Genomic DNA, 144,179 nt, shown 5'->3' on the forward strand with positions numbered 1-144,179 from the left:
CATGTCTCAAACCTTCCGTTGTTAATAACAAACTTCAAATAAAGAATTGTAGCTAGAATTATACCTACAGGACTTGAAAACGTAAATGGTTTGGTTGGTACCTAAATGTGTGTATTTCTTTGAATTTATTTCCACCTTATTTTTCCTACACCAATTATGAAGTAATACTAAATCTCTATTTGAACATTGAGTTCACCTTCACATTATTGCAGCGACTGGTATCAGACGGTGTCTCAGACTTGGCTCCTGGAATCTGGAGTCATGTTCGTCTGAAGATATCCAAAGAAAGACAGCACTGAATGAGCACAAAACGAACATCTCACATACCAGACGCTGCAATAAAAAGAAGGTAAATTGGAGCTAAACTTAACATTCAAATTGAATCAACCCTTCCTACCATAGCTACGTTTGTCTACATCCCTAGTTACACTGTTTATTCACACAAAACCGGATCGTTTTTATGAGAGTGTAAAAGGGCAATATTGTCAGCAAAAGTCCTGATTTCAATACAAAACTTCTCATTATAAATATTAAGAATAGTATGGCAGATTCCCTATAGGACTCTTAAAATACCTGGAAAAACTAAAGTGATATGTTGTTTTTCTCGAGTTTGCTGACATTTATATGTTAGAAAACTCTCAAACCATTTTAGCGCTGCCTCTTTTATTCTTACATTTCATAGTTTTTCAACAAAATGTTTGTTGGACGAGATAAAAATCCTTTTTGAAATCATTCAAACGTTCTGAAGGTTTATTTCCGCAATTTGTTCCACTGCAAAATTTTGTTCGTCATATTAACTAGTGAGCTTACGGTATATTTTCTTTTAGAAAGCCACATTGCTTGTTATATAAATTATTTTTTTTTAGTTATATATGAACTAAATTTAATAATTTCGTCAAATATATCTGAAAAGACAACCTACAAACTGATTTTAGATTACTCAAGGTCATTGAAGAACAGATAAACAACCACGCTTAAAAACCTTTCTGGAGAGGTTCTTAAGAATAAACTTATGATAATATTAGAAATGTAGCCTCAAAAAGCGTTTAATATAAGTAAACAATAATAAACCTTTTACCAATTTTATAGATTTTATTGTACAATACATTTAGAATTCAAAGAATCCATCAGGTCCTTGTATGTTAAAGTAAATGAAGTAAATAAATAATTAAAACCAAATTGTCGTATGTTTTTAACTACCATGACGGCTAGTTTAAAAGTCTATCAAATAATAAACTTCTCGATATAAAACCTTTGTCCATAATAATGCATTAGGATTAATTTGGGCACTTTTTGTAAATTTCAAAATTCTAAAGTTCTAAAATTGAGGTGACTTTTATTGCACGTGTGTAACATTTCATGGTCGTATTCGATGTTTGTGTTTGTATGAATGGTGTTATTTAAATGGTACGCATATTTCGAATTTGATGATGTCTTCAATGCTTTTATATGTTCACTAATAATAATATGCGAAAGAACTGGTGATATATTAGAAATAATTTCCATTATGAACCGCAGTAAAATAAGAAACCCTTTTTAACCTTTATTATAAATGTGTTCAATATCTGACACTTCGTTTACAAAATTAGGAAACAAGGAAAAAGTGAGATGTTATCGTGCGCGCGTACGCGCACTGACGCACTGCGACTGCCATCAGATCTAGATCTCGACCTTGACCCAGTTGTTTGAAGAGGATAACTATTTATCGTGTCGACGACAACAACAGGATCTTCCATTACGCTACCGTCTCGTCTTATAACATCACTTTATAAACTGTTTTCTTGTTATCCTTCCATATTACCCAGTTTATTATTTCCCACTTCCATGAATTGTTATCATTACAGTTCAAGGTAGGTACCGTTTAATAATATCCTTTCTTTCTAAAATGTACGTCTGTTTTTATTTCTATGCAACCATTTTCGAAGTAATGTTTATGGTGAATATTGCAAAATAAAGACGGAAATGGTTTAGAGATAAAACGTTTGTTAGATAGAAAAAGGAGAAAGTACTGTGTTCTGTAGAAAATTCATTAATTAGAATAACGTGTCAAGTTCAGCTTATAATACGTGTTAGAGTTGTATCATTAATTAGAGACCTCAAAACGAATGTTCTATTCTCCCTGATGTACACCCAGTCAGCTGACCAGCTGATCAGAGTACGACCAGCATAATAATCATTCATTTTTTATGCTCTTTACTTTTGACTTTAAAAATCATACTGTTGGAAACTTTATAGGGAAAATGTTAAGTTATTTTCCTTTATTTGTTTTACTTCATATTGTTGTGTATTTTGTGGTTAAATTACTCCCTGATCGTTGAACGTAGATGTTAAAAGAAATATAGTTAATGCAACCTTCAATTACGTAATGTATTTTAAATTATATAAGTTCAAAATTACATTTTTCAAAACTTTAAAAGAAACTATTAATTAACTACAGTTTAAAATAAAATTACAATAAAAACCTGTTATCCTGAAATTTATTTACAAAAAAATGTGTACAAAATAGTGGTTTTTGTTTAGTTGTAATTCATCCTGGTATACACATTTTTTCAAAAACCTATTTTTTTGGTTACAGTAGAAAACAAAATATTTCCTTTAAAAGTTAAAAATCAAATATTTGGACTATTTCGATATTATATGAGGAAAACATAAAATTGATTGAATTGTCTAAATCTAAAATTCACCTAAACACTCATTATTTACGAGGGAACGGTTCTAAAGCCCAATGGGAGGAGCTTTTCAACCCCCTTTTCTCAAATGAGTTGCTCGCTTTATTAATATCCCGTCAAGTAGTTGCCTGAGGTCGATCTACAAGTTGCCCCCGCCACATGTTGCCCGCGTAATAGACACAAGAGCAGGTTTCTGTGTGTTTGCCACTAATTAAGACCTTAATAGCCTATTACAAGGCTGATCTCCACAAGCAGCCGTTTAGCTACCTTGAACTTAGGTTAATCTACCGTTATAACATTAGTTGAGATATTATGTCTTGGAGACGTTTATTTATAGTCTAGGTAGATACAGATATACATTGTGTTGAAACGAATGTGACAAACTGCTGGTCTATGGTTGGTTAGATTAGAGGTAAAAATAAGTTTTTGTCGAACTTTGCAATTTTAAAGCTATTATACCAACACTTTTTGAAGGAAAATTCGGCCGTTTCACGTCATGGAACGTAACGCATTTTTTTCGCTCTTAAGCTGCTAGAAGCAGGACTATCGCAGCCATTTTGATGTCAGGCCATTTTACTGTCGCTCCTTGTTTTTGAAGTAAAAATAAGTCGTACTTTAACAATTTGCAAGCTATTATACCAACACTTCTCTAGGGTACAATGCCTCATCTAGGGTCATGGCAACCCGAGGCTTGTGAAGCTCTATTTTATTTATCCAACTCAGCTGGTTGGTCGTGAATCCCTCGAGACGACCTTCGATTACAGCTCACATTCAAATTCGATTGGCTCGCAAATGGTGAATCATAGTAAGAACATGTACAGAATTGCCTTTTTTACCTACAATCTAATTGCAAAACTAAATTTTATAATTTAACATAAATTTAGTCGGTGCTATAACATATTTTATAAAAAAAAAAACACATTTAAACTCCTCAACCAATTATTAAAACAAAAATAAATTCATACAACAAACATAATTGAAATTCTTAATTTCTTTATTAATTTAATTTATAATTATTCAGCACTTATATGTTACAAAAGGTATAACACAACGTTTCGAGGATTGGAATCTATCCTCTTTGTCAGGTAGATGATGTATTAATACATACAAAAATGGACAACAGAAAGACGAAAGAAGGGAAGGAAAAGGGTTCTCCGTACCCAACCTTCCCCACCTGTAATATATAACGACAGCAAATGTCTGAAATCCTGCTATCCTTTTAAACCTTCCATCGTCAATGACGATCTGTAAACAAAGAAGCGGCATTTCATTGAAAGCCTTGCTAAGGAACCTCACTCCTGGAGCTTATCTAATCACTAGAGGAAAATGTGACTAGATTAGATAAGCACGGTAAAGTTGCGTTATAAGAATACTTTTTATTGTGGTTAGTGTTTTTATGTTTTGACTGTTTTGTTTATTTTTATTTAATAATTGTTGTTGGTACAATAAATAACTATTAATATAAATTGCTAAAAACTCATATTGTGATTAATTTTGATATTATTTTTATTTGTTCCATGTTTTTGTTTTAATTTAGTGTAATGGCACACATCCGCAGGATTCATTAAAAATAAGTATAAGGTAAACTGATTTAGTTCATAAGTATATAAAGTATACGTATTGCCTAGCCATTCTATCGTAAGATGATGGCTAGTGATATTCCATGTATTTGAGCTTTAATACTTTTGCAATCATGTATGGAATAAATCATTGTTTCAATAAAGCGGAGTATCTCATTTTAAAGATGCGATTCAATAGCATTACATTTTTTCGGTATTTTATTGCTTATAGTCTCAAACCTCAAACCTTTTCGTATTTCATGGTTTAGATACAACAGTTTACACTTACAAGAAAAACTAAAAAATATATGGATGCGTATTTATTACACCTTTAAAATGAGGCTCATACATTATTCTACGACCAAAAATAGTGGAATAACAGTTTTTGAAGTTCAGTATTGTCTTTACGGACAATAACTCTTATCTGTCAACAAAAATTTAGGGTATTTTTCGTTTAAGGGCCAGCACCTTACAAACATACCATATCTGACTGATGACAGAGCATTTAATCGTTTTTTTTTGTGTGTTATTAGTTCGTAGGGCAGTAGTCCAGGTACTACTTCTAGTATAAGCTCGTCTTATCTTATCAGTGATAAACGAGCGCCACTTATCTTTTGCCTGTAATGAAACCTACTTAGTTTTTCTTGTTCAATAAAGCGTGGTGAGTTGATTTGGGCTTGGACTTTGCAAGCTCGAGTTAATTTTTTTTTCTAAAAGAGCAAGCATCGCGTGATCTGAGTTTTGAATAGGCAAGCTAGGGTCTTTTGTGCTGGCCCTTAAACGAAAAAGACCCAAAATTTGCTATATTTTGCAAACAATACATTTCAGGTACTTTGGATAAAGCCTGTACTTTGTATAATTAAAATCTCCCAGAAGCTTGTTTATACGGTTAAATGTAGGATGAGCAGTTGCACAGTTCCGCAGTGCTGCCAATGCCAGTTACACGTCACGCGAGAACCGCTCCTGACCCAGTGCAAGGCTGTTACGGTTGGTAACCCTTCCTTGTTTACGAGAACGTCTCTGTAATGGTTGTGGGAGCCAATGTTGTGTGCACTCGACAGATTATTACGTAATCATAACAGTCGCTATAATATTAGAAGTATTGGACGTACATCCTACTGAGATACCGGCAAATTTCAAACTTCAAAAAAGCGTCTACACATTGATTTGAATTTCTTAAGAGAAGTAAAATTCATTCATGCATGAATAATATAATATATACTATAGCATGAATATTATAATTGCAACTATTATTCATTATACGAGGCGTTCATAAAAAATATCTAAGAAATAGATATTTTTAATGAGTAATTATCAATTTGTATGTCTGTCAGTTAGACAATTCTTAAAACCACACACAGTTCAGGATTGAGACTTTGCACATAAGTTGTATATTATCCATAGTATAAAAAGGTTAAAACACACTTTATCTCATTTCAAAAAGATAATGTAATAAATACATTTGTTAATTGAATAACACTAGTATCAAATTTAATATACTAATAAAATTAAGTATTTGTCACATTTTGTTTGGTTATTACCAAATTATGCGGGATAGGAGAATTTCACGATAAATATTAGACTAACGCCATCAGCAATGATGCTGTTTTGATTATAACCACTAACCAGATTTATAACGGCGGAACATTAGTTATCTATGTTCCGCTGTGTTATTGGAACATGTTTATTTACTAACCATATTAACCGTAATACAATAAAGACAAGCGAAGTTATAGATAGATTTCATGGAAATCTGCCTATTGTAACCGCCCTCACGGTGGAATTTCCGGGAGTTTTGAGATTATCACAGATCATGACTCAGGATCCAAAACCACCATACTCCGAAGATTTAAACAACTGTATGATGACCCTGTATAATCTTTTATATATATATATATATATATATATATATATATATATATATATATATATATAAGTCACTACGGAATACTACGGTATTTTACAATATCGTTATTATTGTCAAGTACATATTTAATAACTTATTGTTAATGTTATTATTGTTACTGTTGTCAATACAATATATTATAGAAGTGTTACATTTGTTCGTCGTATACGTTCGAGTTGTGAGGTTTACAATTGTGCTTACAGTCATCAGTGTTTTTAAGGAACCGGTTCCTCAATATTTAAATAAATTAGTCGGTTATGTTATTAAAATACATTTAAGATTTAATTTTCCCACCTGCCATCTTCCTGCCCTACACCTACATATTAACAAAATCTCTTGCAGTAGTCTAGTTGCATCCAGTGAGATAGATCCAGAGTTCCTTATAAACCATAAAGATATAACTCTGTTCTTAAAAATTCAGGAAGGACGTTGAGTTATTATTATTATTATTTTGTTGGGTTAGAACGATAATTTTTCTAATTTGACAATTAAGGCCATTTTAATGGAATCCCAATTGTCTTCCACTCAGCAGTCTTCCATATTCTTATCTAGAGACAGTTTCATTCTTATTGTAGGATTATGAGACCTATTTTCTAGATGTAACTCACCATTATTGCCTGGATTATTTATTTTGGACTTAATTTTCAGCAAGCACTCATCTTCGGAGTACATAAACATGGGTAGTTTTCAATTTTCAACTAACTACACATCTACTTTACCGTACCTTTTTGCATAGAATAGTATAGCAGGTAATTGTACTATTTCTATAGCACCATAAATAGTTATTAGTATTTTTATTATTATTTTAGTGTGATTATAAATATGAATTTCTTATAGCAGGTTCAATTTTGCCTTCTCACTATAAAAAAGAAAAAGAAATTCTTGGTTTTGTACATTCAGTATTTAACAAAATATTATTTCATATATAAGTTTTAAATTTATATAGATTAAATATAAAAATTATAAATATGAAAAAATGCAGAAATAAAATATTTGTAAGAGTTTGGTTTCATCAGGAACAAACTTAATAGAAACAATGGCAGGAGCCCCTATTGGTAGCATATCAGCTGAATTATCCAATTGCACTACATCCTAGAGAACTTGATTTAGATGCGATGGCAGTTGTTTTCAACCTTTCTCAACAGGCAGACATTTATCAATTCCAGGAAGAAATTATTTATCAAACCCACAAATAATATTAGAGATAAAACTCACCCTGAACCCCGGCCTTTAGTAGTCTTAGCTTAAATAACGTAAGCTGGTGATTTATTTAAAAAGTCAAAATTATTCTTCGAGAACATATTAAAGACAAGTATCACTTGTGTATCATGCACCCACTGTTATTTGCATATATCGAACATTAATACGAAACAAACGCTAAAAAATAGCTAAACAAACGATTCCACTAGTTTTTGGCGTATTTTGGTTAATGGGTGCCGTCAGCTTCACACAGCTCACTTATTACAGTTTAAAACAAAGCACGATTACAGTGGATATTGAAGGTTGCCATCTTGGACTAAATCTCCACGGACTGATATAAATACATAATCACAACTTACAGTTATAAACCAGCTCACACGTAATAATAATTTAACAGCAGATGAAATAATTGTAGTATTACCTGATACATTTTGTATGACTTAATTGATATCGATGCCTTTGTGCGACTCGTCCCGTAATTGACATCACTGTAAATTTAACTTTCATTAATTACCAGATCTGCAATTGATCCTAATCAAAAGATCCATTCACTCGTAAAGAGTACTTTCATTAATCAAAAAGTTACTTTATCATCAAAACGAGAATATTCTTTGTGCAATGTGTATAAGCTCAATGCATGGACTGGCTTCTATACCACGTTTAGATATTCGGTAACGGATTAATACTTAATATTATATTAACACTGTGAATTGATATTTATATTTGATATATTATTTTACAGATGATTAAATACGATTCATTCATTAGCAGTAAACGCGATCGCGTTCACAAATGGCTGGTATTTTTGAATAGCTGAACATGTTTTAGAGAAATACCTGTTAATTTATTAGGTTCTAATGGAAATAGCATTTCATTCATTTACTGAACTTTTATCTATCTATTAATATTCTTGAATTAAAATAGGATATTTCCAAATAGGAGAATTCAAAATGCAACTAGTTTTGATAGATAAGGTTCCCATGACTCCTGATATTGTCTATTGCGAGCACTGGAATACGTGGTGTAGCAAATAAATTAATTACATCATATTTATGCGAAGTCCGACAAGTAGAGAGATGTCTTTCGTTCATGGTTTCACTTAAAGACGTTGTTATTCTCGTGCAAACAGTGAAAATGGGAGCCCCTCAAGGTTCCATCCTCGGACCTCTTTTATTCATTTTATATATCAGTGACGTGAAGGGTTGTATTGCAAATGCAAATTTGTGTTTGTTTGTAGACGACACATGAATAATTTTAGACATTTAACTGACGCTTTGGAAATCTGAGCATCAGAGAAACCTAATTCTAAATGTATTTTTATCTTAGAAAAGAATGCATTATATTACAGATACAAAAAAGAAAATACATATCCTATTTCACACGAGATGTTTTAAACACACTTATTATAATGCCATAGTAAAATCGAAAAAACTGTATTTATATAATAAATGTATTATCCAGTCTCTTAAAAACAAAAAATTACCAAAATTTCGAGATGCAGAATTATAATATCTACAAAGGTTGCAAGCAAAAGTTGACAATTTAAACATTATGCACCACATCAATTATTAATTAAAATAGAATAACAAATACAGATCTATCTTGTTCTGCTGGATTAGGCTTTCACCTTCGAAAATAGTTAAAGAGATAGATATTTTACAACACAGTCAAGGAGGGCTTGACGAAGAATGATGTTATTGTTGTTATTGGTGAAACTAATCACGTGGGAGTGGGAGAAAGGTATGTTGATTATCTGGTATTTAAGACGGGTCATTTTTTCAAACTACGATGTGACGTCATGACGGCCAGACACGTAGCAGGTTCGCTACTGATGCGCGGATCATGAGCGAACCGGCTCACTGATCCGGGTTACGAATGATCTGAGATCCGTCAGATCACGTGATGAAATGAGCCGGGTCATTTGGTGAACCGACTCCTGACTGAACGAACCATCGCGTCACGATCCGTGAGCTGAGTCGTCAGCCAGTTTAACATTCTTTATGATCTGAGTGATCTGCTCAGAACTATGATTTGATCGTAAGAACTACGAGAACCGAAGACTCTTAAACTGGCTGGCGACTCTCAGTTCACGGGTCGCGACGCACGCGATGTTCGTTCAATCAGGAGTCGACTCACCAAATGACTCGGGTCATTTCATCTCGTGATCTGACGGATCTCAGATCACTTCGTGACCCGGATAAGTGAGCGGTTCACTCATGATCAGCGCATCACCAGCCCGCAGTATTGGTCGAGGCACTTCCGATCGATACTTTTCCTAACCCTTTCGGAAAACTTTGACGATCTGGGACGTGATCTGAGGTCGAGAAAGTACAGATAGGAAATGCCCCTCGTCATCAGTGCAAGCTTCTATAACCCGCACTTCTGGCGAAAAAAGGAAAACATCCCTGGGGATAAGTACTTAAATTCAAATGCAAATCACGTTAGCACTCGTAAAGGTTAACTTGACCTTTTTCTATTTATATTACGAACGTATTTATTTAGTTTCTTGCAGCGCGTAATAAAAAATACTAGATAAGGATAGAATGGCTTCCGTATAGTACTAGAATACCCCTAAAGTTTGTAGTGATATTTTTGAAACATTTTGGCAAATCATTGGCAATTTTTTGTTGTGACAGAAACCATGGCAATGTTTATTTTCCTTAGCTATGCAGTGAAGTTTTTAATGAAAATTGAAGATATTCTTTGTTTGAAGTTAGATGGTTGGTTAGTTATTCTTGTCGTGGGTGGTTAGTCGGTGAATGTAGACCTATTATGACCTGTATTCTATTGTTCAGTTTTAATAATTAGTGTTGTGTTTAGTTTTTATTAAGTGCAAGTTTTATAGTTAGTGAAGTTGACACACAAAACGGTGGTTGTAATTATGTGTTGGGTTAGTTATTTACCTGAAGAAGAGATCAGATTGCAGATCTCGAAACGTAGTGCTACTGATGTTTTGTATCACCGTACGATGGCATATGTCCGGAAAAATCCTACTTCCTTCAAGATATTGTAGTACTAATTACCATTTCTGATCCACAGCCTTCTTTTCAATCCCATAGAATTCCTCCTTTTGTCGTGCATTACTGACTGAAGTTACTACGTTGCAATCTTCCACTCAGTGGGGTGTAAACAAAAAGTGAGAACGTCTCCAATGTAAATGTCTCTTTCTATCATTCTCCCGTTCTCCATTCATAAAAGGAAAACAGACAGTGAGGTGAATACCTCACCTGTCGGAATTCCAGTAGACGTAACTGCCGAAATCACGATAAGTCCATTGTCCTCAACATGAGGGAAAGGAATCCAAGCGGCGTTTGTGGAGATCTTGCAAAACCCGGCCGGCGCAGCGGTGGCGGCTGACAGAACAAAGACGTGGCCGGAAGTGGGCTTCCGCGCGAGAAGGTCATAGTCCGAGATGAGATCTCAAGGTCGAAGTCCTTGCTGCAGAACAACGCATAACCTGGACTGATCATCAGTCTGATGGCAGGCGTGGCGAGAGAGTCAGAGCCAGTGGTATGGGCAGCAGGACGTTAACGTGTTAGCTTTGTATTGTATTTTTAGGCTTCCACTCAATGTCAAGATACCACCGATACTCCTATTTGCCAATAAGACTCTAACTCTAAAAGAATTAAAGTGAACAAAACAGAGTACTACACTCAATAAAAATAAGGTTTGGCTGAAAGAAATGAAAACAATGAAAAATTCCTTCATTAAATAGGCAAAGTTAGGTTATCAAGCCCTCTCTACCACTCAACCTCACATTGTATATTGTCAATTTACAATAGTTTAACACAATTGTGGTAGATTATTAACTTATTCTTTAAATAGAAAAAAACAAAAATGCTTAACTTAAATCTATATATTTAAACGAATTCAATACTTAAAATACAAAAGAAATACACAAGCAGCAAAACCCGTCATCCCCACAGGCCCCCCAGCTGCAAGCCCCTAACCCCCGCTCCGGAGCGAGCACGGTCCTCAATATATCTGATGTCATCGGAGAGAGCGTTCCAAAGGCGACAAGCCTGAACAGTAAGCGACCTATTAAAATTGTTGAAAGATGAATTGGAATTGATAGTACTGTGGCTCTCCTTCTTGTAGGTCATTCCCTAATATCAGAGATACAGTTGAAATGATCGGACAGATAAGCAAGATATTTGGTTTTGATAATTAAATGTAGAATAGAAAGTATGTGGAATTTACGTAGACGATGACGTTTTATGAGTGACAATTGCTGAAAATATCGCGTAACATGCTCTTGACGTCTGAGATTAAAAATCAATCTAATACAGTAGTTCTGAGCACGCTGGAATCTGTCCGATTGCTCAACACTCATCACGTCACAGAAGTCAAAGTGTGGTAGTATAAGAGTCTTACTGAGCATCACCTTAACAATGGCAGGTACAAGGAAAATCACTTCAAACCGTGGATGCCAGCAAAGATTCTTCTGCACGTTATCGTAACTTGGTCAGTCCATTTGAGATTTGCGTTCGTAGTGAGTCTGAGATTTTTCAGTTTGAAAGCTCGGTGTAAGAAAATCATGGATACCTTATTCCTAGTGTTTAAATTCTGGTACATACATAATGATCAAAACAGAGAAACATATTGCGCCTCATGCGAAAAGTGCTTTGGAACAGTTAGACATATGATCTGCCCTCGTGCAACTTGACCGTACATAACCTCTTGGTAAAACAAGTCTTTGGCAGCTGATGAGGGTAAAGTCTTCTCCAACAAGTACATTATGTAGATAACTTAGTTTTAACTTGAATTATTTTCTTGACATCCATTGGACATTAGACTACCAACTATTGGGCTGCTAGAAAACAATTAAACGTCATTGATTTAAACATCAAACTCCCTTAATTTCTATATATCGAACCTCAACATGAAATACACAACTTCGATCCATCAAGAATTTCGATATTATGAGGTTGGATATATCCAGGCTGTTTGGGTTTCAAGTGTTAAAAATACGGTACTGTATTTCAGTTCGTTGCGCTGATAAACTAAAACTTTGATATATACAAGGTGTAAGAAACTTTTGGGTTGGCTATGCATTTTCAGATTGTATGACGTGATTCTAAACTAAAAATTAAGAATTTAGAAGAAAATTAAGAATTCTTACATTTTCCATTTCCTTTAGCCTCTAGCCGCCATTTTGTATTTTTATCTACAGATTATTATATCTAAAACTAGTAAAGTTAAAGAAACTAAATTTGGCACATATGTTTGAATAGGTAAGAGGAAAATAAAAAATTGCGTTATTTTCTTTAATATTAACAAAATGGCGTCTGTTGAAAATGTTTAAAGTCGAATAACAAAAAGACCAGTATATTTATAAAAATGTACTAGACACCAACTATTTGAAGAATTTATTGCAATTCCAACTGTACTGGTTTAAATGAAATCCGTTAATGCATAAGCGAGCGTGACCACTCATAGAAGCCAGGAGCAACAAACTACCGATAACTCAAATATTTCAAGACTAGCGCTCCTGGCTTGAGCGAGAGTATCTAAAAAGGTTGTGCTCGCTTATGTGTTGACGGATGTCGATGAAAAAATTACCATTGGAATTGTTATAAATTGCAAAATAGTTGACGTTTTAAAATATTTTTATAACCTGGTAATTGATACGCAGACTTGGAGCGTTAGTTATCTGTCTTCCAAAAGGAAAGTTAGTGTACATGATGATTGACATTTACAGTGAGTACGTAGAGCAATGAATTATATTTGGCGTGTTGATATAAAGTGTACTGTTAGCATCTTAGGTTTGTTTGCAGTGTGGGAGATACGCAGTATGTTTGGTATACACTGTATAGGTACAAACATACTCCTATTTATCTATTTACCACACATTGTATAATATAAGTTTAGTTCAGTATGGCAGAAAAGGAAGAGACAAGACAATTATTAACATGTGAAGGCAGTGAAAAGAAATAAGCGATAAAGGAAGATCACAGACACGCGACAATAGTGAACAGTCAACAGCAATGATAGAGGCAAAACAGCGACCACAAACAGCAAGATCAACAATATAAGAAAAAAAACAATTATAAAAAATTGAAGTATAAACAGCAATTAACAGTAAAATAACAAGGAAAAAATAACAAAAACATTAAGTGTAAATAACATGAAAAAACACAGTAAAATAAAGAATAACAGTAAATACAAATAGTAATAATTTAGCTGTATTCCAGAAAAGGTTTAACAAGGGATTCTATTAGGAATACCTAAGATAGTATGATTTTATTTATGATAGTATCCAAAGATTAAACTCACCAGAATGGAAAAAATTGTATGGGGTAAATGTTCGAGAATGCCTGTGAACGAATCTCAGTCACCATTTTTGTTTTTTGCTAACTAATGTTTATTACGAGTACTGTTGTAATGAATTACAATGAAATTTTAAATCATGATTTATTATATAAATGGGCATTTCTAAACAAAGTAATTTATTGAAATTTAGTTTTTTCTCAAAGTAGCAACCTGTTCTATAAAAAACCACACCCTGTTTAAACATGAGTATTTAAGCTAACAGTTTCCTCATTTATTCAAATCGCACAGTAAACGAGAAGGTGACATTTTCCTTGTTACACCTTGTTAAAGAGAGTATAGCTAACCTATATCACAGTAGACTTGGAGGAAAGCTTGCGATTGAGCCAATAATAACTTCCAAAATACATTTTAGTTATTCATACAGATACTAGAATATAGAGCACATTTTAATCATTTTAGAAAACTTTAAATGTACCAATACTTGGCAGGATGTACTTAAAATAGGTTTTCTTCAATCTAACACAAACTTTAATTCCTGAATTTCCTTTACGAGTTTACTAAACTGGCCAAATTCGACTAAGAAAAAAGGTCAGATGTATGGGAAGATACTTAGAATAGTTTAAACTACGTAACCTTTGCGTATCACTAGCGCAATCTGTCAACTGGTTTTTGTTATTAACTTCAATAAGCCATCTGGTTATGGACTGCCTCTGACCATCCAATACCACAATACCGTTACTTAATAGTACGATTTTATGTATATAGCCTGATATATGACAATTTAAATTCAATATACTATGCTCAATACTGTATGTGTCTCCATAGTGTTGGAAAAAAACGTTTGTAATTTTAATAAACTTTTTAGATTTACATGGACATGCACAAATAAGTACATATTAGATATATGAATAATTGTTAAAAAGAACTTCCACAGTAGAAAATATGAGAGGCGGTAACAGAGTAAGTATTGTAACTAATAGTTGGATGTGGATTGACCAATAGTTCATTAGTTACACAGCACCTCATCAAGCGTCAGGTTGTAAATACTGTATTGTCCTTCTCGTCACAAGGTTATTCACACTGACTACTGGCATTGATAAGATAATGGAGATGTTAATCAAAGCTTGTAATGGACTCTTTAAAATAACGATGATGAGCTTGACACTACTACTTGGCTAATAGCGTTTGACGGGTTAGAAACTATACAGTTTAACAGTCTAAAATAGTCCTCCAACGATGGAAAATCCAGTCTCCAACTAATAGAAACAACATGAAAGGCTACACAAGTTAAAAGACGGCTACGAGATTGGATTGTACCTGCACACAATCTGGTAGGCCTTTCTTAAAAGACTGACACAATAATAAATTATATGGCGATAAACATTAAATTATTATTTCGTATAAATATTTAATTCTATCACTAATTGGGCTGCTTAGTAGTGGAGATCACTTATTTATTATGCCAGAGTTAAAAAGACGACGCATTAACAACAATTCGTGTTTTATACATTGAGTTTGAAAAAAAGAAACAAGTCTATTGCTTGTGTTGGACGTCTCTAAAATAAGCTCATAAACGAAACATGATGTACGGAATGACGCAAATTACACGAAAACAATCGTGTGCGTGACGATAACTAAGTTTGTGACTGCAAAGATAATTCTTAATTGTTTCTGTGTGTTATTGTTGTGTTACCGGTCGTCTGATAACAAAAGAAGTTCGTCATTGTGCCGATAGGTAGATCGGTTTCTTATATCGGCAAAGTCAATTTTTGTCAGAATCAAAAGACCTCACAACTGACGATATTCATAATTTTTTATTGTTTGTACGTTACGGATCACTTTTTTAGAATTTTAAAATTAGGTAAATGAGCTTGTAAGAGGACACACGATTTATGAAATCCGTAGATGTGTAAGTTTAAAAAAAATCCTGACATATCGGTTGGGACTTCTTTCCTGGCTGCGTTATTGAGCGGAGATAAGTCGGACCAGTATCTGATGTCTTTGTTTGATTTCAATCAAACGGCTGAACTTCCAAGCGACTGATATTCCCATCGGTCGAACTTCCAAGCGACCGAACTTCCAAGCGACCGATATTCCCATCGGTCGGACTTCCAAGCGACCGAACTTCCAAGCGACCGATATTCCCATCGGTTGAACTTCCAACCGACCGAACTTCCAAGCGACCGATATTGCCATCGGTTGAACTTCAAAGCGACCGAACTTCCAAGCGACCGATATTCCCATCGGTTGAACTTCCAACCGAGCGAACTTCCAAGCGACTGAACTTCCAAGCGACCGAACTTCCAAGCGACCGAACTTCCAAGCGACCGATATTCCCATCGGTTGAACTTCAAAGCGACCGAACTTCCAAGCGACCGATATTCCCATCGGTCGGACCTCCAAGCGACCGAACTTCCAAGCGACCGATATTCCCATCGGTTGAACTTCCAACCGACCGAACTTCCAAGCGACCGATATACCAACATTCCCTTTCGTTTGTATGTTAAATCCCTCCGATTTTACGTTTGGTTTAATGTTACATAGGCACTTTTAGTCAACATCACCAAAATTGATTACGATATAATTGCGTATGGGCTAAAAATTACAAATTCTCGTTACCATGGAAACCCATTTCCAGAGTTATCAAAACCTTCCTCCACCAGGCCCTCAACTGCTTTTATTACGAAAAGGGAGGTTCGGCAGCTTGAAACATTAACCCTGTTTGTTACAAAAAAATGCGGAGCTTTCATTAAACTATGATTTGCTCTGAACAGCCAAATCTGACACAGTGTATAAATAAAAGTCAGAGCTTTTATCGATCATTTTAATATTATTTATATTAATTTTTAAAAATTAATTTTTGACTTAATTTATTTTATCCTTAAAAACATTATTGAGTTAGTTCTAGAATTTATATTTTATCGGATCGCAAGTATTTGGCTTCGTAAAAATCTAATATATTTCTTGATTCACTGCATCTGTACATATTTTTGACCCAACACGTTTTAATTTCATCAACATAACAAACTCAATTTTAAAATTTTATTTTTATTTTTGTACCTAAAGAAAGTAACAGATTTTTTATTAAAATTCTTATGAGTACTATGCTTTAGTTGACATTAAAAGTAGACTTTGTTATATAGAAATTTGTACGTTGTTTAATTACAAATATAATTGATTAATTTTACCATCTTCACTAGATGCAAATACCGTGCTGATTTTAAGGTAACGATTACCAAAATTGTAAATAAAACCAGGCTAATATTTATTATTAATATGAAAAGCATCAGCTTTTGGATCTGAATTTACTTTTTGTGTTGCTTTACCGTACTTGAGATGGTAGTATGATTAAGAACAACAAAGGAATTTAAAATTTCTAAACGAACTTGTAATTTATAAAACAAACTTTTTTCTTAAATTTGGACGAGAAACAACTTACATTGTCTGTGTAAATAGTTCAATAATGGAACATTTGATAAATGTAAAGAGCATTTATTGACAATGAGATGTAAATTTGTAAAACCCTGTGTCAAAGGTAAAAGCTTTGATGGTGGAGGCCTTGATGTTGAAGGAGACAAGCCATTATCGTGTCTCTAGGGGGCTTGTTAGTGCTGTTGTGATTTCCCGTAGAGCGTGTTGGTGGTGTGGGGGGGGGGGGGGGGGTGGAAGGGGTGGGCCAGCCATCCTCAAGGAGCAGCTATAAATAATTCACTCTAGTAGCCTCCAGCTATAAACTACACCTCGATTCACGGCTGGATTTATACCACTAGGATTTCACAAGTTATGTACTTTGTATGCGAGGTGTCGTGAATTTTATATCTGTTTGTCTCTTGAATGGATAAGATTTAACAGTTTGTGAGTGTCATAATGTTTAAGGTTAAATGTTTTTTGAAAGCAGTCATATTTATTTTATTTTATTTATTAATTTCGGATAGTGTCATTGCATGCAATTTCAAATAAAAGTACCGTACAATTTAGTTATCACATTAGCATCATACACAATTAAAATTTATTTATCTTCAAGATATTCAACAATAATCCTCAGGAGTGATCACGTCTGGACGGCAAAAACAGATATGTTATACAGGGTGTCCCGTAACTCTCTGGACAAAGGTATACCACGTTATTACTCGGGCCAAGACAAACATATTTCACCATACGAAAATTAGTGTTCGATGCTTAGTTTCCCATCCGTCTGTCTGTATGTGTTTTTATATAAAAAACTTAATATATTAAAAATGTTAAGTGTCATTAGATTTATTAAAAACCCCTCTAAAAACTGTTATTCGTGGAATTCCTGAGAAAAATGCCAGTTTTTAAGATATTCAAAGTTTAAAATTTCTTATGGCCGCCATTTTTAAAACACTAAAAATAATAATTATAATTGCTTCGAAAATTGGCCTTGTAATCGTAAACATTTGAACCAAATTTGGTACAATTGAATTTATTAGTTTTTAAGATATTAATTATTTTCTAAAATGTTTTTTACAGACATATACATACATATTACAGAAATATTGGCTACTAAGCATCGGAGACCCATGTTCATATGGTGAAATATGTTTGTTTTGACATCGCTAACAACAAAGAGATATTGGGGTGGAAGGAAGGATCGATAAGTCTACTGTGCTGGGGAGTATGATGTAGCTAGCCTAGACATGAAGTGCCATTTATTGCTCTACTTCCAAGGTGAAATGGTTAAAAATGTCCGGGAAGTTTTAATAATGTTGTAACCATTTTTGTGAAGCGATGAAACTTGGTATATCAATACTACCGACAAAATCTAATTTTGTATTCGATTTTCAGGTTTTTATCTTGTCAGGGCGACGACCCGCAAGGAGTCAGAAGAGTCTAAATCTTTAATCAGAGCATAGGTCGAGTAGTACATCAAATGAAAAGTATTTGAACAGAATACTGCAAACCGGACCTTAAAAAGTTTACCTTATCCAAAATAGTGGCGTTTTAAAGTTTCTTAAAATATTCGGAGGTATTTGCCAAGTTTCTTCATTGAATAATATAATAATAATAATAATAATACTTTATTTCCCAGCATTTACAAACAAATACAAAACAATATACATTCTTTGGAAATACACTGACCAAAAACCAGTAGCTGGTCAGCGTAACAAAAACAAAACAATTTACAAAAATAAAATAAAAAGAGTCCTTTCCTAATAAAAACAATATTCCAGCCAACAAGCTGCTCTCCATGACGTCTGCATCTGATTAAAACGTCCAGAGGCATATAATGAGAAACAGTACACATTTATACACACATACACATAGTATACATAAATATACAATACAATAGACAAAGTTGCCTTTCACTAACCTATATTCACAATACATCTAATATATTAATTAAAAGTTTGGCTAATACCAATTACAAGGAAAAATAACAAAAAGTTGTAATAATGGTAAAATAAAATAAAGTCAGAATTTAGTGTACTAGTTGAAAAATTAAAAATTGAATATTCAGCACAAAACATTTGTTAAATCACCAATATCAAGATGTGTCAAAAGCCAAGCTTTCAGCATTTTAGAAAAACAGTTCAAGATATTACATGATTTTATTTCGCTTGGAATCTGATTAAAAAGCTTCGGACCTATATACTGAATGGATTTCCTAAAATATTCTTTGTTTACTTTCGGTATTCTGAAGTAATAACGCATTACTGCCGAAATCCCATTGCCGTAATCATTGTAGTCAACACACAAGAACTAATAACGCATTAGTTCTTGTGTGTTGACTACAATGATTACGGCAATGGGATTTCCGAGATAGTATATCATTTTACGTTTGTTATGTACGTCGTAGCTGGTTTGTCAGCAAATGTACATCTATGTATGACCTGTATTATGTAGTTTAGTTTTATTAATTAGTGTTCTGTTTAGTGTTTTATTAAGTGCATTTTTTAGAATTAGTGAAGTTGACACACACATGTTAGTTGTGATTCTTGACTTATGCGTGTCACAACGGTCTGGTATGATTTTTTTTATTTTAACCTAGTTTGTAGTTAGGTTAGTTTATTTTACCTGAATAACAGATCAGATTGCAGATCTTGAAATGTAGTGTTACTAATTTTTTGTATCACTGAAAGATGGCAAATGTCCAGAAAAAAAAATCATGTTTTCATAACAATCCTTCCGTTGTCTATTAACAATAACTTCATACAAAGAGAATATTATTCTTTCAAAGTCATTAGCCTTTAAATCCCTATTAGTAAAGGAAAGTTGTTGATAACATTCCATCTGTCATACCAACATCAAAGTGGCTCACTGTTAATTTATCCAATATGATTGTAGAATATGCTCAGACAGGTAACTTTCTTTTTCTTTAGATGTTGCACAGTTGCTAGCAGTACTAGCAGTTACCCGTGGTTTCGCACGCAGTTTCATTTCGAAAAACAGGGACACTATTAGCACATTCTTTATAAATGGGGTGAAGTGAAAGTGTTATTTGTAAGCACCTCTAAAATTTCTTGGATTGCTCTCCAATATTTCAGGATATTTAATTGAATAGCTCCAATGATATCAGTAACAATTGGACTATTTTAGACCGGTGTGGAGAAATGCCAATTCTAAAAGAAGACTAAAATCGAAGTCTAGCTTTTGAATAAATACACTTACGATGTAATACACGGTGAAATGTTACTGTAGTCGATAAAAATCCCAATAAAAATAAACCCAGAAAAAGAAAAGCTTTTGCCCGTAATATGAAAATTGTAAAGTTTAACTGACATTGACAGACGAATATTAACAAAGATTTACTTTGGCAAGTGATTAAACACATGTACTATTTGCTGATCAAGCCAAGTCCTTAAATATAATGGATAATGGAGTGTTAAGGGAATATTCAAGACCAGTGGGGCGTAGCTCGGAGGGATTTTCGAAATAGTATTGGCCTATATGTCAACTGGGGCCCTTAAGAATATCCATATAACATGCCAGTAAACACAGTCCTGTAGATTTTACGTGATCACGGACAACACACACAAGAAGTCACAGAGATACACCATTAAATCTTTATACAGTAGTACAGATAATCACTGCCTTGTAACTAATTAAGGAGTTGTTAATCAATGTGGACGAAGTAAAATAAGTTTTAGTTTCAATAGCAGATGTACTTAACACCGGATGAAGAGTCTGATTTATTTGAGACTTTGTTAACGTTTCAACATTACGTACATCGTGTTTCTATTGAATAGACCTTTAAAATGACATGTCACATAATAGGGTTGCAATTTGAAAATTTAAAGTTACCCCCCATACCTCCCTGTGAAAGGGGAGCGGGGAATTTTTTTATCATTAGAAAAATAAAAAAGGCATTCAAATAAGTATGGTGAAGGTTGTAAATCGATATCTCAATCCGTTGGGAATACATCCTGGCGTATCAGGACTTAATTTACACCCTGACATGTAAGGGGTTATTTGTCCATAACTTTTGCTAGGAACGTCGTAGAGATGTTTTATTGATGTCATTGTGTTTCCATTATATGGACCTTTAAAATGGCATATCACAAGATAGAGGTTGTAATTTGAAAATTTAAAGTTACCCCCCCCCTACCCCCTTTGAAAAGGGCGTGAGAAAATTTTGTTATTAATCAAAAATTCCAAAAAATTATTTTGATAAGTATGGTAAAGGTTTGTACAGAGGTATCTCAATCCGTTCGGAATGTATCAGGACACCAGGCGTTAATTTATACTCTGTATATATTTTATGAGAAATAAATAATGAATAGCTGCATATTCCACAAAACCCATAAAACGCTGCAAAAATAGACTTAAACACAGGTTTCAGAGTTAAGATTAGAAATAAAGGACGCCGCACGTAAAATTAAAAAAAAACTGTTTTCTCTCCGGAAAAACACACAGGAGCACTTTTCATTGTTGGAATGGCCTGTTTCTGGAATTGGACCACTAATCTTTCTCGGCGAAATGGGAAGGTGAGAATTTACCGTTTTTCTTAAAACACGAGAGAGGGTTGGTTGAACGATATTCCCGTAAACATGGCTTTCAGGAGGACGGCGCAATATTGTGAGGTTTACCGCCGAAGTTGTGGAGTAAATGGACCGGGGTCAGGCCGGACTATAAGCGTGTTATTTTATAGCTTTGGGCCGCGAGTTACTCTACATGCACTTTATAACAATGCTTACGCTGTTATCGCGTACATTTATAGCAAATATTGTCCACTTACGTTTAGCAAGACCTTTCAGGATCCTTAGAATTCATTTTAGAAAATCAATGCACAAGCTTAATAATTTATTTTCAAAACTGTACATATTTCATATGTTTTGTTATGCATTAACTGAAATAATGAAATAATGATTTATTTTCAATAAATAAATACACTGAAATTATAAACTACTTATTTGAAAATACTAATCCATCTATATCCAGTTGCGATGGTTTAGCAATACATAAAAAGTACAGATCTTAGAGTCTACCTTAATAATATAGTCAATAGTGCGTGCGAGCACTAACCCCCCCCCCCTTCTATGCCCTTAATTTCTATGTAGGGTGTAAATTAAGTCCTGATACGCCTGGATATATACTAAAAGAATTGTGAAATCGATGTACAATCTTCACCATACCTATTAAAATCGTTTTTTTTTACTTTTTGAAGGATCAAAATATTATCCCTCCCCTTTTTCAAAGGGGGTTAAAGAGAGTCACTTCAAATTTTCAAATTGTAACCTCTATCTTGTGACATGTCATTTGAAAGGTAAATTGAAAAGAAGCACAACGACATGAACAAAACATCTCTACAAAGATCCTAGCAAAAGTTATGAACAAAGAACCCCTTACATTTAAGGGTGTAAATTAAGTCCTGATATGCCTGGATATATTCCAAACGGATTGAAATATCAATTTACAACCTTCACTATACTTATTAACTTACTTTTATGAATTTTTTAAGGGTAAACAATATTTCACCCCCTTTTCAAAAGGGGGTAGAAGGCGGTAACTTTAAATGTTCAAATAGCAACCCAACCCCTATCCTGTGACATGTAATTTTAAAGGTCTATTCAATAGAAACACAATGATGGTGTATGCCACTTCATGGAATTTGGGTAAGCGTTAGCGAATATATTTACTTTAGTCTTATGTGACAAATTAATTACAGTTAGATGTAATATAAAACTAAGAGTAAAAAGAAAAACTAATAGAGTGAAAAGTCAGTGTTCGAAGTCGGTTACTGATTTGATCTTAGCGCATTCTTACGTTGTAATATCCTACCTGGTACCCCTGAACCTTTTTATTTAAACACTATTATAAGCCCAAACTTAATTAACAAAAATGTGAACGTATTTCGGCAAGTTATGTTGAGAAAATTTCGTCAGAGAAATTTTGAATGAAACTTCATTTATTCATAGACAAGAATGAATTCTATAATGGTGCTTTTCAAACTATGGAATTTGGCTGAGCGTAATTGAAGATCACTCAATTGCCTGACACAACTTCTCTTTTGTCCGCCAGGGGATGACTATTTCTGTATCACTGTCCGCATATATCGATAATGAAATGAGCTGTAGATTTGAAAATTGTTACGCGACACGTGGGGTGACGTGTTCCTGCCTTATTTATTTGCTTTGCTTCATTGTTACACAACTGATACTCGTTGTGAAGGAACTTGAGATTGGACATGCTTATTCGAACGAAACTTGTAATAAGTCAATGATTTTTTATCAGATTTCAAAAGTCACTTGTTAAATTGTCAACAGTTATTTCTTGTATGCGTGCGAGGCGAATGGTCTATTTGACTAAGGTTGGCCTATATTCTCTTACAGTTTTAAACGTTGCACATCAGGTAACACATTATTTTCATTTTTAGATAATTCGCATTTTCATACAATACACATTCAGTACCTAAGAAACCAAAATAGTATCATAGCACGCTAAAATACTGCTTGATTGAATGGTTTTCACTAAAAATGTCGTAAAATTAAAGAGTCAATTTACCGCAATATATTTAAAACATCTACAAATATTTCATGGTCTCACAAATTTGAAGTTCAATATTAGTCTGCAACTTTGAAAAATCGTTCCGGTTACGTTATCGATTAAAACCTGCAATACGATTTCCATTATATACCCAACGCTGATCTCCTGTTCTTGTTCAAGCTTTTAAATGGCCTCGTTGACTGCCCGGAACTGCTCAGCTCCATTGACATTTGTGTTACAAGAGGTCTGCGCTCAATGACAATCTTCCGCAGACGCCTCAATACCACCAACTATTCTCGCTTTAGCGGCATGTCTCGTCTCATGCGCGCAGGTGGGGTGGCTTCAACTCATCTGGATTTCTTCCATGATTCTGCACCATCGTTCAGAAGGAAGGTGATTGCTCTTTGTGACGTTACCTAATGCTGGGGCCGTCGGCTCCCCTCAATATAGTGCCAATGCCTCTTCTTCAGTTTCTGTTTTAATTTATTTCCGTTGTTGTTCATTGCATATTTATTTGGTATTTATTTGTTCATTATTATGGTATTTATAGTCTTTCTGTTAGTTATATCAATTGAAATAGTAGCTCTATTCACTGTTTACCTAATTTCTATTCTTGTTATTGTTACCTGATATTTCTATTGTTGTTAGTATATATATATATATATATATATATATATATATATATATATATATATATATATATATATATATATATATATATAGTTTATTTCATAGTTATTATAAAAACTGCAGCCCTATACACTGTTAACTCAATCCCACTCTAGTTTATCCTACTGTTATCTTAGATTCTTTACTGATGTTATCCTTTTTATATAGTTTATTTACTGTTTTTCCTTTATGGTATTTAATTAATTGTTGTTATTTCTTATTTAAATAGCTCTCATTAGGCTCTACTGTATGTTCTATGTCCTATTGCTATACAGTGTTTGCTAGCCTTACAATTTCCAGTCTTGTACAGATGTTACCTGTGTTGTTTGCTGGTTTTGCTGGTCATGCCTCCTTGTTGTATGTTACTATTTACTCTCTGTCTTATTAGCTCCTAAGAAAACTTTAGTACATCTTGTCTATAATTATTTTTTGTTACTTTTGTATAAAATTGGCGATTGCCGTTGAAATAAATAAATAAATCATGTTTACCCCACGCATATAGTTTTAAGTGTAATATCGGAAAACACCTGTACAGTGGACACTAAACAAACACAGTACCGAGAACTGGGACCAACGTATCGTAAACGCCGCAATATGGATTTTGCCAGTTCGCTGAAACAGGGAGAAATTTAACTGAACGAGCCCGGTTTGTTCGGTTCATATGTTTATACGAATTGAACAATCGATTATATCTCACAGCGGTTGTTAACACCGGGTCGGCCGTCTGCCGTAATGTACTGTGGGTGGGAGGAGGGTCTGGTTTTGACCGGAGTAGAGTCTCTATAACCCACCGTGTGAATCCACGTACCGCATGTACACTCTGGGTCATATCACTAGAACAAACAATTCTATTTCTGCCATCTTCAATAACACGTACACCACCTTCATTCTTAGCAATACAGCACGTAAATATAACAATATTTACATTACTCAACTTTATTAATGCAAGTGAAGCATTTTATACAAGTGGTAATGCGCAATTAAAATATTTTTCTTTGCTTGAAGTTTGTTTTTGACAATGGAAGGATTGTGAAGGAAACAGAATTCTTCCGGACATTTGCCATAGTTTGTTAAAAATCAGTAACACAACGTTTCGAGATCTGCAATCTGATCTCTTCGTCAGGTAAATAAATGACGTAACACATAATTACAAACTAGGTTAAAATAAACTAATCAAAACAGAGCGTTGTGACACGCGTAAGTCAGGAATCACAACCACCGTGTTGTGTGTCAACTTCACTAACTCTAAAACATGCACTTAATAAAAAACTAAACAGAACACTAATTAATAAAACTAAACTACATAATACAGGTCATAATAGGTGTACATTTGCTGACAAACCAGCTACGACGTATATAACAAACGTACAATAATATACTATCTCGGAAATCCCATTTCCGTAATCGTTGTAGTCAACACACAAGAACTAATGCTTTTTTATCAATGAAGAAACTTTGGCAAATACCTCCGAATATTTTAAGAAACTTTAAAACGTCACTATTTTGGATAAGGTAAACTTTTTAAGGTCCGGTTTGCAGTATTCTGTTCAAATACTTTTCATTTGATGTACTACTCGACCTATGCTATAATTAAAGATTTAGACTCTTTTGACCCCTTGCGGGTCGTCGCCCTGACAAGATAAAAACCTGACAGTGGAATACAAAATTAGATATTTGTTAGTATTGATATACCAAGTTTCTCTGAAAAATCCACTTAATAAAAAACTAAACACAACACTAATAATTAAAACTGGACTACAGCATACAGTTATACAATAGATTTGTATTTATAAACCAACCACCTACGAGTGACCAGAGGCAAATGACAAATTGCGATCGTCACGTCAGAAACAAGATGGCGGCAAAAAAAGGAAGGGAACAGGATTGGGCCTTTTTTATTATTGGTTCATGCTAGATGTACTCCTTAAAACCATACTGTGACTCCGCATTGGTTTATTACAAATATCTAATCTGTTTCATACTTTTAGTTATCTTTTTACTTCATTTTCAGAATTGGCAACCAAAGCTGCCTAATCTCGACTGATTGTTTGGTCGGCCAATTTAACATATATTGCCTCTATTAATTTCCTTTTAGAGATATTTTAGTAAATAATTTCTCATTATCCACTTAATATGCTTTAAATAGTTAATTTCAACATGGTGGGAAATATTGTTATTTTTTCATGATGGCGTAAAACAGAAAGGTAGTCCATTTAATATTTACTTTATCTGTGCTTGCGTTCGGAGTTTTACAAGGACATCATCCGGAAACAAATGCTACTTTCAACTGTCAAAATTCCTCTCGAGTAATTTCATGTGTACTACTCGAAGTGAAGAAATCTCATTGCTCAACAACCAGTCTTTTCTGAATACTATGGTACCATATACATACATTAATAAATACTAGAATCAATTGTGCAATTGTAACAGAAAGTCAATGTGTGTACGTTATATGTGTACGATTAATCAATTATTAACAGTCAATGCATTGTTATTACTAACAAGTTAAACATGTGTGTGTATAGATTATAAAATGAATATGGATGAAGGAATTGTATAAAAGGATTGTTAGAGCGGATATTAGCCTTGTTAGCTAATACTAATTTCTTCAGTAGTTATTATAAATATTTAGTTATTATAATTATTATAATATTTAATATTGAAACAAGTATTGGTAATGAAATGATTTTACAGAAAGTGGAGTTCAATCCACGGGGATTCTGGTTATATTTGGCTGTGTGCCAGCGAAACCTGTCACTCTTCAGGATATCTGGAGATTGAATTGAACTATGGACTTGAAATTTTGCTTAAACCTTAATTTTAATAAATGCCAGAGTGAGTTTGCTAATGGTACATTTCCGACCATGGGATGAGCCCTTTTTTGTTTTCTTAGGACAAGAAGCTTAGAAATTGTACCTAGCCCTATAAGGCCTTTGCGCTGCTTCTGAAGTGACAGGATGTTTTGGAGTGGTAAGGTTGGTAGGAGTTCAGGGGGGGGGGGTGGTAGTCGAGATCCATGAGGAAGAATTAGGGCACTAATATCAGGTCATGTCTCATCGGAAGAGGGGGAAGCCAGCTCTGACCCAGCCCCTGCGGTCAAAGCAAGCAGGGGGTGGCACACCCTTATGTCTAGGCTGGCAAGAACCTTTGCCTCTTAGGAAACAAAGCCACCAACTCCAACAGTCACCGCAGTAGACTAAACCTATCGAATTACTCTTGTACGTTAGAATCTCGACATTTTCGGTTAGTGATGTGCCACTTCTGGACATCCATAACGTTGGTAAGTGACACAGGTTTTTCCTGTGCCCAGTTTAGGTTCAACTGGAAGGCATAAACCAGCCAGAAGAGAAATCTCCTGGGATGAGTGTTAATTTTTGGGTATTGATAGCTAACTATAATAGCTATTATAAATATTGAAATACCTATAGGTAACCACGTGAGTTTGACAGATTTAATTTGAGTTCGATCCATGGGTATTATGGCTGCAGTCCTCGGAACAAATTGAGGTAAAGACTTGAAAATTTCAAAAACCTTTATCCGTACATTAGGAGAAACAGATTTTCATGGTGTGCGGCACGATTCTTTCGTAGATTCTGTTGAACGTTAGTAAAGGACTGAATCTGGATTGAGGGGGAGTGGGGGAACGGTTTCTCCTAATTTGAAATATTTTGAAACTGTACGTAAGATATCCTTTTATACTCGTTAAGTTATGCGAAAAGAGAAAAATAGTGGAAACACTCAAACGTATTTCACATATTGAAAAAACCAGCAAAATTAGACTTAGTGCTGGTTAACATTCTACAGTCGGGGATGTGACCCGGAGACGGGCCTCACTAGTTTACTGTTCCCTTTAATGGATTACTCGGGAGTTTACAGCCTATGGAGTTTATCACCCAGCATTACTCCAGATTGTGACGTCAGTGTGAGCATGGCGCCGATTGCCGCAAGAAATAAACCTTGCTTGTGGAAAACATTGCAGTCAAATTAAACTCGGATTTGCACTAACACAAAGGATTTAGTTATCACGCAAAATTTCAAATTAGGTTTCTTGCTGATTGTTTTGACGTTAATGTAATTTTTGTTATTAAAATTAGCTTATCCATAGCATTTTAAAACATATTCATTATTTTGGCACCACCCTGTACTATTGCTTAGTTACTTAAAGATACATTAAGATTCAAATAAAAAAATATGTAGTTTTGGTTTAACAATTAATCACAAAAAGGCCTCTCTCCAGCACTTATTGAAGAGAATAAAATGCCCTCTCAGATAAAAAACAGTTTTGTACTTGTCGGACTTAATTTTTAATTTTTTAAAGATTAGCTTAAGGTTAGTAAATGTTTGGTACTGTAAGAAAACGGAAATGTTTAGTAAACACAGTTTTGCTGACTAAGTTTTGTTTGTCTGGTCTCATACCAGTGATCTAAGTGAAAGACCAGATCGGAGAATAATAATAAATGGTGTGAATCCCAATGATTCACATTACCACATCGGCTTGTAGGGTTTCTGTACTGTAACAGTCTTGAGTTTTGTTGCACAAAAATATTGTTAAACCACTTTAACCCTTGTTATACATGAATTTTTCAACGTGTATCGTTTAAAATATATGGTCTCGCGGTTTTGTCCAGTGTTGGGGTTTCCCATTACAGCCAGTTGTTCTTACAACGTAGATTCTTCTAAAAGAGATACATGTGTGATTACAAAAAAAGTTATCAGGAATTTTTGCGCTAAATAATAAATTTACAATGAGATATTTTTCATAACCTATGATAACAAATTAAGTAGAATTATTTAAGACCAACATTTTTGGTAACGGAAAATAAAGATGGCCGGTAATAGAAATTTTAACGAATCAGCTTCAATCTGTGGATACAGAAGCTGTTTTATATAACATTAAATTTTAATTTTTACCTAAAGAGCACTTTTTCATTACATCGCTTCAAAATTAAATTTCCCAAAAAGGTCAGGTTGGTTCAAAATAATAAAGGCGGACAATACAAACTGCTCAGTAATTATGCTTGTCTGAAACATAAACTTTAAGTATACTTCATAAAATACGAGTTAGAGATATTTCAATTTAATTTAAATTGGACTTTTTTTATTCAGCGGAGAGTGCTCTTAATAAAGAGACAAGCTCGCCTCTTCATAATTTACATAAAATAACACTTAAAAATACGCAACAGCTCTCCTTATGACGCTAATGATTTCATTAAGCTAAGTGACAGTTTATTTTTCCACAGACTGCGAGGTTTGAAACGAACACTGTAATAACTCTTTGTTTTAGAACTCGGGTTTTAACTTGGCTACCCGCCGTAAAACTTGATCAAATCAGTGATCTGGAAGGCAACTAGTTCTCGATACTCTTGCATTGGTAAGTTAGTATCAGCGTTTGTTAGTACTTATGCAGTAACTCTAGTCTGGTGGACTCCAGCTGGAACTTTCCATTATTAAACTGCACAAAGTAAAAAGTGGCTTTATTCATTGCTGATAAACGAACCTCCTTTATTATCTTAATTCCATTGAAAATATTTTATACATACTTGATCTTATTATGAAAAATGAATTGACAATCCTCTGTAATACGCTTTCTATACACTTTCCTACTAATACTGTACAATATGAATAGAAAATAGAATACAACAAAGAAATTATAGTGCTACAGCTGAAATAAGTACGACTATATAGAGATTGGCAACATTCTGCAAATTCAATTAATTTAATTCAAATATTGTACTATTAGACTCATTTGAAATCCTTTCTTTTTCATGGCTTTACATAAATAAATTAGTAGTTCTAAGACTTCATATGTTCTTCTAGACATGCCGTAAATTACCGATGGCGCAGCGTGGTGGATACAGCGTATCGCAAGCTAACCAGATCGAGCAACGTCGAGCGTGGCTGCTGCTTGGATGGGTGACCGCCTGCCCGGCCATTGGCGGTGGTTCGGAAATCACCTTTAAAAAAAATCAAACACAACGTTTCGAGGATTATTTTTATTATTTGATTGAATGCCAAATTAAAATTAGAAGTTAGTGTATTGTTATTTAATCAATATTTTTTCAAGTAACTCAAGAAAGTATTCTTCTATATATTTTCACCAATAACCGTGATTAAAATATTTTACTTATACAAATATTATTATAAATAATAGTTACTAATAATTACTAATCAAAGTAAAATGTAAGGAGATTTTGTGGGTTTTGCAGTTTATCTACTATTTGTTGCACTTAGTTACTAGTGTGGGAAACTATATCTCGGCCAACTGTGTAATACAGAACAGTAAACCGCAACTAATCCATTACAACTAGCATTGAACGTGTTATATTTCCTGCAGTAGAAGTTTCCTCACAACAGCTGGTATATGTGCAGTGATAGGTTGGCCGAACTTACAAGAGTGGTACTGTATGTCTCGGCCAACTGTGTAATACAGGACAGTAAACCGCAACTAATCCATTACAACTAGCATTGAACGTGTTATATTTCCTGCAGTAGAAGTTTCCTCACAACAGCTGGTATATGTGCAGTGATAGGTTGGCCGAACTTACAAGAGTGGTACTGTATATCTCGGCCAACCGCGTAATACAGGACAGTGAACCGCAACTAATCCATTACAACTAGCATTGAACGTGTTATATTCCCTGCAGTAGAAGTTTCCTCACAACAGCTGGTATATGTGCAGTGATAGGTTGGCCGAACTTACAAGAGTGGTACTGTATATCTCGGCCAACTGTGTAATACAGAACAGTAAACCGCAACTAATTCATTACAACTAGCATTGAACGTGTTATATTCCCTGCAGTAGAAGTTTCCTCACAACAGCTGGTATATGTGCAGTGATAGGTTGGCCGAACTTACAAGAGTGGTACTGTATATCTCGGCCAACTGTGTAATACAGGACAGTAAACCGCAACTAATCCATTACAACTAGCATTGAACGTGTTATATTCCCTGCAGTAGAAGTTTCCTCACAACAGCTGGTATATGTGCAGTGATAGGTTGGCCGAACTTACAAGAGTGGTACTGTATATCTCGGCCAACTGTGTAATACAGGACAGTAAACCGCAACTAATCCATTACAACTAGCATTGAACGTGTTATATTCCCTGCAGTAGAAGTTTCCTCACAACAGCTGGTATATGTGCAGTGATAGGTTGGCCGAACTTACAAGAGTGGTACTGTATATCTCGGCCAACTGTGTAATACAGAACAGTAAACCGCAACTAATTCATTACAACTAGCATTGAACGTGTTATATTCCCTGCAGTAGAAGTTTCCTCACAACAGCTGGTATATGTGCAGTGATAGGTTGGCCGAACTTACAAGAGTGGTACTGTATATCTCGGCCAACTGTGTAATACAGGACAGTAAACCGCAACTAATCCATTACAACTAGCATTGAACGTGTTATATTCCCTGCAGTAGAAGTTTCCTCACAACAGCTGGTATATGTGCAGTGATAGGTTGGCCGAACTTACAAGAGTGGTACTGTATATCTCGGCCAACTGTGTAATACAGAACAGTAAACCGCAACTAATCCATTACAACTAGCATTGAACGTGTTATATTTCCCTGCAGTAGAAGTTTCCTCACAACAGCTGGTATATGTGCAGTGATAGGTTGGCCGAACTTACAAGAGTGGTACTGTATATCTCGGCCAACTGTGTAATACAGGACAGTAAACCGCAACTAATCCATTACAACTAGCATTGAACGTGTTATATTCCCTGCAGTAGAAGTTTCCTCACAACAGCTGGTATATGTGCAGTGATAGGTTGGCCGAACTTACAAGAGTGGTACTGTATATCTCGGCCAACCGCGTAATACAGGACAGTGAACCGCAACTAATCCATTACAACTAGCATTGAACGTGTTATATTCCCTGCAGTAGAAGTTTCCTCACAACAGCTGGTATATGTGCAGTGATAGGTTGGCCGAACTTACAAGAGTGGTACTGTATATCTCGGCCAACCGCGTAATACAGGACAGTGAACCGCAACTAATCCATTACAACTAGCATTGAACGTGTTATATTCCCTGCAGTAGAAGTTTCCTCACAACAGCTGGTATATGTGCAGTGATAGGTTGGCCGAACTTACAAGAGTGGTACTGTATATCTCGGCCAACTGTGTAATACAGAACAGTAAACCGCAACTAATTCATTACAACTAGCATTGAACGTGTTATATTCCCTGCAGTAGAAGTTTCCTCACAACAGCTGGTATATGTGCAGTGATAGGTTGGCCGAACTTACAAGAGTGGTACTGTATATCTCGGCCAACTGTGTAATACAGGACAGTAAACCGCAACTAATCCATTACAACTAGCATTGAACGTGTTATATTCCCTGCAGTAGAAGTTTCCTCACAACAGCTGGTATATGTGCAGTGATAGGTTGGCCGAACTTACAAGAGTGGTACTGTATATCTCGGCCAACTGTGTAATACAGAACAGTAAACCGCAACTAATTCATTACAACTAGCATTGAACGTGTTATATTCCCTGCAGTAGAAGTTTCCTCACAACAGCTGGTATATGTGCAGTGATAGGTTGGCCGAACTTACAAGAGTGGTACTGTATATCTCGGCCAACTGTGTAATACAGGACAGTAAACCGCAACTAATCCATTACAACTAGCATTGAACGTGTTATATTCCCTGCAGTAGAAGTTTCCTCACAACAGCTGGTATATGTGCAGTGATAGGTTGGCCGAACTTACAAGAGTGGTACTGTATATCTCGGCCAACTGTGTAATACAGAACAGTAAACCGCAACTAATCCATTACAACTAGCATTGAACGTGTTATATTCCCTGCAGTAGAAGTTTCCTCACAACAGCTGGTATATGTGCAGTGATAGGTTGGCCGAACTTACAAGAGTGGTACTGTATATCTCGGCCAACTGTGTAATACAGAACAGTAAACCGCAACTAATTCATTACAACTAGCATTGAACGTGTTATATTCCCTGCAGTAGAAGTTTCCTCACAACAGCTGGTATATGTGCAGTGATAGGTTGGCCGAACTTACAAGAGTGGTACTGTATATCTCGGCCAACTGTGTAATACAGAACAGTAAACCGCAACTAATCCATTACAACTAGCATTGAACGTGTTATATTCCCTGCAGTAGAAGTTTCCTCACAACAGCTGGTATATGTGCAGTGATAGGTTGGCCGAACTTACAAGAGTGGTACTGTATATCTCGGCCAACTGTGTAATACAGGACAGTAAACCGCAACTAATCCATTACAACTAGCATTGAACGTGTTATATTCCCTGCAGTAGAAGTTTCCTCACAACAGCTGGTATATGTGCAGTGATAGGTTGGCCGAACTTACAAGAGTGGTACTGTATATCTCGGCCAACTGTGTAATACAGGACAGTAAACCGCAACTAATCCATTACAACTAGCATTGAACGTGTTATATTCCCTGCAGTAGAAGTTTCCTCACAACAGCTGGTATATGTGCAGTGATAGGTTGGCCGAACTTACAAGAGTGGTACTGTATATCTCGGCCAACTGTGTAATACAGGACAGTAAACCGCAACTAATCCATTACAACTAGCATTGAACGTGTTATATTCCCTGCAGTAGAAGTTTCCTCACAACAGCTGGTATATGTGCAGTGATAGGTTGGCCGAACTTACAAGAGTGGTACTGTATATCTCGGCCAACCGCGTAATACAGGACAGTGAACCGCAACTAATCCATTACAACTAGCATTGAACGTGTTATATTCCCTGCAGTAGAAGTTTCCTCACAACAGCTGGTATATGTGCAGTGATAGGTTGGCCGGACCTACAAGGTGGTACTGTATATCTCGGCCAACTGTGTAATACAGAACTGTAAACCGCAACTAATTCATTACAACTAGCATTGGACGTGTTATATTTCCTGCAGTAGAAGTTTTCTCACAACAGCTTGTATATGTGCAGTGATAGGTTGGCCGAACTTACAAGAGTGGTACTGTATATCTCGGCCAACTGTGTAATACAGAACAGTAAACCGCAACTAAATTCATTACAACTAGCATTGAACGTGTTATATTTCCTGCAGTAGAAGTTTCCTCACAACAGCTGGTATATGTGCAGTGATAGGTTGGCCGAACTTACAAGAGTGGTACTGTATATCTCGGCCAACTGTGTAATACAGAACAGTAAACCCCAACTAATCCATTACAACTAGCAATGAACGTGTTATATTCCCTGCAGTAGAAGTTTCCTCACAACAGCTGGTATATGTGCAGTGATAGGTTGGCCGAACTTACAAGAGTGGTACTGTATATCTCGGCCAACTGTATAATACAGAACAGTAAACCCTAACTAATCCATTACAACTAGCATTGAACGTGTTATATTCCCTGCAGTAGAAGTTTCCTCACAACAGCTGGTATATGTGCAGTGATAGGTTGGCCGAACTTACAAGAGTGGTACTGTATATCTCGGCCAACTGTGTAATACAGAAGAGTAAACCGCAACTAATCCATTACAACTAGCATTGAACGTGTTATATTCCCTGCAGTAGAAGTTTCCTCACAACAGCTGGTATATGTGCAGTGATAGGTTGGCCGAACTTACAAGAGTGGTACTGTATATCTCGGCCAACTGTGTAATACAGAACAGTAAACCGCAACTAATCCATTACAACTAGCATTGAACGTGTTATATTCCCTGCAGTAGAAGTTTCCTCACAACAGCTGGTATATGTGCAGTGATAGGTTGGCCGAACTTACAAGAGTGGTACTGTATATCTCGGCCAACTGTGTAATACAGAACAGTGAAACCGCAAGTAATCCATTACAACTAGCATTGAACGTGTTATATTCCCTGCAGTAGAAGTTTCCTCACAACAGCTGGTATATGTGCAGTGATAGGTTGGCCGAACTTACAAGAGTGGTACTGTATATCTCGGCCAACTGTGTAATACAGAAAAGTAAACCGCAACTAATCCATTACAACTAGCATTGAACGTGTTATATTTCCTGCAGTAGAAGTTTCCTCACAACAGCTGGTATATGTGAAGTGATAGGTTGGCCGAACTTACAAGAGTGGTACTGTATATCTCGGCCAACTGTGTAATACAGAACAGTAAACCGCAACTAATCCATTACAACTAGCATTGAACGTGTTATATTCCCTGCAGTAGAAGTTTCCTCACAACAGCTGGTATATGTGCAGTGATAGGTTGGCCGAACTTACAAGAGTGGTACTGTATATCTCGGCCAACCGCGTAATACAGGACAGTGAACCGCAAGTAATCCATTACAACTAGCATTGAACGTGTTATATTCCCTGCAGTAGAAGTTTCCTCACAACAGCTGGTATATGTGCAGTGATAGGTTGGCCGAACTTACAAGAGTGGTACTGTATATCTCGGCCAACTGTGTAATACAGAAAAGTAAACCGCAACTAATCCATTACAACTAGCAATGAACGTGTTATATTTCCTGCAGTAGAAGTTTTCCTCACAACAGCTGGTATATGTGAAGTGATAGGTTGGCCGAACTTACAAGAGTGGTACTATATATCTCGGCCAACTGTGTAATACAGAACAGTAAACCGCAACTAATCCATTACAACTAGCATTGAACGTGTTATATTCCCTGCAGTAGAAGTTTCCTCACAACAGCTGGTGTATGTGCAGTGATAGGTTGGCCGAACTTACAAGAGTGGTACTGTATATCTCGGCCAACTGTGTAATACAGGACAGTAAACCGCAACTAATCCATTACAACTAGCATTGAACGTGTTATATTCCCTGCAGTAGAAGTTTCCTCACAACAGCTGGTATATGTGCAGTGATAGGTTGGCAGAACTTACAAGAGTGGTACTGTATATCTCGGCCAACTGTGTAATACAGAACAGTAAACCGCAACTAATCCATTACAATTAACAGTGAACTTCTATCATCACTTAAAGTACTGGTTTCATTACTTTTTCTCTGCAAACACATTGTTTATTACGAAATTAAAACGTATTTTATGTGAAATTTTAATATCAAATCAAGTTTTCTAAAAATTGATTGGTTTTAAAATTTTAATTATTACAATTTTGTTGTAAGTAATAATACTATCCTACAAAATTTCATTACAATTATAAATATAAAATTAACTAGATAAATTCGTTATCGTCAAAACAGTTTCATAATCTCCAACTAAATTGAATTAGAACGGTTAAAGTTATATTATCATGTTAATCTGAAATTATTAAGTTGTATTGAAAAAAATATTTCAAATTATTAAGATATCCAATTGTTTGCTGTTAACATTGCAGATTGTGGGAGAAATACCTTCAAACCAACAATTCGAGTGAACAATAAAAATGAGAAAGAGATAAGAGCCCAAACTATCAGACCGATCACAGAAACATTGGCCAAGCTCCAGGGTTGCAGGCTTCACCAGATAATGTGCTTTGTCTTTATCTTTACGCGTCGATGTCTTTTATATGTCTTCACGGGTGATTTCCTTTCTTATCTACTTAGTTTATTTTTAAACTTCGTAATCTTTAAGCCCAGGTATCTGAATCCCATGTAGTGATACTTACTTACTTAATTAGGTGTTCGATATTATTTACGCTTTATTAATTATCCATCATAATATACGAGGCTCGTCGGGAAGACAGTATGATGAATAGCATTTCTTCAACTTGCACCACAGCAAAAATATTCAGAATATCATTGATTTCCAGTATGGTGTCATCGAGAACTTCCATTGTTTGGGATACAAAGATTTCATGGTTACTTGTTTTGTGTAAAGAAGTCCCATCCCAGCTCTTAGGTCTGAAAGCTTAAGAGTTTGTTGGAAAGATATGAATAGGATTATGATTCTTTAAGATTTTTGTCACACAATTCTCCATGTCTTCCTGAAGTAATAGAAAGTATATTGAGATTTGTATCACATCCGCTCCTCCAGACCTAAACCTTGATTTAGGGCGTTTCAGGAATCTATATTAGATTATTTCAATTAATGATGTACCAAGTATTACTGAGATAAGTTATACTTATTGGAATTCAGATTCACTTTCGTGATATATATTGATTCAATATAATAATTCAATATAAATCAAAAGTCAATATAATGATTTAAGTTTTGATAGCAGTGTGTTGGTGCTCTAAAGTGAAATAGTTTCTATGAGTACCTATAAGATAAATCAAATTTCTATGTAATACTCAATAGAATTTGGGTAAGATGTGTATAACTCTCGAACTGTCTAAGACTAGTAGAAATAAGCAATGAAGTCGAGGCCCTTAGTCCCTTAGAAAACAATTGATTGAATATAAGTAGATTCTACAGTAGTTTTAAAGCAAAAATACTCCCATGAATATTCATTAAATACGTTCTAAAGAATGGTAAACATGTTTCTCACTATAGAAACCGAATGATGAAAAATATACACGTCTATAATATTCGATTTAAGGATAGTTTATTGACCTTTCATTCTTGGAAAGTATGAATAAGCTGTCTGCAAATTTCATTCATTACGAATACCCGAATATTCTTGTTGTTTTATGTGTTATTCGTGTCATCTCTTATTTTATCAGTTTTCATGGTAAGATAGTGTTTAATTACTATGCATATATTATCATAGCAACACTGCTAGCTACGCTCGGTGGTTCCTGCGCCAATAGAATGAGACTTTATGCGCAGTAGAGTAAGGTGTATTGTTTTGTATTCTCTTTGAAATGGCAAAATGCCAGATTGCTTCTTCGAACTGTAGTCTCTAAGGGTCTGGGGGTGAAGGGGGTTGTCTCTGGGGATCTCAGTGGCTCGTTAAACTATGTTAGTGTTCGTCCCTCAGTTTTTCCTTCGTCCACAGCAAATATGCCGTCCTGTGCCACAATATCAAGAGAGACAATGTTGGGTATATTAGCATGCATTTACAGTTTCTCATCATGTTTGGTTATGAAACAGTGTTTAAGTAATATTCCCAATCCATTAAATGTTTTTAGTTCGTACATATACATTGTGAATACATCTCTACTCCGGTGATGGTCATGTTTATTACTACTTAAATGGATTAAATCCTGTATTTGGCCGAGAAATGTAGTACCATTAAAGTTAGTGAGGCTAATCCATTACAGTACACGTATACTGTGTACTATACACGTATAGTACACGTATATAAGTGTTGTAAAGGAACCCCTTCCTCTAGTTAATGTAACACATTCATTGACAGTTTCAATCGATTAATTGTGGTTTAAAAACCTGCAGTTGATTGAGTATTACAGTAAAATTAAAGTTATTGAGGCTTACTTATTACTCTGCACATATATTAACTTATTTGAGGAAACTTTAACTCCATATGGTGGAATACGTTAATTGTTAGTTTTAATGAATTAGTTTTTAATTTTAGATTTAAGCATACCCAGCTAGTAGCTTCACCATTGGATCTGACTCAGCTTGATTCATTAGCATCTTAACTATTACTGATTTAAGGATTGCCTAGAATCATTTGTGTTGTGTAAAAGAGGCAAATTACACTTCAGACATCCCTATTTTACTATTTTAAATGTAATTTTGGGTTAAAATTATGGTCACAGATTGCTGTTCTTATATCAATTTAAATTTCAAAATAATTTAAATAACATATGTAATGTTTAAGTAATTTGAAAATAATATATCACGTGCAAACATTCTGTTAAAATCATGAGGATTTAAACGTTCCAATTTTATTTTTGACATCCTGATGGCTACGAAAAGGCCAAAAGCAATTTCTATCACATGAAAGGCGGTAGGTTCTACCATCATTTATTCACAAATATGAAGCCATAAAGTGGTGTCACGGTAATATGAAACGGATGAGGAATCGTTGGCAAAGCTTGTTAGAACATGTTTACTCACATCAAGCGCCGTACAAGATCGTGACTGATATGTTTACCCGCCGTTCTAAAGACTAATTTTGTGTGATGAAGAGGGCACTGCCGATATAAACTCCCATCCATCATTCGTTCGGGAGTAAAGACTTGCAAACTACTCCGGCAATATGCATTTCATACATCACTTGTTTACGTCTTTATTCGTCAATTAAATGTGTTAACTGTAGATTTAGAATTAGACAGTCTGAAATGTAGGTAGAGTAACTGGCCTTTACGATTAGGAACAAGAAGGTTAAACTTGACGAGATTAGTTCCAAATTGCGCCACGGCGTATCAGCACCAAAATGGAGCAGCACCAAAAAGGAGCAGCGCCGAAATGGAGCAGCACCAAAATGGAGCAGCACTAAAATGAAGCAGCACTAAAATGGAGCAAATATATTCTATGACTATCTACTTTAAAAATCAGTGTAATAAATTGAAATAGATGGAAATTAATGGGGAAAATAACATTGATCACATAGGTGCTGCCATCTATCTGACAAATTTTGAAACATTTTCTAAGATTTTGACCAACACAGTTTATTTTGAAGTATTCTTTTATTCCAGATGCTGTTTGAATATTAAAGTTGGTTGTTTATAAAAGTTCCAAGTGAATGTCAAAATTCTTAATTGTTACATCTAAATTATTTTTGCTAATAAAGCTTCTGAAATTCAAATAATGGATATTATTTTACATTCCGGAGTATAAGAAAACATGAAGTCTATATTATTCCTTATTTCGCAATAACGAAGGAACCTACAGATGATCAGATATTAATATAGGTTGATATATATTTGTATTAACATGTTAAAACCCACTTACCTCTGGTTTCGTTCGCAATTTAATTCTGTTTCCACAAGGGTACCATGAACATTAAAAAATGTGATCTTGGGTTTTAAAACACACTTTAAATTATGTATAGCAACTTTATCTGTGATATGCATTATACTGCTAATCATAATATTCTTTATACCTAATATTTTTCTAAGTCGTTTAAAAGCACATTTAAACTAAAACTTCCAATTGTACTCTGTGCTCAAGAGTGATTGCAGAAAAGGTTGAAATAATAAGTGTTGCTACTATGTGCTTCCATGGCTATAAATGAAAAAAAGGTTTTAAATACTACTTAAACTGATCAAACTGATGATTAGGTTATTAATGTTTTGCTAAGTGCATGTTTTAGAGTTAGTAAAGTTCACACATAACATGGTGGTTGTGATTTCTGACTTATGCGTGTCACAAAACTCTGGTATGATTTGTTTATTTTATCCTGGAATTTAATTATGTGTTAGTTTAGTTATTTACCTGAAGAAGAGATCAGATTGCAGATCTCGAATCGTAGTGTTACTGATCGATAACTGAACGATGGCAAATGTCCAGGGGAATCCTGTTTTCTTCACAATCCTTCCATTGTCAAAAACAAACTTCAAACAAAGGGGTAATGTTTACATAAAGGAGAGGATTAATTACATTATAACAGTCTCTTTCAAATAATAAAATGTGTTTGCCGGAATGCATTCCTTATGGGTATTATCACAAACCTTAGAGGCCAGTGGGGCGGAGCTCTGAGATCAGAGAGAAAACTCCTTCAATTGTGCACCTCTAGATCATAAGATAAACCTATGTACAAAATTTCATGTTTATCTTATCTCATGTTTATCTTACACGGATTTTTGAATTTAACTTAAACACTTGAATTTTAGTCGATTACAACGATTCTTATTTATTGTACACAATTTATATAAAATGGAGACAATTCTATGACTAACCTAACTAACTATATGTTGTTTAAAAGTGTTTTCTGATATTTAATATTTTAGAACCTTGATTTTTACGCTTTAAACATTATTATTAAAGAGTATTTGTATTTTAATTTTTCTATCAAATTTGCAATCATATATAACATTTGAAGTATTTAATACCTTACAGTAGTTATTATATTAGATTCAATTACATAACATTTTAACTGAGAATGAGTAATTTGTTAGAGTTTAGAGATGTTTGTAAACAAGCTGGAGTTCGTAGAAGTAGATTTCGTCAGTATTTTACAATAACAAGTGGTTCACTTAACGAAAACTGAATTGTTGCCCGTCAATCATTTTATTGATCTTCTTTAATTATTGAATGTAAAAGAGGAAGAATAATTAATAAACCGTTGAAATGTTAAGGTATAAAAACATTGTGGTTGTGATCGTTGTTGAATTAAACTCGGCCAAGGTTTGCGATAGTTCGGTATAAACTATAATTTACCCTCCCGAACACTGTAAGGTGCACTGGGCGTGAACACTGGAGATACAGAGAGCCCAAGACTGCTTTATCTCGCCCCGGCAGAGATTTACAGGGTGTACTGAAAATATAGTGCGGCCCTCCTATCTCTCACTGGCCACCCTTCCTTTATGTTCCTCCTCCATAAAATCTTAATGGTATCCATGCAGATTCAGGGTTAGTACATGCACATGTAACATATCGTACTACTAACATGTTTTATTTATTTAATTTATAAACAAACACTCCAATAATTATGAAATTTGTTTTTGTGACGCCTTTCGTGTTCAAGAAACACATCAGACCCACACAATTGAAGTAAAAGTGGTTAAAGTAAAATACAAATAATTTAGACTTTAATAAAAATAGACAAAGAGATAAACTTTTAAAGACCAGGAGTATATCTGCTGTATATGTAAACATTAATATTTAATTACATTAAATGTAGAAACGGGGAATTTTAGAAAGGTACACTATACTGGATTTTGACATTTCACACATTTCAACATTTAAACGGTCACTTTGGGATATTTGGGAAACAACTAAATGAACATGGATAGTTGTGAAAAATGCCAATGAGCTTTGTACTCAAGATACATTCAGTACTCCTAAATTGGCATTGCTTAGAATTGGCGAACCGCAAATACGAAGTGGAGATTGTAACCGGTTTGAGACCAGAATTACAACCGGACTTCCGTGACCGTGCGCGGCTACGGTCATTATCATCCTCGCAGTTAGGCATTACAGATAATATCTCCTGGCGAGTCGCGAACACTCTAACACGTTCTTCTGAGAACTGTGGAGGTCAGGTTGAGTCTTCGTACGTGTTAACTAGCTGATCCAAGTCTTAAATTAAGAGTAAAAAGCGTTAGTTACTAAGTGACACAAACGGTGACCAATACCTTACGGTCTCACTGATGGATGTCTTACTCTAATGAACCATTTTTGTGTGTACTATTTGGTTTTCGAATATGTTGTAATTTTTGGAAATATTTCCTAGGAATAAAATGTACATAAAGACGCACTTATGGTAATAAAACCTATAAAATAGTAGCTCCTAAACGAAAGAGACTTCTTGAGGTCGAATGTTTTGATAACAAAACTGCCCAGAGCCGGAACTCTTATTAGTTCCTATAACGTTCTAGATTGCAGGGTCTTCCAGATATTAGAAGTTCCCATACTGACAGGACTCACCGAGACAGTGAACTTTAGACGTAGGAATATTTTAGAGACTGATATTTACCAGAAGCTCGGAGCTTCCAGAACATTAGATGCTCCTAGTGGCCAGGGGTTCCCAGAGCCCTGGAGTGTAAGAGCTCTCAAAACCAGAAAACAGTTCATTCTGAAAGCTTAATGCCATTGTTAGCTTGTAGAGGCTTGGAGCTTCTGGAGTCTGAGAGTTGCAAGAGACAGGCATCTGGACTCAATGCTCCCAATAACTGAATTTACGGTGGCCGAGAAATTCCTAAGCTTGGAAATCTCAGAGTCTAAAGAATTCTAAAGATTGAAAACATCATGATCCTAGACGAGAATTTCCAAAGACAGGGAATTCATTCCCAGTGCTCTGAAACCTCCCAGAAAGCGGAACATCTAGAGGCTGAATCATTTTGGACTCAACAACTTTCAGGAATCAGGAACCCATATAATGGTCGAAATGACTTAGAAGCCGTGATTCAGAGAACTTTTCATGGCTGGAAATTCCAAGTAGCAGAATCTTCTAGATGCCGTGATATTAAGCAAAAAAAGGAGCTCCAAATGCTTTTAAGGCTTTAGACCCCAGACTCTGGGATCTTCTAAAATCAAGGAGATGTTACAAAGGGCAAAGATTCTAAGAGGTCCAGTGGAACCAGAGTCAGGTTCTTGATGGAATTTCTCACAGATGGTGAGAGATAATTCGTGTACACCAATACCCAAGGATCCCAAATTGGCCAAATTCTGGAGGTTTCTTGAGTATAAGTTTATCAACAGATTGTGATTATAACAAATAGTACAGAACATAGATTTTCAGAGGTAGATTACCAACCGTCGTCTAATGTACCTTTTAATAATATTTTCAGAAACCAGGTCTTTCAGTGCCCGTAAGGTTAAAATATCAGTGGTGTTAGGCAGCTACATGATGAACTTCTACAGAGTTCGGTACTTGTTTCTAATTTTTTAATGCATATCCTACTGATATTCCTGAAGAACAGCCTCACCACTTTGTTATAACTATTGTGTTACAATGTGGTTACAATTCACGTGAAGGAGAATCCATTTTACTTTCCTCACCAATAAAGTTTTATTCTGAAAAACAAAAAACCCAAAATGAAAGTAGCTTGTTTCCATCCCAATAATCCAATAATACTAAACATACATACTCGTCTGCTAAACCTACATCTGTAAGAGAATATCCATAAGAGAGTAGTTCTGATGCGTAGTTGAGCTATATCTTGATTATAATCATCATTATAAATAGTATTGCCGTCATAGTATGAAAATGAAGAAAGAAATGTATATCGTGGTTGGCTAATCAATGACCTACACCTTTTGAAAAATTTAGTGCAATCTTATTAATTTTGTTGAAAATATTTTATTTCTTAATTATTACAAAATTCCTCTTATGACACATAATAAAATCCTCCGAATTGTTTAGTTAATAAACGAGCATGAGCGATTTACTTATATTAATAATCATATAAATTGGAATCCTTGGATGTTGAATTGAAGTTAAGAAAATATCTTAATTTCGTAGGATTCTATCGCGTATATTATATCGTATATAAAACTAGTTTCGAAATGGTTATGAGTGAATATGTCTTGGCTGAAGATGTTGACTTATGGCTCAAAATAGTTCCGGTTATTGCTCTTTAGGATGGCTGAAATTTATCAAAAACTTAAGTTTTGTTAAAGATTTCACGTGGTGTGGATCAGGAATGGTAGGCAAGGTAGTCAAAGAAATGAGAAGTTACTATATTAAACTTTACAATTTATTGCATTACGTCGTAATAAGTGAGAAATCTGTAATTAAATTTTAATAAAAAACATTTAATTTAAATTCAACTTAAAATTAAGCCTTTTTAATCAGCATTTTAATAATTGGTTATAAGACCAAAGAGGAAATCCGTGAAAAAGAAACAATTCCAGCCTAAATTATTAGACGCCTGCAGTACTTTTAAACAAAGTCAAGCCCTTTAATCTGTCGGCAGGAGATTTTCAAAGGCGTCCTAATGAGGGTCGTTTATTAAAAGGGAAACTTTTTTAATTTGTAAATTATTTCCATTGTTAATGTCACTTGTCTTCTGTTTAACTTTTCATACATTTATTGCTTGGATACAGTTTTATTTTACGTGCCAAGTTTAACGTATGTTTTTTTATGATTAAAAACTTGTTTTTAATGCATTATAAAACCTCTGCGAACCGACTTTATTTATATAAAACTACAAATTGTTATAACAGGTTGTCTTGTACGTTTCACTTCTGTACGGTGATATTATCCATTCTCTTCTGAAGTGACTCAGTGTCCAATATGAAAATTGTTCCGTGCTAAATCTTAAAGATGGGTGAATAGATTGAATTGGGAGATAAATAAGTTGAGAGATTGATAAATAAATGAGCCCCAGGTAAGACGATCAAACTTTATACTGTTAAGTCAAGAGTTTCCAAAATAATAAGCCAAACGGCGGATAGGATAGAATCCGGCTACTAATATTTTGGAAAGGCCGTGTTTTGGATTCTATTCTCAAAATTAATTGTTGAAATCATCGAGGCTCTGATATGAATGCAATGTACGCTCGTGGATGTTTTTGTGTTGCAACGTAATATTAACACTAACACAGATAACACTGTTAACCTTCATAGACTGTGTTTGGAGTTGGAGTTTAGCTCAAGTTCTTCTGAAATCTGACGATGTCATGGACTTAACTCCTGAAATGTGGAGTTATGTTCGTTTGAAGAGATTAAAACAGTCGGCGACGAAGAAGCTCATCAGGTACACAATTGCCTTCCACAGTGGAGTTCAGCTCAATTTCTTCTGAAATCTGACGATGTCATGGACTTAACTCCTGAAATTTGGAGTTATGTTCGTTTGAAGAGATTAAAAAACAGTCGGCGACGAAGAAGCTCATCAGGTACACAATTGCTTCCACAGTGGAGTTCAGCTCAATTTCTTCTGATATCTGACGATGTCATGGACTTAACTCCTGAAATTTGGAGTTATGTTCGTTTGAAGAGATTAAAACAGTCGGCGACGAAGAAGCTCATCAGGTACACAATTGCTTCCACAGTGGAGTTCAGCTCAAGTTCTTCTGAAATCTGACGCTGTCACAGACTTGACTCCTGAATTCGGGAGTAAAGTTCGTCTGAAGGGATTCAAAAACAGTCGGTGATGAAAAAGCTCAAAACAAACTTTTTAAATAGTTTTAACATCAGAGACACCATGGAAACTAAATATAAAAATATAGTGTAATCTAGGTGCATAATTGAGTGCAGAACTTAACATTCACATTGAATCAACCCTTTCCACTATAGGTACATTATGTGAAGACCTACTTTGGTGTTTTTGAGTCCTGAGGACTTGTGTCATTATGAACACGAACGTTTGTATTTTTGTGTTGAACCAGGAACCAGAGCTAGGACCTACTAGACGAATACCAGATGATATTTATCACAATGATCCTGTCCATTTTCGAAACGTTTACACATTGAATGGTTAACACTAATATTTGTATTTTTGTGTTGAACCAGGAACCAGAGCTAGGACCTACTAGACGAATACCAGATGATATTTATCACAATGATCCTGTCCATTTTCGAAACGTTTACACATTGAATGGTTAACACTAATATTTGTATTTTTGTGTTGAACCAGGAACCAGAGCTAGGACCTACTAGACGAATACCAGATGATATTTATCACAATGATCCTGTCCATTTTCGAAACGTTTACACATTGAATGGTTAACACTAATATTTGTATTTTTGTGTTGAACCAGGAACCAGAGCTAGGACCTACTAGACGAATACCAGATGATATTTATCACAATGATCCTGTCCATTTTCGAAACGTTTACACATTGAATGGTTAACACTAATATTTGTATTTTTGTGTTGAACCAGGAACCAGAGCTAGGACCTACTAGACGAATACCAGATGATATTTATCACAATGATCCTGTCCATTTTCGAAACGTTTACACATTGAATGGTTAACACTAATATTTGTATTTTTGTGTTGAACCAGGAACCAGAGCTAGGACCTACTAGACGAATACCAGATGATATTTATCACAATGATCCTGTCCATTTTCGAAACGTTTACACATTGAATGGTTAACACTAATATTTGTATTTTTGTGTTGAACCAGGAACCAGAGCTAGGACCTACTAGACGAATACCAGATGATATTTATCACAACTGATCCTGTCCCATTTTCGAAACGTTTACACATTGAATGGTTAACACTAATATTGTATTTTTGTGTTGAACCAGGAAACACAGAGCTAGGACCTACTATGACGAATATACCAGATGATATTTATCACAATGATCCCTGTCCATTTTTCGAAACGTTTACACAATTGAATCGGTTAACACTAATATATTTTATTTTTGTGTTGAACCAGGAACCAGAGCTAGGACCTACTAGACGAATACCAGATGATATTTATCACAATGATCCTGTCCATTTTTCGAAACGTTTACACATTGAATGTTAACACTAATATTTGTATTTTTATTTTTGTGTTGAACCAGGAACCAGAGCCTAGGACCCTACTCGACGACATACCAAGATGATATTTATCACAATGATCCCTGTGTCCATTTTCCCCGAAACGATTACACATTGAATTGGTTTTAACACTAATATTTGTATTTTTTTGTGTTGAACCAGAGAACCAGAGCCTAAGGACCTACTAGGAACGAATACCAGATGATAATTTATCACAATGATCCTGTCCATTTTTCGAAACGTTTACACAAAATTTTGGGAATGGTTTAAGCACTAATATTTGTAAGTTTTGTTTTGAACCAGGAACACAGAGCGAGGCCCTACTAGACGAATACCAGATTGATAAATAATCTATCACAGATGATCCTGTCCCATTTTTCGAAACGTTTACACGATTGAATGTGGTTAACACACTAATATTTGTATTTTTGTGTTTGAACCAGAGCTAGACCTATAGACGAATACCAGATGATATTTATCACAATGATAGGACCAACTAGACAATAACCAGATGATCAGTTATCACAATGATCCCTGTCCATTTTCGAAACGTTTACGCACATTGAAGGGTTAACACGAACGTTTGTATTTTTTCTGTTGAACCAGGAACCAGAGCTAGGACCTACAAGACGAATACCAATTATATTTATCACAAATGAGCTGTCCTCTTTCGAACGTTTGACACATGAATGGTTACACTAATATTGTATTTTTGTGTGTTTGAACCAGGAACCAGAGCTAACCTACTAGACGAATACCAGTTGATATTTATCAAACAATGATCCAGTCCATTTTCAAACGTTTTCACATGAATGGATACACTAATATTTGTATTTTTGTGTTGAACCAGGAACAAGAGCTAGGACCTACTAGACGAATACCAGATGATATTTATCACAATAGATCCTGTCCATTTTCGAAAACGTTTAACATTGAATGGTTAACACTAATATTTGTATTTTGTGTTGAACCAGAACCCAAGCTAGGACCTACTAGACGAATACCAGATGAAATTTAATCACAATGATCCTTGTCCATTTTCGAAACGTTTACACATTGAAGTGGTTATACACTAATAATTTAGTATTTTTGTGTTTGAACCAGGAACCAGAGCTAGGACCTACAAGACGAATACCAGATAGATATTTATCACACTGATCCTGTCCATTTTCGAAACGTTACACATTGAATGGTTAAACTAATATTTTGTATTTTGTGTTTGTAACCATGAACCAGAAGCTAGGACCTACTAGACGAATACCAGATTATATTTATCACAATTATCCTTCCATTTTTCGAACGTTTCACATTGAATGGTTAACACTAAAAATTGTAATTTTTGTGTTGAACCAGGAACCAGAGCTAGGACCTACTAGACGAATACCAAGATGATATTCTTCACAATGATCCGTCCAATTTCGAAACGTTTACACAATTGAATGGTGTAACACTAATATTTGTATTTTGTGTTGAACCAGGAACCAGACTAGGACCTACTAAACAGATACCAGATGATATTTATCACAATATCCAGTCCAATTTCGAAACGTTTACACATTGAATGGTTACACAAATATTTTTGTATTTTTGTGTTGAACCAGGAACCAAGCTAGGACCTACTAGACCCAATACCAGATGAAATTTATCACAATGATCCTTCCATTTTCGAAACGTTTACACCATTGAATGGTTAACACTAATATTTGTATTTTTGTGTTGAAACAGGAACCAGAGCTAGGACCTACTAGACTAAAACCAGATTGATATTTATTCCACAATGAAAACCTGTCCCATTTTCGAAACGTTTACACATTGAATGGTCACACTAATAATTGTATTTTTGTGGTTGAACCAGGAACCAGAGCTAGACCTACTAGACGAATACCAGATGATATTTATCACAATGATCCTGTCCATTTTCGAAACGTTTACACATTGAATGGTTAACACTAATATTTGTATTTTTGTGAGTTGAACCAGGAACCAGCCTAGGACCTACTAAACAATTACCAATGATAGTTATCACAAAGAACCTGTCCCATTTTCGAAACGTTTACACATTAAATGGTTAACACTAATATTTGTATTTTGTGTTGACCAGGAACCAGAGCTAGGACCTTACAAACTAATACCAGATGATATTTATTCACAATAGAACCTGTCCATTTTCGAAACGTTTACACATTGAATGGTTAACACTAATATTTGTATTTTTTGTGTGAAACCAGGAACCAGAGCTAGGACCTACTAGACGAATACCAAGATGATTTTTATCACAATGACCTGTCCATTTTCGAAACGTTTACACATTGAATGGTTAACACAATATTGCATTTTTGTGTTGAACCATGAACCAGAGCTAGGACCTACTAGACGAATACCAGATGATATTTTATCACAAGAATCCTGTCCCTTTTCGAAACGTTTTACACATTGAATGTTTAACACTAATATTTGTATTTTGTGTTGAACCAGGAACCAGAGCTAGACCTACATAGACGTAATACCAATGGATATTTATCACAATGATCCTTCCAATTTTCGAAACGTTTTACACATTAATATGGTTAACACTAATATTTGTATTTTTATGTGTTAACCAGGCACCAGAGCTAGGAAAAAAAAAAAAAAACCTACTAGACGAATTACCAATGATATTATCACAATGATCCTGTCCATTTTCGAAACGTTTACACATTGAATGGTTTTATTAACACTAATAATTTGTATTTTTGTGTTGAACCAGGAACCAGAAGCTAGGACCTACAAGACGAATACCAGATGATATTATCACAATGATCCTGTCCATTTTCGAAACGTTTACACATTGAATGGTTAACACTAATATTTGTATTACTACTTATATGAGGTCTTATGAAGACCTAGGCCGTGTAGCGAGCGATTATCCTGCACAAACTGCGGAGCGGCGGGTTTCCTGCGAACTCCTCGGCCGGCGAAGGTCACGGACCTTATAAAAGAGGTGAGAGAGACACGCGCACAGTCTGTGAACCGTGGTGCGCGCCGGGAGAGTGTTCTGTAGCCTGCCATCGTCCGTGGCTGTGGATAATGGACTTCATCCCTCAGGTAGGCCCTTAGTGGACAACCGTTATTATTTTATTCATCAATTAATTTTAGTATTGTAAGTCGAATATATTTTCAAAAAAGCTCTCCGGTACCCTGAATATAACTCGGCATAAATATTGTGCAGTGGTGTTTAAACCAAAATTAGACTACAAGTTAGTAAACATAGAAACTTTAGAAACTTGCAGGCAGTGCATGGGTTACCACAACACACAATGAGCCGACTACTTAACTTACATCTATACTAATTAAACACATACCCAAACACATACACTATGTACATACACATGCACAGGCAACTCAGCGGTCAACCAGATTTTATTAAAAACTAGGATGCATATAATGTTAAATATTTATTATTGTTGCTGATGTTTAATAGTTCATTGTTATATAATTGTTGTTAATGTTTAGAGATTTATTGCTTATATTTAACTTTTTATAGAATGCCGCTTGTTGATGGACGATATTTTATATATTTTATTTATTGTTATCCAGTTATATAATTTACTATCTATTTATGCTCTGGATAATTATGTATTATCCTCATAATGTTATATAAAATGCCAATATTTAAAAATCTGGAGTTATGGAAGCACCACAGCCGCACAAAGAGCAACATAACATTTTTTGTAAAATCATAAACTAAACTGAGCAAAACTAACAATTGACTTGGTGGGGCCATAATTCTGTAAAATCATGTGTTAAAAAAATTCTAAAAATAGTTAAATTTCAGGTTTCCAAAACCTATTTGGTTGATTCACATGTTGAGGATCCATCTCTTCAATGTTTTTTATATGGAGAATACACCCTGGCCACCTAATAGGCTTTTATGTCACAAATATTTTAAATATATTATTCTCCATAGGTTTGAGACTCTAAAATTGTAAATAAGAAATGTATAAGAATCATCAATTGATTAGCATGAATAATTAATTATTTAATGCGAACTAAAAAAGGTAAATTAAAATCAAAATCGTTAAATACTTAGTTTATAATTTGATTTAGTACTATGGATTAAATCAACCACAATTGTAACAATTATAAAATAGCTGACTACTTTAAACAATTAGAAAGTGAAACGATGCATTAATACATTCACATCGACTACCGTCATCTAATAGCCAAATCAAGTTGTAATAGATTTAAGTTGTTATTTGTGTAACAGTACTTTACAGATAGTTATTCATGGACAATTAAGATACCAACGGACTGATAAAGGTACTCGTCCCCACTCACAGGTCATATAGTTTTAGTGGGGACTTTGCACTGTACTGATATATTTTGTGAACTGATTGTAACTTATAAATATGTGAATACATTTAATTTAATTCAATTCAGAGTTTGAGTTCTGTTTCATTTTATTCAGTGACTAGCAATTACCCGCGGGTTTTGCATGCAATTTCCTGTATGATCACTTCAGTTTCAAGTGAGTTATATTTCCCATGCTAATGTAGACTTTGCGTAGTTTACAAACCTAGAAAATGTATACAACAGATCAGATGGGTTTTATAACAGTCTTTGAATTTGTAGTAAAAGTTAGATAGTAATTTCGTCTTTTATATATAATAATTTATATTTGCTAAAAAGGGTGAAGTCAAACGTACATTAACAATAACACAATTTACGTTTTTTTTTTAACTGAAAAATATTTTAGAACATTTAGAGCTGAAATTGGTTTATTAGTTTAAAAGCACAATCCAGCGAAATTTCATCTAGTGTAATTTTTGCAGACTGCTTGAAAGGGAGTCTTCGTAGTCAAATTATGACCATATTATGTATTAGAACATTTTATAACATAGACGAGTACTTACCTAATCACTGAATTCAAAAAACCTGGTAGAGACTAATGGTTATTCTTTAGAGAATTTACACTTTATATGTAAACAAATTGAACGTAGTAGTTTAATTACTTAAACATGTGCTGTCATAAAACAATGTTTACACATCACAGTTGATTACATTTGACACTTTCCAATTATTATTTCACAACTTTAGATATCAAGATGGGATTTTTGCTACTTTAAAGAACAGTGAAGCGTGGTCCAGAGGGACTTTCAAAATTATAATAGGCCTATATTCATTCCAGAAACCATTCCAGAAGGATGTCCATATAAAATTTCAACACCACCAGTTGAATAGATAACACGTGAAAAACATTTTCAAATTTATAAAATTATTAGGATGTTCTGAAAATGGCTTTTGAGAACCCTAAATGTAACCACGTTTTCATACACTCGGTTTTGTTTTGATTTTAACATTACTTACTTATAGTTATAAACAGTAGACATAAGGTCTTGTTGGTGTTATTATATGAAAATTGATGTCAGCTATCAGAATAAAAAAAGTTTTGAGTTTTTAATCAACATAGACATATACTCTGTATATACTTCCTTTTAAGAAATACAATAAACTATATTCTGCTGTAACGAATGACGATAACACATGGGGGTGGTGACTTCTGAGGTCGTAGTAATAAATACTCGAATTGCGAAGTTTACTTATAAGTTCAATTTAATTAATGAAACTTACAAGCACCACTTTTAGTTGGTAAATGAAATGTACACCTTGCCACGTTGCTGCCAATTAGAGTACAAGAACTAAAAATGTATATCTGATAGGTGGGCCTAAAATATCCAATGTTCTATGGAATTATGCCTTCGATTATTTTATGAAAAAAAAAAACCAACTAATAATAGTATTCTCATAGTTTCATTTTATTATTTATTTATTCTCTCTTTTTTTTAATTATAACCAACTACAAAGTCTTATGTTAAAAACATTACAAATATACACATATATATAATTTTGTATAAGAAGATAATACTTTGGAAAAGACCTATTTAGTTTAAGAAGAAATGCTTTGTATTTTTATTTTTTATTTAGTTTGTTTTCTTTTTTAGTTATATTAGATGCATGGTGTTATTTGGACGCTGCGGAGAGCTCTTAGCTCTTAGTTCTTAGTTTTTAAAGTAGAACTGGACTCAAATTTGTTAATTTCTTTTTAAATAGATGTATATTTTTTTCATGCTGGTCGCTTACTTGATACTGACCAGCATTATTTCCTGGGTTATAAAAGTGTTACTTTAAAAATTATTTTATTGATGGAAATAAATCATTTATTCATTTATTCATTATTCACTTTATAAAACTTAAGATTTTACTTCCCTTTGCAATATGTAGACTCACAACCCGGGTGTCGGCGTCTTGGCACGAGACATTGAAGCTGTAGTCTAAGAAGGGTTATTTCTAGTCGGTAATTACTAGAAGAGGAGTAGAAGTTATGAAAGTGTTAGCCATCTACTCAAATAATTCGTGAGCATCGCCTAAAAGAATTCGCGACGGTATTAGCCATTTAATAATACGAAAAAAACGTATTTTCACGACATAGCGTGCTCGTCAGAAGGACGACGCCACAACTTGTATCCATTTCAATCAAGCAAATAAAAGATCTTCAAGGGTAAATTACTTTATTATTTACAACTTTACTTTACGTTACATTCATTTTTATATGTTTGGCATCAAAGGGCTAATTTAATAATACGAAAATATAAATTTTACGGACATAGCGCGCGAGGTGAAATCGGTCACGTAGTTGGGCTGCTACGAAGGGTTACAATAAAATATTCATACGCGTGCCAATTAGGTAGTTAGTCCGTCGATAATTTAGTTCCGGAACATTGGATAAAAAATAATATTAATTTGTACTGGCTAACTAGGTTGGGAAATGTTGCATTATATAAAATGGAACTAACTAACGATACACTGCAAATTAAAACAGTTAATGTAATAAATTACAGAAAGGCTAGAAGTAAAGGTAGCGAAGATCTTAGAGGAGATTGGATGGAAATCTCTGTAATTAATTAAGGAATCATTTACGGATCTTATTAATAAGGGAGCAATAAAAATAGATGGTGTTCTCATATTAAAACAGAAGTTAGCTTCCAGAATATAAAAAAGTAATTGAATTTTTAATCAGCATTCGGATATCCTCTATATAGTTCCTTTTAAGAAATAAAATATAACTATATTCTATAAATTAAAACAGTTGACGTGATAAATTATACAAAGGCTAGAAGTAAAGATAGCGAAGGTATAGGAGCAGATAGGATGGAGGTCTCTGTAATTAATTAAGGGTACATTAAGGGATCCCAATGAGTAATTGTGGAGATTACAGGGGCTCTGTTAGGTCAGGGTATTTTACACCGCTGGCACACAATAGAAGCTGCATTCATTGCATTCACTCTTACACTCACTGCGTTCAACGCATTGTTCTCCAGTTACTCTTGATGAAGTAGGAAGCCCTTTAAATGTACTTTTCATTCATGAAAAGAAATATTCTCATTGTTTAAAGACTTAATTATCATCTAAAATATAGCAATATACAAAAGAAATTAGTGTTCTTTGTTAAAATGTTACTCTGCACCCTACAAATGCATAACGATGGATGTTTAGGATAATTGCAATGTGTTAAATATACCATACAATGTGCTTGTTTAATTTATATAGTATAAATTTACAAATACTTTTGTTACTGTCCATACAGAATGCACTTGTTTGGATGTTTATAAGGGAGAAAGTATACAAGTTATTAAATAGAACTCGTAAAATGCTACACCATACTAATTCCAATGATAATATGAGGTTAAATACAATTTTAAGTATGTGGCATGTAAAATGTTCTGTAACTGTCGTAAAAAACTTGACAAACAGTTTTTCACTTTGTTAATTAATATTCCTGTAGGCAAATATAGAACTTTGTACATTTCTTTCCTAATTTAGGAAATTTTTATGGACTATTTCTAAATTTCAATGGTTTTAACCTGCAACAGTTTTAGGAAGCTATTTAAAAAGTAAAGGTAAGTGGTTATAAAAATGACCTACCTCCTGAAATAAAATAAAAAATATATAATGTATGAAATGATACTATAATTGACATATCATATTTTTAAAGAGGAGTGTTAATTTGTACCGTTCGAAATAGCAAGTTGGAAAATAACACAGGTAAATAATTCTAACAATTTTACGAGAGTTATAAGGATTGATATATATTGGATAGGAGTAAATGAATCCTTATACTCTACTTATTTAAGTTATAAAGTGTAATAAAAATAAAGTTAATTATTATTTCGAAAGGTTAAGATTGATCCTAGACTTTGCATTACAGTTTGGAAAAATTAAATGGTTTTATCTTAAAACAAAGTATGATAAAAGATGCTTTCTGATAAAAGTAAAATACAGGGCTTTTCATCTAAATGATTAAGAATACAATAAACTATAACTCTCTTTATTTGTCACTTTACCTTTATAATTATTTCTAGAATTTTTATAAACCTCATCTTTCATATAATAAAAAATCCAAGAATGTTTTGCTTGAAAGTTGTATTGCTCGAAATCTGTAGTGACACAAAATCTAAACTACCTGAAACATTGACAGTGCCTAAGTATTTAAAGAAGCATGTATTCAATAACTGTGCTTACTACTTTTGCTATTGATTAAATGTTACATGACGTAGCTATGGTGAGTAAGTTATTCATAATGAATGTTGACTCCTGGAGTCAAATCAAATCAAATTTCTTTATTGCCAAGACATGGTTAACATGTATAGCATGCGTCAAATGACGTTATTGTAACTAAAATTTTTCCATCCGTTCCACATCAAATCCTCAATGAAACATACAATTTCACCTTCATTTATTTCCTTTTATTCGCCAATCATCCCACCACCAGCGACGGGGCGACATACCTATTGGCTGGTCTCCCAGTTTTTTGCCAAATACTCGTCGACCTTATAAAATGCCTGTGTCGCTAAAAAGCGTTTTAGACGAATTTTGAACGCCTTGGGCGTTGGGGCATTTTTTATTCGGTGTGGCAGCTTGTTGATGAAATGAACTCCTGCTTGTGATGGCAGGCGTTCATAAATCACCGTTCTGTGTTGGCCAATTCGGTAGTTTCCCCTGGCTCTGGTCTCATATGAATGTATGTCTTGGCCACTTGTCTTGACGCATTTTGACATACAATACTGTGTTGTTTCGAAAATGTAGAGACTCGGCAGGGTCAACAGCTGCAAACTTTTGAAAGATTCTCTGCATGACTCTCTGAATTTCAAATGTGCGATTATTCGAATCGCTTGCTTTTGCAATCTGAAGACCCCCATCAACTGATTGTTTGCACAAGCACCCCACAATGCCACTCCGTAGGTAAGGTGGGGGTAAATCAAGCCATAATACGCCGTCATCAGTACCTGAGTGGGGCAATATTTGGCTAGAGTGTGGAGTCCACGTCCGTCCTAAGAGATCCGAAAGGTAAGTCGGTGATGGTTATTAAAAACGAACTCTGGATTGTTTTGTCATCATATACACATATACCATAAAAGAGGTCTATCTGGTTTCTCAGCAGCAACCCAGTGTAAACCAGATTGTCTCATCAGGTGCACTACGATGTTAGTTTACGATGCCAAAGCACCGCGGAGCAAACGAGTTCTCTACGCATAGTGTAGCTATGGTGTGTATAGTTTTTCAATAGGAATGTACATTTAGCTCTATTTCAAATTCCGCTCAGTGCAGGGTACGACCTCTGACACTTTGGCAGATTAGACTTTTGGAATCCGGAGTCCACGTCTGGATGTAGAGATCTAAAAAAGTCGGTGACGAAAACATTAAAAAAGAACTGTTCGTATAGTTTCACGTCTAGTGAGTCTATCGCATTGTTAGATTTCTGAACTGAGTGGAAGTTGAAATGACGCTATACTCAAGAATTTTTACTAAATTTTTGATACTATTCAAGAGTTTTAAAATAACCGTGGTCCAGTAAGAATTCAAAATTTTTATAAATTAGGATAAAACAACCATATTTTTGTATTAATAATATCTATACTATACTGCAAATACCGCGAAAGGCACGGAATAATTGGATTTTCATTTCGGCAAATACGGCAGTCATCCTTGCATAATTACTGTTACGTATAATAATATAGAAGTGTAGATATACAGTATAATTTAGTAGTACTGTTATCAAGATATACGATACACATATAAAAAATTTGAAAATAATCCTTTGACTTAATTTTATTTATAGAATTAAATGTTTATTAACATTCATAAGAAGATTTTCTTTTAAATATGAAAACTATTTAGTAGTAAAATTTGAGTAAGATATTTATATAAATTTATTAATAGAAATTCCTAATTAGTTCAATATTGCTATGTAAAAGAATGATACAGATTTTTGTTTCAATGTAACAGCATGAAATATACTGAGGAGGATAACCGTGAAGAAGAAACTAAGAAGGCGATAAAGAAATAACTAGTTAAAATTAATTACTCCGCTTCGTTAAATGGTTTCTGGAACGGTACAGAGTTTAAATCTATTTAATTAAAGGCAATTAAGGGAAGATTCAAATGAGTTTGTCTCGGCGGCATTAGCATTTAAGTGTTTATTTAAAACTTAAGACCAAAGTCGTTTTCTAGTTTACCGAGGCAATTGTTTTATTTAAGCAAAGCTAAAAGTTGGTTAAAGTTTGAAATTGCTTCGTTTACTATTGAAGAGATTCCTAGTAAAGATAAGTTTTATTCTCCTATGTTCTACTTTTATAAGATTTGCAGTAACGTTTATAAAAAGTGTTTCCTTCTAAACGCCAATAGTGTAGTGTAGCGGGTACAACGGTTATCGCGAGATAAACAGATCAAGCAACGTCGAGCGTTTCTGCCCTTTGGATGGGTGCCGCTGGTGATCCTGTCCTTGCAAGCAGCCCGCCTGCACGGCCATCGGTGATGGTTCGGAAGTCATTTAGCCCTTGATCCACATGTTAGGTGTTATACAGGGCCTCTTAGCCCTAACTTCGCCTGATAAAATAATACATTTTTACTTTAGTTTATTTTTGCTTTACTTTTGGATTAATTTGTAATAATTCATAATACAAAGTTACTATTGCAGCCGTCTCATATTACCTTTAGTGCCTATTGTATGGACATAAAATCAAAATGTAACTGATACATAAAAAGCACAAAAATATACTTAGAAAAATAGTTGCATCTTCGTCACCTCGTAGCTAGCATTTCATCTTGGGAACTAAAATCTTAAAAGCGTATGTGGAAAAATATATCTCCGCAATTCCTTGTAGGCTATCTGGCCTGGTAGCCTTTTTGGCTTGGTATACATTTTTGGTTCGCTAACTCGTACCATTCATAGTCATGACAGTCACACTTCACACCTCTATCGTTCCCCACGACTCCCTCATGATCAGTAACTGAAGAAGCAAGGATATTATTTATATCATGGAAGATTAAGAAAGGAAGGCTCCATGTAAAATATGCATTGTTTTTATGTTCGTATGGTATTTATTTTGTTATTACTATTAATTTATTGTTATTGTTTTTAGATCTCTTTATTGCTTGTAATCACTTTATATAACGCTTCTTACTGTTAATACTTATTTTATTTTTGTCTTTTTTAATATATTAATTATTTTTTACTTAATCGCTGTTATATTTATTGATTCATATCTATTTATGCTTGCTTGCACTGCTCATTAGTTCCAAATTGTTCATTTGTTATTTATTTATGTTTCATTGTTCATAAATTATTTATCATTGTTATCTATATAAAGGTTAAAAATATTTTTTTTCTCTTTCGTTTGTTGATATTCTAGGTTTGGTTTTGTTTTTCTACATAGTTGATCATTGTTAGCTCTTTCATATTTTATTGCCTTGTTGTCTGTTAGTCATCATGTTATTTATCATAGTTTATTATTGTTACCTCTTATTGTTTGCTAATTCATCTGGTCTTTTGCATCTTACATATATTAATTCATCTTAGTCAGGTTGTTTTGTATCCATTATCATACTACTCTGTTTAAATTACTGTATTGTGTTGCAGCTTATCTTTATTAGCCTTTGTAACTTTTTACAATATTTTGTCAAAATGGGTTGTCCGTAAATAAATAAATATCACTAATATATATTCCACCGGGGAAAAACTGTATGATAAATACTTTCCACAATACTGTATTCAAAGAACTGATCGCAAAATACACATGCTTGTTATGAAATACGGTTCTAAATGTGGGACAACCAAAATGTACCAGAGAATCTGATTGATCACCTTCCCAATTGAAATTATGCTTTAATTCAACTGCGTCGTGAATCCATCATAAAATTACATTCCTGATCCCATCGAACGTCCAGTAAACATGCCACGGTGTAACGTTATTTTGATATCATCGCTTATTGTCTGGACGTTACGAGTCTATCACTTGACAGGATGGAGAAACTTTATTCGTGAAGAGTTTGTTTGTCTACACGGTATCTCGAGAAAGAAATGATCTACAGAGTTGAAAATTTGCACAAAGCTTAATTTTTAGACAAGCAACATCGAGGACAATAATGGTTTGTTCACTCGCTGAACGTTGGTGAAAATATTTACATTTCTCTTATGGGTTTACGCTGGCAATAAAAAATCCGCATAGTAAATAATGTTGAAAGTACTGCATGGTGAAAATTGAACTTTATTGGTTCTTGATTTACCTTGGCAATATATTACTCTTATTAGTGTTATTTACAGTCAAAACAATATTAAAGGAAAAACACGTGTTTTTTGGGTTCTGGAAATTGTTGGTTAAAATATACACACGCGATTGCAATGTGTGATGCGTAACAGTATGTTATTATTTTTTTAATGCCATTAAACTAGTACAGGTGATATTAATCAAATAGTTTAAATATTTTTTTAAGTTGCAATCTTGTAGGTCAATTGTTAGTTCGAATTCCCATGAAAGGAGAAATTATTTTAGAAACAAACTAGAATTTTAAAATGTAACATAGTAACAAATGTAACGTTACACAATGTATTAAGCTATAAAATTGAAAATTCATAGTACAGAACAAATACTTTTTCTAAGCAAACTGGCATTTTAACATGTAATATAGTAACAAATGTAACGTTACACAATGAATTAAGCTATAAAATTTAAAAATTCATAGTACAGAACAAATACTTTTTCAAAGCGAACTGGCATTTTAACATGTAATATAGTAACAAATGTAACGTTACACAATGAATTAAGCTATAAAATTGAAAAATTCATAGTACAGAACAAATACTTTTTCTAAGCAAACTGGCATTTTAACATGTAATATAGTAACAAATTGCAACGTTACACCAATGAATTAAGCTATAAAATTAAAATACATAGTGCAGAACAAATACTTTTCTAAGCAAACTGGCATTTTTAACATGTAATAATAGTAACAAATGCAACGTTACACAATGAATTAAGCTATAAAATTGAAAATTTAATAGTACAGAACAAATACTTTTTCTAAGCAAACTGGCATTTTAACATGTAATATAGTAAACAAAATAATGTAACGTTACACAATGAATTAAGCTATAAAATTCAAAATTAATAGTACAGAACAAATACTTTTTCTAAGCAAACAGGCATTTTAACATGTAATATAGTAACAAATGTAACGTTTACACAATGAATTAAGCTATGAAATTTAAAATTCATAGTACAGAACAAAATACTTTTTTCTAAGCGAACTGGTATTTTTAACATAAGTAATATAGTAACAAATGTAACGTTACACAAATGAATTAAGGTATAAAATTGAAAATTCATAGTACAGAACAAATACTTTTTCTAAGCGGACTGGCATTTTAACATGTAATATAGTAACAAATGTAACGTTACACAATGAATTAAGCTATAAAATTGAAAATTCATAGTACAGAACAAATACTTTTTCTAAGCGGACTGGCATTTTAACATGTAATATAGTAACAAATGTAACGTTACACAATAAATTAAGCTATAAAATTGAAAATTCATAGTACAGAACAAATACTTTTTCTAAGCGGACTGGCATTTTAACATGTAATATAGTAACAAATGTAACGTTTACACAATGAATTAAGCTATAAAATTTAAAATTCATAGTACAGAACAAGTACTTTTTCTAAGCAAACTGGCATTTTAACATGTAATATAGTAACAAATGTAACGTTACACAATGAATTAAGCTATAAAATTTAAAATACATAGTGCAGAACAAATACTTTTTCTAAGCGGACTGGCATTTTAACATGTAATATAGTAACAAATGTAACGTTACACAATGAATTAAGCTATAAAATTGAAAATTCATAGTTACAGAACAAGTACTTTTTCTAAGCAAACTGGCATTTTAACATGTAATATAGTAACAAATGTAAACGTTACACAATGAATTAGAAGCTATAAAATTTAAAATTCATAGTACAGAACATATACTTTTTCTAAGCAAACTGGCATTTTAACATGTAATATAGTAAGAAATGCAACGTTACACAATGAATTAAGCTATACAATTTAAAATTCATAGTACAGAACAAATACTTTTTTTTTCTAAGCAAACTGGCATTTTAACACGTAATATAGTAACAAATGTAACGTTTACACAATGAATTAAGCTATAAAAATTTAAAATACATAGTGCAGAACAAATACTTTTTCTAAGCAAACTGGCATTTTAACATGTAATATAGTAACAAATGCAACGTTACACAATTGAATTAAGCTATAAAATTGAAAATTAATAGTACAGAACAAATACTTTTTCTAAGCAAACTGGCATTTTAACATGTAATATAGTAACAAATGCAACGTTTACACAATGAATTAAGCTATAAAATGGAAAAATTCATAGTACAGAACAAAATCCTTTTTCTAAGCGAACTGGCATTTTTAACATGTAATATAGTAACAAATGTAACGTTACACAATGAATTAAGCTATAAAAATTGAAAATTCATAGTACAGAACAAATACTTTTTCTAAGCGAACTGGCATTTTAACATGTAATATAGTAACAAAATAATGTAACGTTACACAATGAATTAAGCTATAAAATTCAAAATTCATAGTACAGAACAAATACTTTTTTCTAAGCAAACTGGCATTTTAACATGTAATATAAGTAACAAATGTAACGTTACACAATGAATTAAGCTATGAAATTTAAAATTCATAGTACAGAACAAATACTTTTTCTAAGCGAAAGACTGGTATTTTTAACATTGTAATATAGTAACAAATGTAACGTTACACAATGAATTAAGCTATAAAATTGAAAATTCATAGTACAGAACAAATACTTTTTCTAAGCGGACTGGCATTTTAACATGTAATATAGTAACAAATGTAACGTTACACAATGAATTAAGCTATAAAATTGAAAATTCATAGTACAGAACAAATACTTTTTCTAAGCGGACTGGCATTTTAACATGTAATATAGTAACAAATGTAACGTTACACAATGAATTAAGCTATAAAATTGAAAATTCATAGTACAGAACAAATACTTTTTCTAAGCGAACTGGCATTTTAACATGTAATATAGTAACAAATGTAACGTTACACAATGAATTAAGCTATAAAATTGAAAATTCATAGTACAGAACAAATACTTTTTCTAAGCAAACTGGCATTTTAACATGTAATATAGTAACAAATGTAACGTTACACAATGAATTAAGCTATAAAATTTAAAATTCATAGTACAGAACAAATACTTTTTCTAAGCAAACTGGCATTTTAACATGTAATATAGTAACAAATGTAACGTTACACAATGAATTAAGCTATAAAATTGAAAATTCATAGTACAGAACAAATACTTTTTCTAAGCAAACTGGCATTTTAACATGTAATATAGTAACAAATGTAACGTTACACAATGAATTAAGCTATAAAATTTAAAATTCATAGTACAGAACATATACTTTTTCTAAGCAAACTGGCATTTTAACATGTAATATAGTAAGAAATGCAACGTTACACAATGAATTAAGCTATACAATTTAAAATTCATAGTAGAGAACAAATACTTTTTCTAAGCAAACTGGCATTTTAACACGTAATATAGTAACAAATGTAACGTTACACAATGAATTAAGCTATAAAATTTAAAATACATAGTGCAGAACAAATACTTTTTCTAAGCAAACTGGCATTTTAACATGTAATATAGTAACAAATGCAACGTTACACAATGAATTAAGCTATAAAATTGAAAATTCATAGTACAGAACAAATACTTTTTCTAAGCAAACTGGCATTTTAACATGTAATATAGTAACAAATGTAACGTTACACAATGAAATAAGCTATAAAATTGAAAATTCATAGTACAGAACAAATACTTTTTCTAAGCGGACTGGCATTTTAACATGTAATATAGTAACAAAATAATGTAACGTTACACAATGAATTAAGCTATAAAATTGAAAATTCATAGTACAGAACAAATACTTTTTCTAAGCGAACTGGCATTTTAACATGTAATATAGTAACAAAATAATGTAACGTTACACAATGAATTAAGCTATAAAATTGAAAATTCATATTACAGAATAGATAAGTTTCTAGGCAAACTGGCATTCAAATGTAGCATGTTACGTAACACTAGAGGGGATGTACTCATACTTTGCAATTGTTACGTAGCGGTGTTTCTCGTGCTGAACTTTTTCAAAAAAATAAATCTTTATACTTAAATAATAAAACTAAAATAATTTTATGCTACCTGGGTTGATATTATTGAATTGTTTCTAGTAAGTTTATAAGCTAAAACCTACAAATGAGAAAAGTTTTAGAGGTAGACATGGAGAAACAACAATTGCCTGAACAATGAAAATGTTACATTTCATTTGAGGTTTTTTAGCCTCGAAATTTGATAGATTACTTTCAATAAAAATGTTACCAATCAATTCGTAGTCACTAACGGTAACTAGACATTATGGGTTCGACGTAGATTACAGTTTTTTTGTAACAAACCGCCGTTCATAAAACACAGATTCTCCATCTTTAATTAATACAAAAATTAATTAAATTAAATGAATTAGTTTTCTTGTTAATTAAGAAAAAACAAATAATTGACTACGGATATTTGAAAAATGTATTTTTTCAGTTTTAACCCTCAGCACCTCATTAATCAGATTGTAGTTGTATTTTCTGGAGCACTAACCTTTTGTGGGACCAAATATTGGAAATCGGGATTACACGTGTAATAAACTTTATATCATCAACTATAAAAAAAAACTTTATAATAATAGATTCAGTATAAAGAAGTAGTTCAAGTTCATTTGTCACAATATTATACTTACATCTGAAAAAATAAGTACATATATTATTTACAGATGGTGGTCGAAAAAATGAGCTGTACAAAATAAATTTGTTATGCCTAACAATGATTGGTGGTTAAGTGGTGTCGATATCTGAAGAAATGTAGAATTATTCTCCCCCCCCCCAAATCATGTATATTTAAATAAAATAACGGAACACATAACAATATTTCTAACTAGCCTACCTTTTATATAACTAACCTTAATATATCTAAGATTTCTTGTATAAAACTGTACGCTATAAAAAAATTAAGAAACCTATCGTTGGTTAAACATAGGATTAAAAATCGTAAACAGTTTCAAAATACGATAAGATTATCGCTGTGAATACGTAAGGAACTTATCTATTTTCAGATTACATTAAATAAACAAAGGTTCAATGTTTATTTAGAATGATATACATTATAAACTGACCACTGCAAAATTGGGAAGGTGAGTTACATAATTTGTTCCACTGATGACCGGAAAATCATTCACTTGAGTTTCTACGAGTGCCATCTCTTCTAAAGAGTCTGCAGGTCGGTTCCGTCCTCTGACTCTAGAGGTCCTGACCATGGAGATCCGCTATTGTCTTGGCGAACAATTAGACAGTCTGATTTGCAGATCCTGGATGCTTCTGACGAGTGCCTTGGCCTGGTTGAAGTCATTGCCAGTAAGTGCGGAATAGAGGTTTACGATCTGTGTGCAGAAGAATGAGATGTCATTTATTATAATCCAGGTTTATTTACACGTCACAACACAATGTATATCTCAATAAAGATTCATTACAACAAATAATTATTATAATTGATAATCTAACCTAATGGTTCTAGACAATTATTTCAATGATGGGAACATCTTCGTCAAGACTATAGTAAGCCCTCCCTTAGACGCTTCTTGAAGATATTATCATTAGGAGATTTCTTAATATCTTTCGGCATTGATTTAAATGTTTTGGGATCGTAGAAGCATAGTGACATGTATATCTAGTGAATAATGTTTCTGCACTGATTCGAATTTGTTTTTGGGTATTTTAACTTTACATTATTGTGTAAGAAAACGATTTTGGTGCCTCATCGCAAATATAAGGATGAGATAAAAAAAGTAATGACACGCTACCGAGCGAAATCGCTCTCTGGACCCTATGTCCCTACTGCTGAGGGCCCAGAAAATCCTAAGAGCACTTTTGCAGAACCAGGCTGTTAAAGCCATATTGTTAGGAAAAATATCACAATATTAACCGTAAATGATAAAAAAATTTGAAAGTATGTAAGAAATTAAGAGAAAGAATACTACAAATTTATCTAAGTCAAAATCGGACAGACATTGCAGAGCAAATATTAAACTTTTTACTTAATTAATAAATGTGAATTTTATATCCCAAATCTTGATCTATGAGAATAAATAATAACATTTCAGGAGGTGGTCTAATTTTCATCAATGGCTTCATCAAAAGATGATCTCTGTTTTGAAAAATAAATTATTCATCTGAAAATGATTGCTTTTTTAAGTGTACGCAGGAATATTTAAGGCCCAATCTCGTTACATTTATTTACTACTTTATAATTCAGAAAAAAGCAAATAGTTGTTGGGGTATTTAGCTTACCCATGACTGTGAGTCATATTTCTATAGGCTGTATGAAAATTGGAGGGAACCAAGAATTATATCACTAAAGTACTAAGTAATCATTCTCACCTTTTGATGATATTATGTTTTCTAAGAGATTATAGCAATAAAGATTATATGTGTATTTAGGAATGACATGAGTATACCATACTCTATGGCGGTACTGAGAAGATATATGATTAGTTATTTAAAAATCTCTATAGCAATTATTGGAAAAAGGCTCAGTGCCATTGTCATTATTGGCGTAATGACGGAAATAATACAAGGGAAACACATACAATCTATTTAACAGACTGTGTTACTTTGCATGTTTATTCCAACATAGAATCTTATTGAAATTGATAAAAGATACATTACCAGTATTCATTCCCTAGAAAAACATAATTGCAACATGTTTGTAGTGAATGCCGGATCATTATCATACACGGTAAGATTAGACCATTGGAAAATCACATAAAAGACTTCTTCAGTGTACGGTAACAAATTCTTAGGATTTCTATCTATTTCTATCTTTCTATTTATGACAGGTGCGTTCATAGAAAAGTTTCTTTCATGAAGAGATACACGTGATATTTAGTTTTACCACATATTATGCACGGATAGCTAAGACGTAACCAGCTAGGGGTCCAAGGGGTTCGGACCCCCAAATTTAAAATTTTTTCAATTACTCTTTTTAGTAAAATATTATTATTATTTAAATAATTCAGTAATACTGCCGTTTACTGATGAAAGATCCTTCTTAAAATAGAAACGGGTCAAGAACTTGTTAAGGAACAAAAGGGGGCCTTACTTTCTGTCCACTATGGAAAAATGGACGTCTTGACCCCTCCCCTATTTCTCACGGCACATTAACTAGTATCATCTATCATACCAGCTAAATATAGTGTTTTTTTAATTGTACCAGCTAAGTATGCTGTTTGTTGAATTGTGAGGCTGCGCTCCATGGTGTCGGTAAATTTTCATTTGACATTGAGGTGGTACTACCACTTCACAGTTTGGTTGTTCAAAAAATGGTTGTCTTGACCCCTCCCCTAAAACTTTTTCTGGTACATTTTTTTAATACACTATGGAATTCACCTGATTTAAGGCTATGATTCTACAATGGAAATAACGTGGTCCAATGTAAACTAATTTTTTTTCTGGGTATGTTTGTGTGTATGTATGAGTTTAAGCAGGTATTATGAGACTGAATATGTAATTACTTTTGTATATACTTATATATTATAAAAAAAACAGAATTTGTATTGGTTGTGTTCATATTGACTTTGTTTAGGAATTAATGATATTGATTTAAATTTATAACCAAAACATTTATCATACTGATATTGTAGTTTTTGTTTTTAAGTGTTAATCCAGATTGTGGAGTTAAACGCAAATTTAGACGCCTAGGATGATAGACAGAATTATTTTAGTGACTGCACTCAAAAAGTATTGTATTTATTTTGTATTAATTAATATAAAAAATTACCAATAAAATGGGTATACTTATGTTTTTTATGAAGAAATAAATCATTATTCTCATCTAAAAGAAATGTGCCAAAAAAGATTTTTAAAGTTAAAATCCAAACTGTGAAGTGGTAGTACCACCTCAATGTCAAATGAAAATTTACCGACACCATGGAGCGCAGCCTCACAATTCAACAAACAGCATACTTAGCTGGTACAATTAAAAAAACACTATATTTAGCTGGTATGATAGATGATACTAGTTAATGTGCCGTGAGAAATATCTTGGAGTGAACTCAAGTGCAGAGAGAAAGTAACAAATTGGTCTCGACAGACGACACTACCGAATCTGTTAACTGTAGCCAATTCCTCGTAAATGTACTGCGTGATTGCCTTGCCGGCGCTATCGTTTAGCAGGAGTCGGTAGACTGATGGCCGACATTTATCCGGGCGCCGCGTGTCATTTCTTCCACCACTTCTCTGGGCCATCCGGCTCTGTGCCAACCGATTTACATCCTAGTACACGGAACCACATCTATTGTTTGTCGGTGATCCATCTATTCCTGGCCTTGCCCGCTTCCACTTCCCCTGATATGTTATCATCCCAGATTTATTGACTTGTCACCGCTATTGTTTAGCAGGAGTCGGTAGACTGATGGCCGACATCTATCCAGGTGCGCCGCATGTTATTTCTTCCACCACCACTTCTGGGCCATCCGGCTCTGTGCCAACCGATTTACATCCCAGTGCAAGGAACCACATCTATTGTTTGTCGGTGATCCATCTGTCCCCGGCCTTTACCGCGTCCACTCGCCCAAATCTGTTATCATCCCAAATTTATTGTCCGGGTGCCATTACTCCTTCGGATAAATTATGCTCCTCCACGCCTACTGGCAAACAAAAAGGATTGGATGTTAAAGAGCTACTTTTCATTTTTGGTTCCGTTCTTTATTACCTCCATTGTTACAACTCTATAACGAATATTTTGTTATTTTCTTCTCTTAATGGCTGAGAAAATAGTATTGTATTGAAATAGTGAAAATATTACAGCGATATTTTATACATAAATAAATAAAAATTTCTATGAAAAAAGGTTTAAACCTAAATTCTAATAACTCGTGATTAACCTCCCCGAAACTAAACTTCTTGCCTTCTTGTCTCGATCTCAACTCTCAGTTTTTAGTAATTGGATTAGTAGTGGTGCCTTCAAAATCCTTTGCCGGACAAAGTATCACATGGACAGTTGTAAATACCCAAAGTCAATTTATTCGTCAATAAAAACCTCATTTCTTTTCTGAAGCATAATACAGTCTACATTACTACTGATGTGATACGAGCAACTGTCAATCTTACCGGTTCTCTTCTGGAAGGTATCGATCACAGATTTCGGTGGTCTATTCTACGACACGGTTTTCAGATTGCATAAAGCTTGGGGTTGTTGTAAAGGCACAAAATATTGCACAGTAACCTTAAAACTTACGTGTGTTTTATTTTCGGATGTTCAATTCAAACAAAAAATTAAAATTGTTTAAAAAGATCAGTTAAAAATAAAATGTTCGTTATTACTAAGACTGAACGTTAAATGATTTTATTTTAAGTAGTGTAATTTTATATATTTTTTAGCGTAAGGTTGTACAAATCTCTAAAAATGTATTTTAGTATTCATCTTTACCTCTTGAAGCTACTACAGTATTGTTCAAATGTCTGAATAATGAATAACGTTCTACTTTACGTAAGAAATTCTTTTGAGATGATGTCAAAGCACAATCAAATAATAAACTTTTGATAGATAGTCTTTGTTATTATTATTACAAATACTAGTCAAGAAATCACACATTTACATTTTTAATCCAATTTGTAGTTAAAAAATGTAGACTTTTATAGCACGCAAAATATTGTTGTAGCTCAAAATAGGGTGTGTTCCTTGGTAACGTTCAAATATTTACTGTGCAACTTAAAAGCTTACCTAAGGTATTATGATCACACCGTTGTAATTTCATACATCAGGTACGTAATCCCATAACTTGTTCGAGTAACAGTAACATAGGAGAGGGGCAAATATAATATAATATTTAAATTCCTGGCTGAGTTATAAATAAATCAAACCAAAATTAAAATCTTTCCAATACCATACAATCCAATAACATAAATTTAACTTATATCGGCAGCATTAAACTAATGCACGGTAATAACATTACGCTCATTATTATATGTCGTCAATCGTGAACAAATACAGAGTTTTTTTTTACAAACAAGCTGTGTTTACATACCATATTAACTAATTGCAAATGACATCTAATTGAAATGAACACAGTTAAAGATGTTTAATGATAAACTTCAATTAATTATTCTGTTTTTAATTAATTAATACCATAAGCTTATAACCTAATAATGAGCCATCATTGGGGCCTAAAACGCCAGTTAAATTGGTATTGAAATTTACTAACTTTGTGTTCACACACGTCGTATCTGTATTAGCTGTTTAAAAGATTTGATTTTTATTTTAAAAATATTACACGGTCAAACAACAAAAAACGAATTTTAAGTTTATCGAATTTTCAATGTTTGAAGACAAAACTAGATAAACATATATATGTAAATTACACAGCTCAATCCTATCTTTACATAATTAAAAGATAACTTAAAGATATCTTTAGGAATTTGGAACTTATTACTGGTCTCTTTATGAACGATTCAATTGATATTCAAACAATTAGGGCTTAGCATATAAAGCCGATTGTCGTAATTGTTCCTGATTCCAGGTAGGTAATCTTTGCTGATTACAAAGATGCTGCTGGAGTGGCTTTTGATTGCTACGGACAGAGATTAATCTTTGTGAACAGATATTGTGTGTAGGTTGTTACAAGATTTCCGTGTAACAACTGTTAGTGGATATAAATATATTTACGTTACATATCCAACTGTTTTTATTAGAAATTGTTCTACAACAATATTGTAATATAAATAACTCCAATTGGTTTCCAATGTAATGTAATTTTATAATTTTATTTTCACGATTCGTTTCTTTTAGTTCCACCTTTGATTGTTTTAAATAATTAACCCAAGAAAATCAATAAAACAGTATAAATGTATAAAACTGAAGATTAAGTATATAATCATTCTGATATACTAATTTTAGCGTGACGTTGAAACATTAAAACATATGCGATTTGAATATTAAGAATATGTAATATATTCAGAGTTGTCAGTACGTGATATTCTGGCACACAGTCTGGTGAAATGAATCCTGGAATGTACATACATTATGTTCTACGTAATCAGTTTTACATGTTTAACCAGATGAGTAATCATGCATAAATTTCATTTCAAAATTAGAAAATGACATTTGACTGTATTAAAATACAATGCGCATGTTCTATTCTCATATAATATTGGTTTATTGAGCATGAACTAAGAATAAATTATTGTACAATGTATAGGTACTTACAAAAGGACAATTTAATTAATTTGTTTAAAGTTTGTTATTGATGGTGGGATATTAAGATTTAGGATAATTGGCATCGATGTACGTTACAACACTTTATAAATTATATGTTATATGTACGTTTCGAAAAATTATATCCAGTCCCTTCGTCAGGTGCAAGACATTTAGTGAATAAAATAAAATCTTCAACGTATTACATTGGACTACCATTAAAAATTAAAAAAAAAATATTACACCTGGCAGGAGGAAATAAATCCAGGCATTGATAATACTCTACTTTTTGCCTGTGCTGGTGTAACGTGGTTAAGGTAGACTCTTGACTTGGTATATTTTCTCTTGACTTCAAGCTGTAGTGGGGGATGACATTTTTAAATATTTATTTAGTAGCACTCATTGCTATACTTTGCAGGTTTTAAGTACATTTTTATGTATTATATTTCTAGCACTTGACGAAGAGGGTAGATATGAATCCTCGAAACAGTGGTAAATATTTTGTAACATATAACGATGCTAAGTTTTCGAAATGCTATTATCCTAATTTTATATATTTCATCTCATGAGACTAAATCAAATTGTTGTGAAGTATATTACTTCACAAAAATAACAATGATTCTCCAAAACAAAAATTACGTACAAAGAATTTATCGAAGGACGGACCTCAAACTCTATTCATAGATTCTTAGAAGAAATAAAACAACTATAAATAGGAGCATTCGTAATATAAGGTGACCAATTTGTAATATTTAGCATGAAATATAATTTAAATACTGCCAATAAAACATGTCCTTATTTATCCTCGTGAATTAGCCCCAAATTTCCATTATCTTTTAAATAAACTCTAAATCAAGTTTTTGCAGATTTTAATTGATTATATTTTCATTTTTATTTATTTTACTACCGAGAATTAGCGTACAAAATTTGGTAGAATTCCAGCGGGATTTGAACCCGGGACGTTTGCCACCGAGGACAAAGAGGCTAACCACTTCACCATTTGGGAACTAGGTTTGGACTTATCATCGAGCAATATTACGGAATTAAATTGGATCCGTATCTAATCCATACAGTCAGTGAGATCACAGTATGGATTGGTTACTAAGACTTGTAATACGTTGTATTTGGATGATTATGGGTATGAGTATTAAATATAATAAGCATACAGCTTGGATGATAAATGATCATAGAATATTGTTTTGGAACTATTTATCATCCAGTTTATACAAACACACAAAGCTTTCGCTATTGTTCTTCCAGACCACGTCCAGTCTGACCTCCCATATGTGTCCGTATGTCCCTCGAGTTGGATTCACATATGACAGTTTATCTTATTCTCCTCATTCACTTCAGTTGCGGGTGTTTTGTTCAGAATTTAAAAGTTAATTTGTTCGCTCGCAATGAATGAATAAAAGAACTATTTGTGAGCACAGTGGTATTTATTTTTGCGTTGGATTGTTTACGGATTGCTTTGTTAGCGCTGTATAATAAGTCCATTGCCATTTTATAACTCGCGAATGTCTGAAACAATGGAACATAATGTGTTTTCTTTGTGTATTATATAGTACTGAAATAAAAGTACAGTTGATATTATACATTTTGGAACACATTTTTCAAACACACAGTACTTTTGAGATTGTACCATTAGTGTATCATTTGGCATGATTGGACTTCGCTAATTAGTGGTTTATGTTAATAAAATGATTTTACACTAAAATACAACTCATAAGAGTAAAGTATGCATGTCTCATAAGTATCAACTGGAATCGGAGGGAATGAGGTAATTACATGGTAATTACAATTTCATACTACAGAGCTTCAACATTATAACCAACGTTTCAATTCACATTTAACTGATTGCAATAGGTACGTAGTATTAGAAATCAAACTGTACAGAGAACTTGTTAGCTTTAACCTAGCCCATTAACAGCAAGCAATTTACATCTTAATATTTTACGATGCATAATATCCACAGTATACTGTCTAGCTGAACGTTAGTGAAGCTTATAACTCGAGAGGCTGGACTGTCTTTAAGACGAATTGGCAAGGAGAAAATAGCAGAATTAATACATTTGTAACGAAAGCGAATAATAAATGCTTTATTGTTATCTTCACTTTACATGTTATCAAACGTATCATATAAATTGCAATTAAACTACAGTACGTTTCATGAATATTTTTCTAAGTACAACTAAATGAGATTTTAACATGTGCCATATTAACATAACCTTACTACCCAGACAAATACATAATATTTTGTCGATTTGTGTGTGTAGAAGTTAGAAGAAAAATAATTTAGTGAAAAGCCAGTTGTTAAAAGTAACTGACCATATCTGATTGCAGCGCAATGTAGTAACCTATCTTTGTCACCGGAACATTTATTATTTAAACACTGCTATAAAAATATAACTCAGTAATATGAAATCATCATGTGGCAAGGTATTTAGAGAAAGATTTCATCCGTAGTCCTTACATTTTGAATTAAAATTTATTTCTATATAAGCAACATCGAGTGTAATCGAGGTACATGTAATTAATTCCCTGGGATTTGGCTAAGCTTTAGGAAATACTTTTTCAACGATGATTTTGGCTCTTTAACATGTTTAATTAACAATGAATTCAGTTTTAAAAAGGAAGCCTGTTATGCGACACATGTGTAACATACTCCAATCTTCTAATAAGAAAGGAAAGAGAAATAATAACTACGGTAAACAAAATCAATTCTACCGTCCAGCGGAACCAGAAGTGGGATTTTCAACAGTGAGGTGTCTACCTTACTGTGGATGTTATTGCACGTACGTAGATGTACATGTCTGTCTTGCTGGCACAGGCCAAGTTTCCCTGCGACAATCACGGCAGTGACTGACCCGTGACTCATTGTCAGAAGATGTTATGTCACATTATTTTTCAGTTCTGGTAGCTGCTCACTGACACGAACACGACATTTCCTCTTGAGCAAGCACCGGTGCCGATACTAGGCGAGACGCATTCACGCAATTATGCAGTCCCTCATTATAAACAGTCATCACATTCTAGTTTACTGATAATTTTCTCTACTTCTGTGATTATTTGTCTGCGAGGAAAGTTGTTCTCATAGTAGCAAAGTATTAGGAGAAGAATGGTGAATAATGTAAAATAGAGTGAACAATTCGGACCCTCATCACGCAATTTCGTGATTTATAATTATGGAATCCGTCATTATAAATAGTCATTACCCTCTAGTTTCCTGATACATATCCCTACTTCTGTGATTATTTTTCCTCAAAAAGTGTCTTAGATTGGTGCTGTAATCGTAGCAAAGTATAAGGAGAAGAATGGTCGTTATTTCAAATAATAGTGGAATATATGGACCCTTCTCACGCAATTATGCAGTTTGTCATTATAAATAGTTACACTCTAGTTTTCTGATACATTTCCCTACTTCTTTGATTATTTGATTCCAAAATAGTGTCTTAGATTAGTTCTGTTATCGTGGCAAAGTATCAGGAGACCGGAAGTGAAGAATGATGAGTATTGCAAAATAGAGCGGAATATGTGTACCCAGTGGATGTGGCCATGGGTGATTCACGCTTGATAGCTTGTATTTTTTTATCCTAAATATATATATATATATATATATATATATATATATATATATATATATATATATATATATATATATATATAATATAATAAATTAGACTTCTTAGTTTAAATTTCCTTTAATATTTCGGCTTTGCCGTTTTCAAAAAGGTATAATAAAAGGTATAATAAAAAGTATAAAACAAAAATGTTTTCATAAATAAATAAATAAACATTTATTTATGCAAATGTTTATTTATTTACTTGTGAAAATTTTGTTGCTGTGTTATTTTTGTTTTATACTTTTTATTATACCTTTTATTATACCTTTTTGAAAACGGCAAAGCCGAAATATTAAAGGAAATTTAAACTAAGAAGTCTAATTTGTTATAATAGAGCAATTCTGCATTATACAACCGAAGTGAATATATATATATATATATATATATATATATTTATATAACTAAAATATGCATTAGTTATATCGTTACAATGAGACACGTTTCATAATTCTACTCCTAAAATGTGATCGTAATAGAGCATGGGGTTTTAACATTGTTCTTGTAGGGCTAAAATCAAGAAGGCCTCTGCTAAAATGGTCTCTTGTACTCAATACTGCACCCTGAGGTTAAATTAGCAAGAAACCTTTCTGGAGTGGAAGAAACTTAACACAGGCCTTCTACTACATATCTGGTCTTCACTTACAGAGATTTTACTTTATATGTGATTTATTCCTATGTGAGTAGCTTTTTACTTTTCTGCTCTAAACGCTTTTAAGGAATGGAAGTGTTTATGACCTCCACGTGATCTCAACGGGAAACCACATATTACTTTCGCAGAACAAACCTGACTCTAAAATGCCATCACTGTGAATCAATTTATCGTACCATATAAGATTTAGATATGACCAAAGTAATTGAGTTATAGTAAACAATACAAGAACATAAAAGTTTAAAAAGAGAGAAATCCAGTGACGTAACATAGTTAAAGCCACTTTAATGCCATCAGAACGTTACAAAACGTATTCAGCAGATGGTCTCCTTTGAAAGAAAATCCCTGCAGATCCACATACGCTGTTGAAAGCCGACACGAGACCAAACGCCATTAGTCAACTCGTAACAACTCAGACGAGTACGGATCAAGCAAGAGATGATTAAGAGCACAATGCCATTATCAGACAGAACAAGGAGATTAACATTTACAGGCCGGGGCTTTATTGTTTGCCGGCTGCGAATTTAGTCTCTCTTAAACATTTTCCAGGTGAATGCTGATTAGTTCTTATTGTACAGAAGTGCGCTTCAAGCAATTAACTTCTCTCAGGGAGGAAATTAATTGCGTCGTATTTTAGTAAAATTGTAGGAGAAATATTTTGTTACCATCGCCGGGTTGCCGGAAAGGTTTTCTTTATTCTGCCGAAATATCGTTTGTCGATTTTGATTAAATTTAGTTTTAAAACAGCTGCATGACCCATATATATGAAAATTGTGATACAACACTCAATAACACTCCGTTTCGAGATCTGCAATCTGATCTCTTCTTCGGGTAAATAACTAACCTAACACATAGATACAAACTAGGTTAAAATAAATGAATCAAACCAGAGCGTTGTGACACGCGTGTCAGGAACCACAACCACCATGTAGTATGTCAACTTCACTAACTGTAAAACATGCATTAAATAAAAAAAACAGAACACAACACTAATTATTAAAACTGAAATACAGAATACAGGTCACAATAGGTCTGCATTCGCCAACCAAACACCTACGACCACCAACCACCTAGGTTATTATAAATTTGCACTTTAAAATATATTAACAAGCTATTAGAAGTTATGAATTATTACAGTTATATATATCCATTTGAACTCGTGCTCAAAACGTAATGGCTTGATAAGAAGTTGGTATAAAAGTATGTACTTGAGGAGTTTATTAACACAAGCAGTATTAAGAATGTTAAGTTCAGTTACAGTTCACATTCCACTTAGTGCAGCATCTGAAGACTAACGCTGTGACAGATTTGACTCCTGGAATCTGGAATCAACATCCATCTGAAGAGATCCAAAACAGCCAGCGACGAAGAAGCTCAAAACGAACTCTCCACGTCGTTTCGACATCAGAAACACTTGGACTACAAAGAAATGTAGCCAAGATGAAGTTTTGTTCTCATTGTCTCATCAGGTACACAATCGAGTGCACTACGATGTTTCTGAGACGATCCCAAATCACAGTGGAGCAACCAACTTTTATACTCATAACATAGAGCAATGATGAAAAGGTTGACTTTTGGTAGGTGAACTGGAGTTGAACTTAAAATTCTTATTCAGTTAACCCTTTCCACCATTGCTCTACAAGCAGTATGCTACCTAATACCTGTCAGAATAGGTAAGCTAGAGAAATAAATGGCTAAAAGAATGGAATGACTGAAATTCGCCAGTTTGTGTACACAGAAAACAACTAAAACATGTAAATTATTTACATGTTACAAATTAATACATATATGTTGCACTCGGAGTTAAGAGTTAAAAACTGATTTCCGTGCAAGATATTTTGTAACGGCTACACTGTAGGCAGTCAAATAGAACTACAGATAGAAAATAAGCAGACAGATAGTATTTAAATAAGAAAATAAAAGCTTTTAAACTGAAACTTAATTCAAAATTGGACACCTACTACATTTTATTCCCCGATTTTATGAAATATTCAATGCTTCACTCTTGTTTTTCTGCAGAGGTCTCATATAAAATACGGTTATGTGTATTTTTATTTCATCGATGTTTTTTGCTTTCTCTCATTTGTTTTAAGTACTTGGTAAATTCATTTAACGAGTTTCGGTTTTATATCTAATTATTAAAGATTCTCCACGAGGTCGAAATTTTTCAACAAATTTGTGTGAATAATGTTTCAACGAACTAGAATACTTATATATTAGTTTAAAGTAGTTTCTAAACTTTGGTAATACACTTCCACTTATGATACCCTACTGAGCTCACTATGACCTTACTCTCCTGCACTTTCATTGAAGGGCCAGTTTCAAATTAATCTGCACTATTTTCGGTCTTACAAATATTCAATTTGTTTTGGTTTGTGGCTATTTTGCTAAATGTTGCAATCTTTTGATGGTATTTACGATCGTTATCACGCAAAATAAAAATATTTTGACCCACCAAAGCAAACTATTTATTAACTGAAACAAAATGTTTATACTTTGTTTAAGATGTTTAAGATAAATGTTACCATATGTGAATTTATCACAATATAAGGAGTTCAATAAACAAAATTATAAAGGACAGAGATAAACCGTTATAAGGAAGTACAGAAGGGCTCAACAGAACGTAACGAAAGGGAAACTAAACAGACGGACAGACAGACGAAGGGCTAGATTTTTAATTTTGGCCCTAAAACCAATAAACTCTCCCTTGGACCAAGAGGAACTTAGGACATAAATTCCAAATTTTTAGGACCCTTCTGTCAAGAGTCATTGAACAGACGGACGGATGTGTAGACAGGCGGACGGATGTGCAGACAGGCGGACGGATGTGCAGACAGTCGGACGGATGTGCAGACAGGCGGACGGATGTGCAGACAGGCGGACGGATGTGCAGACAGGCGGACGGATGTGCAGACAGGCGGACGGATGTGTAGACAGACGGACGGATGTGCAGACAGGCGGACGGATGTGTAGACAGGCGGACGGATGTGTAGACAGACGGACGGATGTGTAGACAGACGGACGGATGTGTAGACAGACGGACGGATGTGCAGACAGGCGGACGGATGTGCAGACAGACGGACGGATGTGTAGACAGACGGACGGATGTGTAGACAGACGGACGGATGTGCAGACAGGCGGACGGATGTGTAGACAGACGGACGGATGTGCAGACAGGCGGACGGATGTGCAGACAGGCGGACGGATGTGTAGACAGACGGACGGATGTGCAGACAGGCGGACGGATGTGCAGACAGACGGACGGATGTGCAGACAGGCGGACGGATGTGCAGACAGGACGGACGGATGTGTAGACAGACGGACGGATGTGCAGACAGGCGGACGGATGTGCAGACAGGCGGACGGATGTGTAGACAGACGGACGGATGTGCAGACAGGCGGACGGATGTGTAGACAGACGGACGGATGTGCAGACAGGCGGACGGATGTGCAGACAGGCGGACGGATGTGTAGACAGACGGACGGATGTGCAGACAGGCGGACGGATGTGTAGACAGGCGGACGGATGTGTAGACAGACGGACGGATGTGCAGACAGGCGGACGGATGTGTAGACAGGCGGACGGATGTGTAGACAGACGGACGGATGTGCAGACAGGCGGACGGATGTGTAGACAGACGGACGGATGTGCAGACAGGCGGACGGATGTGCAGACAGGCGGACGGATGTGTAGACAGACGGACGGATGTGTAGACAGGCGGACGGATGTGCAGACAGGCGGACGGATGTGTAGACAGACGGACGGATGTGCAGACAGGCGGACGGATGTGCAGACAGGCGGACAGCCCTTTGACCTTTTGCAAATAAACTGAGTTCAATCAATTCGACATTTTACCATGTGACATAGAAACCCAATATGCAGCCAAACTATCAGAATGGAATGTGCTATAGATTTCAAATGTTGGAAATAATCTTAGCGAAGTCTGTTACGCAACACGAAGTTACCTATTATTATTACGTAACTGTGTTCCTTGAGGTGGACTTCCTTTACGTTTTATGGCAAAACAATAAAATAAATCTTTACTTTAGAAGAGAAACATACAGCTTTCAGATTAAAAACCAAATATTTTACAAGCAAACTAATTCTGAATAGATTATCGTTACTTAAACTTATGTGTCACTTGCATTAGTATAGTTAATATCTAGATATAGATGTAAAAGGATTAATAGGGTAAGTACGACTCTCGGAGCGAGTGGGTATTTAGAGTTATATGCTTTTGGGAAGTCTAAACATGAGGGAGTAACATCTCATGCCCGCTCGGACTGGAAGAAGCTGAAGCAGATCTCCCTTTTTCTGAGTGGTCTTAACTGAGATAATGTCCATTATCCCTTCTAAATATGGATGAACATGGAATCTAGACATGATGTGGTTCAGTTTGACCTATTCTGAATATCCTGTCACATCGAGAGTAACGCAATGGTCCATTTAGGGTTGAGTACCAGTGAAAGATGACCACTAATAATACTCACTTAATAAACTACCCCAACCTAAACATTTAGTTTTATTAGTTATGTGAAAAAACAGAAGTTGAATTTTGAAGTAGTAAAAAGGAAATAAGCGTTATATCCTTAGAAAGTCTTTTTTATTTGCTAGCTGAATATTACGGTTGAATAATTATTTGTTGAATACAGAGTACTCTGTTACTTTGATTGCTGACCTGATCAAATTCTTCTGTTTTGTAATGGAATAAAACAAATCGTCACCCAATGTGACTTCTTAGTGAGGTTATATAGTAACTAGTGTTCATCATTCAGTGCTTTTTAGCTACAGAACTTTTGATTTAAATTGCGCTCAGAACCAAAAACAAAAACGTTTTTTACGGCTCATGAAATACGTCCATTATAACTGAATACCGTAGTAATTGCTCAGAATTTAAACTCACATTTTCTTGCCAAGCTAAAAGCTAACGAGAAACCCTATTAAACAGCAGACCTTCAGTCAAGAAACAAAACCTGGACAGTAACCATTAGTAGACAATGTTCCATCAGCTCGTCATGGGAACTTCGTTAACAGTAATTATCAGTATGGATGTAATGGCTGGCAGGCATTATCTTATAACCTCACTTGATGTCAGCTGGTAGAAATGGAGTAATCTGTCATCTATCGATTGACTTTATAATGCGATAACACTCGAGTATTTGAATTCGTAATAATCGTACAAATGTTCACAGAATTGGCATTATTGTAAAACTACAAGAAAGATAACTGTGCGATGATGATTGTTTGGTTATATGATAATTCCTAGAAATGTTTTCAACCAGTTCGCGGAAAGTGTTCGTAAGTTTTCATGTTGTCTTTAAATGTAGCAACCCTGAATTAGTTATATGAATCGATGTACTTCGATGTACTTGTTAAAACTATTAAAAAAATTGTAAATAGTGGCGGGATTTTATAAGTAGTTTGATGTATTTTAGAGAAAGGTACATCATTTAAAACATATTCTAATCTGACGATCACAGAATTACTAACGTTTGAAATTAAATGTATGTACAAAACAGAAACTTAACACTATTAATGATTGTTTATTATTGATTGTAAATCTGTTTCCTATGGCAAGTCAGATAAGTATAGAACTCAACTAAACAAACTATTTATAACTCTTGTTAGTATAGTTATTGTTCCTCTAAATAGGTACACGAATTGAATATCTGGAAAATTATATTTCAGACACAAAAATGTGGAGGAAATGATCAAACCCAGGGTGTACGATAATCTGACTAACTCTTTATGTAGTCTCGGATAAAAAAAAGTATACACACAGAGTTTGAATGTTGATCACAAACTAATTAGAGCTACAGTGACGAAAGTTAAATTAAAATTTGGATGGTTTATATCTGTGTTTACAAATTATTTACAAAAAAATAAATCCAGTGTTTACATCTGTAAGAACGACATTAAGGTGTCCAGCCAAACTGAAAAGACATCGAGACAGCACTGCCGAAATTGTTTGTAAGTAACTTTATATGTCTAAACGCAGAAAGAAAGCAAACTTAATTTTAATGCAACTTCCGTTATTACAGTTCTACTAGTTATTTGCAGAATATTAAAACTCGGATATCCATAGCTATTGATTGGAGAGTTTTAGGGCAACAGGAATGGAATACACAATCGAAACCTTTGGAAAACTCGAATGCTATGCTAAACAAATATTTGTTCCAACTTTTAAGAACAACATCTAATAGTCTGTTTATAGGAAAGTATGTTAATTTATTTAAACTGTTGTAGGTTCGAAAATTTCTTTTTTATTTAGAAAGTTTATATTCATTAAAATTGCTCATAGTTTGAAAAAGCATATGATTAATTGAAGTAGGCCGATAATTTTTCTGTAGGGAGAAAGATTTTTTTGGAAAGTTGTAATCGATGAGGATGTTTCCAAAAGGGATGGAATCTGATGGATCGTTTGCATGTAGAGTTTAGCTCTAGTTCACCTTCCTCTTAGTTCAGGGTCTGGAATCTGACGGTGGGACAGACTTGGTTCTTGGAATCTGGAGTCATGTTCGTCTGAAGAAATCGAAAAAAGTCGTGGTTCCAAATGTGCACTTAATGAATCGATCAGAGTACCTCTTCACGTAAGTTACACTATATTTTCTAGTCTATTTTTCTCAGTTGTCGAAATGATGTAGAATTCGTTTTCAGCTTCGTCGACTGATTTTTTTGGATTTCTTCTGCCAAACAGATTCCAAGAGTCAAGTTTGTGACGACGTAAGTTTTCAAACACTGCGCTAAGAGCAAGGTGAACTGCAGCTAAACTCTAAATTCACATTGAAACAATCCTTTCCATGATGGCTGCATTATTTTGGATTAAATAAATAATTTAAATTTCTAACATATATTTTTAGTAACAAATTATGGAATGCAGCTGTAATAATAGCACAGTGTGATGTTTGCTTGTGTATTTGCATGAGTCAAAAGTCTCTTTGTTTTATCCAAATTTTATTTATGATTTTGCATGGGTGCTTATATGATTATTTTATTTTATAGCAATATAAAGATTTATGTGTATATATGAATGAGATCAGGTGTCCATGTCCTTAGGAATTGCATGGTTGATTTTATCTGTGATAAAGAATTTTGAGTGTGAGTGCGTGTATATGTGTGCATGTTTTTTGGTCATTGTGCATTTGGTGTGAATGTAGGTTTGTAAATTTGAGAATTTGAGTCTCTATCTCTCTCTCTCCTACCTCCCCCTTCCCCCACTCAATCCATCTCCCTCCCTCCCCTTAGCAGTTATACCTTTCACACGAAAAATAAATACATTTTAAACATTTATAATAATAGACAAAATTATATTTTTTACAAACTATGACTCCTAATGCACACAGGAAGCATATACTTTCCCAGCAGGTAATATTATTCCCAAAGCAACTCGTAAGTAAATGTATTGTTTTTTGTAAAAGGAAATTGTTACAATGTTTTTTCCAATGTTATCAGTGAATGTGTGCCATTTTTTTTATTTGAGAATTCTCATATTTTTCTGGTACAAAACAGTATTCATAGACAACTCGATAATACCTGTGTTGAACGAAATATTGTTCACTTAAGTGAGTGACGTCAATATGTGCCAGAAACCATGTTTGAGTAGCCACATTGACATTCCATTGATGTCACAATCTGTGTTTGATTTCAAGCTGTGTATGACGCGATGTATCTCATCAATGCATGCATACAAATGCAGGTGCAACAGGGAGTCTATTATTTATCACATAAGGGAACACTATAATATGCATTTGCAGAACCGATAGATGAAACCCATTTACTAAAACTGGGAGCAGTTTTAAAGAATCTTCAACTACATTATCGATTTGTTACGTAGATTTTTGAAAGGCTTGTTAAAAAAAAGTTTCTTGAATTTTGGTTTTTAAAGATTGTTATTGACGATGGAAGGTTTGAAAGGATAACAAGATTTCGGACATTTGTCATCGTTATAGGTTTTAAAACACAACGTTTTCGAGGGTTGGCATCTATCCTCTTCGTCAGGTGGGAGAGTTATTAATACATACAAAAATTAAGATCAGAAAGAATTAAATAAGGGAATGAAAAGGGTTCAAATATAGACAAAAGCTGCATGGAGTCCGAAATCCGAGCACAAATCACAAGTACGAGGATCACATTCACACATCAAACCAGCACAGGCTACAGTGGGATACTGAATCTAATCCTGGAAACGTTGTGGAAACCTTTTATAACCTATAACGGTGGCAAAAGTCCGAAGTTCTGTTATCCTGGTAAACGTTGTCTGGTAAACAAGATTTAGTTATAACAAGAGAATTTCTCAAGTTATTATCAAACTGGTTTTATAAGATTGATTTTGGTTCACTCTTTTATCGCAAAAGATACAAAGCATCATTTTAATTTAAGAATGAAAACGTTGACCCTATATACATTAATTGAGTTACTATGTATTTTAATGCTAGTGGCTACTCTTATGAACAATATTGGTTGTGTCAATTCTGGTTTACACCAGAAGAATATTATTATCAATAACTCAAATTGGTGAGATACTGCACTTATAATTAATTAAGTATTATAGTAATCTTTAAAAATATTTTAATAATTTTAGGGTCGGTGGTAATCTAAATAAAATTTATTGTTAGCGGAGAAACCAATTTCTGTTACTCACAGTAAAGACTGAATTGTCTACAATACAGTAATTATCAGTAATTACCAATAAGAAACACATGACGCAAGCTTGTATAAAGTGTTTGAAAAACAATACATTAATATACGCCAGGCTAAACTGACATAACAATTGTACTGTATTTTACATATGTTCTAACTCTTGTTGGAACAAAGGATAGGCTAACTTTTACGAACGTGTTTTTCGAAACACATTATGAACTCCTTGTACACAATATACGGACAGTTTTGTGGTTCTTTCGATTTCCTTCCGAACTTTTTTGTTGAAAACGCAGGAAATCCTTTGTTTTTGGTCTAGAAGAGTTTCCATTCCAAATGTTCATATTAAAATAATTATGTTAAAGGTATGTGTCCAACGTTATCTTTTTGTGTATGTAATAACCAATCCTTCATTAGATCCTCTACGACAGATATAGTAAATTGGAGCATATTTGGTTGCATTCCACATATTAGTTATAGGTATATGGATTCACGATAATTCTCGCAAGTATATAACACACAAACACCTAACGTACTATGTGTAGATAATTGAGAGTTCTTGCAAAATTGTAAGTATGTAGGATATCGTTGTTGTAAGAGTGAAAAGAGTGTGTTACTTTGTTACATATCGTCGATGGAAATAATTGTTGCTGTGGTAACTAGAGTTGGTATTTTTACGTATTGATTAGCCCTGGTAAAAAGTATTTCGAAGTTCCAGGTTTATACTTACAGATAAAATGTAACTAAATAATTTACAATCGATTAGGTGAAAAAACTCATTCACGCAGTGTACTTCATATTATCACTATGTACTTATATTTATGTTCATATTAAAAAATTTAGTACTTAAACGAGGTTGAAACAAAAATGACGTTTTTCTTTTAAGAGATTTTCCTTTATTCGTTGCGTTATTTTCCAGCCAACGTTGAAAGATGTATTGGAAGATTGATGATGTCAGCTTGTTCAATATAAACCATTCGTTTATCCATCTTCTGTCACTGCAAGTGATTTCAGCGTCCTTTCAGAACCAGCTAAAAATGTGCCTGCTAAATTCACTTATAAATTATTCTCATTCTTGTACTTTGTTTAAACCGAGGAACAAAATGGAGCCAACATCATGTTGCAAAACTACAGCATAATAGTTGTGAAAGTTATTTTCAATTTTAAATTGTAAAAAAAATGGGATGATATAGTTAAGAATACTTGCACTATGTAGGCTTCTGAAACCTGTGTACATATATTTTCTGGATTGGGGAAACAAGTCAAACTCAACATTGGCGTCGGAAACATAATTAACTTAACCAGAATTGCTCAACACGTGCAAAGCCTACTGAATTGCGTGCCAAGCGGCGGGTAAGTGCTAGTTAGACATACAGTAACATTCATGATCATCGCTTAAAGTACAAATCTTGCAAAATCCTTACCAGTGTTAAACCCATCACTCTGTGCTGTGTTGGGGGGGGGGTGGTTGAGGGAGGCAATATTTCTCTCCCACTGGTCAGTCTCTTGCGTTTATCCATTGTTCGAAAGATGTTTCGATAACGAGTTGAGCCAAACCTTTTATATTTCATAAAACTTAATTTCTACATAGGCAAAATCAAGTTCGATGATGACGATATCCCACCAGGGGTTGATAATCATCCGGTCATCAGTCGGAAATTCAGAGGAGCGGTATCTCCAGGTTTGATAATGTAGAAGATAGGTCAAGGAGATTTTCGGACTACAGGATGAACCATATCTTCGAGGTGCATGCGACACAATGTCTGGCATACCCCAGAAGTTGATCTATGATAAAGACAAACATACACAAAATTGTATATGTCTAACTGAAATAGATCTAGGGTTGCCTTGCATTCAGACACAGGCAAAATTTTTGTGACCAACAGACCAACTTCGCTAAAGGTGCAGCAATGGCATTCAAACATCTAGCGAGAAATTAACTGATTTTTTACCGAGTGTTTCTTGAGTGTAGTCATGATCGATTTATGTCATAAGGCTTTACTTTTTTAGAGCCAGATTACGTTATCATACATCCATGGGTAATTGAAGGTGATGCATGTATATGAAATAGTTTGTCGACCCACCAGTACCGCGTTAAAGTGAGAATTTTACCGTGTGGGCAACGGACCGGGAAACTACCATATCTGAGACACTTTCCCTTTCTTGTTCGTATGATGACATATACCATGGTTTGTTCTTGTTTATTGTTCGATGGTTTGGTAAATGTGTAGTATACCACGTTTTTATTAGTATTACTTAATACATAATATATTTTTTTATTTTCATCTTATTACTTCATGTTTATTCAACAAGAAAACTTTAGTAGCTAAATTTGTTCGATATAGTTTGCCAGCATTGAAAATACCACTTATTTTTCGAAACAATCTTATCAGTTAACTATTTAGTTAAATTAACATAGTTTCATATCGATTGAATTATATTGAAATATATTGAAGATACTGAGATATCCTTGTGAAATGCTATAAGAAAAAATTGTATTTACTAGAGATCTAGGACATAGATACTTACTATGTTAAGAAGACATGGAAATCCGGTGTGAAACAACCTAATAACTAAACTATAACAGTCCCTATCAGAGTCACTTAGTGACTGTTATTAGATCCTAGAATAACTAAAAAAAAACCGCAAACAATATGTCAGAATAAGATTGGCATACATACTCAAAGAGTAGTCTGTCAGGCTTTCCAAGTCTGTGTGATAACTCTTGATGGATAGATCCACTGAATTTAAACTTTGGTTCACGGCTTTCACTTGATCTAAGGAATAAGTCTCGTTTCGAGGTCATACTCAAAGAGTAGTCTGTCAGGCTTTCCAAGTCTGTGTGATAACTCTTGATGGATAGATCCACTGAATTTAAACTTTGGTTCACGGCTTTCACTTGATCTAAGGAATAAGTCTCGTTTCGAGGTCATACTCAAAGAGTAGTCTGTCAGGCTTTCCAAGTCTGTGTGATAACTCTTGATGGATAGATCCACTGAATTTAAACTTTGGTTCACGGCTTTCACTTGATCTAAGGAATAAGTCTCGTTTCGAGGTCATACTCAAAGAGTAGTCTGTCAGGCTTTCCAAGTCTGTGTGATAACTCTTGATGGATAGATCCACTGAATTTAAACTTTGGTTCACGGCTTTCACTTGATCTAAGGAATAAGTCTCGTTTCGAGGTCATACTCAAAGAGTAGTCTGTCAGGCTTTCCAATTCTGTGTGATAACTCTTGATGGATAGATCCACTGAATTTAAACTTTGGTTCACGGCTTTCACTTGATCTAAGGAATAAGTCTCGTTTCGAGGTCATACTCAAAGAGTAGTCTGTCAGGCTTTCCAAGTCTGTGTGATAACTCTTGATGGATAGATCCACTGAATTTAAACTTTGGTTCACGGCTTTCACTTGATCTAAGGAATAAGTCTCGTTTCGAGGTCATACTCAAAGAGTAGTCTGTCAGGCTTTCAAATTCTGTGTGATAACTCTTGATGGATAGATCCACTGAATTTAAACTTTGGTTCACGGCTTTCACTTGATCTAAGGAATAAGTCTCGTTTCGAGGTCATACTCAAAGAGTAGTCTGTCAGGCTTTCAAATTCTGTGTGATAACTCTTGATGGATAGATCCACTGAATTTAAACTTTGGTTCACGGCTTTCACTTGATCTAAGGAATAAGTCTCGTTTCGAGGTCATACTCAAAGAGTAGTCTGTCAGGCTTTCCAATTCTGTGTGATAACTCTTGATGGATAGATCCACTGAATTTAAACTTTGGTTCACGGCTTTCACTTGATCTAAGGAATAAATCTCGTTTCGTGGTCATACTGAAAGAGTAGTCTGTCAGGCTCTTCCGTTACATTCTATCAGACTCTTCTATACTCTCCATTTTATATGTTTATTATGTTAAATCCACCTAATTCCCTATTATTATAAACATATGCAAGTTACTTTAAATTAAATTTGTGCGATAGAAAACCATCACTTTCGGCATAGTTAAGTTGTGATTAAAGTGTTCACTGGTGTCCTGAAACATACTGGAGATTTTCATGTTTTAAGATAGGCAGCTCTTTTCAGTAAAAACAATATTTTGATACGTTACATATGTAATAAATTAAAAATTAAATCAAATGGTATAACTACAGAAAAACAAAGTTTCATGTTATATAAAATACATACTATAACACTACAACACGAAATTTTAACACATATAGAGATGTTCTGCGCTGCAATCAACTCTCTCGTCTAGTCTGATTGAATACAATTATGCAAAGCTCATTTCCCAATTATGTAGCTATTACCTCAAACTCAAGTAATTCCTTTAGTACTCAGCGTGATTACTTGTAGTAAATTGTTATTAGATGGAAATTGCTTACTAGATTTGCCTCCCTACTGCCTTTTACTCCCCGCAGCGCTTTGTAACTTGTGGGACTCAAACTAACTTGAAACGAGAAAACAATTGCATTTTAACACAACCAATAGATTGGAGTGTCGCAGGACCGAATATAACGTAAATAAAGCTTTATAAAGTAACAAAAACATAAAGTTCGTAACATGCGTTTTTTGTTCTCTTAGGACAAGAAGGGTATAAACTGTACTAGTCCTATAAGAACCTTAGCGCTGCTTCCGGAGTGTCAGGATATTCAGGATGGGTAAGGTTGGGGGTAGGGGCCGCCTCCTATCGAGATCCATGAGATAGATTAGAGCACTAATCTCAAAATCGCGTTACCCCGGAAGAAGGGGAGGCCAGCTCTGAACCAGCCTCTCCTGTCAAAGCAGGTAGGGGGTGGCACACCCTTGTTGAGGCTAGCAAGAACCTCTGATACTCTGATACTTAGAGAACGAACCCCACCAACTTCAACAGTCATCTCCACCTATCGAATTACCCTTGCACCCCAGAATATCGGCATTGCTGTTAGTGATGTGCCGCTCCTGGACATCCATAAGGTTGCCCAGTGGTAGCTTCAACTGGAGGGTATAAACCAGCCAGAAATGATCCCTGTTGCGTTTGGGACATGCGTCACTATGCCTCATAACAAAATGTCATATGTCCTCAGTTGGTTTACAACCAAGTTTCTGAGATTTTCTAGTTGTCGTCATGGTTACCCATATGACCATTTTAAATATTACTGTTTTTTCACCTTTTGAGGCCAAAATCAATAGATTTATTCTTTCGGCCAACAAAATTCCCAGGATCTTTTTATCAAGAGTTATTGTACGGAAAGACAGACAACAGCGTGGATTTAAGAAGGATCTTTGTAGACCTTGATGGGAATAATAAATGTAACTCCATTTCACTTTCACTTCTCGGAGTGTCTGAAGTCTGAGACTGTTACAGACACTCCTGGAATCTGTACCCGTCTGTTTAGAGAGTTCGAAATAAGGAGAAATTCAACGCGAACTATTTCCATCCTTTCTACATTAGAGACACCTATACTGACAAGAGATTCTGTCTGGACCCAATAGCCAGCCAGTTATGAGTAGAATCTTTAATGACGTAATCCTTTTTAGTCTCACTGGAATGGTAACATTTTTATTTACTTCACAGATTTGCAGTGGTTACCTTTGTAAACTCTAACTAAATTAGGTTATCGATTTAAGTATGCAGAAGGGAGCTTGCGGAATTTCAAAACTTTTTTATTTCAATTTTTTTTTAAATAAATGCATTCGACAAGGAGGAGTGAGTTAGTTGTTAATAGAATTTGTTTGACGGAATAGCAGTTTTATCTAGGATGCAATTTTCCTTCATTATTTTTAAAGAGTCAAAACTCAATCAATCAATTATTATTGTGGAGACAAGAACAGAGTTAGACTTCAGAGCTAAAATTTTGAACATTCCACTTTAGGATCACAGTCAAAGATAAAATTCAACAAACGTGCATCCTTCATCCATTTTCCCACTTTTCACCTACAGCACCAAAGTCAATCTTTTGAATTGGATTATCAGTGAAATACCAAAATTTCGGTAAAATTCTAAAATTGTTGTAAAGCTAAAAAGCGTTTAAAACGAGCTAATTGAGTGTTGCGGCATTCTTTTTCCCACTGGGCAGCTTGTTGATGAACTTGAAATTCCTGTAAAAGTAATCCTGTACAAATCGAACGTGTTTAAGTTGTATTGTGTGTTATGATGTAATAATATGTGATTTGAACCAATAAAATCATAGTTTATTTGTAAATTTATCGAGTAAGCCCTACATACCTTGACTTCGGAGTATTCTGTTATTACGGGTGAGGGCAAAATCATGAGTTTTAAATTAAGTGAATAAGATTTCAAGCAGTAGCTCATGTAACACAGTACAAAAACACAGGATTTTTACGGTTTGATAAGATTAACTTTTTTCGAGGACAAATTGTCAGAATTGTACAAAATATTCGGTATTTTCGCCTAACATCACTACCATAGAATTAAATTCAATAATGAATTGTGTTTTTAAACTACCTACGTGAGAATATTTGGTTGGCTAAGTTTTAAGGAAACCTATTATTACTCGTGGGGCTGGATGCAAAAACTTCTTTTCTATCTGTGTGTCTTTCCACACAGTATCTTGAAAATGAATTTACCTACGTATCTGAAATTATCCATGAAGCTTCGTTTATTTATAAGGATCATGTCATTCCATGGGATATAGCTGAGCGTTAGCGAATATTTTAATTTCCTCGTAACCGTAATGGCAACGAGAAAATAGCAGAATAAATAAGTTTGTACACTTTTATTATTTAATATATATATATATTATTTTAAATTTATATGAAACCAACTTTAATGAACAAAACCGAAATAAATATACCATGTACCAAGAAAGATTGCATAAAATTGAACATGCAAATTGTACGTGAAACTCGATTTATACAAAACTGAGTTAAATGATGCGTTTTATTCATTTCAATTTCTTGTTATGCAATTGCCTGTCTGTCTATCTGTCTGCGGGACATTTCAAGAATGGAAGGAACTCTATATGTGAAGTTTTGCACGCATCCTCAGCGAATCCTGTTGGGACATGTGTTGCAGCGTACTTCTACCTTGTCACCTTCATCTACTGCTTTCTGTTACCCTCTAAGTATGGAATATCCGCCTCCAAGTATAAAGAAAACTTCCCTGTAAAGAATCCAATCTAGAGCTCACCTTTTATCTTAAACGAGAGACAGAAGGCTGGATGAAGACGAGTTTTGTTTCATTTAAGGCCATCAAGAATTCACGTTTTAATTTATCTGAGAGTGGCAACAAGATGAGCAGAGGCGTATATAGCAGCCAAACTGGGAATTCCAAAGGAAATGTTTAATTAAAATCTAGCAGCATGGACTCCAGCTAAAATCTACTCCGGCTAAAGAATTTGTATAATATTATATAAGTTTCTGCGTAATGATGCGTTTATTACCCTTTATAATAAAAAATGAAATAAAAAACTTATTCCATGAATAGTGAAACGTGATATTACATATTTTGAGAGTAGTTTGTGCTTCATTACTAAGCCCGATTAGTAACAAAAACAAGTATGGGAAAATAAAACAATAATTAAAAAAATTACTTCTGTAAAACAAATTACTTCTGTAAATTAAAATCTGTAAAACATTTTAAGGACAAAATTTAATACAGTGGAATAGTTTTTTAAGACCTTTTTCTAGCCTTAGTATAATGCTCGTATTAAAAGAAAAATTTATACGCAATATTTATGAAATATGTTGAAATAAATCCCTCAAAAATGAAGGAATTATAAAACAACTACTATATTGTTAAAACTAATTCTCTCTTGTATTCGAGTACTGTGTAAAAATTGAATTGGTAAATTTCGATCACATTTTTAAAGCAATAATATTTATACTTTTTCTACACGTAAATTTTCCGTTAGTTTTTGAACATGTGAAAAAGTATGTGGCTCACACATTAAAAACTAGATTGTTTAGCATATCGTAACGCAGTTTTAAAAACGCGTTGCCATATTTAAAGTTCCAAGGATATTTGGGACTCCTCAATGGCCGATATTCAAATCTAAGAACTATCATTGATATAACATTAATGATAATATTATTCAGGTAAATAATCCAGCTCAAGAAGGCTCAATATGTTTTTAGTATAATTCAGTGTTTCATTAACCCTCTGTTAGTTTCTTTGGAATTTACTAACAGTCCTCAATGAAATAATTATGAATAGAGTATTACATAAATCGATATAACCGAATCAAAGGTCCGAACAGAAAATATGAACAAATTGAATGAATTACCGCACAGATGGACTAACCTTTATGCCACTAAATTTGATCGGATTTTTTATTAGACTGAGGCGAAGCTATATATGATGTTTCATCAAGAGCTATCGCACAAACGGACAACGGACAGACAAACAGATGGATATAAGGACTGATCTCGAACCTTTTGACTCCTAAAAGAAAAGCGATCTTCCTTGGATCAAGATGCACCTATTTACCAAATTTCGCCAACAGCCTCTAGAGTTGGGTTACTACCGAGGGTTATTGCACGGACGGACAGACAGATAGACTTTGGGAGTTCATTTGCAAAGGTCACGTGCTTACTACGCTCGTATATTCCTCAAATTGTAGCCACAGGGCGTCGAGTCGTGTTAGGGCCCGGCCTCCCAGTTTTTGTCCCTTCGGCTAGTGTAAATATTGCGTCCCAGAACGTCAAAGGTTACAAATTTAGAAATCCAAAACATAATAAATGGCATGAAAGTCATCTATAGTAAATGCCATGTAATAGTACTGATGCCAATTTCATATAAATATGTCCACTACATTCAGTGTGGACATATTTAGATATTTATATTCGAAAAAAAAATCCTCACAAATTTTCCCATTTACAGTATAAATAGGATTATCATTATTACATGTTTAAATATACCACATATCTTTTTATATCGGACGAAACATTGATGGTTAAAAACTATAAGATAGCCGATATATACGAGTAGCTCTAGAATTTTATCAGCATTTCCTTTTCAATTTGACATAAATCGATAGGCGTAAATATTATCCAAATAAGAAAAGACTATAACATAAATCGCTGGTGGAAAGGTTTTCGAATCAAATGAAAGAGATCTCGGTATCAAGGGATTCCTCTAGAACACAAGTTCTTTTGCCCGGACGAGACTTGTTTACATTTTCCGCTTTATAGCTGCTTACTTATTGCAGTATTTGCCGGAGCTCAATTCCCCGCGGATACAACGCGTTTCTGTGAGCTCTGGGTTTTACACCAAAATGGAATGAAATATGTAAAGTTCGAAACCTGTAAACAGATTCTCAGGCATGCACTTTCCCCAAAGTTTCTACTCGTAATAAGGAATATTTACTCTCAAAATACATGTTCGTTTCAGGAATATTTGAATTTGTCACGATTTTTACTAAAAAGAGATCTGAACAAGATTTTTGTAAATTAAACCGGAAAATAACATTACATATTATTTATGACCATTATTTAGAACATAATACCCAATCACACGGTTATAAACTACTTCAGAGTAAATATATGCAGGGTGTAAGAAAACTCAAACTTTAGGATATTGTTCCATGAACCAAGAGAAGCTAAAAAACTAAGTGCAGTCAATGGCCTATCTCTTTTCGTTTATCGCCTATCCTTTCGATATGTTTTTTAGTTTTATTTTTATTTCAGAAACTAGTAAAGATAAAGAACTTGAATTTTGAACAATTATTTTTATTGTATTCTCAAATTCATAGAATTGTGTATTATAATAACACATTCCAAAAAAAATGTGACTCGGCCAGCAAAATTTTAAAGCTTCGTACCGTAAAAACTAATCGGGTTATGAAACTGTTTTAAGGAATGATTACCGTTGATAAATCTTAATACAACAATTTCTACAAATTAATATTGTAAACATTGCTCAGTAAATAATGTAGATATAAGCTTCTAATGGTTGTAATGCACGGAACAAATTGTCATTGTGTCCTTCTTTACGGCATCTTTTAACAGTGCATTGTGACAGTTAAAAGTTTAGTATACATTATTTATAAACTGATGTTTATTATTTAGGTGTCAAGCTTTTTGTAATTAGATTCAACAAATTTTATTGCTCTTTAAATATTTTCATAATCTTATTAGATTTTACGGTATTAAGTTTTAACTACTTCCAACGTCTGCCATATATGACACTCTAATATAAATTTGTATATGGAATCTGGACTCTGAGAAAAATAAATTTATAATTGTAGTGAATTTGAAACAGTTTTTATCTTTACTGGTTTCTGTAATAAATAATATAAAAAGGAATAAATATAGTAAAAAAGACGTAGACTGTTGAATTTATTAAGCTTTTACCTCATCTAGGTCCAATACCCTAAATGTTATGTAGAGAGTTTTGTTACATCATGTATTATTGACCTTAACTCAACACTTCCAAAGGTCACTTGTTATTTCCGGTACATTTGTATCAGCTCTCGCAAGTGGTTATTGTTGGCATTCTTCCGGTAGATTTGAAGTCAAGAACATTGAAACTATTATTGCCAATCTATGAGTTTTCTGCTCTAACTGTAATCAAGTGCTAAAAAGATTACATTGCAGTGTAGTTGATATAAGTGCCTTGATTGTAATTAAATTATTACTCTATTACTTCTTGGAAACATATTGGCACATTTCTGTAGATTACATTTCTGTTTTAAATAATTTTTTTAGAAAAATAATAGAACAAAATTTGTGTCTTTATTAATATGGTAAAGAAAATTTGTGGAAACGATATTTATTGCACCTGGACCATATACAAACAAGTCTGATTGCACATTTCGTTTGTGGTTTTCGTAGTTAACAACATAAGTCTCTAGTAAATAAGATGAGTCTGAATGATTCTGCAGAAACTAGGTAAAAAAGGGGATAGTTAAAATCAGTAAGGAATTAATTCTAGGTTAGTGTCATTTTTCGTATTATATTTATAGTTTTTAAATGAAATTTAGAACATTTAGAAACATATCATAGGGTTTATATAATTTAAAATAAAATAAAGTGTAAGTTTTTCCTTGTATTAATTGCCATAAATACAGATATATGAATGTTGTAGAAATACTAATGTTTGATTCAATGCAACTGAGGAATTCATTATTGTTTTCTATTATAAGAGTTGGTGGCTACGCGTTCTAAGGCGGCACACTTAAGAGTTTGAGTTTGGGATAGCACTGGTTCAAATCCCCCCCCCTCCCCCGCCCGAAGCTGTGCACTTTTTGTCAGTATTATCCACCTCATACAGTACGGACTGGTACATCATTATCATCTCATCCTGGCCTGAAACAATCTTTCTAGAGCTACTGAATCTACGGAGATTCAGAAAAAGGCATAAGCTTGCAGTTATTTGGCTGAGCGATAATGAAGTCTATCCTTCGAGGGAATGACAAATTTATATTTCTGACTGTCAGCACGATCTCCTGACAACTAACTGCCCTGAAACTTAAATTTAATGACGGATTGTGGCACTCAAAAGGATTTGGCTCAGCGTTAGCGAAGTCTATCCTTCGAGGGAATGACAAAGTTGTATTTCTAACTGTCTGTCAGCACAATCTCCTGACAACTAACTGCCCTGAAACTTAAATTTAATGACGGATTGTGGCACTCAAAAGGATTTGGCTCAGCGTTAGCGAAGTCTATCCTTCGAGGGAATGACAAAGTTGTATTTCTAACTATCTGTCAGCACAATCTCCTGACAACTAACTGCCCTGAAACTTAAATTTAATGACGGATTGTGGCACTCAAAAGGATTTGGCTCAGCGTTAGCGAAGTCTATCCTTCGAGGGAATGACAAAGTTGTATTTCTGACTGTCAGCACGATCTCCTGACAACTAACTGCCCTGAAACTTAAATTTAATGACGGATTGTGGCACTCAAAAGGATTTGGCTCAGCGTTAGCGAAGTCTATCCTTCGAGGGAATGACAAAGTTGTATTTCTAACTGTCTGTCAGCACAATCTCCTGACAACTAACTGCCCTGAAACTTAAATTTAATGACGGATTGTGGCACTCAAAAGGATTTGGCTCAGCGTTAGCGAAGTCTATCCTTCGAGGGAATGACAAAGTTGTATTTCTAACTGTCTGTCAGCACGATCTCCTGACAACTAACTGCCCTGAAACTTAAATTTAATGACGGATTGTGGCACTCAAAAGGATTTGGCTCAGCGTTAGCGAAGTCTATCCTTCGAGGGAATGACAAAGTTGTATTTCTAACTGTCTGTCAGCACGATCTCCTGACAACTAACTGCCCTGAAACTTAAATTTAATGACGGATTGTGGCACTCAAAAGGATTTGGCTCAGCGTTAGCGAAGTCTATCCTTCGAGGGAATGACAAAGTTGTATTTCTAACTGTCTGTCAGCACGATCTCCTGACAACTAACTGCCCTGAAACTTAAATTTAATGACGGATTGTGGCACTCAAAAGGATTTGGCTCAGCGTTAGCGAAGTCTATCCTTCGAGGGAATGACAAAGTTGTATTTCTAACTGTCTGTCAGCACAATCTCCTGACAACTAACTGCCCTGAAACTTAAATTTAATGACGGCTTGTGGCACTCAAAAGGATTTGGCTCAGCGTTAGCGAAGAATTTTACAATGGAGATATGAGTAACCATAAGCACAGAGAAAACCACAGAAAAAAAATTATTAAATGTGTAATCAAATTAAGAGCAATCATTTGACATTTTAAATGTAGCCTAATGAAATGAGGATAGAGTTTACATTTTGCATGCAACTCAGCGAAGACTGTTATTCGATACTTAGTGTAGCGTATTCCCCCCTGCGTTAATGTTGAAGATAATTGTTTCTCGACTATAAGAGCTGTCTTCATGCCACCCTCAATACAGATGCTTCCATTATCCTGCTTCCAATCTTACCTCTGTTGGCGAAATATACTTCTTTCATCCAGAAATGCACTAATATCGACTTTTTCTTTACATTGTGTATTGACCATTAGAACCGATTTAGATACCAGTTTTCATTTCACCTGATACGGAGAAAAATGTTACATTTAATTTATCAATCTATACATTACGGTTTCCCTGTATGTTTAATTTCGTCTAATTTAAATTTCTACGTTAAAAAACCATTTTATTGGAATGAAGGAGGAGGAGCTCTTCTTATTGGAATATAAATTTTCTATTATTTCACAAAAGAAAAAAAAAAACATTTTATTGGAGTTTAATATCCATTCAATGACAAATATAAAATTATTGTTTGGAAAGCAAATGTTACTTTGTATACCTACAGAAATAAAAGAACCCTGTTTTATGGGCAGTACGTCAAGAAAAGGTTTGCAGACTGTCAAAGCATATCTCACGTTCAGCCTTTGTCGATAGTTTGTTACCGATACCTGCTGCTGACAGCTCAGCTCCGTAAATCTGTTAGCAGCGCTCTCTCGGCGGCCTGTTCCTCTACATTTTATAAACATTTACTCTCTCTGCTATCGGTGCGGCGCGGACTCTGATGATAGTTTGTTACCGATACCTGCTGCTGACAGCTCAGCTCCGTAAATCTGTAAAGCAGCGCTCTCTCGGCGGCCTTTTCCTTTACATTTTATAAACATTTACTCTCTCTGCTATCGGTGCGGCGCGGACTCTGATGATAGTTTGTTACCCATACCTGCTGCTGACAGCTCAGCTCCGTAAATCTGTAAAGCAGCGCTCTCTCGGCGGCCTGTTCCCCTACATTTTATAAACATTTACTCTCTCTGCTATCGGTGCGGCGCGGACTCTGATTGACAGGTTTCAAGTCATTTAGCTACAAGTTGTGGCTTAATTTATTTTTACACAAAATATTGTTATACCTTTCCTTGAGAGAAAGGTCCTTTTAAGAAATGTGTTTATTATTATAGTTAATATTTTAATGTGTAAATCATAATAATATTATAACTGCGAAAGTGACTTTATTAGTTTGTTTTGCTTTCTTGCGTAAGTTATTCAACCGATTGTACTAAAGGTCATTTTTATAGGCCTATTCCTATTTAGAAAATCCCTAGGGGCTACGCCTCACTGGTCTTTAATGTAACAAATGTTCCAATATTAGTCTGTTAAGTTGTGAAATATTAATTAGTAGAGCATGTCTAATGTAACTGTTCTTTGTAAACATTGTGTATTATTTTCAATTTGTTTATTTATAGTGAGTACATTATATTAGGAAAACTTATAATTTTCCAAGACGTTTTAGATGTTAGTGATTAGGTAAGTACTAATCGTTCTTAGAAAATATAAAGGATAACATGGTCAGAATTTTACTCCTGAGACTCCCTTTGAAGGCTCAACAAGAAATATGGTAGATGAAAGTTCACTCAACTGGGCTTTCGAACAAATGAACCAATTCCAGCCCTAAATGTTCTAAAATATAAATAATATACTTCAGTTTATAAGGAAACATATGTGTAGTGTCGTTCATGTGCAGGGCTAATTTCTTGCCGTTTTTATTCATTGGGGGGGTTGGTATCTGTAAAGAAAATTTAAAGCTGTTGTGACTCTTTATTAGGATATGAATTTCAGTTAATAAATAAATAATTAAAGAAAATGTATAATATTGTAATATTTTGTTTGGTACAAAATTTTAACTAAGCAATGGGTCGAAAAAATGTATTTACTGTAATGAATTTTAATTTTGGTTACATGAACTCAAAAATATCTTCGGATAGTTCAATTATCACTATTTAAAAGCTAAAAATGTTCAACGGTATCACAAGTTTTTCTTAAACTAAAATTAATAATTGCCTGAGCGTTAGTACAGCCTATCAATCTCAGAGCTGGAAAAATATCATTCCTGTCTGTCAATCTGTCTGTTTGTCCGCACGTATCGAGAAAACAAAGTTACCTGTAGACTAAAAGCTTCCTGACTTATTTTGCATTGCACTCGTTTTATAGATAGGTAAGAAGGAATTATACGTGGTGAATACTAAGTGTCATTAAAGTATACACTACATAATAGGTTGACACATTTTCGTTCTATCTGCCAGGATATGTCAATTTGTCTTTCTATGTCAGTCTATCTGTAGCCTACGCATCAAAGTGACAGAAGCTATAGACTAAGGATTTAGTATGCAGCGAAGCCTGCATGGGATTTATTCTAAATGCAAATCTAAATCAAAGTACGAGAACTTACATCAAGATGATGCGTTACGGAACATAATTTTCTATGAGGTTACAACAATAACTGGATTGTATATTATAGGACAGACAACTGTTATGGTCACGTGCGGTAACGGTTACATCGATGTCAAGTTTCCCAACGATAAGCGTGACCTGGTGAAGGTGAAGGTTACACCTTGGATTAGTGCCTCCAGTGACCTAGTGCTCACTTTAATCCGTGACAAATTCGTTAGTAAACAGTGAAATTCTTCATTGTTCTGGGAGGTAGACAAACTATTTCGTAGGCCGGTAAGTAATCGATTTTTAGAAGAGATTTGTCAATATTTAAAATCGATTAATCATGCCAAATGAAATATTTCCCATACTAACTAACTAGTAACCTGTGCTTACATGCACACATATCAAACAGTTAACACCTTTCAAAGTACGGTAGAGGATTCAAACAAAATCGTAGTTTACACATTTTTTGTCTCTGACGTTCATGATTTGTGTTAAAATTATAAATACATCATACAAAAAGAGAGACGAAGTCCAACTAACCACTTTACCTCAAATTCCTCTTCTGTAAGTAGATTCAATTTGTGATATACACACACTTGAAAGGTACAGGTAAGAGTTTTAGCGATATTTTATAGTATGAACTTATTAACTGTTATTAACTTTTAAAAGTCGCTCTCCTTTTGGCCCGTACTCTATCTGCACCTTTTGGTCACAAACGAGAGCGAAAATCTGTACTGTAAAGCATCAATATTACTTTTTATATTGGTTTATTTAAAAAAAGAAGAGCCTTTGATAATATTGCCTTTAATTTGCTAATTGACCAAAGAATAAAAAGGGAATTTGCCTCTTTTCTTCTAAAAAAAAGAAAAAAAGGTTAAGCACATGGTACATGTATTATACATGCTTGATAAGTCCCGAACAATTACAGGTAAAGCAATACAACTTGTTACATCATTACTGCACCTATAAATCTACTTTTTTTAAGTAACTACCATTTCTTGTCATCCCAGGGGGATTGCCCGCAAGGAGTCGGAAATCTTGAATGAGAGCATAGGTCGCATAGTACATCAAATTAAAGGTCTATATTAGTAGAGTACAATGCTTTAATCCGACCTGAAAAGGAAGAATTACGCTGATTTAAATTTTGAGATATTTACAATGTAGGTCCTGTTTTAGATGGTTTAATATTCTTGTCTGTAAAAGTTAAACTTTGTGAATTAATACTGAACTTAAGAAATAGTGTTTAAGATAGTTATTGACTTTTCACATCAAATATTGTTAGTTTAAAATAATGTACATGTTGAGTTATGCTCACGTTAAATGTTTTGCCGAACTCCTTGTAGACCGTCCTCCATTGGATGTGAAGAGTAAATTTATTTCGAGTGAAATTTTTTACGTCGGATTTTGCATCATTGTACTCTACTAATAGGGACGTTTAATTTGATGTACTACTCGACCTATACCCTTATTTAAGACTTCCTTATGACTCCTTGCGGGCCATCCCCCTGACAGGACAAAAATGGTAGTTAAAAAAATACATTTATAGGTACAGTAGTGATGTACCATGTTTTATTGCTTTACCTGAACTATTATGTCTGTGCTGAACTTTTTTACACCCTGCGTATAATAATAATATCTCACAGTTTACTCGAGTTCCTGATTTATATGTAGCCTATGTTTGACGCGTTTTTTTATCGTGACACATTACGTGACATATTAATTCCAGGTGGTTGAAAGTGGAAACACAATGAATGTAACTATTGTTTCTCACAGAGGAAATATATTTCAATTAAATTTATTATGTTTATTTTCAAAGTAAGTAATATAGCTATTACAGCCAAAGAACGCTGTACTTTACAGCACACGAAGACAAAGTAAAGTTGTATTTTGTAGTAAAATAACCTTTACTCCATGTGTAACGGGAGTAAACAGCTACTTTGTACGACAAGAGGGAGAATTGCACAGTTCGTTTACACAGTGTCGAGTGATAAGCAAATGACCGCGCACAAACCTACTTGTGAACACATTTACGTGCCTTGACAAGTTTACTTATACCTAAAACAACATCGGTTGTTATGTAACCGCACACGATTAGACTTTCAATGATAATTTCCAATACAGTTGTGTTTGTATAAACATCTGTATCTTTGTATAGTTATATGCTAATAATTCGTACTTTCTATGCATGAAAATTGGAAGTAACTCTCAATTTCTAATTCTAGTTTATCTTTGAGCCCTAAATTTGGTATGGAGATCCCAGAACAGGATATATCTCCATGTACCATTTGGAACCAATTCAGTGGGCATATATAAATCAATTACCGTAGATGGATGAAGTCACTCTTAGAAAGAATATTCTAAAATCCCAAGAGAGTCCACGTGATGAAAGAAGTTTGTGGAAACTTTGATTTTAGGGCCAATAGGAGTTACTGAGGTCATATAGTCGAAGATGTTTCAGGCTAGGTTTTAAAACTGTAAGAGCCAGAGACTTCAAGAGGACGGAAACTTCTTAGACCCTGTCAATAGAGAGACTGTAGGTTACTGGCCAGAGTTTCCCGTTGAAACCTGCCTTATAGAGGCCGGAGGCTCTTAGGATTCTCTCTGAAGATTCTCATTTGGTAAGCCTGGTCTTTTTCAGATACCGTGATACTATAGTCGTATGGAGGCTTGTAGAAAAAAGGCTTTGGGCTTAGACCAAAAGATTCAAAAAGTCTGATGTATAAATAAGAAAGTCTTTGATAGTAGCAAACTGAATTATGTCTGTCTAAATATTCTTTTAAGATAAGTATATTGGCCAAGAGGCCAGATAATTATTCAAGATAATAGAGTATACCGTAGGATGTTGAATTAAAATTTATATATTGCAAAAAACTATATGTAAATTTTGCAGTGAAAAATTCAGTGAGTGAAAATATCTTTTTACACTATTAATGTATTGTTTAACTTACACTGGAACAGTTTAAACAATAAAGTACTACAATTTGCAATATAAGTCAACAGCACTTCCAAAGGTCACTTGTTATTTCCGGTACATTTGTATCAGTTCTCGCAAGGGGTGCTGTTATTGTTGGCATTCTTCCGGTAGATTTGAAGTCAAGAACATTGAAACTATTATTGCCAATTTATGACATAAAGTGTTTCTGCTCTAAAAGTATCAAGTGCACATTTTATGTTACAAAACTTCATAGCATTGTAGTTGATATAAGTGCCTTTATTGTAATTCAACTATCACTCTATTAGTTCTTGGAAACATTGCCTCATTTCTGTAGGCTACTATTTCTGTTTTAAACACTTTTTAAGAAAAATAATAGAATGCAATGTGTCTATTTATTCCTATACTAAACTAACTCACAGAAAGCTACATTAATTGCACCTGGACCATCTATATACAAGTCTGATTGTATATCATCTACATTTGCGTTTTGCGGACAGTTGTAGTGAATAACCTACATCTTTAGTAAATAATATGAGTCAGATTGAGTCAGTGATTGTTGGAATAGAAAGGAGGAAGTTTAATCACCATGGAATTAATTTAACAATAATAGCATTTATCGTATATACTTATTGTTTTAAAATAAAGGTTAGAACATTTCGAAACCAATCATAGAGTTTATATAAAAAGTTTGAAAAAACTAGCTAACTAGCTAGGTTTTTGTTTTTGTTGATTTGAATTTTTTTAAATTCAATTTTTTATAAACAAATATCAATTATATATCAATTCCAAGACCAGATCCTGAAACAGGAATTTTTGTTCCATCAAACTGAATTAAAAACAGAAAATTACCAAGACATTACACTTTCCTATTTCAAATCTCCCTTCATGCAAAACTTCAAGTCTATAGGCCAGTTAGAGTTTGAGATACCGTACGGATAAACACACACATAAACAGACGGACAGACATTTTTCCAATCCCTAGAGTGATTTGCTTCATTAACACTTAGGGAATACAGCGTTTAATGGTTCATACTTTAGGGTTATATTCATTGAAACAACTGTTAACTGTAAACAAAATGAAAAGTTTTCCCAGTTAAAACGAGTTTTTATCAACTGTCACTCGTTTTTATGCGGATCATCAATGTGGAATAGTAAAAGGGACTGTTCAAAGGAAGACCGTTTACAGTGAGCGTAGGTAGGCGCCTCATTTCGGTTAAAAGGTGCTCAGCAATCGAGTCACCTATTTGCTACAGTTCGGTTTTTACCACTTCTTTACCACTTTTCTCTCTTCCTTTACTCCCCTCTCCCTCATTCTCACTCTTCCCATCCCACCTCGCCCCTTTCCCCTCCCATCCCTCCCTTGCAACGACGCAATCTAATGGATAAAACGTTTACTGCAAAATAAAAACGTCAAGAAACCTCTTGCTATTTGCAGAGACTTTGAGGAGATTTGGAAGTCACCTACGAAGCCGTTGGTCCTAGCGTTGTGTAAGAGAGGGTTTATTAGCAAAATCCAAAATTAACTCACAAAATATGTTTTTCATCTTTTAAGTTTGACCTTCTTCCCAATCTCTCTCACCCTTACTCTCCATTAGTTTCCTTTTCTCCATCGCGCATCTTAGTCTGTCCTATTCTCATCACCAAAGGAATTTAGGTTCAAAAAACAAGAAGATTAAGAATAAGAATAATTTATTCACACAATAGATCACAAAGGTTTTTTGTGGAAGTCAAAACATCAGTATTAAAAAACAATTATAGAAAAGCAAGACATGGGTATCACGAGAGCCTTATGAAGACTGTAGAAAGCCTTCCCGATCAAGTAAGCCTTTAAATAATGAATTGAAATATTTTACATCATTGTTTGAATTTTGATTACGTTTGGAAGTTAATTGTTAGAGTTAAACATTGCCTATTTACTATTTGCTCGTAACATGATGGAAATTACCTTTTAAGATACAAAGAGAGTAAATCTAATCAGAAATTAAAAACTCTGGGAGAAATATTTCAAGAAAATGTAATAACATTACTTTGTTAATTGGTTGTTCTTCAAGTGAACCCCTTGTAAAATCCAACTTCAAAATATCGGGCCGAACAAGTAATACAATTTTACAAATAAAAAGTACTTAAATATGTTATATTATTATTTAACAATAATAATGGAGACAGGTTTCCCTTAAAGAACATCCAGCCACAACTAAAGAAGTCACAAGTTTCCCTCGCTTATGGGTTCAGCTCTTCCCATTCACGAGGTAGCTTCGCTCTCTTCTACACAAGCATCGCTGTTAACAAGTTCACAGTTTTAAATTTAATGACTTAAGATGGCGTTCCATTAGAAGTTTAGAGAGTAAACATAATTTGTACCATATATTTTAAACACATATGTATGGATTTTTGTTACGACATGTGTAATTTATTTATTTTTATTATTACAGCTGATATGTAATTTGTTTCAGGACTTTGTGAGTTGTGAGATTACAATATGAATAAAAAGTCAAATTATATATGGTTAAAGGGAATAATGAATTTAAATTTAAGTAGAAGGCAGCATCCCGTACTTAACTCAATTTAATTATTAGAAAATTTGTCAGACAAACTGTTTTGTAACTAGTTTATCAGATTATGTGTTAATTTCCCTGCAAGTTCTTCACAGTTTTGCGTTAAATAGTTTTCACTTTTAGTTCAGGACCAGTAATTAAAAGGCATTGTGGTACAGAAGTTCCCTTACATGGTGCCAGTAAATACATAGTACGAGTATGTCAAAGTGTCACGTAACAGGCTTGCTGAGGTTCTATGCAAAGTTCCTAGTCTGTAGCAAGTTCTGTAGAAGATTGTTAACAAATTTATTTATTCTGCTATTTTCTCGTTGCCGTCATTGTTACCCATAAGAACAATGTAAATATTTTCGTTAGCCAGCAAAAAATTATGAGTGACATGCAACAGGATCGAACTTGTCGCTTAAATTCGAAATGTACTGTATTATGTATTTAGTTGTAAAAGTGAAACTTCATTTAAACATTTCTAAAATCTATTGGTCACTTTGATCTCGAGATACCGCTAGGACAGACAGACAGAAACATAGACACATAGAACTGATATTGTTCAGTTCCTTCGCAAGGCTAACGCTCAGCCCTGACTGTCCGACTGTCCAGAGAAATAAAATATCCTTTCAAAGAAATTTAATTACGATTTTATTGTATGACTGAACGATGGAAAATGTCCGAAAAACTCAGTTTCCTTCACAATTCTTCCATTTTTAAAAACAAACTTCAAACAAAGAATATTTTAGATGTTTAAAAAAATAGTTTGATAATACAAATCTAACTACGTAAAAATTGAAAAGCTGAATATCATCAAAATTTCAACATTAACAAGCAACTAAATGACATGATGCCGCTAGAGTTTGCCAATGAATTTGTGTCAAACCGAATAGCAATGCATGGGTTTTCTAAATATGAGAAGTTTGTTATGTACGTTTGTACTTAACATTAAGTAATAATTGTGTACCGTGGTAATTACAGTAAGAGAATATCTGTTCCAGAAATGGCTGGCTGCAGCTCTGATCTTGGTGGTACTCCAGAGATGCAGGGGCTCACTCTACAGACCAACCCGCAGCGATCAGTACTACATGAGTCGCTATGGCAGCAACTATGGGAGCGGTGGTCCCGGGGCAGGTTCTTGGAACATGAGGGGAGGAGTGACTTCCTTCAACTGGGACTCCCAGAGAGATCCACCGTGCTCAAGATGTGGATCTGCCGCATCCAGGGATCCAGAATACCGAGGAAACGGATACGACAATCTCAGTCCGGAGTGGAATTACCGGATAATGATGCTGGCTAGCAAAGGAGGATGGGCTAAAGGCGATCCAGGATGGCAGAAAGAGAACTGGGGAAGACCGCAGGGTGGTTCGTGGACTGGATCTATAAAGCCAGTTGATTCAAGCTGGGGAGGTCAACCACAAGGGCAGTGGGGAGGAGGACAAAGCCAATGGGGGGGAGGTAATGGGGGTCAGTGGGGTGGTGGAGGTCCAACAGGCGGTGGTGGAGGTAGCCAGTGGGGTGGCGGAGGGAGTAAGTGGGGAGGAAGTGGTGCAGGAGGACAATGGGGTGGAAATAATGGAGGAGGGTGGTCACAAAATCAAGGTCAAGGGTGGAATACTGCGCCAGGGTCATCTGGTTGGGGAGGAAGACAACCTCCTACGGGAAGTGGTAAATGGGATGACTCTACTAGGGTTACAGGAGGGGTATTAAATTGGATTGGAGGGCCGTCTGGGCACGATCATAATAGTGGTCACCACCATAGTCATGACAAAGGAAGTGGAAGTTGGGGAAATACTGGTCCAGGATGGAGTAGTGGGGGTGGTAGTAGTAATCCCTCGAGTGGATGGGGAGGAGGAAGTAGTCACACTAGCAATGGTGGATATGCCTCAGGATGGAGTTACAATCATCCTAAAGATTCTCAATCTTGGAATAGCAAAGGGCCACCATCTCAATGGGGGTACAGTATGCCCAGAGATCCAATATCTGCTCAATGGGACCTTATGCGTCCTGGAAATCCGAGCTGGAATCAAGGAGGAGGATGGAACCAGGGTTCTGGAGGAGGGTGGCAACAGGGTGGATCTTCGGGTGGCTGGAGTCAAGGAGGATCAGGCTGGACAGACATACCAACCGCACCAGGCTGGAGCCAAACTCACACACATGGATCAGGATGGAGTCAAAATCAACCCCAAGGTGGATGGTCTCAAAAGCCTAGTTGGGGACAGGGAGGAAATTCAGGCTGGAATCAGGCGGGCTCATCTGGTTGGTCAAAAGGTCCTCCACAAGGTTGGGCTCAAGGTCCTCCACAAACGAAACCAGGATGGGCTACTAGTCAACCGGATCCTGGTTGGAATCAGGGGTCTACTGGACCTGGGTGGTCTTCGAACTCAAAAGGTCAAGGTTGGGGTGGCGGTGGAAGTTGGAGTCAAGGTTCTGGATCAAATTGGAATCAAGGGACTTCAAATTCTGGATGGAACCAGGGAGGGTCTGGGCAAAGCTGGGGTCAACGTCCATCAGGATGGAATCAACCTCCCACGGGTTCAGGATGGAGCCAGGGAGGTTCTGGATCTTCATGGAATCAAGGGTCTGGAGGTCAAGGTCCAACTGCCATTGGAGGTGGAGGCTCCTGGAGTCAGGGGAGGTAGCTCTTGGAACCAAGGACCTCACGATCACGATCACCACGGAGCTCACGATAAGCCTGGAGGTTCCAAGTGGAACTATGGTATACCGACTCCTGCCCCGCGTCCCAGCTGGAGTTATAACGAACCTTTACAGCCTAGTTGGGCTCCCGGCTACAAGGAGTGAGTACTTACGTGTACATTACGTTGTAATGCTTGATTAAAACTAAAATTATTTCTTTTACCCGAGTATAATAGTTGGTCGTTATTTGGATTTCTAAAAATATTCTTAATAAACAGACACATCAATAATTTAAAACTAAAAAACAAAGCTTAATCTCATTTTCTTAAAAATATTTTTGTTACTTTGAAAACATGATTAGCATGTAAATAATTTGTGGTTTTTGAAAAGCTGGTATCAGCATGGATGTGCTAAATATATTTACGTACATTTTTCCAATCCGTTCTGTTGGCTATCGATTATGATATTAAAAGGAATTTACTCGTATATTAGTTTGATTTTTTACCATAAATAAATTTTAACAACATTTTTTCAACACTGAAATAGCCTATTGTAATAGCCTATTCAGATTTTTATTTCTGAATTTGTAACTGTGAATATCGTAGTTAATATGGATGTCCATATTAATATAATTGGTCAAGGCGTCACATTTCGATGCACATTTTGCAGATGTCCACAAAAATGACTTTTTTTGTCAGAAAACGCCAATCATAGTAACGAAGAAAGATGTCATTGCAACCAAAATAGTGTTGAGAATTTAGGTCATACAGGACCCCGGACATCCAGCACTGGAGCTCCTAAAAGACAATCTAGAGTTATAGAATATTGTTTTTTTCAAAACCAACCTCAGTTAAAGAAATATACGTTAAATTATATAGATTGAAACTTACAAAATTGTTGCTGCAAATGTCTCGGCTAAGTTCGTTACCACATTGGTTCGCCATTTTATTTCAACATGGTGGGCGTTCAAGCTTAAAAAAATTTACTCTGTAATTTATGAGGCTAGAGAAAAAGGAATGCTTTAAACATTTACTAGCAGTTTGTTAGGGGAGACTTTAATAAGCCGCTTACACTCGTTACTCGGTTGTTTTTATTAAACAATTCGATATATTATCCAACTTCAATATGTAAAACTCGCACACAATAAGAGTTATAATAAATTACCGTAACCAGAAGAATCTCGTACATTACAATTTTAAAAACATAAATTTTACACTAAAATCACAAAACAAAACAAAAAAATGTTTATAACTTGCCCACCTTGATATTAACGAGTACCGTAACTGTTTTTGTGAAATGGTAGAAAAATTTCTCCCCATTGGTTACCAGGAACTAAACCCACATTTTGAAGCCATTTAAACAAATCTCGTCCCTTGTATGAAATATCTAATATATTTTTCACGTATTTATCGTAATTTCTAAGTCTCAAAATATTGGAAACTTCTTGCTGTTTATTGTTTACATTACATTTACTATAACTTTACTAATAAGTTGAAATAATATGCTAAGTTAAATAAATTTAAATATCGAACTCTTCCTTCGGATAAAAACGTCGACCCATTCGATAAAAACAACCAAATAAAGGGTGTAGGCCGCTTAGTAAACTCTACTCGTTTGTTATTAAACTGTTTTTGTTTCTAGAACGGTTTTCTGTGTATTGAACACGTGTTAAGCCCATGTGAATAAATTATTGTGTTTAAGTTAGAAAACCCTACTTTTTCCGACTGGGTTGGAAGGACTAATTCGTTTCCAAGAGTTTGAAAACTAATCTAACTATTGTTGCAGCGATTGCAGAGGAGGAGTGCACGACCACTCTCACGGGCACGATGACCACGGCAGCTCTAGCCGAAGGGGTGGTGGAGGGGGTAACTACTACGATGACGAACGAGGCAGCTACCCCTCCGGATCGGAGTACGACGCTCGGCGTCGGCCAGCATACAATGGACATAGTGGGGTGGGAGCCGATATCGAGTACCCGGAGCCGTACCACAGACGAAGTAACGGCACCTCGCCCCACCAGGAGGACCAGCAGACCGCCACTGCCACCGCAATCACCACCACTGCCAAGGCGTGACCTCCACATCTCCGGAGCCATCGGTATAGTGCTGTTCTTCAGCGGAGCTTGGTTCTCGAAGAGCCAATTTGGTTTTATTATTCAAGCACCAACCTTTCCTTACTGTCTCTAAATTTTGGTAAACTCAATCTTCAAGGAATGTAGGAACACGATTCCTATGTGAATATTTACAGCCATAATCTAAATGTAATAAAAAATCATTGACATGTTACTATCTATAATGAAAAATTCAGTGGACTTATATCCAATGCAATCAGAGAACAAGTTTGAAATGCCAAGGATGAACATTGATTTTATTTCCATAGTGTAAAAAAGGAGATTCTCTATTCAGAACATTGCAAAGTATATATTTTAGATTTTAAACTAAAAAAAAGACGAAACTGCAGTACCTGTATTACTCGTGGTTTAAACGAAATTATTTTTGATATCAACAAAGTTACGTAACAAGATTAAATTACTTACAAACTACTACAAAAAGATTAGTACTGAACATTTATTCAGGCAGATCCAAATTCTTCAGAAAGGCTCTTCAAATTTATACAAGTGCAATAATGTATTAGGCCTGTTAAATACACTATACTGTTGTAAAGCCAAAGACTAAGTAATATTTATATGTAGCTTTTAATATTTAATAATAGATGTAATTAATTTTATCACGCTCACTGCCAGCTTATGTAGCGCAGGTATGTGATATATTTTAGATACATTTTAGAACATTAAATTACTGTAGTGGCGCTCTGTCATTATTTCTTGTTTCAAGATATACAAGAGATACATTTATACGTATATTTAAGTTAATAAACTGATGTATGAGTACTTTCTACATCTGTTTGAAATTTTATTACATTATAATGTGGGGTACAAGAAAGATATGAGTTGTACGTTATAAAACACTTTTATTGAAGTAGTAATTAAATGAATTATTGTAAGATATTAAAAGTAGTGAGTGATATAAAACAAAATCAAAAATAGCATTATAAGACGCTCGGAGTACCATAGTGTATTACAGGAATATTGAAAACTAATTTATTTGATTTATTGTAAACTTTCTGGCAATGCGAGATGAAGGAAAAGAAGTACATATAATTGTAATGAATATTATATGCTATTTTACGATACTGTCCATGTTACGTAAAACTCTTTCGTAACAACATCCGACTGGCAATAGACGGCTACTTCCTTGTCAAATATTGCTTGTACCGGAACAAATACAATCAAGTCAAAGTTACTACCGACGCACTGCCCCCTCGACTGTATCTCCGCTCTTCATCAGTCAACAGTTCCGTGGCTTACTTCCTGCTGTTCGACATCTTGTTTTCCCCTCCCGGGAAACTTCTGACCGTATTTATTTACACATTTTCTCGAGCCCTCCCGCATTAAATGTCAACGTTTTCGAAATGTTCAGTTGTACGGTTTAAAAATGAAGTTCTTGATTTGAATGTAGTTTAAATTCGTACAATACAAAACAGTGTACGTTTGTGTGCTGCACAAGATTGCAGAATCTTTTTTAATGTATTTCACTGTTTACTTTATCATTAAGTCTGTGATTTTGTAGTCTGTAATGCATAAAATAAATATAAAATGGAGTGAAATACGTGTTATTTTTTTCATTATTGTTGCCTCTCTATACTTTCTACCTTTGTTATTTAATTATACCTAAAGCCTAAACACAGTATCGGGACCATCTTATTATTTTTAAAAAGTTGTAAGGTGGTTTATAACTACACCCCTGATTCCCAATAGATTAAATCGAGATTCCTATTTTGATTTCTTGCAAATCAGAACACCTACAGTATATGCTACGTGTCTTTATTTCCACATAAATATTAGCTTAGCTTTCTATTATTTTGTTTGAAATTATTAGTTAAGTGAAAATATATAATTTTAATAAAACAAATTGACGTCACAGCGAAAAGTTTTCAATTCCATTCTGTAATATTATGAACATATTTTAAATTAATGACTTTGATTTTAACTTTTGGCTTAATGTTATTACGTTTAAATGTATTGTGATGATACGTTTTTATGAAAACTTTTATCACGCTATATTATAACTTATGTCTGTCTGCCTCGAATTGAAGAACATTTCTTAGCTGTTTTTGTTGTTGTTTTTATTCCATCTGGCTCAATTCCTGTAATAAGCAAACAGTTTCTATAAATTTTATAACATTAGTTAAAAATTATAAAACCGTTCTAGTTCAATTTTCAATATTCTGCCGTTCCCCATATTAATACTATCTATAGATACTCCCTGTGTAAATCACCAGCTACTTTATTGTTCTTTTGATGGTAATGGCGATTTGTATTTGTATCATCATCCAGTGATATTAACAAAGATATACCCACATTCTGTGCTAACACATCCTATTAACAAAGTCTTACTTACTCAAAACTTATTTTTAAACTCAAAATATGAAACTATCCTTCATATAAGTCTTAAAAAAGATATGCTCTTCATTTTTTATACTTAGGAGATTATATCGTATAAACTGTTTTGTCTTTAAACTTGAATTATGGATGTATGACTGTATTCGTATAGATATACAGTTGGTTTTGTAAAGGAAATAACTTAACAACTAATATTATAATTTTAAAAACCTATAGGGTTCTCGTAAATAGTTTTCATTTTTCCAAAAACAGTGCTGATTTCAAAATTTAATAGATTAATAAAAAGGAGTGTACGTTTGCAAAACCTAGGCCGCTACGATAAATTCGCATAGTTTAGCAAAAGAAATTATTTAATTTTGTAACCAAAATCCAATTTGTTTTGTAAACACATGTACATGACGGATTCTACATTAAAATAACATAATTTGTTGTAATTTTCTGAAAAAGTATTAAAATCAAAACGGTGTATTGAAATAGCTCTTGACTTTAATTATAAAATAAAAATTGTTACAACCCATACATTTTTTTGTTTATTTGCGTAAAGAGACAATCACACACAATACGCAAAGTTTTTGTGAGAAGATTCAGACTAACACGTGTTGGCCGTGTTGGTTTGTTTACGTAAAACATGTTGATCGTACAAATGATAACCAAATCTTCTTTCTTTCTTTGTTCTTTTCAGAAGCGAGACGTTTATTTCAATGCCCTGTCATAGTAAACATAGAAAACATGTTTTAGTAAAAGTCATACAATCTTTTTAATATCGTAAATCTTATTTATTAAGTAACATGTTTTCCACCTAAAAAACAATTACTACGAAAGCAAAGATTTATTATCTCTTAAAAACCTTTTTACGATACAGTAATTGCATAATTTATCTTTATAATTGTACAAGCTAACTGTATTGAGTTGATAGTTACGTCACCTAACTGTACAACCAGTAATGTAATTGCCTTCATTAGATCAGCTACGTGTTGTAATCATACCATAAGCTACGATCATATAGCGGCTTGCGCTGATCAGTTGGCTACACTGTGGCAGTTTATAATGAGGAGGTTATTCAGTAAGTCTGTTTTATGACGAGGTGAACCACAGTAATATGTCTACTTCTGAATACACACTACTGTAGACGATCCTTATATCGATTGGTATAAGCCATAATTGTACATTATATGTTATTTGGCGTTTTGATTTAGTCAAGTTAATAGCGGTTTAATAAATTTATTCACCATAGATGAGAGAGATGATTGGAGTTAGTTTAGTTACGTAAAATACTTAACAATTTTTTACGTAGTTGATAACAAGGTATGTAACAGCACATATTGCGTAACTTTACTGAAGTTTAATTTAATTCCCATGATGTCCTGCAGACAGACAGACATCACACAGGAAAGAAACTTTTATATCCGTCTGGTAAACAAAAGAGATATTATGTCAGCCTACTCATCAAGTAACGCTCAGCCAAATGTCACGGTTGGAAATCTAGGTAATACGGATAAGATACTTCTCAAAGATGTCTTGCCACATGATAATTTCACAATTTTGTCTATTGAATTAAGTTTCCAGATGTGTTTAAATAATAAAAGTTGCTGTGATATAAATATGACACAACAGAAAAGAGCGGTGAAATAAATTATAGATACCGGTTTTTAACATTTATTTTACATTCTATAACTTTTTTAATACGAATCAGCTACATTTTATGTCTGATATGATTATACTCAGTTTACAAATTTATTTATTCAGCTATTTTGCTCGTTGATATCACGGACTAGCATGCTGCAGCTACCCCAGCCTCGGCAGTAAACAAGAACGATGATGCTGCTGACACCTAGTGGTCTGAGTGAGTGTTACTGACAGATAAATAAGCTTAACAGTCAGTGTTGTTACACCCATATAAGGATATCAATAAACACCGAAATTACAACCATGTATACATAGGTGGATCGAGTAGCTTGAAGTGCATAAATGGTTTTACCACCTATCATCCTCCTACGACTACTGAAGACACCCGTGCAAGAAATTCTTCTGGCGTATTTAGGAAGGCTGGTCGTTGTCTGGAGGATATTAAAGTTAAGTAGTTTTTTTATTTTTTTTTAGTGTGGTTAGAGATTCACTAAGACATCATCAATTATTCAGGAGGGTTCACTGCTGGCTGGTTTATACCTTCCAGTTGACCCAAACAGGGCACAGCATAACCGATGTCACTTAAATCTGGGCAACCTTATGGATGTCCAGGAGCGGCATATCACTAACCGCAAATGTTAAGATTCTGGAGTGCATGGGTAATTCAATAGATATTGTGTACTGAGGGAAATGATTGTTGGAGTTTGGTGGGGTTCGTTGGCTTAGAGTCAAAGGTTCTTGCTAGCCTAGACATAAGGGTTGCCTCCTCCTGTCTGATTTGACCGGAGAGGCTGGTTCTGAGATGACGTTCCCTTCTTCCTAGGGGACATGACTTAAGATAAGTGCCATAAATTCTTCCTTATGGGTATCGACAGGAGGTGGTCCCTATCTTCAACCTTACCCATCCAGAATATTCTGTCACTTCGGAAGCAGCCCGAAGGTCCTTATAGGACTAGGTGCAATTTCTAAGCTTCTTATCCTAAGAGAAAAAAAAACAGTATTAGAAGTTATCAAGTATTATTTATTCAACGAGAACTAAATCAATCAATTGTACATTCTAAATGAATTTGTTTAATCAATAACTAGTTCAAACTATTTCAATTTTTACTAAAAGAGCAGATTAAGTTTATTATTTTTATAAAATGAATAAAAAGTAATTTCTTTTAAATACGTGATGATCTAAGAGTTAAAATTGAGATTTTATAAATCTCAATCTTTTTATAAATCAGTCAAGGCAACGTAAATAATATTTTACACGTTTAAAATGTGTTAAAAAAACTAAAACACAATATACACGAGAGAGCACACACTCGTCACATCATAGTTTTGAATAATACGTAATTACTCTCGAGGGACACTCAAATTCTGTTTAATTATTCGACTCATTACCAACACTATACTTATGATCTTTTCAAATATAAATTACCCCGATTTAGATCTAGTTAAAACGTAAATTCATATAATCGTGTAGTTCATTATAAGAGCGTACTAAACTTTATTTTATCCACAATAGTTTTTGCAAACTTATACTTTGACAACTCCATAATCTGTTACCAGGTATTTTACAAGATCCTTTCTAAAATAATATTCTGTAACTAATACTTATTGTTGTTTGTTATGAAATGAGTTGAATAATTACCCAAATTATTTCATCTACTCACGCAAAATGAGTGCAAGCCTACACAATTTATTACACGACGATTAAACATCGTCTATCCTTGGACTTGTACAAGACAATGACAACACAATGACCTTGAGAACGTTACGCTCTGCGCATGCGCACATCCCGTCATTACAAGCGTCCGTAGAACTCTGCACTGGCCGGCTTGTTGTCTGGATCCGCTGGGAATTAATTATTAAAGCATATTTCATTGTTTCTGGCTGCCTATAAAGCATTTGACAATCTGCATCGAAAAATCATATAATTTAGCTTTTTATACAGCAAGACATGACAATGATTCATACAATATAGATATGGAAAGGACGTTTTCATGGTGGGAAAGGTATGGCGATTGTTGATTTTAGCGTCATTTTAACTTCCGTTTCTTGCAGGGTTATGACTTGACTTCGAGAATATGTTGTCCACGATCATCGAGATCCAAAAACCATCGATATTTTCGTACCGTTTCGACATCAGAAACGTCTACACTACAAAAGAGGTCTCAGCCACCCAGTATAATCTAGATGAAGAGGTGTTCTCATTGTCATGTTTACTCACGATCCCAAAGCACGGCAGAGCAACCTAGTTTTCTACACATAATGTAGCTATGGAGTGAAGAGTTTATTCCATGTAAATGGTGAGTTTAGTCCCATTTCAACTTCCGTTTATTTCAGCCATTGAAATATGATACTATCTCAGACTTGACTCCGGGAATATGTATTCCACGACCACCGAGATCCAAAAACCGTCGATGGACTCTTTGTACCGTTTCGACATCAGCGTCATCTACACTAAAAAAGAACCTTAGCCATCTGGAATAATCTAGATTAAAAGGTGTTCTCATTGTCATGTTTAGACAGGATCTCAAAGCACGGTGGAGCAACCGAATTTTCAACATATAACGAAGCTATAGAGTGAAGAGTTTGTTCCATGCGAATGGAATAACAATAAGAATATTTATTTTCTCTTTCATATAAAATTTTTTTTGAAACAAACAAAAGGAAACATGATGTATAAAACTTAGTGATAAAAAAATAATCATTACTTACAAAATTAAAATAAAATGGTATTTTTCAAATAAATTAGAGGACATCTAAATAAAATTGCATTCTTAATTACTGGCGAGAAAATTTAGGACCTCAGAAGGCTAAGCCTTTTTAGAGGTTACATTTTTAACATTAAATATTAAAATGTGCAGTGCATTACTGAAATTGACCACGCTCGTACATAACTAAAAAAGAAACATACCAGTGCTAAAATAATAACATAAATATTCTTATCGTTCAACATCATAATACCATTTATATTAAATTATATTTGGTGAAATTAAATAAAATTACACAGACATGGACTGTTTTCATAAAAGAAAATGGGGGCTAGAAAATGGTAGGTTTTCGTAAAAAATTTATTGTATGGTTTAGGCGTAACTATTAGTTTGAAATGTTGAATTTAGTTCCATTTCATCACAGAAAAAGGGTTTCTATAGAAATATTTTTTGTCTGGGATTTCACCTTCCGCTTAATATAACGACTGAAATATGACTCTCTCACAGATTCCAGATGTCAAGACAGACGCTGCGCTAAGCGGGCGTGAAACCCAACATTCAATTGTTATATATGTTGTGTCTTCATACTTAAAACAGTACTTTAGTGCACTTATAGTCAAGGAATTGCACTCTAAGAGAAGATTCTCTATTGATTCCATTAAAACCAGGTTATACAATAAAATCTGGTTCTCGGCCTTTGGACTACACTTTTGAATTTAAAGTTCAATTCGATTGTAATATCATAAAAACATAATATAACACATAGCTCTATATTTTCGTTGGTATGTACCGTTTGTAAATTGTAAAGTAAACTATGGAGCATAACTTTGTTTTGATTTACTGCAATTACACTTGGAAAATATGCTCCAGAGGTAATGTGCAAATTGAGTGATTGGTTGTCGATTGCATCCGGGCTTTCGGTGGTCGCGGGACCGCGGCTGTCCGGGGGGTCAGGGTGAGCGAGCTGAGCGACTTATCTGTAACACGAGTTGGAACTTGCTCGGCGATACTACGTTCCTAGGGCCAGTCTGACTTGAACGAACTTAACGATAGGACATACGAGGGCTGCAACTGGGCGGAGCGACTTATCTGTAACACGAGTTGGAACTTGCTCGGCGATACTACGCTCCTAGGGCCAGTCTGACTTGAACGAACTTAACGATAGGACATACGAGCGCTGCAACTGGGCGGAGCGACTTATCTGTAACACGAGTTGGAACTTGCTCGGCGATACTACGCTCCTAGGGCCAGTCTGACTTGAACGAACTTAACGATAGGACATACGAGCGCTGCAACTGGGCTGAGCGACTTATCTGTAACACGAGTTGGAACTTGCTCGGCGATACTACGCTCCTAGGGCCAGTCTGACTTGAACGAACTTAACGATAGGACATACGAGGGCTGCAACTGGGCGGAGCGACTTATCTGTAACACGAGTTGGAACTTGCTCGGCGATACTACGTTCCTAGGGCCAGTCTGACTTGAACGAACTTAACGATAGGACATACGAGCGCTGCAACTGGGCGGAGCGACTTATCTGTAACACGAGTTGGAACTTGCTCGGCGATACTACGCTCCTAGGGCCAGTCTGACTTGAACGTACCGAGTGATAGGACATACGAGCGCTGCAACTGGGCTGAGCGACTTATCTGTAACACGAGTTGGAACTTGCTCGGCGATACTACGCTCCTAGGGCCAGTCTGACTTGAACGAACTTAACGATAGGACATACGAGCGCTGCAACTGGGCTGAGCGACTTATCTGTAACACGAGTTGGAACTTGCTCGGCGATACTACGCTCCTAGGGCCAGTCTGACTTGAACGAACTTAACGATAGGACATACGAGCGCTGCAACTGGGCTGAGCGACTTATCTGTAACACGAGTTGGAACTTGCTCGGCGATACTACGCTCCTAGGGCCAGTCTGACTTGAACGAACTTAACGATAGGACATACGAGCGCTGCAACTGGGCTGAGCGACTTATCTGTAACACGAGTTGGAACTTGCTCGGCGATACTACGCTCCTAGGGCCAGTCTGACTTGAACGAACTTAACGATAGGACATACGAGCGCTGCAACTGGGCTGAGCGACTTATCTGTAACACGAGTTGGAACTTGCTCGGCGATACTACGCTCCTAGGGCCAGTCTGACTTGAACGAACTTAACGATAGGACATACGAGCGCTGCAACTGGGCTGAGCGACTTATCTGTAACACGAGTTGGAACTTGCTCGGCGATACTACGCTCCTAGGGCCAGTCTGACTTGAACGAACTTAACGATAGGACATACGAGCGCTGCAACTGGGCTGAGCGACTTATCTGTAACACGAGTTGGAACTTGCTCGGCGATACTACGCTCCTAGGGCCAGTCTGACTTGAACGAACTTAACGATAGGACATACGAGCGCTGCAACTGGGCGGAGCGACTTATCTGTAACACGAGTTGGAACTTGCTCGGCGATACTACGCTCCTAGGGCCAGTCTGACTTGAACGAACTTAACGATAGGACATACGAGCGCTGCAACTGGGCTGAGCGACTTATCTGTAACACGAGTTGGAACTTGCTCGGCGATACTACGCTCCTAGGGCCAGTCTGACTTGAACGAACTTAACGATAGGACATACGAGCGCTGCAACTGGGCTGAGCGACTTATCTGTAACACGAGTTGGAACTTGCTCGGCGATACTACGCTCCTAGGGCCAGTCTGACTTGAACGAACTTAACGATAGGACATACGAGCGCTGCAACTGGGCTGAGCGACTTATCTGTAACACGAGTTGGAACTTGCTCGGCGATACTACGCTCCTAGGGCCAGTCTGACTTGAACGAACTTAACGATAGGACATACGAGCGCTGCAACTGGGCTGAGCGACTTATCTGTAACACGAGTTGGAACTTGCTCGGCGATACTACGCTCCTAGGGCCAGTCTGACTTGAACGAACTTAACGATAGGACATACGAGCGCTGCAACTGGGCTGAGCGACTTATCTGTAACACGAGTTGGAACTTGCTCGGCGATACTACGCTCCTAGGGCCAGTCTGACTTGAACGAACTTAACGATAGGACATACGAGCGCTGCAACTGGGCTGAGCGACTTATCTGTAACACGAGTTGGAACTTGCTCGGCGATACTACGCTCCTAGGGCCAGTCTGACTTGAACGAACTTAACGATAGGACATACGAGCGCTGCAACTGGGCTGAGCGACTTATCTGTAACACGAGTTGGAACTTGCTCGGCGATACTACGCTCCTAGGGCCAGTCTGACTTGAACGAACTTAACGATAGGACATACGAGCGCTGCAACTGGGCTGAGCGACTTATCTGTAACACGAGTTGGAACTTGCTCGGCGATACTACGCTCCTAGGGCCAGTCTGACTTGAACGAACTTAACGATAGGACATACGAGCGCTGCAACTGGGCTGAGCGACTTATCTGTAACACGAGTTGGAACTTGCTCGGCGATACTACGCTCCTAGGGCCAGTCTGACTTGAACGAACTTAACGATAGGACATACGAGCGCTGCAACTGGGCTGAGCGACTTATCTGTAACACGAGTTGGAACTTGCTCGGCGATACTACGCTCCTAGGGCCAGTCTGACTTGAACGAACTTAACGATAGGACATACGAGCGCTGCAACTGGGCTGAGCGACTTATCTGTAACACGAGTTGGAACTTGCTCGGCGATACTACGCTCCTAGGGCCAGTCTGACTTGAACGAACTTAACGATAGGACATACGAGCGCTGCAACTGGGCGGAGCGACTTATCTGTAACACGAGTTGGAACTTGCTCGGCGATACTACGCTCCTAGGGCCAGTCTGACTTGAACGAACTTAACGATAGGACATACGAGCGCTGCAACTGGGCTGAGCGACTTATCTGTAACACGAGTTGGAACTTGCTCGGCGATACTACGTTCCTAGGGCCAGTCTGACTTGAACGACCTTAACGATAGGACATACGAGCGCTGCAACTTAACTGAGGTGACCTTGACCGCGACTGGATAGTACCGCGTAAGTGAATTACTGATTATGATTGTTCATTTGTACATTGACTCTTACCTTTTGTTTATTTTAGGTGCCCCAATGATTTAATGTGAATTAGCTAAACCAAAGTTATAGTATGGCCATTTAAACATAATATATAAATCGTGTAAGTTTGTCGAAGCCTTTTTTGTTTTTGTTATTTTTGTCCATAGGTGCTCTCAAGGAACTTTTTTGAAATCTATATATATATATATATATATATATATATATATATTCCTCAATATGTACAGATATATCTGTGCCAATTCTTCAATATATTATTGCATCAAATATATTGAAGTAGATAACAAATATGCTGACGAAAACAGAAGTATAAGTAGAGCCTTACTAATAATAACTGCGTGGAAGGTACTTTTATTTTTTCTTGGAATACATTTATTACAAGTCACGTTTAATTTCTTTTTATTTATTTCATTTAAAGTTCTTATTTAGAAGTGTTAACATTCTTAATTTAACTAATCAAATCATGTGAAGTTTTGTTTCATTTTATTAGCAAGTAAGAAGATCCACGAATATGATTTTATTCTCGAGCTTTGGGTATAAGTGTACATATAATATTGATTTTAGTTAAGTTAGATTTATTAATAAATAATGGAGGAGAGTTTAATATCAACACAGGTGTTATAGTATCCTGTGTTTACAAACATAGATTATAGTTCAATTAAAGTGAAACACAAACAATACTAATGGAGTGTTGGATATTGACTTAAATAACAAATTCAATATTCACAGTTTATTCAGTGATTTACTCTAAGCATTTGAAGCGTATTTTTTAATTGAATGTATGCCAACCTTTATTACGTTTTATTTTAACTACCAAGATGTTACGGCATGACAGAAAAAAAACTCGAAAAACTACAAATTTCGCTATATTATTGCACTAATTTAAGTTCAATGACCTTTTGGGCGTGACGGCAGTGTGAGAAATTCTTGCGTGATTTTAGCGATTTTCTAAAGGTAAGTTATAGTGCATGTTTCACATATACTTCCTCAAATTAATACAAATTCATAGATAACATTATGTAGATGGTTAACCACATCCCACGAATATCTGCAATAACTGATGGTAATTAGAACACATTACTATTTCTGAATAACCACATTTCGAGGGTTTTGGTGTAAAAAACATTGAGACATTAAAAAATTATACAAAATGTGAAAAGGTCTCAAGTTTAAAACAATTAACTGATACTTGACGAACTGCATCAAGTCCAGACTGGAGAGAATGAACCCAAGCGATGTGATTTGACAGGTCCAAGAGCACAAACAACACGTCACACACGCACTAGTGAACGAAAAGCAATGCGTTGTATGATACCTTTTTGTAACATTTAACGATGGCAAAAGTCCAAATAGTCCGGTAAAATAAGGATGCAACCTCGGAATGAAAGATAATAAGCTAAAAATTTGCATACGTCTTTATTTTGATGGTATAAAACTTACCTCAAAAGTCTCGTATAATCACGTGTACGCGACTTAAAACATTTAAGGTCAAAGGTCACGAAAATAAATTTTTTGAAAATATCTCGTTTCCCTTACGCTAAATGACTTGGTGGTTAGAGAAATTCTTTTAATATTGTATGTTTGGTAAAAATAAAATAACTATTATTTAGAGAATATATGATTTATAATTAATATCTATAAATATGGTATATTAAATAATAAATAATAATAAAAATTTAATAAGAATGATAATAAAAAAGGGTTCGACGTACATAAAGTTACTACAGACAAACGTTGAAGAGAATTTTCCATTCTACAGTTTCTCTAACCCCCTTCAAAGTCATTTAGCGTAAGGGAAACGAGATATTTTCAAAAAACTGATTTTCGTGACCTTTGACCTTAAATATCTTAAGTCGCGTACACGTGATTATATGAGACTTTTGAGGTAAGTTTTATACCATCAAAATAAAGACGTATGCAAATGTTTAGCTTATTATCTTTCATTCCGAGGTTGCATCCTTATTTTGCCTTAATTTACTGAGTTAAAAATCCAATGATCCTTTCTAACCTTTCATAGTCAATAACAAAAGCTTAATAAAGAATTTCGGAATAATTCAATTTATAAGTACATTTGGTGCATCAGAAGTTTGGGCCTATAAAGTATCACTGAGTACTGTGAGGTATTACCTTTCTCGTGCAAAATTCCAAGGAAATTAGTTTAGTTGTTAGGTCTGTTTAACAAGAGGCCTGACACTTGTAAAATATTTTCCATTGAAATTTAAAGTGAAAGTTTTTGTTCCTAATGAACATAAAACCGCAAGAATAATATAGTATTTACTTGGGGAAATACATTTTAATTCAACAAACAAGTTCTAAGACAATGTCTTGTGAGGTAAATGACAATGATTGTAAAAGATCAAAATAATACAAGATTAATGTATGATAAGGAGCCAGCAAATCACAGTAGAGTCCGGTTGCAGTTACGAATCGGCCACCAAAACAATTGACTAGATTATAAAAAAAATCTACCTTTCAATATGTACAATCAAATCTGACATACAAATAACACATATTATCATATTTATTACAAAATATATGTACAATTCTATATTTGTTTAAATTTTATTTTTATTGTCTAAACTATTTAAAATTGCCGTCATAACTATTTGATTGGTGAACATGTTGCATTAAAGTGCTGCCGCTATATTTTCATTGCTTCACGAGCAATATATTTGGACACAAGATTATCAATACATAAGGAGGACATGGAATGGAAAGGATCAACGATGAAAACAAGGTGCTATTTAAATACAATAAAAAGTGAAATTTTACTCAAAACTGGCACAAGGTTTAATTTGTTTACCTACCCGAATATATCTACAGAATTGGAGTAAATTTTTTGTTGTGGATCTGTAGTTTTATTTTATTCAAGACGTGAGAAACTTGTACTATGGAAACAATATGAATTTGAATCTGTTTAATGAAGATGGATGTTTTGTTTGTTGGTTTTTGCTTAATTTAAATAATATTACTTCCTTGAAATATTTGTGTTTTTCTGTTTCCTATGGTTTGTGATAAAACCCTGATGTATAAAACATACCTAATGATTATTTGAAGGAATCGTTGTTAGTTTCTTTTCAGTTTTTTAGTGCAAGATGAGATTACACCACACAATTTGTCGTGTAACAGACTTCGCTAAGGTTGTTAAAAACATTTAAGTCTTCAGCTCATTTCATACGAAAGACAGACAGGCAACCATACGAAAAAGAAATGTTAACATTCCCCCGACAGATAAGGATAAATTGAGTCACTGAGTTACAGGTATCAGTGCTCTCAGCTAACTTCCATGGTTAGACATGCACCATCATATTATTCATTCTTGCGTATGTAGAAATAAAGTCTACAGATGACATGTTTCTGCAGACAAATTTGTTTATTAAGTTACATTTCATTAGAGAGTGTTTAAATCATAAAAGTTCCGGTGAGCTACTAGAGCTAGAACGCAATAGTGCGCTGAAATCAAGTCTTACCTCCGACGTTTAACATTGAATTTCCACCCCATTATTTTTTTTATTTTTAACCATTAAAAAAAAATGTGACATGTTGAAATCATATATTATTGGACTCAGTTTCTTAAAAAAATGTATATATTCTGATATTATTTCCGTTGCTAGTTTGGTTACCAGTAAAAAATGAATATTGTAATATTCGCTAACGCTCAGCCAAGCCACATGTACCCTCTATATCAGAGTCGCATATGCAAATGAACCATACAAATTTTGTTTCTACAGCCAAAAATCGATATCTGGGCGTTTATAAATAAATATGGGGATATTAAAATTTTGAAGGTTTTTTTACATATAACTTAAAATTATAATTGATAAGTCAAATCAAAAAAGAGCAACTCATATATTACACATATCATTCAGTTACTGTCTCTTTCGGGAATTTACCTTAGGACACGGATATCCATATACATGAAAACTTCAACTAGTTTTACTTATATGTATTTAAAAAATAAGTACTTTTTATTAATGTTTATGAAACCACACAGGTTTAACTGTTGTTTTCTTTGAAAACAATTTTATCAGATTCAAAACTTGAATTTCTTCAATGCAATCATAAATATACAGGGTGGTTATAAATTATTGTACACATTTTAAGATTGAATAAATAAATAACCAATCAACATAAAAACATGGGAATTGTTTTATTAAATTGTAAATTTAAACTAGTTTTATATACTGACTGAAAATTAATAATTGTACACATTACAATAATTATAAAAAGTAGTTATAAAAAGAAAGTAAAAATGTCACTTAAACTGTGGGTGTAAGGTATGATTCTTCTTAATGACTTGTGTTGTGACATAGTCAGCTGGTCAACAATGGATCTTTCCACACCAGCTGTTAATTACAGTTGACTAAACAAACACTAAACTAACCTCAGTATCAAAATGGCTAGTGTGCAAGAAAAAGCAAGGTATGTTCTTTGGTTTCATGAAAGCAGATCTGTAATAACTGTTCAAAGAAGGTTTCGTTTAGAGTATGGACGCAATCCTCCGAGTAACAATTCTATAAAACGCTGGTATAGGCAGTTTGAACAGACGGGAAGTGTCCAACATAGAAAAGGTGCTGGTAGACCTCCAGTTTCTGAAGCTATTGTTGATCAAGTAAGAGAATTGTTTACGAGGAGCCCTGGTAAGTCTACTCGGCGTGCAAGTTTGGAATTAGGATTACCTCGATCAACAGTCTTAAACATTTTGCACAAACACCTTAAGCTCCATCCGTACAAAATTCAGTTATTACATGAACTAAAACCTAACGATAAACTTCGACGCTACAATTTTGCTGTTAGATTACTTGACCTCGTAGAACAAACAATAAACATTGGAGAAAGCAATTTCTTGAAAAAAGTAATTTTTTCTGATGAAGCAACCTTTCATGTTTCTGGTAAGGTGAATAGACACAATTGTAGGATTTGGGGTACTGAAAATCCTCATAATGTTCGAGAACAAGAAAGAGACAGCCCTAAAATAAACGTTTGGTGTGCATTGGCTATAGATGAAGTGATAGGACCCTTTTTCTTTGCAGAACCGACAGTCACTTAAGAGGTATACCTCGACATGCTTGAACTTGTTGCAATACCGCAAATTGAGCATAGACAACCAAATGTTTACTGGCAGCAAGATGGTGCCCCTCCACACTGGGGTAAGGTCCGTGACTACCTAAATGACACGTTTCCTGGTCGTTGGATTGGACGGGATGGTCCAATTCTTTGGCCTCCACGTTCCCCAGACATTACACCCTTAGACTTTTTTTTGTGGGGCTATGTCAAGGACAGAGTCTTCGCCAAAAAAGTTCAAGATATTGAGAAACTCAAGAGTACAGTTCGAGAGGTTATTGGAAGCATAACTCCAGCAATGCTCAGAAACACATGGTGTGAGGTTGAATTTAGACTACAAACTTTGCGTGCAAACCTCGGAGAGCACGTGGAATTAGTTTAGTTTCCTTGTAAAAGTATGAGTAACAGTAATATTTTTGTCCTTCATTGGTAATAAAACTGTTTTAAATTTGCTATTTAATAAAACAATTTCCATGTTTTTAGGTTGATTGGTTATTTATTTATTCAATCTTAAAATGTGTACAATAATTTATAACCACCCTGTATATTTACGGAAATGAACTATTTTATATTTTGTGGACAATAATTTTTCATTCAGAGCTATAGTTCCTTGAATAAAAGTTTAGTGTAGGACTGTAATGAAGTATCTACAACGTTCATGCGGTAGGATCAATGCGCTAGCAGCTACACTGCATTGCTTGTAATACATCAGCAGTAGCAGTATTATACTACAGTAATGACAGTACGTAGTATTGCGGTGTTTATCGCCAGATCCGGGGGTTTGCAAATCATCTCACTCACAGTTACTATATATCGTATTGCTGGGATCAATGACTCGACATTGTTCGACGTTCTATGTTCACATGTTAGGATAAATGCGCTAGCAGCAACACTGCATTGCTTTGTAATACATCAGCATTAGCAGTATTATACGGTAATGGCAGTACGTTGTATTGCGGTGTTTATCCCCAGATCCGGGGATTTGCAAACCACCTCACTCACACTATATATCGCATTGCTGGGATTAATTACACTACATTGACGTGACAAAAGAGTGATCAACAAAATTACTTTGTTACAAGGTGTTAATAAAAAAGGTGTATGGCCAACCTCGGTAAATCTCTGTCACGGACAACCTACCCGTTAGAGGAGTTTTCTTAAAAATTTTGGTGTAAAATTTATTGGTTGAAGATTTTTCAAACCGATGCGCAACATTTGAGGATTTTAACTATGTTAAAAATTTGTCCAACCAGAAAATATAGATGATTCGTATAGGAAGTCGTATAGGAAGTTTATAAGGTATGTTGTTATTAATTGAACGATGATGTTGAATGTAGTTGTTGACCTACAAGGAGATAAGAGTAGGTTTACGAACTTAAAGACATTCTTCAATTATTTCCGGCATACACGTTCCTTTTAATTGTGTGTCTATATGAGATTCATTCTTTCATAGACGTGAGAGATTGCAAGCCTAAAGAAAAGATTATGAGAGTTGAGATGGCTGAGCAGTCTGAGATTTGGATTTTGGATCTGAGTAAGAGATAGCGCAGGTTCAAATCTTTTCTGTGACCGTAGCAACCTTTATCAGTACCATTGACCTGGTACTGTATCGACTCTCACCCTAATTCTGTTTGATAAAATCCTCGCAGTGGTCCATGAGGACAGATAGAATAAAGTTTTAAAAGGTGTCGGCCTCTCCTTGAAAAAAAGGTGGTCTGCGTATGAGGACCATATATAACTGAAAGTCACTGATAAGCCAGTGTGTGCCACATTATTTTGTTAACTTTCAACATGAAAAGGATTAAAAATATTTGCTTTTATTATTTTAAACAAACACCTAAGAAGTATATGATGAGAAAGGAAAACTTCATTTTGTAGGAACACAGACAGTGTCAAATTTATAAATAATGGGAGCTAATTCGTTTACATCTGCATTCTAAAGCATTCAACACACAATATTAACTTCAATTCAAAGGTCCAATTGAATAGTGATGACATTCAGTAAGTGGGGAACTCTGCTCTATGACCTACGTAGTCCCTTATTTAAATGAATGAATGTGTGAGATCAATGATCAGAAATGTTTTGTTTAAAACTTTACTCTAAAAATGTTATTAATTCAAAAAATTTGATTATTGTATGGAGAAACAGCATCTGTACTACCTGAACTACGTTTGTACTTGCATGTAGGTCTAGCTATTCTATTACTCTAAGAAGGAGAGAAATCAGGTAACAAAACCTTTACACAGTCCCGTTTACAGGATTCAATCCATTTCTCCAATAGTGTTAGCCTGCTTATTTTTATATTTGACATTTCAATTTCCTACTTCAAACGCGAAGCCGAGGAAAAAAATTTCGCTGACAGAGTTGTTTTAAAAATACAATAACGTTTTCATGTATTGAACGCATCTTGCAGAGAAAACTAAAGAGTTAAAGTTATTATAAAACACAAAACACTGTCATCGCTGTGTTTGTTTATCAATATCCGTAATACGAACAATTGAAATGGATATTAAAATCTATTTCGTATCCATTTCATATTGAAAAATGTTTTCTTCTTCGATCTAACTAACGATATTCTGTTCAATTTATACGAATTATAAATTAAAAATATTTAAATTAGAGCATAATTTTGCCTCTTCTATTACAAGCGAATGGTGATGTTAATTAACTCCAACTTGAGTTTGCAATATTCCCATATTCCTGAGGATCGCTAAAACCCCCTAGGAGTTTATTTGTGAGGTGTAACTACTTCGCTGGATGTAAACACAATACCTTTAATGCCGTTTGGATGTTATTACAACCTACAAGACAGTTGTCAAATATATTGACCTATTTTTAAAATAAACTTCAAAGCTCTTGAATTTTAAGTAAAGTCCAATTTTAAAATGGTGTAATGTTACCACTATTCACCCTTTTATCGATTTGATTATAAATGCTAAAATTATGCTTTTATACCATAATATATTTTACGAACTAAGGAAGACAGTATTGTAATTTCATTAATATGGGATTTGTATATTTTATAAATAACTGTGAATCATAGCTAAGATTTTTATTATAAGTTAGATTAAACACTATTACTGGGACAGATTTTTAATAATAATGTTAATATTCATTATTTATTATACGTTTTTCAAGATTAACAATCGATTATAAAAATACATAATGGGTGAACGTCACCTTCAAGTGTTAGCTAAAATCCGCTTTACCCTGTAGAACTACTACCCAAAATGCAGCTCTAGCTTCAGGATTATGGGTTCCATCCTACAAACCTTTCTTCCCGCCCTGTGAGCATCAACTCTTTCTTCGCTTTGTGATGTTCTCTGAGGTGAAACTAATGAATATTCATCTTCTTTACTTAAACATTTTAAATTAAACATAAAATGTATTGTGCATAACATTTATTTATTTCGTTTACATTAATTAAATTTGTATAATTGGCAATAGCCGAATTTAACTTTGATAAACATTGAACCACAAAAAGTACTTGTTCTGCCGGGACTCGATTACATGAAATTTAATTCGAAAATATATCAATTTATATTAGGAGACCAATCTGAGGGCATCGCACAATTTTTTATATGTTGACAAAAACGTTGTGTGGTAGAAATAATATATTTCGTTGTATCTGGCAACAAGACGGTTGTCAATTGTATAGTGCATAAACAGCAACAAGCTAGTTGACAGAGAGCTAAATGACGCAACATGCTTTTGCACTACAGTTGACTGTATTGACATCCCGTAGAGTACAAATGATGATACGTTGACAAACTCGATACCACATAGACTTTATCTTGCAATATCAACATGTGGTAGTGATACTTCATTTAGTGATGTTTGGATACAAGACAGATGGGTATCGAGGTATGTGTATAGCAACAAGCTAGTTGACAGACATAATTATTGACACAAAACATGCCTCTCAGTTGACTGTATTGACATCCCGTAGAGTACAAATGATGATACGTTGACAAACTCGATACCACATAGACTTTATCTTTCAATATCTACATGTGGTAGGGAACTTCATTTAGTGATGTTTAGATACAAGACATATGGGTGTATCGAGGTATGTGTATAGCAACAAGCTAGTTGACAGACATAATTATTGACAAAACATGCCTCTCAGTTGACTGTATTGACATCCCGTACAGTACAAATGGTGATACGTTGACAAACTCGATACCACATAGACTTTATCTTTCAATATCTACATGTGGTAGGGAACTTCATTTAGTGATGTTTAGATACAAGACAGAAAGGGTAATCGAGTATGTGTATAGCAACAAAGCTAGTTGACAGACATAAATTATTGGACAAAAACATGCTCTCAGTTGACTGTATTGACATCCCGTAGAGTACAATAATGGTGATACGTTGACAAACTCGATACCACAACCTAGACTTTATCTTTCAATATCAACATGTGGTAGTAGACACTTCATTTAGTGATGTTTAGATACAGACAGATGGTATCGAGGTATGTGTATAGCAACAAGCTAGTTGACAGACAAAAATTATTGACACAAACATGCTTCTGCACTACAGTTGACAGTATTGACATCCCGTACAATACAAATTGATGATACGTTGACAAACTCGATACCCACATAGACTTTTATCTTGCAATATCAACATGTGGTAGTGACACTTCATTTAGTGATGTTTAGATACATAGACAGATGGGTGTATCGAGGTATGTGTATAGCAACAAGCTAGTTGACAGACATAATTATTGACACAACATGCTTCTGCACTACAGTTGACTGTATTGACATCCCGTACAGTACAAATGGTGATACGTTGACAAACTCGATACCACATAGAGTTTATCTTTCAATATCAACATGTGGTAGTGACACTTTCATTTAGTGATGTTTAGATAAGAGACATAATGGGTGTATCGAGGTATGTAAAAAAGCAACAAGCTAGTTGACAAGACATAATTATTGACACAACATGCTTCTGCACTACAGTTGACCTGTATATGGACATCCCGTACAGTACAAATGGTGATACGTTGACAAACTCGATACCACATAGACTTTATCTTTCAATATCAACACATGTGGTAGTGGCACTTCATTTAGTTATGTTTAGATACAAGACAGATGGGTGATCGAGGTATGTGTATAGCAACAAGAGCTAGTTGACAGACATAATATTGGCAAAACATGCCTCTCAGTTGACTGTATTGACATCCCGTACAGTTACAAATGGTGATACGTTGACAAACACGATACCACATAGACTATTATCTTTCAATATCAACATGTGGTAGTGACACATCATTTAGTGATGTTTAGATAAGAGACAGATGGGTGTATCGAGGTTTGTGTATAGCAACAAGCTAGTTGACAGACATAATTATTGACACAACATGCTTCTGCACTACAGTTGACTGTATTGACATCCCGTACAGTACAAATGGTGGATACGTTGACAAACTCGATACCACATAGACTTCTATCTTTCAATATCAACATGTGGTAGTGACACTTCATTATTTTAGTGATGTTTAGATACAAGACAGATGGTTGTAATCGAGGTATGTGTATAAGCAACAAGCTATTTGACAGACATAATTATTGACAAAACATGCCTCTCAGTTGACTGTATTGACATCCCGTAGAGTACAAATGATGATACGTTTGACAAACTCGATACCACATAGACTTTATCTTTTCAATATCAACATGTGGTAGATGACACTGCACCAGTTCATTTAGTGATGTTTAGATACAAGACAGATGGGTGTATCGAGGTATGAGTATAGCAACAAGCCTAGTTGACAGACATAATTATTGACACATCGCCCCAAACAACATGCCTCTCAGTTGACTATATTGACATCCCCCGTACAGTACAAATGGTGATACGTTTGACAAACTCGATACCACATAGACTTTATCATTCAATATCTACATGTGGTAGGGAACTTCATTTAGTGATGTTTAGATACAAGACAGATGGGTGTATCGAGGTATGTGTATAGCAACAAGCTAGTTGACAGACATAATTATTCAAACACAACCTGCCTTCTGCACTACAGTTTGACTGTATTGAATGACCATCCCGTACAGTAACAAATGGTGATACGTTGACAAACTCTGATACCACATAGAACTTTATCTTTCAATATCCAACATGTGGTAGTGACACTTCATTTAGTGATGTTTTAGAATACGAGACAGATGGGTGTATCGTAGAGGTATGATATAGCAACAAGCTAGTTGACAGACATAATTATTGACACAACATGCCTCTCAGTTGACTATATTGACATCCCGTACAGTACAAATGGTGATACCTTGACAAACTCGATACCACATAGACTTTATCTTTCAATATCAACATGTGGTAGTGACACTTCATTTAGTGATGTTTAGATACAAGACATAATGGGTGTATCGCGGTATGTGTATAGCAACAAGCTAGTTGACATGACATAATTATTGACAAAACATGCCTCTCAGTTGACAGTATTGACATCCCGTAAGAGTACAATAATGGTGATACGTTGACAAACTCGATACCACATAGACTTTATCTTTCAATATCAACATGTGGTAGTGACACTTCATTTAGTGATGTTTAGATACAAGACAGATGGTGTATCGAGGTATGTGTATAGCAAAACAAGCTAGTTGACAGACATATTATTGACACAACACATGCTTCTGCTACTACAAAAAAGATTGTAGTTAGGAGACAACATGTATTTGAAAAAAAAAAGCAATTGACGTATTGACATCCCGTACAGTACAAATGGTGTATACGTGACAAAAACTCGATACCACATAGACTTTATCTTTCCATATTCAAACATGTGGTAGTGACACTTCATTTAGTGATGTTTAGATACAAGACAGATGGGTGTATCGAGTAAGATAATAGCAACAAGCTAGTTGACAGACATAATTAATTGACAAAACATGCTTCTGCACTACAGTTGACTGTAATTGACATCCCGTACAGTACAAATGGTGATACTTTGACAAACTCGATACCACATAGAGATTATCTTTCAATACATCAACATGTGGTAGTGACACTCATTCATTTAGTGATGTTTAGATAAGAGACAGATGGGTGTATCGAGGTATGTGTATAGCACCAAAAGCTAGTTGACAGACATAATTATTGACAAAACATGCCTCTCAGTTTGACTGTATTGACATCCCGTAGAGTACAATAATGGTGATACGTTGACAAACTCGATACCACATAGACTTTATCTTTCAATATCAACATGTGGTAGTGACACTTCATTTAGTGATGTTTTAGATACAAGACAAGATGGGTGTATCGAGGTATGTGTATAGCAACAAGCTAGTTGACAGACATAATTATTGACAAAACATGCCTCTCAGTTGACTGTATTGACATCCCGTAGAGTACAATAATGGTGATACGTTGACAAACTCGATACCACATAGACTTTATCTTTCAATATCAACATGTGGTAGTGACACTTCATTTAGTGATGTTTAGATACAAGACAGATGGGTGTATCGAGGTATGTGTATAGCAACAAGCTAGTTGACAGACATAATTGACACAACATGCTTCTGCACTACAGTTGACTGTATTGACATCCCGTACAATTTTAATTCAGTAGATCAATTTTAATTCAGTTTTGCACTTGCTTCACCATTTATCTTTCCAAGGCATTCGTGGTAGAACAATTCTTGTAATAATCGATATATTGAAAAGCTTTCGAGATAAAATATTGTAATTACTTACAGATGTGGATTTCTAAAATAAATTGACATGTTATCAACTTTAATATGATATGTTATTACTATTTTCATTTTTTTAAACATGCTTTGTGATATTTATTTATAATGTGAGTTACTATAAACTAATATTAATTACATCGTGCTTATAGTTAACTAGTACTTACACGCGGCGTCCCACGCAATTACTTAGGCTTTGTACGCGTATGAGCACTTCATACTTGAGTTAATTATAGTTATGACGCCAATATTTTGTTGACTTTCTGCCACGATCCAGAAAATGTGGCACAAAGTGTATATCAATGGTAATTGTACTCCGATCTTAATAATACTTTGTGCTAAAGTTGATTTAACCTTAATTCCTTTCCAATATATATACAGGGCTGAGAAGCGTACTTCTGTCATGGCAACTAAGATGGCTTTGATAATAGTCTCATTTTAAATAATGAATTAGGCTGATTTTACAAACCAAATTTACCTTAAGTTGCAGTGTACACTTTCTATATTAATTACAATGTAATACTTTACAGTGGGATTAGTTTGTTTTACAGTCAACAACTGGCTTGTGTGTTTCATCTAATAAACGTGATTAACATTTACATCATGAGACATTACATGTCCATTTTAGCATTTAAATTTGCTGGAAAACTGGGCACAAGACAAAACTTTCACATTTAGAGTTCTTAAGAGAGAAAGCTCACGTAACTTCACAAATGTGCTCGACGTTGAGTCAAAGGATCACACTTATTTCTTAGTTACAGTTCTGTAACAGCGATAAGACGACTTGAGGAGGAACTTAACTGTACTTCTAATGAAAATTGCACATGTAACTTTTGTACAGAATATAATGATAGACCTTACTCTCCTGTGAATGACATAATGGAATAATGCTTAGATTTTTATAGTTAAACGTTTATTGTTTTCAGATTACAAACAAATAGAGATAAATATAGCAGATTTTTCTAATTGAAATTTAGCAAATCAAGCTCTTTACTCTAATACAGTTTATAAAATACAGTACACGTTCTCTGATTGAAATGTAGGCTATAATATAGTGAAATTCCTACGTTTGCAATTTATTGGCTAAGCTTTAGCGAAGCCACTTGTGTGGCTGAAAACATCATTTCTGTCCGTCTGTATATGTGTTCGCATGATATCAAGAAAACGAACTGACCTGTAAGCTTCACAGTGCACGAAGTTTCAGCTTCATATCTATATGGGGAACTCTGAGCTGAGCGTTAGCGAATAGTTTTACTTTGTGATTATAGATAAAAATTAACACAACGAAAAAAGGTAGAATAAATATATTTTGTAAACAAACCCAATAAGAGATTCAAACATTTGGCATATTAAGACATATGACCCAACTATCCGAATACATACAGCGTCGTTTGATAGTGAATTGCAGTGTAGACATTTATTATTTAAAGATGAAATAATCCTAATTTACGAAATAATATGTATATGTAATTTGGCTAGATATGTCGGAAAAGATTTGGCATAAACCCTTATTTCTTTAAGAATGAGTTTAATGATTTGTAATCTTTGTGTTAACTTCTATTGTATGAGCTATACAGTGTTTTAATCTATACATTTGAATTTTTGCAAGCAGCCTCACCAGTCTGTTTTGTCACGAGAGGTGGCGTACTTCTACCTTGTGTATATTTACAAAGAAATATGGTGTCAACGATTAATAGAGAGAGCGGGAAGAGGTCGGGCAGGAATACACACACTTCCACGTTTAGCGGCTCGGAAGTGGATTATGAACTGCGAAGAGATTCAAAGCAAACAGTCACTCCTCTCTGTAGCAGCTTACGGATGCTGAGTAATAAACATCTTTTGTTGTGTTTGAAGGAAAAGTTACTTCTTACCAATTGTGTCACATGTGGCATAGATTTGGCAATACTTATAACTACACACTTGAATTTGTCATTTAATCTCAAACTGACTGAGGAAATGATCGATCTCTTACGGTTTTGTTATTTAAATGAAATACGTTGAATCCGGTTGTAATGAAATATTCAGTTCATGTTGGAAGTCTGTATTATGTGGTAAGAAATTGTAACTTTTTAATAGCATCCTTACATATTTTAAATCATTGTTATGGTGACTGATAATTACACACATTGCTATTCCAATTTGTATGAAGATTTGTACCCAAAGTTTTTAAAAATAAATTTAAAACAAACTTTTTGAAATTATGATTTTGAGTAACCCTCTTGTGACGGTCCTACACAACTATTACTAATCAGAGTACGTAAAAAAGAATATCTGTAACATAGAAATATCAGAATAATATTGGACACAGATATTTGTCTGTTTTATGTTACGGAATACTTACTGTCTGACAGAAAATATTGTGTCATTTCCAACTGGAGGATTGAAAACTTACTCTTGTCTGTTAAGACACAACATAGATTAAAGGAAATTAATAATACTTTTAAAATGTAAATGTTAAAATAATATGAAAATTTAACCTCTTTCTTCTTGTCGCCTAATCTACTGTAAAGTATTGCTTGCTTTAACTGGTCTATCAACAGAACTTAATATAATTTAATAACACACATAATAATACACCAGTAAACTGATTTTCATTTTACATACTACAGTTTTACGTCATGGTATTATATCCTGCCTTTTCTAAAACAAAGGACAAGTTTAATATTGAAATGTGAAATTATGTACAAGGTAGGAGTGATCTAGATAAACGTGGTAAGTAGCAAGTTTTGTTAAATATATATGTCGCTAATGTAAAAATATATTTTGTAAAAAATTCAAGTTTATCGCTAAAATTTGTTTAGTTGAACTATTTTGTGAATTCTAGCAAGCATAAACTCAATTTAAGCTTTGGCATCTGAAGATAGTGTAGATAAAAAAGTCGTATTACTGCCGATATCCATTTTAGTGGGTTACAATGTTGTAATTTCTTTTGAAAGTTATATTTGAATTGGGTGAGCGTACACAAAGATACATATTATCGATAGTTCATTGTAAATATAATTCTATTACATAATATTAAAACTTTGATTGAATAAAAAAAAAAATAAGAAGACATCTCGTGCATTAACTTACTTTTACTAAAAAAGGTTTTCATATATGTCGTAAATATTTTAATATAAATCAATTTTTGCAATTGAAAGTTTTATAACTAATTGTAACATTAGTGTTGATTGCAATCTATAGATACCTATAAAATCCAAATACCACTGACTGATCCACTCACTCACTCACTCATTCACTCACTCATCGCTCTATCTCAATAACGACAAGACCCAGAATCCTGAAACTTGGCATGGTGGTCGTACTTATGATGTAGATGTGCAATAAGGCTGGGTTTCAAAAATTTCTCTTTTAAGTGGTTGAAACGTGGATAGTTTGCAAACGAATTTTGGGACTCAATTTAGCCAATTTGAGCACTCCTAAAGTACTTTTATAGTTATTTCTCGAGTTTGGAACTGTAAAACCTACTAAAATAAACGTATACTACAGTAAAAGTTAAAGAAATACTTAGGAAAGGCAATATTAGTGTTGTAAAAACATCGCTAAAAGTAGCCAAATAAAACGTTAGTTGGATAATATTGGTATGGCTATTTTTTACATGCAACTTTAAAATCTACTAGAATAAATAGGAATCCATGGAAAATTTTAGAAAATATGTTAATAAGAATGCTATTTATGTTGACGTAGATCAGTGAATGCTGCCAAATAAAACGTTAGTTGAATACGCTCTATTTGAATGTTGTTCTTTTTGCCCTTGGAAAAGTAAGCTCATCAGGGTTCTTGGATTTTAATTATGTTGTAAAATATCGATAAGTGTGGCAAAATAAACTGTTCGCCCGATACGCTCTGTTAAAATACGCTACTTTATAACCCTCTGAAAATAAATTTGTCTGGGCTCATTGCATTATGAAATTGACATCTCTATTGGAATAAATTAGATTCATTCGATAATATATAAAAGTACTAAGAAATAAGTCATAGTTTATGACTATTTGCTCAAAAAACCGTCCGATAACAATGCTCTCATTCACGACCTTTACACAGTTTAATATTGAAATTTACCTTTCTATAATCTATAAATACTATAAATGCTTAATAAACCTGGTATTCATAAAGGTACCAAAATTAAATGGCAAGGAAGTCTCATTTTAACAGAGCGGACCAAATCAAAAGGTGACTTTTGAACACAACCAGTGGTCTGACAGGGGGGGGGGTGGAGGTACGACAGGATGGCTCAGTTGACAACTCATTCATGGAAGAGCCTCTCCGTGCTGCTCGACTCTGTTATCTAGCGATAACGTTGGTACTGTACCCCCGCCCACTATGCCGCGGCCGCCGCGCCGCGCCGCACCGGTCAGGCTACTTGCAGTAAACTACTGATAACAGCTCGACAGTGTGCTGCAGTCCTGGGGTCCGTGGTCAGTCGAGTCCAGTCTCGTGGTTCAGTCCTGTCGCTGCTCTACAGTTCTATACTCTCTGCTGACTATTATTTCTCTGGTTCAGTTTGGAACACAATGTTTTCTTCGCATTACATTTCAGGTTGTTGGTTTTATTTCATCATCCGTTGATTAGTTTTCCTAACACAGTCGTGTTTTAATTTGTTTTAGGAATATCATTTTGGTTTCGTTTATAGATAATTTTGTTTTTTATCTTCCTACCTATTTTTATACTATCCCTACTTTTGAGTTTTTCCTATTTTTTGGTTAGGTTAGGATTTTCTTATTTGTTTTACTTCAGGTTTTCTTCCTTTATGTTTCCCCTTCTCTGTAACTTTTTCATTTTTTCAAAAGAGAACTACTTTGTTTTTCATTTCACATTTAATCTATTTTCCACGCTTTCTATTTTTTAACTGTCGAATCGGACTTTTATGTTGGAACACATTGAAGTAGATAGGGTGATGGTACCTCATCGCATCGTAGCCTGTGGGTACTGATGGGGCGCTTGCTTCTTTTATTCCCTGTCATACCACATGTACGGCAACGTCACCCATGCGCCTCAAATACGAGCAAGCGTTGTAGAATACGTTTGTAACAACTGGCAAAGGTTTGAAAATCTCACATTGATGCGATGTGGCAACATTTATAGAAGTGTTGCTGAATACCGAGCTGACATGTCTCTCCATCACACATTTGCCACTCATTGTGAGGTCCAAGCCGCTGCCTCTGGTCGTATATTATAATGGCGAGATAATTATTCAGCCTGATGAGTATGAGCAGGGAAAGTCCATACTTCGATTTAAATGTTCTGGTAAATCAGTACAAGAAAATTTAAAAAGGAGGAGTTGAAAACATTGAAGCAAAGGTAATGAGAAAAACGGCGAGTTAATAATATGAAAACTCAATTAATTAATTTGCATTTATAGAACTCCTGAAATCCTGCAGTAAGATTCATCAATAATTTTCCCGTAGCGAAGCACGGGTATTCTGCTAGTATTATATAATTTAAGAAGAACATGTTTGGTTGAATCGTAAATATGTTATATAAAAATTGATTACAACTGGAAACTAAACATAATAAACTGAGTTAAAGGCATCACTCAACGCTCTATCTATTATTGATCTATTATTATTTTATCATTTATATTATTAGGTGTAAAAGATTGTACCAACTTGTGTTTATTTTGAAAAAAACATAAGTCATTTCTTTAGTTTCAAGAACCCTTTCAGGACACATTGACTACAGTTGCACAATTCGACAGCAACTGCTATTTCAGCAGGTCACATGTTCTGCAGCAGTGCTGAGTCAAGTTCGTTATCGCAAACAGCGTCAGCACTCAAACAACTTTACTCCTTTGAGTGTATTGTGGAACTTGACAGAATTGTTAACGCCTTTTAGGAAAACAAACATATATACTTTATACATACAACATCTGCAGACCATAGGTTTTTTATTTTGTAGAAACTTTGAAATAGTTTCTATATATTTATATATATGAACGTTTTGTCTGAATGTCCTTTATATACTCAAAAACTATCTGACCGATCAGTATGAAAATGTTTATGTATATGTATTTTTACACGTAGAAGGTTTATATGCTATACCCATTGATGTAACTTACCACTAGGCGGCGCTGCAAAATACAAATGTTTTTTAAGCGCCTGCACATTATACCCTGCAATTACGAGACAGTTACGAATATTAAACAGCGAAACACTATTTGAGAGCGCTAAGTGTTTATGTATATTTCTCTTTAAAATAAATTTTTGTTTGAACTAAAAGCTTGAGTTTCAGACCACTTAAAGTACATGCATGTGTACAATGGCTATAAACAAACACGTTTGACAGATTTTATTGATCAGACAACCATAATCTATTTAATAGTCAATGTTCTCATAAGTTAATAACTCCTGTTAAATAAGCTTCACGTATGGAGCGTAATTTGACCTAGTGGACTGTGCAATGTTGCCAAATCGTGTGCTGAACACTACGGGCCTTCTGAGTCCCTGGTGTGCTGAACACTACGGGCCTTCTGAGTCCCTGGTGTGCTGAAAACACAGTCACACTTTCTTGATACTGTTGGTTGGTTGGTCTTGTAAAAAAGTGTAATGAATGCTACTGCATCACGCTTTTGACACATTCTGTATAAACTAACATAGGTGGTGATTTTATTTAAATTTTGTCAAGTCTCATATTGTATTGGCACTGGATAAAACACTGTGGTGGTGAAATGCTAATATATCTGTAACATATAATTGTGTCTTCTAATGTTTGTTATAAACGTTATATTAGGCCTATTTGGGTAAATTATGATTTTAGCTTAATAAATACCGCTAATATTTTAAATTTTAATGGTAAGTATTTTTCTTAAAGCACATGAAAATGTGATGTCCAGTCAAATATATAGATTTATAATGTTAAATAAAGAAAAATTCTTTTTCGACGAAGTCTTTTAAACAGTGGTTTCTAAAAATACAATTTTATTGGTATGAGGCATGGTAAGAATTTTTGCTGAAGTTTAAAAAAATAGTATAATAATCTGCTACTAAAATTATAATAGTGTCATTAAAACATGCCACTTTACAAGCACGCAGGAACTTTACGCTTCGTTAGTACCTGATAATCTTTTCCAGTAATCCCCTCTAGAAGATATAAGCAGAAGCAGATCCTTAGGGAACTTCTATCTTACAACACTCTGAGTATGCAAACAAAACCCTCTCTTGGGAACACTAATACTTCTATTTTGCTCACGATCCAATTAAGAGCATACTAAACTTTGAAACTAGATGGAGGTGTAATCAATGTATTATGCAGTGTCAGAGAATATAGTTATCTCATTCAGTGTTTATTCTGTACAATTAACGTGTGTTTGTTTATTACTTCTTTATAGCATAGTTACTGGAATATTTTTGAATTACAATAATACGACGTTTTCTAAGAATGAATATTAAATTAATAGTAAATAAAATTGATAATGGACATTGGAAATATTTGGAAATTAATGTTTTACGACACTGAAATAATATATGTTTAAATTAGTACTGGTTCGCCAGCAAATACATTTTTTTAAAGTGCTCGTAAAATAAATTATGACATTGTGATACCATTTTTTAAACCTTTTCCTGTGCCTTTCATACTTGTTTTTCTGTGGTTTGTTAAATATAATCCTATTGTTAAGCGTCAGAAACACTCGAGAGGTTGAAACATTTAATTTATGTCTGTCTGTCTTTTTGTACGCACTTACCTCGAAAACGATCTGACCTATATACTTGTAATTGTGCATAGAGCTTCATTTAAATATTACCAACAATGAGTTCGATGATGCATGTCACTACATGGTGTTAAGCTGAGCATTAGCGAATATGTTTACATTGTTATTATGTGTACCAGAATAAAATTATTTCTAAGCAAGCTCATTACAACAATAGTTGATTTGAACATATGTAGCTTTTATTTATAGAGTAAAAGAAAAAATAATATAATAGAAAGTCGTTGTTAAATTTTGTTACGAGATTTGATTCCAACGCACTCTTGCACTGAAATACCCTCATTCTTACCTCACTTTTTGGGTTTTCTAGATCACTGGAACTTTTATTATACAAATGTATCACATGGCAACAAAGTTTGGAAAATATTTTATCACTAAACATTAAATGTTTTATGAAACTTCATTTCTACATAATTTTACATCATTTCTACTCTATTATAAGTTCTATAATGGAACATCTCCAAACATTGCATTTGACTGAGCGTTTTTGAAGTGTATCACTCAGTAGGCTGTCAAAATTTCACTTGTGTCTGCCGGGGCAATAAAAACAATATTTTCTGCATGATTGTCTGTCCGTCTATATGTCCAGAGGACATCTCGAGAATAAATGATGTTTTTTTTAATCCTCAACGGAGCCTGCTTCACAATGTGTTCTTTAACTTCTGCCTTGTTGGTTAATTAAGCAAAAAATGTTAGATGAATACTTTTTGTTCTGTTAGAGGAGATAACTGCAATTTAAAAAAAGTATCATTTGTCTTGAAATTAACAAGTAATAATTTTTTTCCCAGGATTAACATTTTAGTCCATGCATCATACTGTTAGTTATATATATATATATATATTATAACTATTTAGTTAATATCACAAAAGATCACGAAGTAACCCCTCTGTAAGTTACTACAAAATCTAACTGATCACAGAATAAAGCACGTGTGATGAAACAGTGAGTATTAAACCAGAATCGATGCGAAGTGGCTTGAGTGGCTATTAAACTAAATAACTCTTCTCTCACTGAAAGTTAGAAACATAACAGGTTCTTTCTGGTTTTATTGTTTTTACTCTACTTTTATTTTCAGTAATCTGTATCGTAATTGAATTCTTCAAAGCAACATAAATAACATTAAAAGTCTCCTTTTTTAAAGTTTGCTGACAGATTTATATTTTCCAAGTTTATAATATTGTACCATTAGAAATCCTCCCTTTATAAATTACTCTGCGCAGTACACAAATAATTAGTACTAGAAAAATGTTCATGCCAATTAAAATCTTACTGAAAATATATGCAAGGACGTGACTGATTGTATTAATCCAATTATATATAGTTTTTTAAGGAAATAACATAATTTTAAGAGTGAATTATAAGCATTAGGAAATAAATTTTAGGTTTTTCAACTAGACTAGAAGTACTATAAAATGATCCAGTTTACAAAATCCGTTTAGTCAAATAACACTTTTCATTTTATATCTATTTCGGTAAAGTTTCTAATACAACTAAAAGAGTCTCATGATATTTATAATTATTGTTATGTTAGAGGTAATGAATCTATAATAATTTAATACTATTGTAAGTTTGTCTATGTATTTAATTTTTAAGAGGTAACATGTTGGGTATTTCAGATAAAACAGGGCTTTACAGATCTCATAGTTCTTACAGCGCTAATCGTTTATTACTGATATCTGGTCCTGACACCTGGTAAGTTATTGTTATTGGTCCTGATTTTAAACCGTTCTCGCTTTTTCGTGAACCACATGTGAACCAGACCCGTACAATATTACATTTTCTAAAACTGATTCAATTTAATCTAAATTAATTTCAGAGTACTGAAACAAATTACTCATGTGTTCTAGCACTGTAAACAAATAGTAAAATACCTAATTGAAGCAAAATGTCAAAAACTATTGATGATTATCTTAGCCTTATTTTGACACATTTATGATACCACAGAAATACTTGTAATTGACACTGTCTTATACAATATAGTGCAATAAGAAATAGTAATACTCATTCTCAAAATCATTAAACAGAGTACGAATATTTATAAAAAATATTTCCTTTCAGAAAATGAAATTGAAAATTAAAGGATTGATTCCAACTTCTAAATGTACCACTTTTAGATACTAAACAGAGTTTTTGTATGAATATTTGTAAAAGGATATTTTCTTCCAGCAAATGAAATTGAAAATTAAACAAGTGATTCTAATTTGTAATTATAACACTTTGAAACAAGAGTTAAAACATCTGAGGGGAAGCGTAAACGTTTGCTGAGCGTAATTACTTGTTTGAAAATAATTTGATTATACAGGGTCTAATTTACACACTCCTCTCCCAAACCCGGACATGGACTCGTATGTCACTGCTCGAGAAAGATCCAATTAATTCCAACTCGGGAACCCAACAGTCGCACTTCCGGTTCTCTTAACACAAACACCGCTTCTGTAATCAACATTTATCCAAGATTGACTTACCCAGCTCTGCTTAAAGTTAAATCCAATCGTGGTTTAATTGGGAAGTCCACGTCGATGCGTAAATTTACAGCTTTTGGAACTTCCGGAGGATTCTCGGATAGGCAATAAATTACCGAATACGAACTTGTTCCCAGAATCGATTTAAAATTCCCTTGGCAATTGTAATGGTAATAACAGCGTTTACGTGTGATATCGTTCAATATGACTGTTTGACGTTACAAACGTTGGTTTAGTGTTAATATAATTTCTGAGTGTAATGAATTTATTGTGTAACGCCAGAATATTCTACTCCATCTTTATTAAAATATTGTTAAACCTCATGCAATATTGTGTTTAATTAGCACGGTATTGTGTTTAATCATTGTTTCGTGTAAGATGGCTCTCATTTTAAAGATATAATTAATCCAAATAATTTTTAGTTGTTTTTCAAGTGTAAACTTTGAAGTAATTAAACTATGTATAACACAATAAACTTTAGAAAAAGGAATTAGGTAGATTTGGTGATAACAGAATAGTTATTAACTTACTATTATGGGATTTATATGCACTCTATATCTCTAAAACCGTTCAAAATACAATACAAATTCATAAAAGGTTTAGTAAATATTATAAGCATTCTAAAAAAGTTTTAGTTTTCTTTCTCTAGGTGTATTAAAAACGAAGTTGTGAAGTTTTTAATTTCACCGGGTGCGATTATTCTGAAAATTGGTGTACAAAGAGAGTCAACGTACTGACGCTCGAGAAATTCCTATCACCATTCCAATTGGAATTTACATGTAATCAGTATATCTAAAACTTTTGTAAATATTATATGCATACCAGAACAATTGTCCAATTTATTTTGAACCCTTGAGGGTGAGTTAAGAAGAAAATTTGTATAAGAGCTGCGTTGAGGGCGGTTGCAATAAGCTTATATTGAATACAACATCCACCTTATAGCGCAAAAATAATAAAAAAGAGATCTCAAACTACGTTTAAACTTGCATGCTGGCCTGGCCTTGCTATTACTCTGCGATCGACAGAATTCAAGTAACAAAACCTTTACATAGTCACATTTACAGAATTCAATCTATTTCTCCAATAGGGTTGACCTGCTTACTTTTATGTTTGACATTTCAATTTCCTGCTTCAAACGTGAAGCCGAGGAAAACAGAATCGCTGACAGAATTGTTTTAAAAATCAAATGACTTGTTCATGTTTTGAACGAATGTGGCAGAAAAAAACTAAAGAGTCAATGTTATTATAAAACACTAACACTTCCACCTTTATGCTTTTCATCAATATTCGTAGGCTACTACGGACTATTAAAACTGATATAAAATTTATTTTATTCAGTAAAAGTAAAATATACTTTTATACCATAATATATTCTACGATCTAAGGGAGGCAGTATTGTAATTTCACTAATATAGGATTTTATAAATAACTGTGAATCACAGCTAGAGATTTTATTATTTGAAACACTACTACTGGGACACTATTATTTTGTAA

General features: G+C 34.4%; 1 protein-coding gene across 4 annotated transcripts; it reads left to right on the forward strand.

Annotated features, from left to right (window-relative positions):
• The first annotated feature begins 50,035 nt into the window (after nucleotides 1-50,035).
• Nucleotides 50,036-110,527, forward strand: LOC124358994 (uncharacterized transmembrane protein DDB_G0289901-like). 4 transcript variants are annotated; one of them, XM_046811295.1, is made up of 3 exons: nucleotides 50,036-50,131; nucleotides 105,226-106,049; nucleotides 106,092-106,995. In XM_046811295.1, exons 1-3 carry the CDS (start codon nucleotides 50,114-50,116, stop codon nucleotides 106,864-106,866), a joined length of 1,617 nt encoding a protein of 538 aa, XP_046667251.1. In that variant the 5' UTR covers nucleotides 50,036-50,113; the 3' UTR covers nucleotides 106,867-106,995. The 4 variants fall into 4 exon arrangements, with proteins under 4 accessions (XP_046667251.1, XP_046667250.1, XP_046667253.1 ...); XM_046811297.1 differs by lacking the exon at nucleotides 50,036-50,131 and adding an exon at nucleotides 108,647-110,527 and having other exon boundaries at nucleotides 105,857-106,049; nucleotides 106,092-107,022; XM_046811294.1 differs by having other exon boundaries at nucleotides 105,226-106,995.
• Nucleotides 110,528-144,179: the final 33,652 nt, after the last annotated feature.

This window comes from Homalodisca vitripennis, chromosome 4 (genome assembly GCF_021130785.1).
Source record: "Homalodisca vitripennis isolate AUS2020 chromosome 4, UT_GWSS_2.1, whole genome shotgun sequence".
Taxonomy (NCBI): Eukaryota; Metazoa; Arthropoda; class Insecta; order Hemiptera; family Cicadellidae; genus Homalodisca; species Homalodisca vitripennis.